At 44.2% G+C, this 144,179-nt stretch overlaps 2 protein-coding genes and 1 long non-coding RNA gene across 6 annotated transcripts in view; 2 read left to right on the forward strand and 1 right to left on the reverse strand.

Annotated features, from left to right (window-relative positions):
* The first annotated feature begins 14,763 nt into the window (after positions 1-14,763).
* LOC125464394 (uncharacterized) lies at positions 14,764-17,774 on the forward strand. Its single transcript, XR_007250016.2, has 4 exons — positions 14,764-14,843; positions 16,417-16,486; positions 16,603-16,707; positions 17,674-17,774. It is a non-coding gene; the product is annotated as an uncharacterized LOC125464394 (long non-coding RNA).
* A 15,378-nt stretch (positions 17,775-33,152) lies between these two features.
* On the forward strand, positions 33,153-118,128 carry LOC125464687 (uncharacterized). Its single transcript, XM_059655331.1, has 35 exons — positions 33,153-33,440; positions 39,012-39,113; positions 41,744-41,812; positions 43,581-43,729; positions 44,452-44,494; positions 46,861-46,905; positions 47,803-47,900; positions 48,027-48,124; positions 48,708-48,821; positions 53,629-53,696; positions 55,494-55,602; positions 59,852-59,927; positions 60,035-60,104; positions 63,479-63,611; positions 65,419-65,513; positions 66,245-66,326; positions 67,362-67,596; positions 77,253-77,288; positions 79,265-79,421; positions 80,482-80,583; positions 83,840-83,908; positions 87,688-87,836; positions 89,604-89,646; positions 91,619-91,663; positions 95,086-95,183; positions 95,300-95,397; positions 97,010-97,123; positions 100,382-100,449; positions 101,423-101,531; positions 107,518-107,593; positions 107,688-107,757; positions 108,190-108,322; positions 109,054-109,148; positions 110,606-110,687; positions 112,783-118,128. The coding sequence occupies exons 1-35, from the start codon at positions 33,267-33,269 to the stop codon at positions 113,010-113,012; spliced, it is 3,534 nt and encodes a 1,177-aa protein (XP_059511314.1). The 5' UTR covers positions 33,153-33,266; the 3' UTR covers positions 113,013-118,128.
* Positions 118,129-124,757: 6,629 nt separating this feature from the next.
* Positions 124,758-144,179, reverse strand: part of LOC125464611 (multidrug and toxin extrusion protein 1-like) — a 56,921-nt gene continuing 37,499 nt past the window's right edge. For all 4 annotated transcript variants that reach the window (XM_048557215.2, XM_048557214.2, XM_048557213.2 and 1 more), the window contains 4 exons: positions 141,650-141,782; positions 138,331-138,425; positions 127,810-127,903; positions 124,758-125,471 (listed from right to left, as the gene is read on the reverse strand). In XM_048557215.2, the coding sequence (XP_048413172.1) occupies positions 125,257-125,471; positions 127,810-127,903; positions 138,331-138,425; positions 141,650-141,782 (537 nt within the window). In that variant the 3' untranslated portion in view covers positions 124,758-125,256. The remainder of the gene's footprint in view (positions 125,472-127,809; positions 127,904-138,330; positions 138,426-141,649; positions 141,783-144,179) is intronic.

Consider the following 144,179-nt stretch of genomic DNA (forward strand, 5'->3'; position numbering starts at 1 on the left):
AAAGCTGGCCAATGAGCCTCACTTTGTGATATGACACTCAAAAATGAACTGCACCTTTACTGAGAGATAGTAAGAGCTGCCGATGCTGGAGTCAGAGATAACACGGTGTGGAGCTGGAAGAGCACAGCAGGCCAGGCAGCATCAGAGGAGCAGGAAAGTTGACATTCTCAAACCAAAAAGCCAGCTTTCCATGCTCCTCTGATGCTGCCTGGCCTGCTGTGCTCCTCCAGCTCCACGCTGCACCTATACTGAGCATGTTAGGATCTTAGGCAAAACCAGTAGCCTTTTCTTTTAACAAAAGAAATACAGACGCTGAGCTATTTATTGAAAGCATGAAGCCACGAGGCTCCAAGATTTAAAATGAAAAAAAAATGTTTTTACAAGAGTCAAACAAAGCAAACACTAAATACTATCTTGGCTGTGCATGAAGGCCTGTATTCACATCCTATCTGCTCCAGAGGTGTGTAGCAGGTTAATTAGAAAATATTTATACACTTTCAAATCTAGAATCATCAATGGTTAGGTGCATATTTATAGATAAGTTTGTAAATTACCTACTAAATGACAGGTACAATTAAAGCCAATCTTACAAATAGACTCTGCAGTGTACTCAGCATATATGACCATTAATCGCAGGCATTTTCAAAACTTTATCTTGCTCATGAAGAAGTTCTGTTTCTAACATTGAGCCAGATCCCAAGTAAACAGCAATGAACAGCAAACCTGAGGAGCACACGTACAATCTTCACCAGTCACTTGATCTGTCTACAGTATATTCCTTGGACTCTCTTAAAGCTAAAATAGACTCCCTACAGTGCGGAAACAGGCCATTCTGCCCATCAAGTCCACAATAACCCTCCAGAGAGCATCCCACCCAATCCCTGCATTTCCCATGGCTAATCCACCTAACCTGCACATCTTTGGGCCGTGGGAGGAAACCCACACAGGCACAGGCAGAATGTGCACGCTCTACACACATAGTCACCCATGGCAGGATTTGGACCCGGGTCTGTGAGGTTGCAAGGCAGCAGTACTAACCAGTAAGCTATTGGGCAAAATTTTGTGATAGAAGCTAAATATGAAGGGGTACACCATAGAACTGCATGCCCGTCAGATACAAAAGAAAATCTTCTGAGGCCAAGATGCTCTTGAATGTGACATAACCATCAATATTGTGATGAAGGTTATTAATACATTATTATTTGTGAGCGTTGGTTATAAAGTAGGGTCAATGCGTTTTTGGTTTTTAGTTCTCTGAGAAATGTAAAGTTATTTTAAGAGCCAGAAAGATTGTTTTACAGAGGTGTCTCTGAAGAAGGGTCTAGGCCCGAAACGCCAGCTTTTGTGCTCCTGAGATGGTGCTTGGCCTGCTGTGTTCATCCAGCTCCACACTTTGTTGTCAAGATTGTTTTACAGTTAGGTGAAGCAGCCTTTCCAAGAAATCATACAAGCTAAACAACTAAACAAGTCACCTCATAAGTTAATAAGTTAATATTTAATAAGTTGAGCTCTTAAGAGGTCATGAAAAGTCAGTTTTAATTTTTGCAGAGCTGGAAAGAAGACTTTCGATGCTTTCGCAGTTCAGGAGAATAGGGCTGGACAAAGCCCTATGCTGTACTTAGAAGTCAGTGAGGAAAATCAGTGAATTATCCCAGGCCTGTGTATCTCAGGGAGAGAGAGAGTAATGGGAGGAATCCCACCTGGTGAATGTGTAGATAGATGTTGAAAGGAAACATTTGTGACTGCGTGAGTTAGGAAATTAAAGAACAAACACAGAAGTGATACCTCACTGGGGATTGGGTGGCTGTAAGAAAATTAATGTGAAAATGTGTTCAACCTTTAATTTTCCCTGGTTTGTCCAATCTTTCCAAATTGATAGATATACCCTATCTTTTGTATGATCAACTGTCGTTCTTTTGTTAAAAGTATATTCACAACCTCATGTGAACATGTTCGGTGACTGATCATCGTGATAACCTAATTGCAATCAAGAAAACTTAAATCCATCGAGCCAAATTTCATTCCTGGACCCGATTGTTCCAGTAATGACATCAGTTGGAATCTTAACAGTATCAATACAAGTGTTTTGTTCTGATTTCCAGACGTACGGCAGTAAGAACCTGAAGCGAGTCGGAGTGATTCTCCAACGAGGGATCCTCATTCTCCTGATCGCCTGCTTTCCCTGCTGGGCTCTCTTCATAAACACTCAGCACATTTTATTGGCTTTGAAACAGCCTCCTGCAGTAGCCAAGTGAGAGTTGTGTGTTTTCTTCTGTTACAAAAAAGAATAAAATAATAGAATTTTAACAAAAGACAGAAGACCGACCAATGACCCAATGCCTGAGTGTGTGAGTGAACATAAAACTGAGAAACTGAAACTAAACTTTCCTGAGAATTGAAGCTCATATCTTTGATACAAATTTGATCTGAATATCAGAATTGTTGCTTGTTGGTTCTTTAGAAAATAAATAGATTCACTGGTCCATGCTAGTAGCAGTCAGAAGCAGGCCTTTCGGCCCATTTAATGAGTACCAGCCCTTTCAAAGTGTTAGCACCACTTCCCATCTTTCTAGATATCCCTATAATTTGGTCTGTTTCAAGGATTTATTCGACTCACCTTACAAAGCTGTTATTGAATCTGGTTCCACCACCCAGGCAATTATGTCCAAATTTTAACATCTTTGTGTATAGAACAGCTTTTCCTCGAGAGGTCCCTCATCCTCCGGTATTGACCCTTCGACCATTGGGAAATAATTTCCCTTCAGTTTAACTAATTCAGACATGATTTTAAACAGAAACAAAAACAGAAATTGCTGGAAAAGCTCAACAGGCCTGGCAGCATCAGTGGAGAGAAATCAGAATTAACATTTCGGGTCCAGTGACCCATCCTCAGAACTGATGGTAGCTTGGAAAATGTTGGTTTTTATGCAGGAAATAGGGTGGGGAGAGGGGATAAGGCATAACCGATAGGCAGGGATAGAGCCGAAAGAGAGAAGCGGACAATTGGACAGACAAAAAGTTGGATAATGATCCGACTAGGAAGGTGAATAGCTATTTATGGGGACTGTTAGTAGCTCACTATTGGTTGTCTATAATAGCAGACCATATGATAACAAGGCCTAGTGTATGGGTATTGAGGTAAGGACATAGAGTCGTAGAGCTATACAGCATAAAAACAGATCCTTTGGTCCAACTGACCCGTGCTGACCAGATATCTTAAATTGATCTAGTCCCATTTGCCAGCATTTGACCTATAGTCCTCCAGACCCTTCCTATTCACATACTCATCCAGATGCCTTTTAAATGTTGTAATTGTACCAGCCTCCACCACTTCCTCTGGCAGCTCATTTCATACACACACCACCCTCTGTGTGAAAATGTTGCCCCATAGGTCCCTTTTAAATCTTTGCCCTCTCATCTTAAACTTATGCCCCTCTAGTTTTGGATTCCCCTACCCTGGGGAAAAGACTTTGGCTAATCACCCTATCTATTGCCCCTCATGATTTTATAAAACCTCCATAAGGTCACCCCTCATCCTCTGATGCTCCAGAGAAAGTAGCCCCAGCCTATTCAGCCTCTCCGTATAACTCAAAAATCCTCCAACTCCGGCAACATCCTTGTAAATCTTTTCTGAGCCCTTCCAAGTTTCACAACATCCTTCCTCGAGCCAGAAGACCAGAACTGAACGCAATATTCTAAACGTGGCCTAACCAATGTCCTGTACAGCCACAGCATTACCTCCCAACTCCTATACTGAGTGCAGTGACCAATAAAGGCAAGCATACCAAACACCTTCTACAACCCTATCTGTCCGTGAATCCACTTTCAAGACATGGGTGAGTTCAAGCCCAAAAATTATTGAACTCGAGGACTGTTCCAGAGTTCCCAAGCAGAAAACAAAGTGCTGTTCTTCCAGCTCGTGCTGAGCTTCAGTGGAGCGCTGCAGCAAGCCTGAGACAGAGATGTTGCACAGGGAATAGGCTGGTGTATTAAAGTGGCAGACAATCGGAATATCAGGTTTTTTTAAGCAACTCCATCAAATCTTCTCTTAATCAGTCCTGCTCAAAGGGGAACAACATGAAGCTGTCCGTACTATCCTTGATCCAGTATTAGTTAATCTCCGCTGAGCCATCGCCTAATATTTTCTTTTCCACAATTTCCAACTGATAAACGTAACTGTGCAGCTACACAGAAATATAACTTTGAAATGCATTCCTGGGAAAAAGGAAAGTTGATGTGGAAACTGGTCCTTAATACTCTAATTTCCAGGGCCTTGCGATGGCCGGGGTAAATAACACTCTACTCTCCACCTAAGGCAAATCATACTGTGTGTCCAGTCCCATCCCCCTCCACCTCCCGGGCAAATCACACTGTGTGCCCAACCCCTTCCCCACCCTCCCCCCCAGGGCAAATCACACTGTGTGTCCAGCCCCTTCCCCCTCACCCCCACCCCCCCCCCCCGGGCAAATCACACTGTGTGCCCAGCTCCTTCCCCCTCCCCCCTGGGCAAATCACACTGTGTGCCCAACTCCACAACCCCATTCCCCTTCCCCCTCCCCCCTGGGAAAATCACACTGTGTGCCCAACTCCACAACCCCATTCCCCTTCCCCCCCCCAGGGCAAATCACACTGTGTGTCCAGCCCCATTCCCCTTCCCCCCCCCCCAGGGCAAATCACACTGTGTGCCCTGCCCCTTCCCCCTTCACCACCCACTTCCAGGGCAAATCACACTGTGTGCCCAGCCCCTTCCCCGTGGCTCTCCAGCTGCAGGTCCACCATGTTCCTATGCGTTAATGATACCTTGCCGTCTTCCGACTAAACCAAGATTAAACGAAATTTCACACAGTGCCTCTCTCACTATTTCAAAAATCATGCCACCCCTGGCTTCTGCTTCCCCTGAAAACACAGGACCCCAGGGCAGTTGGCCCTGATTCACGTTAACTTCTGGATGTGTCTGGCCCTGTGTTGCTGGCAGTGTCAAACAGTGAAGGTGATAACGAGTTTTGCGAAGATTTGTAGCTCAGGTTGAGATTCTGGATGTGAGTTTGCTAGCTGAGCTCCCATAACCACTCCCCCCTACATCAAAGACATTTCCGAAATGACTGCCAGACTACTCAGACCCCTTGGCATCAGGGTAGCCCATAAACCCACCAACACACTCAAACAGCAGCTAATGAACTTAAAAGACCCTATACAGACAAAAAATAAAACAAACGTCATCTACAAAATACCTTGCAAGATCTGTGACAAACACTACATTGGACAAACTGGCAGAAAGCGAGCCACCAGGATACATGAACATCAACTAGCCACAAAACGACATGACCCACTATCACTCGTATCCTTATATACAGATAAGGAAGGACACCACTTTGATTGGGACAACACATCCATCCTAGGACAAGCCAAACAGAGACACGCACGAGAATTCCTAGAAGCATGGCATTCCAACCGGAACTCCATCAACAAACACATTGATTTGGAGCCCATCTACCATCCCCTGAGAAAAAGAACAGGAAATGACATCACCAGTGCAGGAAATGACATCACCAACCCAAGGAAACCTAACCAGATAAATAGAAAGCGGGACATAACACCAGCGCTTCATCGGAGGCTCACTGATCATGTTACCTAGAAAGGTGACGAAACGTCTGAAAACGAACCTTCCAGCTCAGCGAGCAAACTCACATCCAGTGAAGGTGATTTTGCATGCAATCACATAGAAACAGATTGATTTTTACATGTGTATGTGGTAGGAAAATGTACATTGATCCCATACCTGTGTGAACATTGCACCAGCTTAGGGCTTAGTAAAGACATTCACGTTGCCTTTGATGACCATTTAACACTTCCTATTCATGTACCCATCCAGATGCCTTTTAAATATTGTAATTGTACCAGCCCCCACCACTTCCCCTGGCAGCTTGCTCCATACACGCACCGCCCTCTGCGTGAAAAAGTTGCCCCATAGGTCCCTTAAATCTTTCCCCTCTCACATTAAACCAATGCCCCTAGATTTGGAATCCCCTCCCCTGAATGTTTTAACTTTAGTTTTGTTGTCAGTTTCACTCTTACAAGCATTGTGTTCTGTTTTCATTGGCACAACTCTACGTGAAGATTTATATTCCTGTTCTACCTGTAAGCGCAATAAATTTTTATTATTAATGATATTAAATTTTAATTTGCAGGTGAAGCAATAACTTCCTCAATCAAGTTCCTCACAAGTGTAAGACCCTCCATCACAGGAAACAGGTTATCAAGCATTTCTTACCTTTTCACCGTGCAGGATTACTGAGGCTGGTAACAGCATCTCAGGGGATCTCCTCCAGTCCTGACAAATCTTTAGCCTTCCCCATTGATTCTCAAAAGAGAGAATCATATTTATATTGCACCTTTCAATACCTCATATTTTCCAAAGCGCTTTTCACTGAAGTATTTTTGAAGTGCCATCTTTGTTGTATAATAGGAAGCTCCTGCAGTCAATTTGTGCATAGCAAGCTCTCACAAAACTGCAAAGTGATGAATAACCAGATAATTGGCTTTTTCAATATTGATTTATCAAGAAGTATTGGCCAGAACTGAAGAGATTGATCTTTGAATTAATGCCTTTGGATCTTTAAAGTCCACCTGGCAGAGCAGAAGGAGTACAATTTAACACAGAAACATAGAAGCAGTAACACAGGCCATTCAGTCCTTTGACCCTGATCTGCCATTCATTATGATCATGGATGATCATCTAACTCAACCGTCTGCTCCTGCTATTCTGCCAGATCCTTTGCTCCCTTCAGACCTAAGTGTTGTATCCAACTCCTCCTTGAAATCACCATCCTCTGGATGAAGATATTACTCCTCATCTCAGCCCTAAATGGTTTATCCCATTTCCTTAGATGGTGATCCTCATTCTGGAAACCCTGGTCATTGTCAACTTCCTTCCTGCACTGACCCTGTCTAGTCCTGTTAGGATTTTACAGACTTCTATGAGATTCCCCCCTTCATTCTTCTAAACGCCAGCCAATTTCACTGTAACTGATTCAACCTCTCCTCATATGTCAGTCCTACCATCCTGGGATTTAACCTGGTATATCCTCATTACACTTCCTCTGTGGCAAGGCTGGCAATGTGGCTTAGTGGTTGGCATTGCTGCCTCACCGTGCCATGGGCCCAGGTTCGATTCCAGCCTCAAGCAACTGTCTGAAGTGGAGTTTGCACATGCTCCCTGTGTCTGTGTGGGTTTCCTTCCACAGTACAAAGACATGCAGGTTATGGTGGATTGGCTATAGTGTCCAGACATGTATAGGTTAGGTAGAACCAGCTTATGAATGCAGACCTTGGACATTTCAAGTTCAAGGTATAGCTTGGCTCATACAGAACCTGAGTGAATAGCCAGCAGTGACATTGAACATAAGCCACACGCACGCAGAGGATCAGGTAGGTAGTTGCAATCACCATCTCAAAGGTGACTACAGATGGACAATAAATAAAGAACTATCCAATGGCATTTCCACCCAATTTTTAAGTTTTTAATAATTCTTATCACATGTCTGGCTAAAATATAACTTTATTCTCTGTTTCAGTAGTGATTGCTGCATTAACTTATGCTGATTGCTTTCCAGGCAGCATGCTTTTGTGAATTAAAGATCAAATGCCTGCAGAACCGAGTAAAGTCACAGGATGTTGCATGAGAGTCAAATATTTTTACGACACAACATAATTGGGTGTTATCAATTTCACATTCATCATACTGACAATCATTTGGAAATAGTGAGAGGATTCATAACATTCCAGGAATTATTTTGGAAGAGTTGTCTTGTGTACAAAGTATTAACAGCACAGAAGTAGGCCATTCTGCCCAACAGATCAAAAGGCCTGCTTCCACACTGTAGAGTTTCAGGCATGAGGACCTATCAGTTTTGTAGATAGATTGGAACCTTTGTGATAAGAAAGTCATCATAGTCCCACTGGCTCATTAGACAGACAGTTGGTGGTGAGCTTAACCTGAGAGTCACTGTACCCTTGGGTGAGGACAAGTAGGCGAGATATTCATTGTAATTTCAGCCTCTGTAAGAACTGAACCCACAGCGTTAATGTTCTACATTGCAAGCTAGACGCTCAACCAACTGAAGTAATAGACCAATAATGTTGAAGAAATTCAGTAGATCAACAGAATTAACATTTCAAGTCCAATAATACTTTTCTTCAGAATTTCAAGGTGTTTTCCTTTGAGAATACAGTGTTTAGGAAAGATTTGAAGAAGTATTCAAAAACCAAAATAGGCTTGGACAGATTAAGTAGGGCTTAGCTGTCACCATTGATGGAAGGTTGAGAGCCAGAAGAAGTAATGTAGACACGAGGAGAAACATTTTCACGCAGCAAATGTTGGGTACTGAATGCACTGCTTTGGAGTATAGTCAAGGCAGGGTCAATCGAGACTTTCGAAAGGGAATTAGGCTGCTTTCTGAGAAAGAAGAATGTACAGGGCTACAGGAGGAAGTTTGGGGAGTGTTATTTGGTCATTTGCTCTGAGAGAACCAGCACAGACATCGTGGGCTGAATGGCCTTACCTGTGCATTATGATAATATCACTCTCAGATAAACAAGTCCACACTCTCCCCATTATGACAGTGATTCTTACAATGGTTCACAGGTATGCACAACATGAAAGAGTTGAGAGAAAATTTGACTTTGGCTGGGATCGTATAACCTTCAGGAGTCAATTCCTGAGAGAGGGCTAATCATCTTCCTGTAAATACAGATTTCTGGCTCACCCTAAAGAATCAGGAATCTATGCCTTTTCAAAAATAGTCACCCTTGGGCTGTTTGCCTGAGTCTGAACTAGATTCCATCCTTCCCCAAAATAATTCAACAATTTATCCAGATACTTGTTAAGTTCATAACTTTCCCTGTTTACTTTGAGTAACAGATTAGATGATGCAGCAAGCTCCTGATGACCTGAGAGCACATATCAGATAGAGAAAGATTTCCATCAATGAAGTACATTCCATAGCCTCAGCCATGGTGATGTGCTTCACGATCATTGAACTACTTTTCAAATGTTTATTTTTCTCCATTTTCTCACTCGACTCTCTCTCCCTTTAACCTCCTCCAACACATTTGCATTTCTGAGTTCCTCTCTATCTGCCCTCTTGTGTGTTCCTGATATTAACTGCTCTATGATGATATCTATGCTTTCAGTTGACTTAGCCCCAAGGTCTGCGATGCCATCCTTAAATATTTACACTTCTTTCTTCCTCCTCAAGATATTCCCAAAACCTCACACTTTGACCAGTTTTTTTGGCTTTCCTTCCTGATATTTCCTTCAGTGTTTTGGTGAGTAACTCTTCATTAATGCCCTTATATATGGTCTTGGGATATTTCCCTGTTAAATACATGATATAATTGAAAGTTGTCATTTAAGTGCAGTAATTGTTGTAATAGGAGAAATGTGGAAGTAATTTCTTACACAAATGACTCATTTTGAAAAGATTATTTATGTTCCCAAAGGACTTTGAGTTAAAAAAAGGGACAAGGCAGGCTAGAAAACTTCAGTTAAGACACTGTGTATCGATGCTGTGACCATAAGGCCAGAAGATATAGGAGCAGAAATTATGCCATTCGGCCCATCGGGTCTGCTCCGCCATTCAATCATAGCTGACAAGTTTCTCAACTCCATTCTCCCACTTTCCCCCTGTAACTTTTGATCCCCCAACAATCAAGAGCTTATCTATCTCTGTCTTAAATGTACTCACTGACCTGGCCTCCACAGCCTTCTGTGGATGTGAATTCTATAGATTCACCACTCTCTGGCTGAAGATATTTCTCCTTATCTTCGTAAAGATAAAAGCTCTCCTTATCTTCATAAAGGTCTTCCCTTTACTCTAAAGCTGTGCCCTCGGGTCCTAGTCTCTCCTACCAATGAAAACATCTCCCCAACATCCAAGCTGTCCAGGTCGTTTCAATTAGATCCTCCCTCATCCTTCTGAACTCCGAGTATAGACCCAGAGTCCTCAAATGGTCCTCAAGTGTTAAGCTTTTCATTCCTGGGATGTTCTTGTGAACTTCTTCTGAACCCAATCCAGGGCCAGTACATCTTTCCTGAGATATGGGGCCCAAAATTGCTCACAATACTCCAAATGTGGCTTAGCCAGAGCCTTATAAAGTCTCAGTAGTACATCCCTGCTTTTATATTCAAGTCCTCTCAAAATAAATGCCAAAGTTGCATTTGCCTTCCTGACTACTGACTCACCCTGTAAGCCTACCTTCAGAGAATCTTGGACTAGAACTCCCAAGTCTCTTTGCACTTCAGACTTCTGAATTTTCTCCCCATTTAGAAAACAGTCCATGTTTCTATTCTTTTTTACCAAAATGCATGACCTCACACTTTCCCACGTTGTGGATGTTTGGGAGTCTTGGTCGGGTTTATTCATCTCCAGGATGGGGAAGGAGTTGGGCTTTCAAATTTGTTGTGAGGGATTGTATTTTTGCAGTTTTACATTTCCAGTTCTGTTTTCTTGTGGATCACTTTACTGACTTTACATTAAATAAAGATGAACAATGTTAGACAAATTGGTTGGTGAGGTCACTTTTGGAATATTGCATTCAGTTCTGGTCTCTCTGCTCGAGGAAAAATGTTGTTAAACTTGAAAGGGTGCAGAAAAGAGTTACTAGGATGTAGCTGGGATGGGAGGGTTTGAGCTACAGTGAGAGGATGAATAGGCTGGGGCTATGTTTCCAAGAAACGCTATTGGTGTTATCGTTAGACTGCTAACCCAGAAACTGGTAATGTTCTGGGGACTGGAGTTTGAACCCTACCATAACAGATGGTGGAATTTGAATCCAATAAAAATCTGGAATTAAAAGTCTAATGATGACCGTGAATCCATTGCCGATTGTTGTAAAGCTCCATCTGGTTCACTAATGTCCTTTAGGGAAGGAAACTGCCATCCTTACCTGGTCTGGCCTACATGTGACTCCAGACCCACAGCGATGTGGTTGATTCTTAACTACCCCCTGGGTAATTAGGGACGGACAATAAATGCTGGCTTGGCCAGCGATGCCCACATCTCATGAATGAGTTTTAAAGAAATTCGAAGGCTGAGGCATGACTTGTAGATGTTTATAAAATCATGAGGGTCATAATAGAGGTGAATGGCAGGTGTTGTTTCTCATTGGTGGGAGATTTCAAAACTAGAGGGGCATAGGTTTAAGGTGAGAAGGGAAAGATTTAAAAGGGACCTGAGGGACAACATTTTCATGCAGAGGGTGGTGCGTGTATGGAACGAGCTGCCGGAGGAAGCGGTGGAGGCTGGTACAATTACTACATTTAAAGTGCATCTGAATAGGATGGGTTTAGAGGAATATGGGCCAAATGCTGACAATTGGGAATAGATTGGTTTAGGATATCTGGTCGCCATGGACGGGTTGGACCGAAGAGCCAGTTCCCATGCTGTGAAACTCTACAACTCTATGGACTCTACAAGTGGGGCATGGAGAGGGTTAATAGAGAGCAGCTGTTCTCCTCAGTTGAAGAGTCAACAACAAAGGAGGCATAACTTCAAGGTGAAAATAAGGAGGTTTAGAAGGGATTTGAGGAAAAAACCTTTTTTCACCTAGACAATGATGGGGATTTGGAATGCATTGCCTGGGAGGGCATTGGTGTGAGAAATCTCACAACCTACAAAATGTACTTGGATGAGCACTTGAAATGTCATAACGTTCAAGCCTATGGGCCTAGTGGAGGAAGTTGGGGCTAGTGTAGGTAGTATATTTTTAGTGGTACAGCCTGATGGGACAAAGGGCATTTTTTGTTCTGTACGGTTCTATGAATCTAAGTGTAGGACAGTTCTGACTCCTCCAGTACAGAGCTCCATTACAGTGGGATGGAGAGTCAGCAACAAAACCCAGCCACAGGAGCAATCAGATCTTCAGAAGGGCAGGGGTTTTTCCAACATCCTGTTCAGAGATATTGTTATTCAGCTCTGGAGAAAACGAGAGTTGAACCCCGGGCTCCTGGCCCTCACTGCTGGGTGAAGAACTCTCAGCAGGAATTTCCAGCGGTAGTGTTCAGAATCAGGAGCATGTTCCTAGAATCCACAAGCATTTGCAAAGAGAAGGCATTAATCTGCTTTCTCAAAGAACACCCACAGGCACCAGGGGCTGAATGGCCTCCTTCTGTCGCGCAACATTCTCTGATTTGCTGCACTCTCAACCCCTGGCCATGTTCCGGCTCGGTAACACAGCCCGGAATGTGCCTGTCAACCTGTATAACGTCACAAAACATCCTAATCCATCATCTCTTTTAAAAGCTGGCACGAGAAAGCAAGGTTCAGTTCCAGACTTCGCTGAGTTGTTGATTTAGGGGAACAACAGCTCAGAATAAACACTACTCCTCAGAGGAGAGAAAATGTCACTCTCAGACTATTCTTAGTACACTTTGGAAGTTGTTTCTGAGTGACATTGGCACAGATCAGGGGCCCTCATATCTCCCTTGAGCTCAGCGACAGGTGTTGGGACGGTATGTGGGGGGCTGTGCTGGGGTGGGGTGGGGGTGCTGTTGGTGGGGAATGCTGAAGGAATGATAATCAGATGTTGCCACCCGTCTCCCAAATTAAAGCACACAAAATTGTTTGGGTTTTGCTCAAACACTGATTTCACACATTGTATTTTATTTCTATTTTACTGTTAGCTTGTTTCAATAAAGTATGATTTACTGTTTGTTCGTTCCGTTCACAGGATTAATTAATGAGGCCCAACTCGGAGCACAGTCCATTATTTATCAGGTTATTTCAATAGTCTCCCAGATAACAATGGAGAATCGATACAAGTTCAGTACTCAAGAGACTGATGCATGTTTGACTGAAGACTGGATGCTTTAGTTGAATGAGGAAGCAGCATTACTGTAAACACTCTCATGAATATGATAAATGAAGGTTAAGTAGTCTCCTCTTTTTACTGCGGGTTCCTTAAAGCTGTTCCACACAATGGACTGGTTTTAACTTGGCGGGAAGCCCCTGCCAATTTGGCCGAAAGTGTCACACAGGCATGGAATTAGCTCTTGAAGGACCATGAATCGGTTTAAGGTGAATTGGTTCCACACACCTGGGAGAGCTCTCTGGTCCCAGCAATGGCACTGGAGTGACCAATTTGGGAGGGGGTGCAAAGTGAGCCCACACATTGAAACTCGCCAGGCTTTACACCTGTTCTAGGCCTCTGAAGCTTTTGTTTGGTTGCCCATTGAGGCTACTCAATTGGCTCACAATCAGGCAGGCTATTCAATGCCTCCAACTCCCACAGGTCACAATCCTGTCCCACAGGACAGGAGTGCGAGGTTAGGCAGGTATAGCATTTGACACTATGTTTATATGGCAAGTCCAGTTGAGTTTCTGGTCAATGGTACCACCCAGGATGTTGATAGTGGGGGATTCAGTGATGGTAACACCATTGAATAGCAAGGGAAGAAGGTTACGTTGTCTCTTACTGGAAATGGTCATGGCCTGGTGTTTGTGCAGTGTACGTGTTACTTGACAATTGTCAGCCCAAGCATGAATATTGTTCAGATTTTATTGCATTTGAATGTGGAATGCTTCAGTATCTGAGGAGTTGTATATGGTGTTGAACATTGTGCAATCATCTGTGAACATCCCCAGTTCTGACTTTATGATGGAGGGAAAGTCATTGATGAAGCAGCTGAAGATGGTTGGGCTGAGGACACTATCCTGAGGAACTCCTGCAGAGATCTCCTGGAGCTGAGATGATTGACCTCCAACAACCACGATCATCTTCCTATGTGTCAGGTACGTCTCTAACCAGCGGAGGGTTTGCCCGGAATTCTCATTGATTCCGGTTTTCTCAGGGCTTCCTGATGCCACACATTGTTGAATGCAGCCTAAATGTCAAGGACTGTCACTCTCAACTCAATTGTGGAATTGTGCTGTTTTGTCCAAGTTTGAACCAAGGCTGTAATGCGGCCGGAGCTGAGTGGCCCTGGCAGAACCCAAACTGGCTGTCACTGAGCAGGATTCACACTAAATCAATCCATTCAGAGACTTTGCAACACCTCTCTGGAGCAGGTGAGATTTGAACTCAGGTCTCCTGGCTAAGAGGCAGGGGCATTACTCAGTTTATTGCTGAGGAGGTGCTGCTTGTTGGTGACACCATCTAGAAGCTCAGGATGTTAAAGAAAGCAGAGTTGGGATGGTTTTTAATGAGGTTAGTTCTAAAACCAAATGCTTCCCAGTAGCTGGAAATCTGAAACAAAGACAGAGAACGCTGGAGAAACTCAATGAGTCTGGCAGCAGGGACAGAATTAATGTTTTGACTTCTGTATGACTCTTCTTTAAACCTGAAGAAAACCTGTAGAACCTGTTTTGAAGAGCAGTCACTCTAGCACTTTCTCTGAGATAGTAAAAACTGCTGATGCTGGAGTCAGAAATAACACAGGGTGGGGCTGGAGGAGCACAGCAGGCCAGGCAGCAACAGTGGAGCAGGAAGGCTAACATTCATGACCCAAAGAGGAGCCTTCCTGCTCCTCTAATGCTGCCTGGCCTGCTGTGAACATCCAGCTCCACACTGTGTTAGCACGTTCTCGGTGTTTGTTTTGCTTTCCAACAGAGATCAGGTAACTCAGTACAATGGACCTTCCTGGTTCATCCAGTTATAGATCTACCTACAAATATATTAACAGAGCAGTAATTATCGGCCATGGATTAAATGGAGCTGGACACATGGAGAATAATATACAAGGAATGGCTTGTGTTCTTCCTCCTGCAGATTCCTCTGGGCTATGGGATGGCTGCAACAGTTCGTGTCGGCTGTAAACTCTGTTAAAGCTGCCCTCGGTTGTATTGGTGAGTCCAATCATGTAAATCTACTGCATTAACTAAAATGATGATTATTCAAGCAATGCGTCTCTCACTATCCGTCCTGTGTTCTCCCCTTTGAAAACTGTACTGGTAGGCTTAGCTTTGTCTGGGAAAGCCAGGTGATGAAGGATGATCCTGGAGCGGTCTTTATTCTGTTTTATATTTCTTCGCACTTAAGTAAAGACTTCTAAATACACAGCTCCTAACCCAATCGAATATAATTTTAGTAATTGTTCAAATAAAGCCCCAAATCATGTGCTCATCTCAGTCTGACTAAACACAACTGACATTATGCTATCCCACATTTAACACTCTTAAACAACGATGCTCTAAATAAAAATGTGTCAATCAAAAATCATTTTCTGATAACAAATGAGGTGATAAGTGTAGGTTATGATCCTGACCTGTGATATTTAACATAGGGATATTATTAAGCTGGAGAAGGCCCAGAAGAGATTTTCCAGGATGTTTCTGGGAATGGAAGGCTTGAGTAAGGATAGGCTGGGAAATTTTTTTACTGGACCATACCGGGTTGAGGGGGTGAAACTATGGAAGGGCTTTAGGTAAGGTGAATGGCACTTGTCTTTTCCCGAGGATGAGGGATTTCAAGTCTATGGGGGCATTTTTTTAAAGAAAGATTGAAAAAACGCATTTTTATACAGAGAGTGGTTTGTATGTGGAATGAACTGGCAGAGAAAGTGGTGGATGCGAGTCAGTTACAATGTTTAAGAGACATTTGGATAATAAGTACATGAATAAGAAATGTTTGGAGGGATGTGGGCCAAGCACAGGCAGGTGGGACTAGTTTAGTTTGGAACATGGTTGGCATGGACTGGTTAAACGTTAAACGTTCCCATGCTGCATGACTCTACTTACATTAAAAACGTATTGACTGTCTTGAAGCTAACTGGTTTAAATGTCCTGGGAAAAGACACAATGGCGATATCCCCTCCACCCAGTCAAATAGGCTGATGTTTACTGTCCATGATTAATCAGGGAGAAAGTTCCTGGTACAAGTTATGGGAGTGGTGGGGAGGCATGAGTCCATCAAACTGAACCCAGGCTAGGAGTCAACACACACATAGAGTGGTGAGGTCATCTGCTGGAAAACGGGAAGGTAAACAGGACCAGTGAATGGCAACATTTAAAGAAAAATTTTGCTGAAACTTCAACTAGATTACATTAAAATAAGATAAAGAACTGCTGCAGATCTGAAACAAACAAAAGCAGGAAAAAAGCTGGAGGAACTGAGCGGGTCTGGCAGCATCTGTGGAGAGAAAAACAGAGTAACATTTTGAGTTTAATAATCCTTCTCCAGAATTGATGGGAGGTTGTACGTTTGTAGAGGCTTCCTCACACTGACAGAAGGTAATATGTGTGTAGAGAGTTCCTCATGTTTTTCCATATATTTCCACAGGGTGTGTTTCCTTCATCGTTGCAGTGACGAGTTCATGAAAAAAAATTGTACAGCATAAAAGCTAATCAATACACAATTACAACATTGCTTTAGGGATTATCTGAAAACGCTCTAACATTGTTTCTCTTTTCCATTTTCCAGAGAAATTATGCATTTAGTTGCAGAAATAATTTCACTGGGTGCTGCCTATCATTGGATCAATGCCTTTTGGGTGAGTGTTTCTGCATTTGTGAGCTAAGTGCGTGTACATTCATGGTGCCCTGTTGCTTACACTTTTTAAATGTTGACTCCATAATTTGAAATGTATTCATTTTTGTTTTCCTGTAGTACCTGCCAGAGATTCTGCCATGGTTATAAGCTTCTACTTTCCTCTTTAGTACAATTGCAATCTCACATGGAATTTTACAGCCATTTGGAGTCAAAGTCATTAAGGTTGGTTGTAGATTTCTTCGGAATTTTGAGAATAGGAGGCATCCTGGTTTCCAAGTTGTGGGAATGCTGGAGCGCTGTCTTGAGCGCTGTTAGAGTCGCTTCATTTTGGCTGTGCCCATTGCAATTAAGAATTTCAGGAAGAGTAAAGCAACTTGGAGAGAGATGAACACAGATGGTAGTGGGAGTCCTTCAGCGGTGGCTAACTGAGGTTCCCCACTTGATGATTACTGACTGAAAAGATATTTTTTCGGAACAAGTACTGAATGTACAAGTGGAGAAACCACTGAGGAATTTCATCTTTGATCCCTTTGACCTTGGAATTGTTTAATGCATTTCTGTTCAGGGTTGTCCTGTTACGAACTTTAATAGACATGTAAGCTAAAGCACTAATGAAGTTCATGAGAACAGTTCGAAATATGCAGCTCACTGATGTGGGTCTCACCGACAGAAAATGATATCACATTGACTGTTATTCATGTTGCAATGGAGACTGTGACCAGTAGGTCAACGGGCACATGGATTTGGATCTTAGGAACAGGGGACCATTCAACCCCACGAACCTGCTCTACTGGTCAATGAGATTGTGACTGATCTGTGTCCAAAATCCATTGTTCTGCCTTGATTCATCACCCTGACAACTCCATGCAATAAAAATCTGTCTCTCTCTGTCTTGGGAGCTCCAATTCTTCTTCAGCGTCCCTACCCTTTCGGGAGACTTCAGATCATTGTATGCAGTAAGATTATAAATTCAGAAAAGAATTTTCATTTGTTACTTTCAGTGTGAATGTTAAAAGAAAGAGTGCTGTTCACATGAGCTGTTCCTCCTTACATAACGTCAGTGTTGGGTTGACAATGTAATCCATTGGTTAAAAATAATTTAATGGCATGCTCAGCCACTATGTTTTGTTTCCTTTCCATTGAAGTTACAAGTCCTTATATAATCATTGTGATATGTTTTGCTTGCAGGGTGTCAGTGGTGGAGGTGTTAAGAGGAGTTGGGAAGCAAAAGCTGGGAGCTATTGCTAACCTAGTTGGTTATTACTTAATTGGGTTTCCCATTGGAATTGCCTTGATGTTTGCTACAAAACTTGTTACCTTGGTATGAATTTGAATAATTGTTCCCTTTACTGTTCTTTACTGACAATTATCACCTACTGCTATCGGAGGATGTAGTCTATCTTGCAATCAATATTGGAGAGTGAAGTTAGTTCACCCTCTGGAGTACAATGAGTCCAGCCCTGTGTGTTTTTTTGGGGTCAATGTTGATCAATACTCTGTACAATTAGATAGGGTACGGTGCTCACTTGCCACCAAAGAATCATAGAATCCTTACCGTGTGGGAGCAGGCCATTTGGGCCATCAAGTCCACATCAACCCTACAAAGAGCATCCCACCCAAACCCATCTCCACCCCCTATCCTATCCCTGTAACCCTGCATTTCCCATGGCTAATTCATCTAACCTGCCAATCCCTGGGCACTACAAGGCAATCTAGTGTGACGAATCCACCTAACCTGCACATCTTTGGAGTGTCGGGGGAAACCGGAGCACCAGGAAGAAATGCACAAAGACGCAGGGAGAACATGGATGATGATAGGATAGTGTAGGGGGATGGGCTCAGATTAGTTCACAGGCCAGCGCAACATTGAGGGCTGAAGGGCCTGTTCTGCGCTGAGCTGGAACTGAACCTGGATCCCCAGTGTTGTGAGGCAGCAGAGCTAACCATTCAGCCACTGTGGAATATTGGGTGAAAGTGAGTGTCATGGTTGAGCTAAGCATGGGTCTTGCGCACCTTCTACTGAGGCTCGTTTACAACGATAATTAATTGGTATACAAAAGTGAGATCGTGGCCGAATTATTCGCCTCCTGAATCCAGTAGTGCTGTGAATAGAAGTGGACAAATAGCACCTTGCAGGTAAAGGCAAAAGAGTTTCTTAAAGGAATGGAAATGGAAGGAAAGCCCAACAGCGTTTACTCATTCTCACGGCACCATTGTTATTTTGCAAGTTTCTGGTCTGCCTTGTTCATTTCCACAGTTGTACGATTAGTTATTTTTCTAACAATAATTACCAGAATGAACTGATGAGGTAAGCATAGATGCTGGACACTCTCGTAGGAGGTGGCATAGTACTAATATCACTGAACCAGTATCTCAGGCACAGAACTTCCTCACAATGTGGTTTCAAATCCCACTCATGGCAGATGGTGAAACTTGAACTCAATACATGCTCAGCACAGCTGCCTCACAGGTTTGATTCCACCCTCAGGCAACAGTTTGTGCAGAGATTACACATTCTCCCTGTGTCTGCATGGGTTTCCATCGCGTTGTCTGGTTTCGTTTGAAGGTGTGCGGGTCAGCTGGATTGACCATGCTAAATTCCCCACAGTGTCCACAGAAGTACAGGCTATGGTAAATGTGGGCTAACAGGAATAGGATGGGATGCTTTTCAGAGGGTCATTACGGATTTAACGGGCAAATGGTCTGTATCTGCACTGTAGGGATGTGTGCTTCTATAAAAATCTGCTATTATAGAGCTAGCCTAATGGTGACCATATTTTCAGTGTTGTACAAAAACCCATCTTGCTCGCAGGTGTCCTTTAGGGAATTTGCCGTGCATACCTGGTCTTAGCTCAATGACAGTTCAGACCCATAGCAATGTAATCACCCATTAAATCTTCTCTTGGCTAGCAGGAATGAACAATAACTGCTGACCCAGCCAGTGATCCCACAAACCGTGGATGAATAAATAAAAATTATTTTGGAGATTGTGATGTACAGAAAGTGTTGCCTCAGTAGAATCCCTCCACTGTTTTAATAATTATTTTTGTGTTTTGCTTCAAGGCTCTGGTTAATGCAGGTGTGATGCAAGATGTGGACACCTCTCACAGAACAACTGCTGCTCAAGCCCAGTATAGGTCAACAGGTAAAGAAAGGATGCTGATAATTGCAGGGCAAGCTTGGAAAGGTTCACTTTGCAGAGAAAACATTGGTTTCTTTCCCGAAATCATGGGATAATGTGATTGGGTATTTAACTTTTTTTATATATTAATTCATGAGATGTTGGCATCACTAGTTGGGGCGGCATTTATTGCCCATCCCTGATTATCCTTGAGAAGCTGGTGGTGAGTTGCAGTTCTTGGATCATAGGGTCAATCACAGTGCTGATACTTAAGCCTGGAGCTGCTTAGGCTTTGGGCATTATTGGCAGACTCACAAACAGAAGCGAAAGCTAAATAAGGGAGGTGATGATAACGTCACTGAACTGGTAATCTAGAGCTCCAGGCGAGTGTTCTGGGCACATGAGTTCAAATCCCGTAGGTGGTGAGATTTGAATTCAATATGAAATAATCTGGAATAAAAAGCCGGCCTAATGGTGACCATGTTAGGAATGTTGTAACAAACCTCTTCAGGTTCACTAATGACCTTTATGAAGGAAATCTGCCATCCTTACCCAGTCTGGCCTCCATGTGGTTGACTCTTAATTGCCCTCTGGGCACTTGGGGATCGACAATAAATGCTGCCTAGCCAGTGAAAGAATCTCATGTAAGAATAGAACATAGAACATTACAGCACAGTACAGGCCCTTCGGCCCTCGATGTTGCGCCGACCTGTGAAACCAATCTGAAGCCCTTCTAACCTACACTATTCCATTATCATCCATATGTTTCTCCAATGACCATTTAAATGCCCTTAAAGTTGGAGAGTCTACTACTGTTGCAAGCAGGGCATTCCACGCCCTTGCTACTCTCTGAGTAAAGAACCTACCTCTGACATCTGTCCTATATCTATCCCCCCTCAATTTAAAGCTATGTCCCCTCGTGCTAGCCATCACCATCTGAGGAAAAAGGCTCTCACTGTCCACCCTATCTAATCCACTGACCATCTTGTACGTCTCTATTAAGTCACCTCTTAACCTTCTTCTCTCTAATGAAAACAGCCTCAAGTCCCTTAGCCTTTCCTCGTAAGACCTTCCCTCCATACTAGGCAACATCCTGGTAAATTTCCTCTGCACCCTTTCCAGAGCTTCCACATCCTTCCTATAATGTGGTGACCAGAACTGTACGCAATACTCCAAGTGCGGCCGCACCAGAGTTTTGTCCAGCTGCAACATGACCTCATGTCTCTGAAACTCAATCCCTCTACCAATATAACCCAACACTCCATACGCCTTCTTAACAACCCTTTCAACCTGGGTGGCAAATTTCAGGGATCTATGCACTTGGACACTGAGCTCTCTCTGCTCATCCACACTACCAAGAATCTTAACATTAGCCCAGTACTCCTGTATTGCTGTTACTCCTTTCAAAGGGAATCACCTCACACTTTTCCGCATTAAGCTCCATTTGCCACCTCTCAGCAAAGGTCTGCAGCTTATCTGTGTCCGTCTGTAACCAACAAAAAGTTGAAGGTGCTTTCAAAAAACTAGCAGCTTCAGTCGAGTGATGGGCTTCCCCACTCAGATAGAGAGTGGGTTTTTGGTATCCTGTGCACATTTTATTGTGTTTGGTGCAGATAACTCTACTGTCATCAGGATTGGGGAATGCTCAGTGGTTGGCAGTGCTGCTTCATAGTGACAAAGACCGGGACTTGATTCCATCCTCAAACAACTGTCCATGTGGAGTTTGCACATTCTCCCCGCGTCTGCGCGGGTTTCCTCCGGGTGCTCCAGTTTCCTCCCACAGTCCAAAGATGTGCAGGTTGAGTGGATTGGCCATGCTAAATTGCCCATAGTTTCTGGGAATGTGCACATTAGGTGGATTAGCCTCAGGAAATGTAGGGTTACAGGGATAGGTTAGGGGAGTGGGTCTGGGTGAGATGTTCAATAGAGGGTTGTTGGGGACTTGATAGGCCAAATGGCCTGCTTCCACACTGTAGGGATTCTGTGATTCTTTGAATTCCATCCATAAAGGCATTGCATCAATTGTGATCTTCCAGGCTACTGTCCCATGGTTACTCTTGATCAGCACTTTCCAGAAACTGTTCTCAATTGGCATCAGGTGATCAGGTATCTACATTGTCAATCCAGGAAAGTGTCCTTTTTTAAAGAAAATGGAAGCCAGAGAATGCTGTTTAATACAAAACAATTTAAGGATGTCCCCCGTTTCCATCCTCAGGGATTATGATTAGTTCGTCTCAAGTTTGTCACATCAAGTAGAAACATAGGATAACATAAACGTTAGCAGAGTCTTTGCTTTTAACTCATTCACAGGCTGATGGCATTGCTGGCTGGACAGCATTTATTGTCCAGCCCTAATTGTCCAGAGGACAGTTAAGAATCAACTACATTGCCGTGGGTCTGGAGTCACATGTAGGCCAGACCAGGTAAGGATGGCAGTTTCCTTCCCTAAAGAACATTAGTGAACCAAATGGGTTTGTCCCCTAATAATCAACAATAGATTCATGGTCTTCATTAGAATCTTAATTCCAGGCTCTTTTTTCAGTATTGAATTCTAATTCCACCATCTGCTGTGGTGGGATTGAAACCCAGGTTGCCAGAACATTATTTGGGTCTTTGGATTAACAGCCCAGCAATAATACCACTAGGCCATCACCTCCCCTTTTGCCAACCCATGGTGAGTTTAATGGTAAAGGGTAATTTCATCAGTCTAACCCATCCACCCCTTTTAAATCATTGGTAACTTGCTTCACTCACCCAGAGTTGAGGCCCTTAATTGCCCAATTATTGCCCACTTAAGACCATAAGATATAAGAGTAGGCCAACCAGCCCATTAGGTGTACTCTGTCATTCAATGAGATCATGGCTGATCTCACCATCCTCAAACTCCCCTTTCCTGCTTATTGTCCAGAACCCTTGATTCCCTTACTGATTAAAAATCTGCCTACCTCAGCCTAGAATTTACTTCATGACCTAGCCGCAGTAAAGAATGCCGCAGGTTTTGCAAGAAACTGATTTCTCCTCATCTTTGTGTTAAACCTTACTCTGCAATTATACCCTCTGGAACAGCTGCAGTTGGATACCAGGAAAGGGGCAGGAATAAACAATTCTGCCGCTCAAACTTGCTCTGCCATTTCATAATATCATGGATGATCTGTTTGTAACTGCAAATCCACAGCCCAATCTCCCCCCCCGTTCACCTCATTACTTAAACAAGAACCTATCTAACTTCACATTAAAAACATACAAACACTCTGCTTCTACCTCTTTTCATCAAAGTTTCACAAACCTCCGTGAGAAGAAGATTTTGTCTAATCTCTGTTCGAAATGGGTGACTCCTTATTTTTAAACATGGTGCCTCTATTTCTAGAATTGTAGAGTCATAGATTTATACAACACTGGGATAGACCTTTTGGTCTAAGCCATCCGTGACAATCAGATATCGTAAATTAATCTCACACCATCAGCCAACATTTCACCCATATCTTTTTAAACCTTTCCTATTCATGTTGGCCTGAAACGTCAGCTTTTGTGCTCCTAAGATGCCGCTTGGCCTGCTGTGTTCATCCAGCCCCACACTTTGTTATCTCATGTACCCACCAAGATGCCTTTTAAATGTTGTAATTGTACCAGCCTGCACCACTTCCATTCCATACATGCACTACCCTCTGCGTGAAAAAGTTGCCCCTGCTTTCTTTTTGATGTTTTTCCCCTCTCAACTTAAACCAATGTCCTCTATTTTTGGGTTCTCCTACCCTGGGGAAAAGACATTGGCTATTCACCCTCTCCAAGCCCCTCACGATTTTATAAACTTCCATAAGGCCTCCCGTCAGTTCCAACACTCCAGGGAAAATAGCCCCAGCCTATTCAGCCTCTCCCCATAGCTCAAACCCTCTAATCCTGGCAACATCCTTGTGAATCTTTTTTTTACCCTTTCAAGTTTAATAACATCTTTTCTATAGTCCAGATAGTTCTAGACATCCTCTCCTTAATTGCCCTATTATGTTCCCTCAATAACTTGTATTTTTCAATCCAGTTGCATTGGAGAGAGCACAATAATTAAACTATAGTTTCGGAAGTTCTTTGGTCTCAGGTAGATGGTTCCTGATTGTGGGAGATGGCATTGGGAAGGAGGCATGCCATCTGACAGTAACTGCAGAAACACATCACAGAGTCAAAAAACCAGGATCCAGGAACTCAGTTTGATCACTGTTTGCAGAACTGATCTGCCATATATGGATTGAGGGGCTTGGCCAATGACAGATTGTCATGGAGAAGAGTGATTGATTGATTTATTGTCATGTGTACCGAAATACAGTGAAAAGCTTTGTTTATGAGCAGTTCAGGCAGATCGCAGCAAGCAAACGATGTACAGATCAAAAAGACTTGGAGGCATACAGATTATGCTGCAGGTTACATTATTTGAGGTTAGAGTCCATTCAACAGTCTGATAACGGCCAGAAAGAAGCTGTTCCTGAACCTGCTGGTGCGTGTGCTCAGGATTCTGTATCTTCTGCCAATGGAAGAGGTTGTAGGAGATCGTTACCAGAGCATGATGGGTCTTCGACAATGTTAGGGGCCTTTCCACGGCAGTGTAAATGGAGCCCATGGATGGAAGGTTGGCTTCCGCGATGGTCTGGGCTGTGCACACAACTTTCTGTAGTTTCTTATGGTCCTGGGCAGAGCAGTTGCCGTACCAGGCCGTTATGCACTGACCAGTGTGCTTTCTATGGAGTGTCTGTAGAAGATGGTGAGGGGCCTTATGGACATGCCAAATTTCCTGAGCTGTCTGAGGAAGAAGAGGCATTGTTGTGCCTTCTTGACCGTCACATTTACATGGGAAGTCCAGGACAGGCCGTCGGTTATCGTCACTCCTAGGACCCCGATGCTCTTCACCCTCTCAACCTCAGTTCCATTGGCATAGGAGGGGGTGTGTTCTCCTCCTTTCTTTCTGAAGTCGGCTGTCGTTGGTCTTTGCTTTATTCTTTCATGGGGTCAGGGAGTCTCACTTTTGTGGGCCAACCATAATTGCCCCTGAGCTGAGTGCATGCAAGGCCATTCCAAAGGGCTGATATGAGTGAACCCTGCTGCGTTGAATTTATGCACTGGGTTGTCAGAGAAGCTGACTAACAATTTTAGAGACACTGCAGAATCCAGAGAATAGAGACGAGATAGTCCAATGTGGAAAATAGTGTTGACTTTTTGGGTAATTTCATTACCTGCAGGTTGTAGATGAGAAATAGGAAGTAAAAATCAAATTAACGATATTTTAATTATTGCTGAAGAAAAATACACTGTATCAAAGCATTTTGTTTTGCATTCATTAGGATATTTCCCAAAAAGGCAGTTTTGAATCATTAGCCACCATTTCTGCCACAAACAGACACAATTTCCCCTCTCTTCCCTTGCCAGCATTCCACAGGGACCATTCATTCCCGATACTCTGGTCCACTCCTCCTCCACTTCCAGTAGACCCTCCCACAGTGATTGCTTGTAACTTGGATAAAGATGGCAGCTTCCCTTCCACTGATAATGCAGTTCGACTTTCACAATGATCAATAATAGCTCTCATCATCACCTCTACAAAAAAAACTAGCTTTATAATCAAATGTATTAAATGATTTAAATCTCACCAGCAGCTGTGTTGGAACCCATACCACCAACACTCCCGTGTCTCTGAATTGCTCGTCCAGTGATGTCATCAAAATACTAGCACCTCCTGTTGAATATATTTAATCACCAGCGACCCTAAAAACAATCTAATCACCTTGTTATGGGCGGCACGGTGGCTCAGTGGTTAGCACAGCTGCCTCACAGCACCAGGGACCCAGGTTCGATTCCACCCTCGGGCGACTGTCTGTGTGGAGTTTGCACATTCTCCCTGTGTCCAGGTGGATTTCCTCCCGCAGTCCAAAGATGTGCAGGCGAGGCGGATTGCCTTGCTAAATTGCCCATAGTGTTTAGGTTCTGTAGATTAGCTGGGTTATAGGGTGATGGTTCTGGGTGGGATGCTCTGAAGGTTGGTGTGGTCTTGTTGGGCCAAAGGGCCTGTTTCCACACTGTAGAGCTTTCTAGGAACTGGTGTCATTATGTGCTCACAACTTTTCAATTCCTCCACAGATATGGCCACAAGAAACAGGGCAGTGAATCCAATTCCTAATGTTTGTCAATCGGAAATGCAAACAGAGGAGGACCGGGTGATGGATACATCTTCCACTGCGGACACTGGTGTTACCACAGTCGGAGAAATCTTGTCCACAAAATAACTGATCATTCGCCGTGGCCTAGCCTTCCTCTTAGGGCCCGTGATCCTGGCCATTGGACTGACCGTACACTTCATTCTCTCAAAGGACATGTAGACCCCAGACACTGATGAATGAAGAACCAAGTCAAGGTCACTTTCTGCAGCAGGAATAGCGAGACTGTGATCAAAGGACAACATGAGGCCAATGTGTGCACAGGACTTGGTAGAAAAGAATTTGAACATTGCTGAAGGAACGAGGAATGCTGTTGTAACTTTTCAGTTTTTAATTTGAGGAAATTTATGCACTGGGTTGTCAGAGAAGCTGACTAACAATTTTAGAGACACCGCAGGATCCAGAGAATAGAGACGAGATAGTCCAATGTGGAAAGTAGTGTTGACTTTTTGGGTAATTTCATTACCTGCAGGTTGTAGATGAGAAATAGGAAGTAAAAATCAAATTAACGATATTTTAATTATTGCTGAAGAAAAACACATTTTATCAAAGCATTTTGTGATCAGAGATAATGAGAACTGCAGATGCTGGAGAATCCGAGATAACAAAGTGTGAAGCTGGATGAACACAGCAGGTCAAGCAGCATCTTAGGAGCACAAGCTGCACCCCCAATTCCTACCTACTAACCTCATCCTGCCCCCTTGACCTGTCCGTCCTTCCCTGGACTGACCTATCCCCTCCCTACCTCCCCACCTATATACTCCTCGCCACCTATCTTCTCCTCTATCCATCTTCAGTCCGCCTCCCTGTCTGTCGCTATTTATTCCAGTTCCCTCTCCGCATCCCCCTCTCTGATGAAGGGTCTAGGCCAAAACGTCAGCTTTTGTGCTCCTGAGATGCTGCTTGACCTGCTGTGTTCATCCAGCTCCACACTTTGTTATCAAGGCATTTTGTCTTGCATTCATTAAGACATTTCCCAAAAAGGCAGTTTTGGATCATTAGCCAGCATTTCTGCCACAAACAGACGCATTTTCCCCTCTCTTCCCTTGCCAGCATTCCACAGGGACCATTCATTCCCGATACTCTGGTCCACTCCTCCTCCACTCCCAGTAGACACCCCACAGCCCCAACTGCAGAAGGTGAAATACCCGCCGGTTTATTTCCTCCCTCCTCACTGTCCAAGGCCCCAAGTGCACCTTCCAGTCGAAGCAGTGATTTACCTGTGCTTAGTTCCATCGGGGGTCTAATACATCCGCTGCTTGCGAATAAGTACCCTCTGTGTTGGGGAGATGAAACTCAGACTGGGTGACTTTGTGGAACACCCAGGTTCTGCCCAAGCTTCCAGTTGCCTGCCACTTCAATACACCACCCTGTTCCCTGGCCAACATCTGTGTCTCAGGCTTGCTGCAGTGCTCCAGTGAAAGTCAGTACAAGCTGGAAGAACAGTATCTCATTTCCACTTGGGGACCCTGTAACTTTCAGGATTTGTACTGAGTTTGATAATCCTTAACACCTTCTTCTATGTCCTTTACCCACCCCCACACACTGGGCCCACTCATGAAACGGTCCCCATTATCAGCGCTGTCTTAATACCATTTGCCTAAATGTCTTCCTCTCCCTCTGGGCTCCATTTCCACCTATCCATCAGCATATATACCACCGTTCCTTAGCTATGATCCGTTCTGAAGAAGGGTCACTGGGCTCAAACATTAACACTGTTTTTCTCTCTTCACAGATGCTGCCAGACCTGCTGAGTTCCTCCAGCAATTTCTGTTTCTGATCAAGAATGCCTTGTACACTGACACCCACAATTGTGGATAGCAGCACCTAGTAAAAGCAAGTGTCCAGACCCGCTACATCATCACGTAAACTTCACGAGTGACACCGTTTGCAAAACACACAATGAGCATGCACAGAGAAGAAGCACTTTTTTTGAAACAGGGTTCAATGGCAGGGAGTGAGATCCTGGGATGGGGTGGGGGTGGGTCAGGAAAGGGCAGTAAGGGAGGTGAGGGGCATGGACAGGGAGGGGACTTGGCAGACCCCTCCCCTTGGTCCCTCGCCACTCTCTGGGCCCCGTTCCCTTAGACCTGTTTCAGTACAGATGTGCTGTTGTCAGCAAACGCAGCCTTGCAAGAATACCAATGTAAAGAGGAAGAACATTTTATAGCATTTGTGATGAGACCTCTGGTTACTTTTCTCATTCAATGTAAACCATTGCTCCCCTTTACATTGGTATTCTTGCAAATTGTCCTGATGAGCAAAAGATGAAAAGCTTTGACAAAGGGAATTTATTTCAGTAATATGCAGATTTCATAGCAGCAAATGATTGGTTGATATGTTTGTGATTTTGTTAAGATATACAGGTGGGGGGGGGGGGGCACTGTTTGATTAAACACCTAAAACACTTCAAAAGACAGACAGCTGGGACACAGGAGGAATAAGCCGGCTGCATTCTGTCAATAAATCTACTGTCAAGAAAAATATTAATGTTTATCCTAGTGTCTAATTTCAGACTTCACCACCTCATTTCCAATGGAAGGAATAGGAAGATGACAAGAACAGATCTGCGATGGATCCCAGAGGTAACCATTCAACAACTGGAAGAGAAGCCATTGAGGATGAGTGTCTCACTCTGACAAGATCCATATGACTGGCACTGGACCGTGGTTGGGCCCATGTGATGGTTTGGTAAAGATTACAGGGGACTTTTGACTTATGAACTGGTACTATCACTTTAATTAAACATGGTAAACACTAACTACATACAGGTCAAGACCTCACGTCTATGACGTGGTTGCTAAAGATTCAGCTTCTGGTAATCATGTGATCTTACATCACTTCCTAATAATGATGTAAAGAAGTTTACTTACATATTCACATTAACCCATTCCACTACAGCTCCATCCTGATCAAATTCTCTCTGCCTCCCAATTTACATGTTAGGAGGCCATTAAATTCTACCCTGGGAATGGAATAGTCTCAGCTCAAAGGCCACCAATTCTTTCTGGGAGTGCCACGCTAACTTATTCAATGTCAGGTTATGTTTGTCTGCCGTGTGTTCTCCCTGTGTGTGTTTTGTTGGGCCTGGGATGGTGACTAGAATAAAACTGTGGGCAAGCAGCTATAATGAGGCGAGCAGGCATTTTAAAGCATGAAGTAAAACTTCTCCTGCACACACAGGAGCTGGAATGCATTGACCCTGCACATCCTTCAGGCAGGGAACACCACAGGGACTGCAATCAGTAAGGGAATCAATGATTATAGAGAAAAGGCAGGGAAGTGGAGCTGAGGATTGTCAATTCAACTATGACATCATTGACCTCGTTGTGAAGGTGGGTGTTGGTCTGGGGTGGACGAGGTCAGATGTTACATGACAATTGGTGATAGTCCAACAGATTTATTTGAAATTGCAAGCTTTCATAGAGCTGCCCCTTTGTCGGGTGAAGTGAAGAGAAGCACACAGGCGCAGAAGTTATAGGTAGCGAGGTCAAAATATAGTAGAAATGGTGTGGGTGGAGTGTTGACAGCCTGAATATTAAGTCTCTGCAGGTGATCAAAAGTGCCAGATGGTCTGAGAAAAGTGTCAATCAACAGCTGTGCAGCAAGTGAGGGGATGGCCTATCATCTGATTAATTGAGACAAAGAGATAATTACAAAAACTTAAAAATAAGATGGTGCTGGAAACAAACCAAATGACTGGAATAACATGATGGGTAAAAGAATTGCATGCTGAGGGTCTAACCAAAGTATGTGATCCAAAACAGTACAAAATAATTAAGGTAGCGAGATTATAACAAGTTACATGTAGCTCTACATGTAACCCCACCATACTCTTCTGTACTTATTTATAAAATCTCCCTTGCTGACCTGTTTGGACACAATCACCTTGATACATTGTTATAATCTCTCGACTTTAATTAGTTTGTACAGTTTAGGATTACTTGCTACTTTGGTTAGACCCGCTACATACAATTCTTTTGCCTATCATGTCATTCCAGCAAAATAAAACTGCGGATGCTGTAAATCAGGATCAAAAAGAGAAGTTGCTGGTAAAGCTCAGCAGGTCTGGCAGCATTTGTGAAGAGAAATCGGAGTTAATGCTTCAGGTCTGGTTCTGAGGAAGGGTCACCGGATCCGAAACATTAACTCTGATTTCTCCTCATAGATGCTGCCAGGCCTGCTGAGTTTAATAACATCTGTTTTTGTTTGTCATTCCAGTCACTTGGTGTGTTTCCAGCACCACTCTTTTAAAAAAAAATTATCCCTCCGTCTCAATTAATCAGGTTATAGGTCATCTCTACACTTGTTACACAGCTGTTGACACTTTACCCGCATCCTTGATCACCTGCAGAGACTTAATATTCAGGCTGTTGACTCTCCACTCACACCATTTGTACGATCTTTTGATCTCTCTGCCTGTGAATTCTGTGCTGTGTGCATCTCTTCACTCCACCTGACAAAGGAGCAGTGCTCCGAAAGCCTGTGATTTCAAATAAACTGGTTGGACTATAACCTGGTGTAGTGTGACTCCTGACCTCATTGAATGCTGGAAAGGACTTGATGGGCTGGATGCCCTCTTTCTACTTGTGCATCTTGTGTTCTTATGAATAAGACAGATGAAATACCTACCGTTTGACAAAAATATTATGGGTAAGAAAATTAGACAGGGAAAGTGACATCTGTATATCTTTAGTCCAGGCAACAGAGTAGAGAGCTATTTCTTGCAGTTCTTTTGACCTTAGTGATGATGACATGCTGTTGTCTGCAGAGCAATGCTTGTTCTTTGATTCGACAGCTACTCAGATGGAACTAAGTCTTTTTAATTCAAAATCTTTCTTTTGCATCCATTTTTTTCACTCGCACAGAGGGAGCTGTTTTCTGTTTGCTGACTCATGGCTGTTTCCAGCTGCACAGCACTCACATTTCTAGCCAACAGTAGCTGGATCGATCTGAGGGCTGTCATCAGGCAGTTTATCCTGAACTCCAACACCTGAGCTGCTCTGTCTCTGGAACATAACAATCTCACTGCTCCAAAAGCAGCATTGCCTTGTACAGCTAAAAATATGCACCTCTTTATTTTGCAAGTTAAAAACTCTTTCGATATTTCAGTGATATTTACATGGTCCGATTTCCACTCCAGTTTACAGTCAAATAAGGAGCAATAAGTTGGTCCCTTACATTGCTTTGCAAACCACATGCAGTTGAGATTTAAATGCTTGTAAAAAAATTTTAAAACTTAGCTTCCCGGAATGCATAAATCACCAAAGCACGGGACAAATACTGTACAAATGTACAAAACATCCGAATCAAATAATCTATGATAAATTCCACACAATGCACCTAAAAAGAGCAATTCATTGATTTACAGAGAATGTATGGCACAGAATCACAAGGGCTCTTGATTTTTTATTAATTTTGTTTTATTGTGTCACATGTGCCCAAGTACAGTGAAAAGTTTTGTTTTGCGTGCAGTACAGGCAGATCATCCCATACAAAGATCAGAGGGTGATTGAACAGAGCGAGGAATACAAAGTCACGGCTGTAGAGAAGGTGCACAAAATAGAAGATCAATATTAGATCTGAAATCTGAGAGATCCATTCATAAGTCTAATAACAGCAGGGAAGAAGCTGTTCTTGAACTTGCTGGTATGTGTGTTTAAGCTTTTGTATCTTATGCCTGATGGAAGAAGTTGGAAGAGATTATAACTGGGTTGGGAGTTGTCTTTGATGAAGAAGACCTGCATAGGGCCACAAACTACACTTTGAGAATCATCTGCCCTTCCCAAACTTTTCTCTATTGCCCACGTGAACTGAGGATATAATCCAGGCTGATCCTCCCGTCAGGTATGTACGGAGTCCTGGGTTGTTATAGGCAGCAAGTAACTCCCCTCCTGACTCCTCAAAACCTGTCTGCCATCTACAAGGCACAAGTCAGGAGTGGAACACCCCCCACTTACCTGGGTGCAGGCAGCCCCAACAACACTCAAGAAGCTTGGCACCATCCAGGACAAAGCAGCCGCTTGACTGGCACCATTCATTACTTCCAACATTGAGTCCCTCCAACTCTGACACACAGCAGGAGGACAGTGTACCACCTACGAGATGCGCTGAAGTGACTCAGACTGTTTCGACAACACACCCCAAACACGCAGCTTCCACCACCAAGAAGGACAAAGGCGCTGATATTTGGAGCATTCTTCAGCTGGAGAGGGTTCAGAAGAGAATTACTCGGATGTTGTCAAGAGCGGAAGGTTTAAGTTATGAGGAGAGGCTGGATAGGCTGGGACCTTTTTCACTGGAGCAGAGGAAGTTGAGAGGTGACCTTGTAAAGGTTTATAATATCGTAAGTGACACAGATAATGTGAGTGGCAGGTGTCCTTTCTCCAGCATGGGGGATTTCAAGAGTAGGGCGCATAGTTTTAAGGTGAGAGGAGCAAGTTTTGACACCGTGAGGGCATTTATGCACAGAAATAGCAAGGTTCGTTGGGATACAGGCCAACTGCAGGCGGGTCTGACTAGTTTGGTTTGGGATTATGGTCAGCATGGACTGGTTGGACAGATGGGTCTGTTTCAGGGCTGTATGACTCGATAACACCATCACAAGCACGCTCTTCTCCAAGCTCCACACCATCCTGACTTGGAACTCCATCACGGTTCCTTTAGTGGCACTGGATCAAATTCCTGCAATTCCCTCCCTAATGCTCTTACACCAAGTGGGCTGCAGTGGTTCAAGAAGGCACCTCACCCTGACGTTCTCAAGGGCAATTATGGATGGGCAACAGATGCTGGCCCAGACTGTGGGCACCAAACCCTCTGAATGAATAAAGAAGTGTCATCTTTGAGCTGAGATGTTAATCCGAGGCCTGAGGCTCTCTCAAAAAGATGGAAACAATGTACTGGCCCAAAGTCGAAAGGGAGAGGTGACTTTGATTTCCTGGCCAATGCTCCTCCCTCAATCTGCAACCCTGCAAGCAGATGAATCCCATACCATGAGGGTGCTGTGTGGGATCTTGCTGTGCCGACGTTAACAGCTGCATCTCAACAGTGACTGCACTTCAGAAAAAAAAACAGCACCAGTTAATTGGTAACACAGTGTGGAGCCGGAGGAACACAGCAGGCCAGGCAGCATGAGCGGAGCAGGAAAGTTGAATTTCGGGTCAGGGCCCTTGGAGAACGGTCTGCTGTGTTCCTGGGGCTCCACACTGTTCTCTCTGACTCCAGCATCGGCCGTTCTTATTATCCCTGACCAGTTTATTGGCCAGGCTTTCTGCTATTTGCATGTTGAGTTCAGGACTGATTCAACTGTGCGTCAGCTGTTGCATTTAGTGGCAGAGTCTAAAATTCAATCAATAACAAGAGGCGGTAAATGAATGTGTGGAACTGGACACGGTCTGGATACTCTGAGAACTGTGTTAGGTTCTACAGCGACCAGCTGATGGGAATCGAGTAGCTCAGGATCATAAATGGTCACTTTCCACTACAGCTACTTCCCCAGTGTGCCCACAGAGAGCAATACATCTGCTCCTGCGGTTGTAACTTTGGAGAGCCGCAGCCATCTACAATTACTGCTCCTAAACATATCGAACTGGAGGGAGACAGGAACCCCTGACCCTTTACATTTCTGGATCAAGGTGAAGGTAAACTGCATCGGGATGGGAGAATGCACAATGCTAAACCCTCTGCTGGAGAGGCACAGTGACCTGGGGGACTCAGTTGGGGGAAAGGGGAGACATAGATGTCAAGGGACCAACATGTTGGGAATTTCCTCCAGAATTGAGAAAAGAAGTTCGACTTGTGCCCATCCTTGTCTGCTTCCTCTGAACTTCCTGCATATTTCTAACCCCCCCCCCCCGCCATGCCTGTGTGTAACAGACCAGGGTCAGTCCCATCTGCACTTACCCTTCAGGGGGTCGGGGGGAAACTTACACCTAAAATTGCACAGAGTCCTTCCATCTCGGGGTAAGTCATCTCGAAGCAACAATGTGTTGTATCGGTTGGGACAAAGTTCATTCAACATTTAAATACAAATACGTTGTATTATTCTCTTCGTTGTATTTCAATGAAGATGTACATTCACGTTTGAAGAACGAAATAGCGGATTACTGAAGGTGATATCGACTTGGAAAGCCACGAGTAAAACACTGAAATGGCCCATTGAAATATTTCACTCTAAGAATTGTATCTTTTTAATTCCCTGACTTTGAAGTTTATTAGAAAGCCCAGAGCTTGGAGTAACATGCATTGTTGCAATTCACGATTTCCTCACTGTTTCAGGCTCACAGATGGTATAGGTGAAGGATTTGAATTGCAAACACAGGCAGTGAGTGAAGCCACATGCTCAGGGCGCTGTGGACACATTGCGCTGGGAGCCGGGCAATCTCACCCAGCGCAGAAATTCCAGTCGGGGCTAGTTCCACCCGAGAATGTACCCCGTCCTTACAAAGGCTTTGACAGTCTCTGGGGGGCTTCCAGTTAGTGTCTGTACAAAATAAAAACCAAAAAAAACTGCAGATGCTGTAAATCAGGAACAAAAACAAAGTTGCTGGAAAAGCTCAGCAGGTCTGGCAGCATCTGTGAGGGAGAAAACAGAATTAACGTTTCTGGTCCGGTGACCCTTCCTCAGAACTCTGAGTTCCTTCCACAGTTCTGAGGAACGGACCCTTCCTGTTTTTTCCTCCTCATGTGCTGCCAGACCTACTGAGCTTTTCCTGCGTCTGTACTAACCCTGACTTGTCCTTCTGTTCACGTAAATCCCTTTTATCCGTGAGCCAGTCTGTCAAACTGAATCAAGCACAGAGAAAGCTGGAGAAAAACTGAGCACGTTTGGCAGCATCTTTGGAGGGAGGAAGAGTTAATCAGATAGAGAGAGAGGCAGGGGTAATCAGATGGAGAGGGGGTGGGGTGGTTGTGGGGTGTGGGAAGCTGGTGTTTAACCAGGTAGAGAGAGAGAGAGAAAGAGTTAATCAGATAGAGAGAGAGAGAAAAAAAAACTGGGTTATTCAGATAGAGAGGGAGAAACAGGATTAATCAGAGGGAGAAAAACAAGGTTAACCAGGTAGAGAGAGAGAGAGAGAGAGAGTGAGAAAGAGTTAATCATAGAGAGAGAGAGAGAGAGAGAGAGAGGATTATCCAGGTAGAGAGAGAAACAGTTAATTTGATAGAGAGAAAGAAACAGGATTAATTGGAGGGAGAAAGACAAGGTTAACCAGATAGAGACAGAGAGAGAGAGAAAAACAGGGTTAATCATGGAGGGAGTGAGAAACAGGGTTAATCAGATAGAGACAGGGAGAAAAGGAACAAAAACAGAATTTGCTGGAAAAGCTCAGCCGGTCTGGCAGCATCTGTGAAGAAAACAAAAAATCAGAATTAATGTTTCACATGCGCCTAAGTACAGTGAAAAGTTTTGTTTTGCGTGCAGTACAGGCAGATCATCCCATACAAAGATCAGAGGGTGATGGAACAGAGCGAGGAATACAAAGTCATGGCTGTAGAGAAGGTGCACAAAATACAAGATCAATATTAGATCTGAAATCTGAGAGATCCATTCATAAGTCTAATAACAGCAGGGAAGAAGCTGTTCTTAAACTTGCTGGTATGTGTGTTTAAGCTTTTGTATCTTATGCCTGATGGAAGAGGTTGGAAGAGATTATAACTGGGTTGGGAGGGGTCTTTGATGAAGAAGACCTGCATAGGGCCACAAACTACACTTTGAGAATCATTTGCCGTCCCCAAACTTTTCTCTATTGCCCTCGTGAACTGAGGATATAATCCAGGCTGATCCTCCCGTCAGGTATGTACGGAGTCCTGGGTTGTTATAGGCAGCAAGTAACTCCCCTCCTGACTCCTCAAAGCCTGTCTGCCATCTACAAGGCACAAGTCAGGAGTGGAACACCCCCCACTTACCTGGGTGCAGGCAGCCCCAACAACACTCAAGAAGCTTGACACCATCCAGGACAAAGCAGCCCGAAAGCACAGCACAACCTAGGGCATCCCCAACATTTGGTGAAGCAGATTGGTGAGGATGAGGCCAAGCATGATTTTCCATCCTGTTAGTTCCCTCACCACCTGCTACAGACCCAGGCTAGCAGCTATATCCTTCGGGCAGTAGGTGGGTTGACTTTGTCAGCATGGAGTGGGTAAGTGAGGGACAGCACAGATATTTACATACGCCTTGTGGGTTTTGTCAGTTAGTGAATGCTGGAGGGGAGGTGATGTTGGCTGAGATACGAAGCCAGGAGAGGAATGTCAACATGATAAATGTGTGTGTGTGTGTGTGTGTGTGTGTGTGTGTGTGTGTGTGTGTGTGTGTGTGTGTGTGTGAGATGAATGTTGCCAGATAGTGACCTGTTGCAGAGTATGATAGCAGAAATGCTGACATCTGTGGGGCAACAGCCCACTACATGTGGATAAGTTGGTAGCAGTGGGCTGTCACAAAAAGTGATTGCTTGTGGTCTGCAGCTTTTCTACTTTTTTGAACTGGCTCACTTAAACTATAATCAAATTTGTGGAGATAATGTTCCAGTTGGAGGACTGTGCTGTTACCAATGTGCCACCCACACACTGACAGTACCAGTTACTTATTAAATCTTCGACTCTTTAGTTCACTAGTGCATCAACTAATGTATTGTTGGAAGTGTTTAATTCGTGGTTAAGTTGCCTTTTTTCTAGGGTGGGGGCAGTCCAAATCCATACGGTGTAAGTTTAAGGGGAAAGGGGAGAGATTTAACAGGGACCTGAGGGTCAACTTTCTTATGCAAAGGAACAGGTGAAGGCAAGTACAAAGAAAACATGCAAAAAGCATTTGGATGGGTATGTGAATGAGAAGCATTCAGAGCGATAAAGGCCAAATGCTGGCAAATAAGACTAGGTCAGATTGAGATATCTTATCAGCGCAGATGAGTTGGACCAAGATTTACCATCACAGCTGAGAGATGGCACTTCTCATAGTGCAGCACTCCCTGCATGCCTCACTGGAGTGCCAGCCAGGATTTTGTGCCCAATTCACATGGACAGTGGAAAAAGAAGAAATGAGATGTAAGGTCATCGCGAGGAAACCAAATAGGGCAATGGCTCTGAATCTCTGTGTTGTAGACTGTGAGAGGGCGAGTGAGGATTCTCAGGATTTTGTAAAATATTACCATCGAACCTCACATAACTCACACAGATATAACGTAAGAGTACAACTTTACAGTGTAGTTGACATGTGACATCCTTCACCTTGACTTTATCTCAAAACGGACACAAGTCAAAAGTGCAACATTAAAGAATCAATCATTTATTAAGTGATAATAACGATTGCGATGACGATTTCACAAACTGACTTAATTGATATGCAATTATTTACATTAGTGGTTCTGCAAAAACATTAAACCCTAAATGTTGATGGTGCAGCTCCTGGGCCCTGAAGGGACATTCAATAAAAATTATTCATGAATGTAAGTACCGGGCTGGAAATCATTCGATGAATACATCAGGGATTGGCTGAGTGGAGAGGGGCAGCAGAGGAAAGTGAATCCAAAAGAGAGATGTCAGATAAATAGTTATCTTTTCCTTGCAGTGAAAGTTTGGGAAAAAATGGAGAATTCAGTCCGACTTAACTCTGACATTACTGCCCCAACGCATGGAAACCGCGGTAACCCATTCCTCAGGAAGATTAAAAAATTGAAACCCAACAACTTCTGGCAAGAAGCAAAACGCATTTCCAGGCTGGCTGGGCCACTGGTGAGTTTACGCCCAGCCAATGGCCTAATACTTCAATGGTCAGGGCATTGTTGCGTCATCACAGACTGGATTATGTGTTGGGACCGTGCAGAACCCCAGAGGCAGCAGACTCTGAGGGAATTGCTTGGGAGACTGAAAATTCCAAAGAGCTATTCCCTTTCGTCTCGAACCATCTGAAAGAGTCCACCTGAAATGTAGAATTTGAAGTTCCCACTTTTGTTAGGCAATAAAAAAAACCTAGCCCTGACTCCTGAGTGGCTACTAAGTTGACCTCCTAACTTGACACACCTACCTCATCCCATCCTCCTGATACCTTACACCCCTAGGACCTTCTAGCCCCTCTAACCCAATGTGATTCCAACCCGCTGGCCCTAATTTCCCCTTTGGCTGCTGGTAGAGATGTCTCACCAGCCCCATAAGACTAGAACAGCCAGGAGTAGGAGTAGGCCATCTGGTGCCTCGAGCCCGTTCCACCATGCAACGAGATCATGGCTGATCTTTTCATGGGCTCAGCTCCACTTACCTGCCCACTCATCATAACTCTTAATTCCCTTTGCTGTTCAAAAATCTATCGTAGCCTTGAACACATTCAATGAGGAAGCCCCAACTGCTTCACTGAGCAGGGAATTCCACAGATTCACAACCCTTTGGATGAAGAAATTCCTCCTCAACTCAGTCCTAAATCAGCTGCCCCTTATTTTGAGGCTATGCTGTCTTGTTCTAGTTTCATGCCCCCCCCCCAGTGAAAACAATCTCCCTGCTTCTTGCTTATCTATTCCCTTCATAATTTTATATGTGTCTATAAGATTCCTCCTCGCCTTCTTCTAAATTTCAATGAGTATTGTCCCAGCCTACTCGATCTGTCCTCATAAGTCAACTCTCTCAACTGCAGAATCAATCTAGTGAACCTCCACTGCACACCCTCCAGTGATAGTACATCCTTTCTCAAGTACGGAGACCAAAACTGAACACAGTACTCCAGGTATGGCCTCACCAGCACCATTTACAGCTTCAGCATGACCTCCCTGTTTATAAACTCCATTCCTGAAGCAATGAAGAACGGTATTCCATTTTACTTCTCAATAACCTGCTGCATCTGCAAACCATCTTTTTGTGATTCATGCAGAAGGTCACCCAGGTCCCTCTGCACAGCAGCATGCTACAATTTTTCACCTTTAAATAATAGCCCACTTTGCTTTTATTCCTAACAAAATCCACTGTAATATTGCCTGCTGATTCATTCTAGACCATTATTTCTCATTCATAACTCCTGATATTTGAACCCTTCTTCAACGCATGTGGTCCCTCATCATCCTGAAGCCCTCAAAGAAACCGATTTCTGTTACCATTGTGGAGAAGTATGATTATTGTTTTCAATAAGAAATTTGATCTGTTGAACTAGGTTATAAGTAATTGCTAATGTTTATGACTATGATCAATGTTCATTGGCCGGTGTAAACTATTTCTCCTTCATTTTCCTTTTACAGTTTTTATCACAGCTGATGATCCTCCTAATAAATATTGTCAGCTCTGTGTTCTGTGGACATTTAGGAAAAGTTGAATTGGGTGCAGTCAGTCTTGCCATAGTGGTGAGTTTATGTTAAGAACATTCACATTTATTGATCCTAATGTCTCCTGTATAACATAGTGATGAAATTGCATTGCTTCCTATCAGTTTCGAGCTCAGTGCCTTTATCAGCTGATGAGATGTTCCTTGTGAAAAAGCCTGGTCTTTACCTGCTGCTCTCAATGGAAGGGCCACTAGAGCCCAGCAGTTGCTTCATTGGCCCCAGGCTAAAGAGCAGGATCATCAGAAATTTATAAGGATGCTGCCAGGACTCAAGAGACTGAGTTATAGGGAGAGGTTGGACAAGTTAGGACTTTTTTCTTTGGAGCATAGGAGACTGAGAGGGGTCCTTTATAGAAGCATATAAGAGCATGAGAGGCATGGTCAGGGTGAATGCACTCAGGCTTTTTCTCAGGTTTGGGGAATTGAGGACGAGAGGGCATCGGTTTGAGGTAAGAGGGGAAAGAATACCTGGGAACCTGAGGGGTAGCTTTTTTTCACAGAGGTTGGTGCTCATATGGAATGATCTGCCAGTGGAAGTGGTTGGGGCAGGTACATTAACAACATTTAAAAGGCATTTAGACAATTACATGTATAGGAAAGGCTTCGGACGATATGGGCCAAGTGCAGGAAAGTGTGGTTAGTGTGGATGGACATTTTGGACAGCATGGACCAGTTTGGGCTGAACAGCCTGTCTCCGTGCTGAAGGACTCTGTGACCCTATCAGCTTGGGGTTCTAGCTCATCCCCATTGTCAATGATCCATCCTGGAAGTCCCATGTGTGTAGGCGGTTTTGGGTGATGGTGATATTGGGCTTCAACTTAAGGCTCTTCATGGGAGGTTCACCCTCTGGGAGTCACTTGGCTCACATGGGAAAACTGCTCACCTGTAAGCTGTGCAGATCATCAAGGTCTGCTGTGGGCCATAGAACCAAATCAACAAAAAAACACATTGCATTTATCTAACACCTTTAACATAATATAATGTATCAAATGTTACAGGAGTGTTTTCAGATAAATAAAAGAATTGACACTGAGCCAAAGCAGACATTAAAACGCATTATTTGCATCTAGCTTCTCGAAGCTTGAATGCCACCCAATTTAGCAGAGGCCCCAAAAGATAGACAACATAAATTTATTTTACATTCGACTGTTATGACCAACTGTGTAATATTCAAGGAGATTTTGGTACATCCCATGGGCTTTGACACTGGGACCAAGCCTGTGATCAGTTTGTTGGTCCCATCACAGATGAAAGAGCCTTTGTTTCAAGAGTCCATTTCCACCTTTACTTTTGGCAGGAGTGGATGAGGAACTGTTCTGGGCGCACCCAGACACACTGGCAATATTTCCAGATACAGAATGATGTGGTCAGTTCTGTTTTAGCTTCCTGAACCTGTGAGTCATCACTCTAAACTTTTCAGCCGATCGCCTCAGCTTTCCAGTTCCTCGAGGTTGTATTCACTTGTCCCTGTGATCTTCAGTTCTGTACCATTGGGTTGTATCGTCATTTGCATTATGACGGGATGGAATGGCATGTGAATGGCTGTCACTGAACCACACACATCCAGCCTACAAATCCTGCCATCTGGTTGAACCCATAGAATCTCTACAGTGTGGAAACAGGACCTTCGGCCAAGCAGCATCTTAGGAGCAGAAAAGCTGATGTTTCGGGCCTAGACCCTTAATCAGAAACGGGGGAGGGGAAGACGGTTCTGAAATAAATAGGGAGAGAGGGGGAGGCGGATCGAAGATGGATTGCAATGGGAGAGAGATCTCCTGAGGTTTGTCTGGAGGGAGGAGGGTAACTTCTTCAGGTTAGGCATCCTTAGAAGAGGCTTGGCAGTGGGGTCACAATGAACTTGGGACTGTCTGTAAGGCTTACACTATGCCACATCTACATGTTATGAAATTTATATGTATTAACACATAGGATGATGTTCTGTACAGACAGAAAGAACTGGTACACACATTGTACCTATTCCAGTTCAACCAAAAAAGTGACAGCCATTTGTTATCACAAAGTGTGGAGCTGGATGAACACAGCAGGCCAAGCAGCATCTTCCCAGACATTTGTTAGTTCATTTCTCAGGGCAATGTCTTGATCAATCAGAGTCAACCTGCCTAGAATTTAAACAATTCATTGCTATCATTAACTGATGCATTCTCCACGGAAATGGCACTCCCAATTGGAGACTGCTTGCCAACTAATCATCACTATCCTTTCTCGCGGTATAAATATTGATTCGCCCCTTAAATTGATATTCTTTCAAATTGTCCTGATGAGATCAAGATCAGTTTCTTGGTCTTGTTATGGCAATGCAGAACATTTTATAGAGTCTGCTGATGTAAAGCACACACTGAATCAATGAAAAAACACCTTACTGTGACTTTAGTGATAATGGGAACTGCAGATGCTGGAGAATCCAAAATAACAAAGTGTGAAGCTGGATGAACACAGCAGGCCAAGCAGCAAATCACTGTGATTTCATCTTGCTAGCGGGTTCTTCCAAAGAGATCAAGGTCATGTGACATTACATCACTTCCTGACATGATGTCGACGGTTTTATTAGCATATTACAAAGTTGGGACAACGTCTGATACCACAGGATGTATTTCTAAATACTTCCTCTTTCTTATTTCTTTTGGACAGGTAATAACTGTATCGGGTATCTCCATAGGTATGGGGTTGTCTACAGCGTGTGACACACTCATATCTCAGGTAGGTGCAGATAACTGCAGTCTATACAAGGAACAGCGGATATTGTTCCATCAAAGAAATGTAAATCTTTCATCACAGACCTTGGGAAACAAAGGGCACTGTGTGAATATGAGCCAGGAAGAAATGCTCAATATAATTCCTTAACTAGCTGTTCTCAGCTAGCACCAGGCTGCTACAAATTTCCTTAAGAGTTGAGGATAAGAAGTTGTTCCAGTAACTGTGAACAGGTAAGTGCTTTGGATTTGAAATTCACTTGGGAGGAATCATACAATAAATTTCACTGAAACAACACTGGGAGAAACATTAACCTGCATTCTGAATGGTTTAGAGGAATAGATCTTGCAAACACCAGTGTATTATTTAATTAGGCTTGTGGCTAGGTGGCTCAGTGGTTAGCACTGCTGCCTCACAGTGCCAAAGACTTTGGTTTGATTCCACCTTCAGGCAATTGCCTGCGTGGGTGTCCTCTGGGTGCTCCAGTTTCCTCCCAGTTGAAAGATGTGCAGGTTAAGTGGATTGGCCACGCTAAATTGCCCTTAGTGTTCAGGGATGCGTCAGCTGAGTGGGTTAGCCATAGGAAATGCAGGGTTACAGAGATAGGGTTGGGGTGGTGGGATGGTCTCTAGAGGGTCAGTGTGGGCTTGATGGGCAGAATGGCCTGCTTCCACACTGTAGGGCTTCTGTAAACTGTGATCTCAGAATCAAAGGCATCGATGTGTTGAAATCAATAAAACTTGTTTTAAGACTCGCTGTCCCTGTCTTGCGTTGTAGAGTATCCAGAAAAAGAAATTTTTGCCCAGTGGTTTAGTGGTTAGCACTGTTGCCTCACAACCACAGAGACCCAGGTTCAAATCCCCACCTGGATGACTGTCTGTGTAGAGCGTGCACATTCTCCCCGTATCTGCATGGGTTTCCTCCCACAGCCCAAAGATGTGCAGTCCAGTGGATTACCCATGGGAAATGCAGGGATAGAGTGGGATGCTGTTTGGAGGGTCAGTGTGGACTAAGTGGGCTTAGTGGCCTGCTTTCACACTGTAGGGAATGTATTGGGTGGCACAGTGACTCAGTGGTTAGCACTGCTGCCTCACAACCACAGAGACCCAGGCTCAATTCCACTCTTAGGTGACAGTCTGTGTGGAGTTTGTACGTTCTCCCTGTAGCCATGTGGGTTTCTTCAGGGTGTTCTGGTTTCCTCCCACAATCCAACGATGTGCAGGCTAGGTGGAATGGCCATGGGAAATTGTGCATAGTGTTCAGGGAGGTGTAGGCTGGGTGATTAGCCATGGGGAAGGCAGGGTAACAGGGATAGAGCTATGGGGGTGCGTCTGGGTGGGGTGCTCTCCAGAGAGTCAGTGTGGATCTGTTAGGCTGAATGGCCTGTTTCCACACTGTAGGGATTCTGTGATATTCTAATAGATTCTGGTCTAAGTTGTTTATGTTTTGTCTATTAACAGCTTTAGAAAAGAGTCTGATGTGTCGATTGATGATTGAATGACAAAGTACACGTCAATTTAAATAAAGTCTCTGATCTATGTGATAGTGGGTAAGGTATAACTGGTTCATATGCACTGCAATTTAAACAAACCTGGCATGCCCAATGCTCCACGTAAATGCTATCCCATCATGATGTATTTGATTGTGGGGGTGAAATATTTTGATTTTTGTTTGTAATGATGTGACAATTATAACTTATGGAGAAAAAAAATGGAATGTGATGTACTGGTCAACATTGATCCAATTCTCTTTAACGCTTTGTTCTGATTTCCAGACGTACGGCAGTAAGAACCTGAAGCGAATCGGAGTGATTCTCCAACGAGGGATCCTCATTCTCCTGATCGCCTGCTTTCCCTGCTGGGCTCTCTTCATAAACATCGAGCACATTTTATTGGCTGCCAAACAATCTCCTGCAGTAGCCAAGTGAGAGTCTTGTCCATTTTCTTTTGCAATTTTATTCCAACTTACAGTGCACTGGGTAATCACATTGAAAGGGAGCTATATTCCTTACATATATCAATGAGACAGCAAAATAAATGTTGATTTCTTGCCTGCATGAATGTTGTAACAGACCAGAAATTAGTAGAAATATCAGAGTTACCTGGGGCGAGCAATTATACGATACAATGTGTTTTTTTATATCGCATTCCCACATAAATTTGATTGACTTTGTGATACATTAGGTCTTAAACACCAGCTTTCATAGAGTCACAGAGACCTATAGCACAGTAAATGGTCCTATTTCCCATCACATCTGCACCAGTGGAAAACGACCGCCTAACTATCTGCATGGTGTAGAGATAACAAGGTGTGGAGCTGGATGAACACAGCAGGCCAAGCAGCGTCAGAGGAGCAGGAAAGCTGACGTTTCGGGTCGAAACCCTTCTTCAGAAATGGGGGAGGGGGAAGGGGATTCTGAAATAAATAGGGAGAGAGGGGGAGCCGGATAGAACATGGTTAAAGGAGAAGACAGGTAGAGAGGAGACAGACAGGTCACCTTAAAGAACTATATCTGCATGGTGTGGCATGTTTGTAATTCACTGCATTGTATATCTTTCCTACTGCAGTTTGGGTTAACCTTTGTTTAGGTAGTGACGTTCTCTGGTTTCCTAGTTATGACCAGCATTTGTATCGTTTTCCTGCAGGTTAACACAACTGTACGTGAAGATATTTATTCCTGCTCTTCCTGTAAGTAAATTATTGTAGGTAGCATTGATGCATGCAGACAGACTGTTAATCGAATGAAGTCATTCATCGGCTGCTATGTACACAGACCAAAAGAAATCAGCTTGAAAAATTGCCGTGGATCCTCCTGTGAATGACCTGATAAACCCATCAAAACGCTCTGATCAAGAAGTGCTTTTGAAGTGTACTTTAATTTTCAATGTAGGTAACAGAGCAGGCAATTTCTACAAAGACTATTCAAAAAAATTGCTACTTTACCCTTTTGTTGAAATTGTTCAGATTTTGTCCTTTAAAGTGATATGAACCGAATATTTACAATCATCCCTAGTCGCCCTTGAGAAGGTAGTGGTGAGCACAGCATTGATCCACTGCTGTTCATGAGGTGCTAGGTACATTCAGAGTGTTGCCGGGAAGTTTGTTCCAGAACTTTGAGCCTGTGAAGGTGAGATCTTGGTCAGAATGCTTTGGGAGGGAACATGCAGATGGTAGTTTTCCCTTGTGTCTGTGGGTCCTTATCTTTCCGGATGCAGGCGCTGTCAAAGGAGCCTTGGTAATCTGCTACTGTACATTTTGTAGCCGGTACACCCTGCTGCTGCTGTGCACTGGTGGTGGACGAAAAGAAAATTTAAAATGGTGGAACAGACACCGAACAAGCAGTTAGCTTTACTCTGGATAGTGTCATGCTTCCTGAGTGTTGGAGCTCTGCTTTTCCAGTAATTGGAAAGTTTTCCATCGTATTCTTGACTTGGTCAAGAGTCAAATGACACCTAGTTGTAGTCCAACAGGTTTAATGGAACACACAAGCTTTCAGAGTGTTGCCCCTTCTTCAGGTGTAATGACCGGGGAAGTAGCAAGACACAGAATTTATAGGTAAAAAAAAATCAAACGGCTATACAACCGATGCGAATGTATTTAATAACTCAAAATTGGCTGGCTGACTCCCTCCTGTTAAATCCCTAATCAGTTAGAATGGAGATGCAGGTTTAGATCGATTAATATGCAGCTCTCTGAATCTTTTTCAAGTCAATGTCCTGAGATAACCAAAGGTTTTGTCAATGAATACAACAGGTGACTCCTCAGGTCAGACAATGTGAGATATTGTTTAGAAACTGTCTGCGTTTGAACGTGGAGTCAGACTGGTTTTATTTCTAAAGCAGGAATTTAGAAAATGTCCCGTGCTTTTTGAACAAAATAGAACATATCTGTGAATACGATTTGAGATAATAAAATGTGAGGCTGGATGAACACAGCAGGCCAAGCAGCATCCCAGGAGCACAAAAGCTGACGTTTCAGGCCTAGACCCTTCATCTGGGCCCGAAACGTCAGCTTTTGTGCTCCTGAGATGCTGCTTGGCCTGCGGTGTTCATCCAGCCTCACATTTTATTATCTTGGATTTTCCAGCATCTGCAGTTCCCATTATCTGTGAATACTATTTGTGTGTGTTTGTGAGACACTATGTGCGTGTTTGTACACGTGTACACACATGTGGACTCACCCACTCACTCAACGTCACTCATTCACTCTACCTCACTCTCTCATACACACACACACACACACACACACAAATCTATGGGGTAAATTGGCATTTGCAGATACACCTTATTTTGTTCAAAAAGCACACAATTAGTGGACACAGTCTGTCAGTGGGGTATTTTCTAAATTCATGCTTTGGAAATAAAACCAATCTGACTCCACGTTCAAACGCAGACAGTTTCTAAACAATATCTCACATTGTCTAACCTGAGGAGTCACCTGTTGTATTCATTGACAAAACCTCTGGTTATCTCAGGACATTGACTTGAAAGAGATTCAGAGAGCTGCATATTAATCGATCTAAACCTGCATCTCCATTCTAACTGATAAAGGATTTAACAGGAGGGAGTCAGCCAATCAATTTCAGGTTATTAAATACATTTGCATCAGTCGTATAATACTTTGCTCTTTTACTTATAAATTCTGCGTCATGATACTTCCTGTCTCATTACACCTGAGAAAGGTGCAATGCTTGAAAAGCTTGTGTGTTCAGTTAAACCTGTTGGACTATCATCTGGTGTTGTGCAGTTTTTGACCTTGTCTAACCCAGTCCAACACTAGCACTTGCGCGTCATTCTTGACTTATGCCTTGTGGATGGAGGAAAGGTTTAGGAGAGTCAGGAAGTGAGATACCAGAATGGAATTCCCAGCCTCTGACTTGCATTTGAAGATTCCGTTCAGGGCAGTCAAAGCTTGGGCCGGACAGCATCTGAGTAAGTTGTCTCTAGTTATTTTCAAACATTTTAAGGGCTATATGAGTGTAATTTCTTCTTCTGTTTCAGCAGTGGTTGATTTGCCGTCTGCTGCTCCTAATTATTTTCAATATTCTCTCTTAGGCTGCATTTCTTTATGATTTAGAGGTCAGATACCTGCAGAACCAGGTAAAGTCACTGAATGTTGGAGTGTGCATGAGAATCAATAAAATATTATTTTTACTTTTACAATAAGATGTTGTCAGGGCTTGTCAATTTCATGTTCCTTATTTTGATGGTCAACTGCAGTTGGAAATTACAAAATATTCATTTGGAGGATTTGGCTAGAATTACAAAGTAGAAACAGGCCATTCGGCCCAATAGATCCACACTGGTGCTTGTATTCAACATGAGTGTTCTCCCACCATTTTTTAGTTAACATGATCAGTATGCTGCTCCATTTCCTTCTGCCCCATCTGCTGATTTAGTTTTGTCTTAAATGAACTAATACTGTTCACCTCAACTGTTCTTTGTGGGGATATGAATGAAACAAGTTTTTTAATCCCAAGGGATCAAGTGGGAATCATTTCTGCCTTCAGTGCCTGCATGCTAATGTGATGAAGTTGATCACCAAAGCAGAATCCATCCAGTTTTCAAGCTACTGAAATCAAAAGGGTGAAATCAGGTTCTGTCTACACTGGGCTAGTGGTCTGCTTTGTTAAATTCTCACCCAGACAGTGAATGGGTGGAAATTACTGCAATGGCCTTTCGCATTTAATGTGAGTCTGTTGCTCTCCAGACAAATGCTAGGAGGCAGCATTTGATTGTTAATACCATCATTCACACTTGCTCTGCTGGGACCTTCTTTTATTCTGTTCCCAGGTTCACTAATCTTCTTCACAAACAAAAACAGAAGTTGCTGGAAAAGCTCAGCTGGTCTGGCGTTATCTGTGGAGGAGAAAACAGAGTTAATGTTTTGGGTCCAGTGACCCCTCCTCAGAGCAGAATTGGCACTATGCCACATTCCCTGTTGGTTAATTGATGGGCAATGCCAGGATTGACTTTATTGTTTTATTCCCACCTCAGGGGATCATCATGCCTCAGGTTGTTGTTGGTTTCATCACCAACATCTTCAATGCTGTCGTCAACTACCTCTTCCTCTACGTGCTGACACTGGGACTGCCGTAAGTAGCAAACAACTTTAAAACATTCTAAAATGACGAATGTACAATTGAATATAAGCTCTGATAAATGAACAGTAACCTAGGAGTTATCTGAAGCCACATTTAATATCCAGGCTTGCATTCCAGGGGCTCAGCTGCTGCCAATGTTGCTTCCCAGTATTGCCAGCTTCTCCTCCTGTTTGGATACATTCGCTGGAAAAAGTTGCATGTTGACACCTGGGCAGGTAGGTTTCAGGGAGGGTCACTTACACTTTGGGTCATGGTGTGATATGGATGATAGAAAAGTAGACAAAGAACTGAGAGAAAAACTCTGCTCCAGGTTGAGCAAGGAGGTGATCTGGCTAATACCAATGCATGGCTGTTGGTTTGTTCGCCGAGCTTGGCAAATGAATTGCAAACGTTTCGTCTCCAGTCGAGAAGACGTCATCAATGCGTAGGTTATCTTGTGATTTCAGGAAAAGGGTGAGAATGCAGTTCTGTTCTAGGAAGGGTGCATTTGTACTGGAGAGGGTGTCATGGAGACTCAATGGGATTTGGCCTGGGCAGGAGTGGTTCAGCAATGTAGAGAGACAACATAGTCAATGTCACCGGCGCACTGATGATGTCTTCTCGACTGGAGATGAAATGTCTGCAATTCATTTGCCAAGCTCGGCGAACAAACCAACAGCGAACCAATTTACCCGAACTACCAATATTTCGCAACATCTCTAATACCAATGCATTTCTGTCTGTCCTTTCCTTTCTTCCTGACTTTCTACACATTTTCTGTAATGTGTCAGTAATTTGTTTGTTTTGTTTTCTCTGTAGCTTGGTCCACTGAATGCCTGCAGGAATGGGGCAACTTTATACGACTAGCAATTCCCAGCCTGTTCATGCTCTGTATTGAATGGTGGGCATTTCATATTGGAACATTCCTTGTCGGTAAATAAACTTGCTCACTGCTTCCAGTGTTGCTCTGACAGTGACATACTAAAAGGAGCTGGTCATCAAAATATACAACAAATGGGTACAGCAAAGATAGGCTGCTCCTCTTCTAATGGCAGTGAGGTTTACGATGGTTCGTAGACACATGCAGTATGAAGACACTGGGTGAACTTTAACTCGATCGGAATTATAAACTAGGCATGAGTCAATTCACATTACTGTCTTTACTTGTGGGCATGTAACGTGTATTACTAATTCATTCTCACCCTTTTCCTGAAATAACAAGATAAATTCTGTCTCTGCTACAGTTGAATCACAATTCCCGCATGTTTCGTTGTACAAAGTGTTAGATCATAGCAAAGTAACATCTAGATCAAAGCATAGGACAACAACATCAGTTGAAGGTCAATAACCAGAGACTGAAGATTGAACTGCAGCTGTGAAATCACACAATGTCTCATTGATGGAATCTATCTTCGTGATAGATACAGGAATGGTCCATGGTACAAAGAAAATGGTATGGAGTTTAATACCACTGAACTCCTTAGGATAATGGGAATCACAAAGAGTTTTACAACATGGAAAAACACCGTTCAGCCCATCATGTCCACACTGGTCAGAAAACATCTATCCACTAAAGTCCCATTTTCTAGCACTTAGCCTGCGACTATGTTCAATATAGCATTTCACATGATCACTAAAATACTTCCTCAATTTTGAGAAGGTTCCCACTTGTACCACTCTTACAGGCACTGATTTCCAGATGCTCCCATCCTCTGGTTTTCCCTAAACCTCTTCATCTTAAATCTGTTCCCCGAGAGGACTCCATTACAAAGGAGAAAACATTTCTTCCCCTCAGTCCTATCTCTGCCCCAGATGATTTTGTACACCTCATTCAGATCCCACCTCAGACTTCTGCGCTTTTAGGAAGACAACCCCAGACTATCTTGTCTCTCTACATTGCTGAACCACTCCTGCCCGGGCCAAATCCCATTGAGTCTCCATGGCACCCTCTCCAGTACAAATGCACGCTTCCTAGAACAGAGCTGCAGACAGTCATCCAGCTGTGCCCTAACCAATACTGAATACAATTTCATCTTAAGGTCCCTGCTCTGCAATGAATGTCTTGACTAATGAAGGCAAAAATCTCAGTTGACCTCTGAACCACCTTCTCTCCCTATCCTGTTGCCTTCAAAGACCTATGGACATACACACCAAGGTCCCTCTGATTCTCTGAAATTCCTTGTGTCCTACCATTCATTGTGTATTTTGTTGCCATGTTAGCCCTCCCACAATTTATCACCGTGTACGTTTCAGAATCAGAGACAAAGTAACATCAAAATCAAGAGCAGGAGCAGACCTTTGAGCCTTCTCCCCAACCCCCCACTTCAATATGATCATGGCTGATACTCGATCTCAATGTCAAATTCCTGCTTTCTCCTCAAACCCCTTAATGCTTTTAAATTCTAAAAATGTACCTATCTCAAATTAAATTCCATTTGTACTGTTCTGCCTCTGAGCAGTCCGTCTGTATTGTCCTGTCGTCTATTGCTTTCCTCCTCCCTATTTACCACGTCACTAACCTTCATGTTATCTGTGAACTTACTGACCATACCTCCTACAGTCATGTCCACATCATTAACATGCACCTTGCCCTTGTCGATCAATTCACTGGGGTCCATTTAGCAACTGACTACCTTCATCTACTTACACCGAGCAACCTCAAAAAAACTCAGCCAGATTTATTAGATGCGATCTCCCCTCGACAAAACCATACTGGCAATTCCTGATTAATCCTCACCTCTCCAAGAGAAGATTAATTCTCTTCCTCAGAATGCTTTCTAATAGTTTCATAGAACATAGAACAGTACAAGCCCTTTGGCCCACGATGTGCTGACCTATATCCTGATCTAAGGTCAAACTAACCCGCAAATCCTACATTTCACTGTCATCCATGAGCCTATCCAAGAGTCGCTTAAATGTCCCTAATGTATCTGATTCCACTACCACTGCCGGCAGCGCATTGCACGCACCCACCGCTCTCTGTGTAAAAAAACCTATCTCTGACATCTCCACAATACCTTCCTTCAATCACCTTAAAATTATGCTGCCTCGTTATAGTCATTTCTGCCCTGTGAAAAAGTCTCTGACTATCCACTCTATCTATGCCTCTCATCATCTTGTACACCTCTATCAAGTCACCTCTCATCCTTCTTCACTCCAATAAGTAAAGTCCTAGCTCCCTCAACCTTTCCTCAGAAGACCTGCAGTCCACTCCAGGCAGCATCCCAGTAAATCTTCTCTGTACCCTCTCTTAAAGCTTCCACATCCTTTCCGTAATGAGACAGCCAGAACCAAACACAATATTCCAAGCGTGGTCTAACCAGAAATAACCTCGCGGCTCTTAAACTCAATTCCCCTGCCAATGAAAGCCAATACACCATACGCCTTCTTAACAACGCTATCAACTTGGATAGCAACTTTGAGGGAACTATGGACGTGGACCCCAAAATCCCGCTGTTCCTTCACACTGCCGAGAATCCTGCCATTAACCCTGCATTCTGCATTCAAATTCGACCTTCCAAAAGGAATCACTTCACACTTTTCTGGGTTGAATTCCATCTGCCACTTCTTTGCCCAGCTTTGCATCCTGTCAATGTCCCGTTGCAACCTACAACAGCCCTCCACACTGTCCACAACTCCACCAACCTTCGTGTCATCAGCAAACTTACTAACCCACCCTTCCATTTGCACATCCAAGTCACTTATAAACATCACAAAGAGCAGAGGTCCCAGAACAGATCCCTGCGGAACACCAATGGTCACCGAGGTCCAGGCTGAACACTTTCCATCTACTACTACCCTCTGTCTTCTATTGGACAGCCAATTCTGTATCCAGTCAGCCAAATTTCCCTGAATCTCATGCCTCCTTTCTTTCTGAATGAGCCTACCATGGGGAACCTTATCAAGTGCCTTGCTAAAATCCATATACACCACATCCACTGCTCGACCTTCATCAATGTGTTTTGTCACATCCTGAAAGAATTTAATAAGGTTTGTGAAGCATGACCTGGCCCTCACAAAGCCATGCTGACAATATCTAATCAAACTGTGCTTTTCCAAATAATCATAAACACTATCTCTTAGAATCATCTCTGATAATTTGCCCACCACAGAAGAAAGACTGACCAGTCTGTTATTCCCAGGATTATCCCTATTCCCCTTCTTGAACAAGAGAATAACATTTGCCACCCTCCAATCATTCAGCACTGTTCCAGTGGACAGTGAGGATGCAAAGATCATTGCCAAAGAGCAGCAATCTCTTCCCTCGCTTCCAGTAGAAACCTTGAGTATATCCCATCTGGCCCAGGGAACTTATCTATCCTCATGTTTTTCAAAGCTTCTAGCACATCCTCCTTCTTAACATCAACCTGTACCCCAACCACTAAGATAATAAAGTGTGAAGCTGGATGAACACAGCAGGCCAAGCAGCAGCTCAGGAGCACAAAAGCTGACTTTTCGGGCCTAGACCCTTCATCAGACCTCTGATGAAGGGTCTAGGCCCGAAACGTCAGCTTTTGTGCTCCTGAGATGCTGCTTGGCCTGCTGTGTTCATCCAGCTTCACTCTTTTTATTATGTTGGATTTTCCAGCAACTGCAGTTCTGATTATCACTTATCCCCGACCACTAATGCTAGACTCACTGATCTGTAGTTTCTTGTTTTATCCCTGGCGCCCTTCCTGAATACTTAGCTGCCCTCCAGTCCTCTGACACCCCTCCTCTGGCAAAAGAGAATTTGAAAAGTAACATCAGAGCCCCAGCAATCCCCTTCCTTGCTTTCTCTAGTAACATCTCATCTGAACCTGGAGATTTAACCATGATTTAAGTCTGCAAATACCTCCTCTCTCTCAATTGTAATTTGTTCAAGTTTCCCACATGATTTCTATACCCACCTCATCCTTTTCAGTCGGGAATATAACGGCAAAATACTCATTTACATCTTCCATATTCCACACACAGATTACCATTTTGGCCTCTAAAGGTGTCTACTCTTGCTCTAATGACCCTCTTGCCCCAATGTACTTATGATTCACTTTGGGATTTTACCTGTTTCCTCATCCCTTCATTCAATTTCTTGAAATAATTTCCTTTATAATCAACCCCTTACACTTTCTATACCACTGAAAAGCTCCTGTTCTTTTTACTCCTTGGTATCTACCATATGATTCCCATTATTCCGTATCCAATCTTGTACGTCCCTCTGCATCCATTCAGAAAGTCAAGAATTTGATTATGCCATCACTTTCCAAATTGTAAGTCCACATTGAAATCAATGTTTGATGTAAGTTGGTGATATGATCAAATAATTAGTGTGTCTAATACTGGATATAACCTCATTGCAGACTGGTTACCTCTACCAGTGTTTGGTGGCTGGTTTACTCACTTGGTCAAGATTGACTAATCCTCAATTTCTTACCACCTTCTGACAATGGGGGACATGATGTAGAACCTCAGGATGAACTGGTTAAAGCTAAGAGTGCTAACACGCTTAATCACCCAATTTGTTTCCTGTTCTCCCACGATAGCTCAGTGGCTCACACTGCTGCCTCACAGCGCCAGGGACCTGGGTTCGATTCCAGCCTCAGGTGACTGTCTGTGTGGAGTTTGCACGCTCTCCCTGTGTCTGTGTGGGCTTCCTCCAGGTGCACCGGTTTCCTCCCGCAGTCCAAAGATGTGCAGGTTTTATTTCACCTCCAGTCTCTGAAAGCATTTAATTTTCATTTGCTGTTTGGCTCATTCACAGGGCTACTTAATGAAGTTCAACTTGGAGCCCAGACGATCATATTTCAGATTATTACAGTACCGTACAGGGTAAGGCTAAAGATTAGATACAGTACAGCAGTTACATACAGAAAGCATGTTTCAGAAAAGAATAAATATCCTCAGAAAACAAAAACACAAAGTAACTTGACTCTTAGGACTTTTGGCATCAAATGAAGAATAAAGATTCTTTTTTCGCTGCAGTCAAAATGAGGTGTCCAGACTGAATGCAATATTTCAATTGGAACCGAACAAAAATTGATCAGAAATTTAACATCAATCCCTAGCTTTTATGTAAAATTCACAAGGTCTTTTCAAAGCCTGATGTGTTTTATTCTCCAACATATTCATTTACCATATTTTGCAGCACAAAACTGCATTTTCCACAGGTCTGCCCAGCCTGCCATCTTGTGTTTCCTGGGTCAGTTGGCCCTTTCTCATAACATGATGTCATCAGGAAACATCAATGTTATTGGGTCCAGAGCCAAAACACCAGCTTCCCTGCTCCTCCGATGCTGCCTGGTCTGCTGTGTTCATCCAGCTCCTCACAGTGTTATTGGGTAAAACTTCTTAGCTCTGCCCACTTGTGCAGATAAGTTGTAAAAACACGAATAGAAACGGTATCTTCAGTAATTCATGCTCCTGATGGCAAATGAATTGTTTACCTCATGACTTTTCCACCAGACGACCCAGCTATTGAGATCAGAGATAATGGGAACTGCAGATGCTGGAGAATCCGAGATAACAAAGTGTGGAGCTGGATGAACACAGCAGGCCCAGCAGCATCTTAGGAGCACAGATGCTGTGTGGCCTGCTGTGTTCATCCAGCTCCACACTTTGTTACCTCGTTGACCCAGCTATTGAAGTGTGTTATGAATTTGTTTCAAATTTTGTTAACAGTGTATGAGTATCCATTTGGAATCCCTACAGTGTGGAAGCCGGCCATTCAGCCCACTGAGTTGATACTGATCCTCTGAAGAGCATCCCACCCAAACCCATTCCCCGCTACCCTGAATTCCCCGTGGCTAATCCATCAAGCCTGCACATCTTCAGACTGTGGGAGGAAACTGGAGCTGTGTTCATCCAGCTACACACTTTGTTATCAGTAGTAGACTCGCCAAGTTTAAGGGCATTTAAATAGTCACTGGATAAACATATGGATAATAATGGAATAGTGTAGATTAGATGGGCTTCAGTTTGGTTTCACAGGTCAGCACAACATCGAGGGCCAAAGGGCCTGTACTGCGCTGTGGTGTTCTATGTTCTGTGAACTCAGGGGAATGCAGCCAAAGACAGGACTAAACCTCTGACCTTTCTGATATGTTTGGTGATATAACAACCTGTTACATAACATAATGAAGGGGTACATGACCATGCTGCATTGGCTCCTCCCATTCGATTGATCCCACACATAGTCTGACATTAGAGGTGAGGAGTTCCACTCTAACTTTCGGAGGGAGCTGGTACCAACTCCCTAAAGTCCTGTTAATTATGCCTGACCCAATGTGATTATACTTATTGCTACCATGCAGTGAATCTTCTCATGAACTCAGCACAGTGCCCCTTCTGTAAACAATCGTATGATGGTGTATCCTGTCACCACTAGATAGACCGAGAAAAAGCAAAGATAGAGGGTGATTGGTGGTGGTCAATTTGCACAAACAGCCCCTACCCAGTGACACATCGTGGCCGAGGTGCTAAATAGTACACGACACCAACAGTGGTCGCCTGGGAAAATAGCTCGCCACCCACAGATATATTGGCAGAACACTAACTTCCAGTAACTGGTTAAAAGGGGAGAAGAAAACAGACATTAATGTCCACATCACTGTTTATCTTCATTTCCAGATTGCTATAGGATACAGTGTGGCTGCAACTTTTCATGTGGGTAATGCGTTGGGGGCCAGAAATCCTCAGCAGGCTGTAAACTCTGCCAAAGTCGCTATATACTGCATTGGTGAGTCCAACTGTTTCATCCATTGACCAAAACTGTGGTCATTCTCTCAAATGATCACCCGTCTGAAATCTCCAGAACAGTTTGGCTTCTCATTGGGATACAGTTCTCTGGGTGGCAGCATCCTCCATGACCTTCCCAACTGGGGTTGTTTATGGCGTTGTTTGGGAATTGTTGATGGGCTATTTGAATGCAGTTGCCCTAACATCTGGTCTCGATTCTGCCCTAGCCCGATGTCGACACAATAAACACGACCGTTAAGGTTTTGAAATCAATCCTGTTGTTTTGGGTTATTCTGCCAATGCTGTATGTATTTCCAATTGTCACTTTCCCTGAGAAGGTGTTGGTGCTGGTGGGTCTCCTTATTTCAGTTGTTCTGGTGCTGGCCCTTCCACGATTCTGGAATTCTGACCCAGTGGCCATGATGGAGTGATGATCGATGTTCCAGGCAGGATGGTGTGGGAGTTGGATGGCCATTTGCTGGTGATGCCCCTTCTACATTGTCTCTCCTCTCCCTCCCTGGGGCAGCAGATGATGGTGACACCTTGTGAGTGTTGAGTATTCTATTACTCTATTGATTTGAGATGTTAGATAATGGAGAGGCATTGGGTGATCAAACTGCCCATTCCCTGCCCTGTTCTTGTAGCCAGGGAGTTGTTGACATAGCACCATCAACACTGTCTGATGTCAAGGGTTAAGTTTGAGACAGTCATGAAATGACACAGAGATGGTGCAAATGTTATCTGTCATTTACTACCTCAATACTTGAAGTTATGCAGAGCCTTGTGGCAGCTTCTTTCTTATTGGAGGAGACAGAAATCGAACTGCAAATAATCAGCAAAGAGTTCCCGTTGTGTTGGTGGGAAGGCCATCAATGAAGCCGATAAGGATTTCTGAAATACAAACAGTCTGTAAAGGTCAGGCCGTATTTCTCCCTCCCTCATCTAAGGGCACTGAGACCAATGTTATAATTTATTTACCTCACTTCATATCACGCACTGTACTCAGAGCCCAGCTCAGATCAGCTCATTAGGAGTAAACTGGAATTAAAGTGTACATCCCAGACTATTCCCAATTCCTTCGCCTCCACTGCATCTGCTCCCAGAATGAGGCATTCCACTCCTGTACATCACAGATGTCCGCATTCTTCAAGGACCGCAACATTCCCCCCGCAGTGGTCGAGAACGCCCTCCTCTGTGTCTCCCACATTTCCCGCAACTCATCCTCACACCCCGCCCCCGCAACAACCGCCAGAAGAGAATCCCTCTCGTCCTCACACACCACCCCACCAACCTCCGGATACAATGCATCATCCTCTGACACTTCTGCCATCTACAATCCGACCCCACCACCCAAGACATTTTTCCATCCCCATCCTTGTCTGCCTTCTGGAGAGACCACTCTCTCCATGACTCCCTTGTCTGGTCCACACTCCCCTCCAACCCCACCACACCCGCCACCTTACCCTGCAACCGCAGGAAATGCTACACTTGTCCCCACACCTCCTCCCTCACCCCTATCCCAGGCCCCAAGATGACTTTCCACATCAAGCAGATGTTCACCACATCTGCCAATGTGGTATACTGCATCCGCTGTACCCATTGTGGCTTCCTCTACATTGGGGAAACCAAGCAGAGGCTTGGGGACCGCTTTGCAGAACACCTACGCTTGGTTCGCAATAAACAACTGCACCTCCCAGTCGCGAACCATTTCAACTCCCCCTTCCAATCCTTAGATGACATGTCCATCATGGGCCTCCTGCAGTGCCATAATGATGCCACCCGAAGGTTGCAGGAACAGCAACTCATATTCCGCTTGGGAACCCTGCAGCCCAACGGTATCAATGTGGACTTCACAAGCTTCACAATTTCCCCTCCCCGCACTGCATCCCAAAATCAGCCCAGTTTGATCCGTCTCCCTAACCTGTTCTTCCTCTCACCTATCCCCTCCTTTCACCTCAAGCCGCACCTCCATTTTCTACCTACTAACCTCATCCCGCCCCCTTGACCTGTCCGTCCTCCCCGGACTGACCTATCCCCTCCCTCCCTCCCCACCTATACTCTCCTCTCCACCTATCTTCTCCTGAATCGAACTTTGGTCCGCCTCCCCCTCTCTCCCCATTTATTTCAGAATCCTCTCCCCATCCTCCTTTTCTGATGAACGGTCTAGGCCCGAAATGTCAGCTTTTGTGCTCCTAAGATGCTGCTTGACCTGCTGTGTTCATCCAGCTTCACACTTCGTTATCTCAGATTCTCCAGCATTTGCAGTTCCCATTATCTCTGAAAGCTGGACAATTCCTTGTTTGTGTAGCATGCCAGCAAATTGCCTTCAGGGCAGTAACTGTTAATCTTAGATAACAGTGCAAATCCTGCCTCACCATGCCTAAATTGTCAGCGTGCATTGTTCTCTGCTCAACATGTTACATTAGGAACTTCTGTCCAATCCCTGTATCAAGTTTGACAGAAGCTAGAGGAACAGCATCTCATCTTCCATCTAGACATTCTCCAGCCATCCAATCCCCAACACCGTGTTCAGCAATTTCAGATCATAACCAGTGCTTCCATTTTCTCTGGACCTTGAGCCTTTTATAGCTTGTGAAGGGCAACCTTTCCTGCCATTACTTCTTTCATTACATGATCTCACAAGGAATTAGGGCTATGGGGAGAGTTCAGGGAAGTGGAGTTGAAATGCCCATCAGCCATGATTAAATGGCGGAGTGGACTCAATGGGCTGAATGGCCTTTCCTCCACTCCTATGTCTTATCGTCTTATGGTCTTACTTTTACCGATGCCACCAATGTTTTTGCCTTGCACCATCTACCCTTAAACATCATTGAATCACTCCTGTTCTTCCGTGATATCACAGATTTTCTGGCTCACTCTATCCATTCCTCTCTGTGTTCCACAGCTTCAGACCATAAGATGATAAGACATAGGAGTGGAAGTGAGGCCTGTTCCACTTCTAATTTTTGCCAGTCCTTACCATACGCCAATGACCTGAAACATTGGCTCTGTCTCACACGCCAAGGCTGTTTCCACATTTTGCTGTTCTTATACTGTAATGGCTTGTTCACATCCAGCTGTGGTTGTGGTCAGTCCAGAAGTGTGCAGGTCAGATGGATTGGCCATGATAAATTTCCCAAAGTGTCCAGGCATGTAGTCTAGGTTAGTTAGCCACGGCAAATCATTCATGCATTGGCGGTCCCTCACAGATAAGGATGATTCTCTTCCACTCTCAGGGTGGCTGTGCAGAACCAAATAGCTACCGCAGGCTCTGTTACACTTGGGGAAGGTGGTGGTCACGGGATAGAGTTGGGGAGGGTGTTGGTGTGGCAGAGTGCTGCTGTCGCTGTTATCGCCTGGGCATCCATTTTTTTCCTGAGTGTCAAGATGCTGCTCCCCGACTTTGGATGGTCTTGGGGCAGTGATTCCCAGGTGTCTGTGGGAATGCACCACTTCACCAGAGGTCTTGAGGGTTCCTGGGATAGGTTGGGGGTCTGTGTAGAATGCTCTCCAGAGAGACTGTACAGGCCTGATAGACCATACGGCCTCTTTCTGCACTGTCGGGATTCCATGGTTCTGTGGTCGAGTGGTCTTGCATCTGACTCAAAAGGTCCTTGGCTCAAGTCTCACTCCAAGATTTGAGCGCAAGTAACGCAGTCTGACGCTCAAGTGATGGTGCGCTGCACAGTCAAATGTGCTGTCTTGCAGATGAGACGTTAAATCAATTGCTCCAACTTTCTGCTTGGGTAGATGTTAGAGATACCCACAGCATCATATTGAAGACGAGTGGGGACATTATCACCAGTGAGCTGATCAGCATTTATCTGTCAATCAGCACCATCAACACAGAAAGCTGGTCATGTTTATATTGTATTTGGTGGGAGCTGACTGCGCTTAAATTTGCTGCTGCTACATTCCAGCCATGACAATTCACTATGACTTTATTGCCAAGTGTTTTGATGCTTCCCCCACTGTATTCAGTGAGGTGATATCCACAGCCTGGGCTTTACCAGGAGGAAGGTTCCTGGAACAGGTTGAGGGAATGGCATGAAGTGTGACTGAGTCCATCAAGTTGTATTCAGGCAGGGATTTGACATCCTCGACAGCAGCGGGGTGGGGGGGCGATGATGGGAATGGATGAAAGAAGAACATAACAAAGTAACAGTGAATGGCAACTTCCTTTAAAAGATTGGCTGAAACTTTGAGATTATTTGATGTGAATTCTTCATGTTTTAAAATTGCTTCTGCAGGTTGCATCGCCTTAGTAACTGCAGCAATAATTGGAGCCCTAAGGAATGTGGTGGGCTATATCTTCACCAGTGACAAGTCAGTAAAAGATAAGTTCTACAGCATGAATACTTCACAAAATCCACTTACAAAATGGATTCCAGATCATGTGAAACCTCTCTAATGCACCTCTTTTCATTTTGCAGAGAAATTCTACATTTAGTTATAGAAGTAGTTCCATTATGTTCTGCTTTTCACGTGTTCGATGCTACTGCGGTGAGTATTTCAGTGTCTGTTTCTGCTTGTAAATGTTCACTCCTTTACTTTAGATTTATTTTTGCATTTCAATCAAGTGTCACCGACAATGCACATCTACCAGACAACATTACTATCACTGAATCTCCCACTTTTAGCTTCATTGGAGTCACCATTGAGCAAAAGGTGAGCAGGCCTGGTTGTATAAATACTATGGCTGCAAGAGTGGGCAGAAGCAGGAGATTATGTAGGAAGTAATTCAGTTACTAAGACCTCTCAGCTTGTCCACCACCATGTCTAAGGCACAAGGCAGGACTGTAATGGTGTACTCCCCACTTGCCTGGAAGAGTGCAGCTCAACGAGCATTCGAAGCTCAACGTCATCTCGGGCAAAGCAACCAGCTTGATTGAAAACCCAGCCACTGCCTTCAACATTCACTTCATCAGGAACAGAAGCACAGCAGCAGCAACGTGTACCACCTTCGAAATACATTGCAGCAGCTTGCCATGGTTCCTTGACAATTCCTTCCAAACCCACTATCACTTCCATCTAGAAGGACAAGGGCAGCAGATACATAGGAACACCACCCCCTGCAAGTTCCCTTCCAAGCCACTCACCATCCTGCCTTGGAAATATATCACCATTCCTGTACTGTCGCTGGGTCAAAATCCTGGAAGTGCCTTCCTCACAGCACTATGGGTGTTTCTACACCCTGTGACCTGCAGGGGTTCAAGAACACAGCTCACCACCGCCCTCTCCAAGGTCATTGGACATTGACAATAAATGCTGATTTGGCAATAACAACCAGGCCCTGTCAAAATATTAAACACAATCTACTGTCATATTCCATTTTCCACTTCGGTTCACATGCAGTTTCATTTTACAAGGAATTTTACAGCCATTCAGCCCAGTTGTTCTGTGCTGGTCTTCTTGCTTCCACTCCATTTCATCCTAAGTATCCTAAAATAAGGAGATATTTCGATTAATACACTTTTCTGAAAGTTCATTGATGAACTCTCTGATTTGGGGCCAGGAATTTAGAAACAGTTAGCAAAAGGGAGGCTACGCAGTGATTTGATAGAGACCTTTAAGATTATGAAAGGGTCTGATAGATTAGAAAATACTCCCAATCGCAGGTGACACTCAGCAATAAACTTAAGATAGTCACCGATAAATTGAAGTGGGAATGCAGGAAAAAGGCTTTGTGTAAATACCTGGAGGAAACCCACACAGACACCAGGAGGGTGTGAAACTTGACACAGACAGTCGCCCAAGGGTGGGATCAAACCCGGGTCCTTGGAGCTGTGAGACAGCAGTGTTAACCACTGAGCCACCATGCTGCCCAAGCAGAGTTATGGGGAGTGGGAAGTAGCTGAGTTTGGGTGGGATGCTGTTCGGATGCTTGGTGCAGACTTGATGGGCTGAATGGTTTCATTCCACACTGCAGGAATTTTATGATTCTTGATAAACCTGTGTGAGAGCGGTAAAAGTAAGGATCAGTAGATTGATGGAAAGGAGGATGGGAGGAGATTATGTCAAGCATAAACAGTGGTATGGATCAAATGGCTTGTTCTGGTGCTGCAAATGTTAAGTTATATACTACATGAAAAAAATTGCAACAATTTCTGCATTGAACTCAGAATCTAATAATTGTGAGGACACCATTAGGTTAGTATTTGTTTTAGAATTATCCAGTGTGTTGAAAATATCTAAGATTCCTAACCATTGCACAGAAATCTGTCTCATTGCTGTACTGAACCCATTGGGTTGAGGAATGGTTAATTTTCCTGCAAGTATCTTCAGCAAAACCTGAGTCCCCTTAGACTTTGCTGTGTTCACTCACTTGCTAACACCCAGAGGCATGGCAGCAAATTGGAGGGATGGGTGACATTGATGATATTGGGGGACAGGGGGTCAGTTGGCGCAGTTCGCATGTCCTTGGCACCTGTCTCGACATTTTCCAATGGACCCATTGTTGCTTCCTTAAGGGTAAGGTTCATGATGCAGCGTGATGCCAACAGCGCAGGTTCAATTCCCACAAAGGCCGAGGTGGCCATGAAGGTCCCACCTTCTCTACCTCCCCCCCTCACCTGAGATGTGATGACCCTCAGGTTAAACTGCCCCCAGTCGTCTCTCTCTGATGAAAGAGCAGGACTTTGGTGAATTTCTGTTTGTTTTTAAAATGGGCAACTTCAGAGGATGGTAACCCGGAATTCTCTGCTCAGCAATGACCTGCGAAAACAAATATGTCCACTGAACCTAGAATGAGGGAGGCATCTGAGAACATTCATTCCCAAAGTCTGTCACACCCTGAGCAAAATAGGCTATTTGAGGCCGAGTTGAGGAAAAATGCCTTCACCCAGAGAGTGGTGAGCCTGTGGAATTCTCTACCACAGAAAGTAGTTGAGGCCAAAAACATTTCAAGTTGGAGATAGATATCGTTTTTAAGGCTAAAGGAATCAACGGTTATAAAGAGAAAGTGGAAACACGGTACTGCATTTAGATGATCAGCCATCATTTTATTGCATGGCACAGCAGAGTTGAAGGGCTGAATGGCCTACTGCTATTCCTATTTTTGTACATTGTCTCTGAATGATATAAATGCTTCCGCTTGGGGATCCCTGTGATTTTAATTGTGATCTACATTTTTTGCTGACGTTTTACGAAAGATGTTGAGAACAGTTTGAACCATGCAGCCCAGAGCAGTGACATACAACTCTCGAGAAGAAAAGGTGACACCATCCTATCACATTCTAATGGAGTCTGCAGCCAGAGAGTCAACAGCAAACATCGGTTTGGATCATAGAAGCAGGCCGAGGCCATTCAGAACCTTGACAACTCTGACAATCAATTTGATCATGGGGCAGATATTTCAACCACATGCCTGGCTTGAATTCATTAGTTCAGAAAAGAGCTTCCACTTGTTACGTTTATGTTAACAATGCAAGAGAATGGCTTCGTGCCTAGCACTGCTGCCTCACAGCACCAGGCACCCAAGTTCAATTCCACCCTCATGCAACTGTCCTTGCAGAGTTTCCATGTTCTCCCTGTGTCTGCATGGGTTTCCTCCGGGTGCTCCAGTTTCCCCTCACAGTCCAAAGATATGCAGGCTAGGATGGATTGGCCGTGTTAAATAACCTGTAGTGTTCAGGTGGATTACAGGGGGATAGGTCCGCGTGGACTTGTTGGGCCAAAGGGCCTGTTGCCACACTGTAAAGATTCTGCGAAAGCTGCTTTACCCCATTCCCGACGTAACATCAGTGATCATTTTCAAAATGTCATCCATTGATGAAGAAGTATTTGATGCCACATTAATTTGTTAGGTTTTGTTTCCCATCAGTGGAAGCGAAATGTTGTGTGATCACTGTAATATGTTGTGTTTGTCTATTTTGCAGGGTGTGTGTGGTGGAGTGTTAAGAGGAGCTGGGAAGCAAAAACTAGGCGCTCTTGGCAACTTGGTTGGATATTACCTGATTGGGTTTCCCATTGGAATCTCTTTGATGTTTGCTGCAAATCTTGGCGTATTTGGTATGAATTTCATTAGTTTCCCTCCTTTGTTCTTCTTTGCCAATTATCCACCCACTTTTATAAGGCACGAGGGACGTTGTTCCATCACAAGGTCAACACTGGCGAGCACTTGTAATTGGAAGTTCTACCTCTGGTATGGAGCACAAGTGAATACTATGTACATGTGCTTCGGATGGCCCTCAGCACTTTACTAATGATTGGTAGTAATCGCTGACTTCAGTTTTCTCACCCCGATGTGCAGGCTGGGTGGATTGGCCGTGCTAAATTGCCCGTAGTGTGTAGATTAGGTGGGTTATAGAGGGATGAGTCTGAGGCTGATGCTCTGAGGGTCAGTGTGGACTTGTTAGACCAAAGGGCCTGTTTCCACATTGTAAGGATTCTCTGATGATGATGATCTTTATGGTTACAAATTATTGGTTGAAGCCAGTTTTGTAGCTGTAAAAAAAACTGAGTTGGGAGCGAGTTAGTTTTGCTGCATGGTCCTTCAGTACTGTGGGCTCTCAGTTGTAAAATGTGCAAGTTTGAGGCTAGTTCCAATCACTGTGTCCCATTATACGTAGTACGCTGTATCATGTTCACATGTAATTCCAAACAGCAACAACATGTGGCTGGGAAAGCCACTTTTAGGAAGCACTTCAGACTCATTGAGTCATAGAGATGTTCAGCACAGAAACAGACCCTTCGGCTCAACCCATCCATGCCAACCAGATATCCGAAATAAATCCAGTCCCATTTCCCAGCATTTGGCCCATATCCCTCTGAACCCTTCCTGTTCATTTACCCTGCCAGGTGCCTTTTTAAATGATTTAATTCTACACACAAAGGGTCATAAACCTATGGAACTCCCTTCCACAAAAGGCGGTGGATGTTGGATTCGCTGTTAATTTTAAGTCAGAGACAGAAAAATTATTGTTCAGCAAAGGGTTAATGGCATGATCTCATTGAATGGTGGAACAAGCTCGAATGGCCCACTGCTGTTCATATGTTCCTATAAAGATTGCTACCACCATCCCATTTCTGACTGGATCTACTGGGTCTACTTGGTTGAAAGTTGTTACCAGACTTTTGAATGGACCTCTTTACTGTTAACATCGCTCTCTCTCTGCACCTTCTCAGCAGCTGTAACACTGTATCCTGCACTCTGTTCTATTACCCTGATGCACTTGTATAGTACGACCTGCCTGTAAAACATGTAAGACAACACTTGTTTGTAACTCGATATATGTGACAGTAATAAATCATATCAAATCAGAGGGAAACCCCCAACTAATCTGTCCAGGAAAAGTTTCTGCCCCAGACGTGATATGGTTTATAGCATCATAGCAATCAGGTACAATTGCATTAGTAAGTTAGACACTGTTGTTAAAATATTGGAAAATGTAGGCTAATAGGTCTGATTATCTCAAAACCTTAAGATGTTCTGCCTTTCCACACCCAAGTCCCTATGACATTATTAGTTTGCATAGAATTTAAACTCAATCTTCAACGTTGACCCTTTCAGAGCTATTACTTCATGCAGCACCTTGATCCCACAGCCAGTTTTCAATCAAAACCATAAACATGGAATATTGACAGGAAGTGAGCATCACAGCTCGCCCAAACTCCACACGCATGCATTTCCACCACAAAATGTTGGATATTCATTGGGAGTGGGATCTCTGGCTGAATTGCTCACATCCCAAATCCACAGGTGCTGAGGCCAGATGGGGGCATCTGATAAAGGTGAAAGGGTTCATTGAAAGAGTAGGAATGATGGAAAATCCCAACCACATTCTCTCCATACTCACTGCACGCTATTGTTTTGCAGGTCTCTGGTGTGGAATAGTGCTTTGTGCGTCTGTACAATCCATTATTTTTCTGACAGTGATTCGCAGACTCGACTGGAAGAAAACTGCCAAACAGGTAAGTGCAGGTGGTAGAGGTGATCGTGCCAATGTTTTTAGTAGAATATTCCTTTCTTCCCCCACTGTCCCTTGTCTCCTCAGACCATGCCACAAACCCAGCTGGCAGAATGAGAAGTCAGTGTCCCATACAATGCCCAGGATTTCGACAAACAGTGTGCCATCACCTCAGATGATGAAGTAGGCAAAATGTACCTGAAAGCTTACAGAGCTTCTGTAATTCCAACTAAGGTCAGACCAAAGATAGTAGGAGCTGTCCATGCTGGGGAATCTGAGATAACGAGGTGTAGAGCTGGCTGAACACAGCAGGCCAAGCAGCATCATCGTGCTCCTATGATGCTGCTCGGCCTGCTAAGATCAAACCAACCTTTAGAACTTGCTTTTAAGGATACCTTGCACTGGTGGATGGATGTTGCTAAATCGAACTATTAATAATACTGATCTTCAGACTGGTCTGAATCATCACTTTCCATTAGAATCAAGTGAATTCCCCCCAATCTGCTTGGAGCTTTGCATAATAAATCATTACAATGGGCAGCTCAGGAAGCATGACTCAAAGATTTCCAGAGAGGTCGAATTATACAATTAATTAATATAATTAATAACTGCCAACAATGTTATGTTCAAAGCAGCTTCAAAATCATACAGTTGAAGAGTGTTTGGTATAGAAAGCATTCTCTCTGATGTATCCTTCCTTCACTGCTCATAACAATTTTTATGTTTCATTCAAAGGCTCAGATTAATGCAGGGGCAATGAGAGGATTGGGCACCTCAGACAGCACTTCTGGTGGTCAAACAAAAGATCTCTCAACAGGTAAAAAAGGAATGACACTTCATAAAAACTGATTGAGAAAATTCTTGGATACATTTCATTTAGTTATTCAAAGTTAGAAAACACTGGATCCATCAATGTTAACGGCAGTAAAACATTTCCTATCATTACGTGCCTGATCCTGATTCACTACCAAGCTTGAAGTTCAATCCATATTGGAGATCAGTGACAACTTTAACTACACAATCTGTGATTAACACAGAGATAATGTCTCGGTGCCAGTGTTGGACTGAGGTGGACAAAGTCAGAAGTAACATGACACCAGGTTATAGTCTAACAGGTTTTATTGAAATCACAAACTTTCAAGGAGTGCTACTGTCAGGTGAAAGCAGATATAAGGAAGTAAACATTGTATAATCCATAGTAAACTGGCAATAGACACACGTAAGTGAGGTGGGAGGCTATTTCTGGTTTGCTGCTGTCATTCCTAGAACTGACTATTGGCTAGAATTGACTAAGGAGAAGGCCCACCACCACTCTCTCAAACATTGATGGACAGTAATTGCTGACTTGCCAGATTGCTTACTCCCTCGGAACAGTTGAGAGAAAATGCGGAAAATTCTGCTCAGCTGTCATCAAATCTGCCAATGTTATGGTCTCTAAACATTGCCTAGACCTTGGTATGCTTGCTGACTGTGTGTCTGCACAGTTTTGTGATGATGGTCCTGAGCTAGCACTCTGTTAGAGGCAAAGATCCCAGTTGGATTATGAACAGTCAGCAGAAATCCAAAGGAAGGTAAAGTGTTGATGAATCTACTGAGTTGGACTGACCCCTTCACCTGTCTCTGAAGGGCTATCGAGACAACAGTCTGTAGGTGGTGAGAAGGTAGGCTATTGAAGGAGTAAAAAACAAGAAAGTTGGAAGTTCAGGTTAGTCCCTGTACTTTTGGCAGGACGGGTCCTTTTATTTAGATCATGGGGAATTGGCAATTGGAGATCAATGGTCTGCTCCTCAGAAAATGGATCAAACCGTACCATCATGTGCTTTCAATGTCTCACTGTAAGTTTCATTCACAGAGGAGGACACAGGAAACGATGCTATGGTTCTGATGTCTAGTGTTTCACAATTGGAACCAAGTGTGGACAAGGACCAGGTGATGGATGAATCTTCATTTTTGGAAACTGGAGTTACCACAGTCGGAGAAATCCTGTCCACAAAGCAAATGATCATTCGCCGTGGCCTCTTCTTCCTCTCAGGACCCGTGATCCTGGCCATTGGACTGACCGCACACTTCATTCTCGCAAAGGACATGTAGACACCAGTGACCAATGGAGAGACAAGAGCACAGTTACTCACCACAACAGGAATAGTGAGAGTGTGACAGAGGCTAAAGTTCACATAAAATCTATCTGCTGCCAACAAGAAAATCTATTTATTGATCAAATAATAATAAATACTATCTTAATAACATGATTATATGATTATAATTAATAGAGCATACAATAAAGGAAGCAAATTAATAATGAGCAGTTTCAATTTATTTGCAAATATCTCACGGTCAGTGGTTATCTCTATTGGACATTGTAAAGCTGTAGATTTGGAGAAGGTCATTTCCAAGTTGTCTCTCTAAAATTGAACTAGATAAAAACGGCCTGATTTAGTCATACCCATGAGTCAATATCCCATATTTATTGATCACTCTCATTAGAAATGTTTTGTTCTACCAGTTGGAGAGGCCCTCCAAAGGCTGTCAATGCTACATTTGGATATAACTTATATTCCTGTAACTATCCCAGGACACTTCATATTGGCTTTGAAAAGTGGGTGCAATACAGCTTCACCAGAATGACATTGAGACTGTTGGATACTCTCTTTCTTCTTCTCAGAATAACCAGTTGCCAATAGGTAAAAATCTGAGGACTTTTATTAAGAAGCCATGACATTACAGTCTAGGTTCGACAATAAGTGTGTAACTGTGTAGACTCTAAGTACGGCTTACATTTTTAAACATTAAGATGCTGATAGCTTTATCTAAATACATTTTGTTTTCAAGCCTTAGCAACACAATAAGCCAATTAATATGACATTTCATCAGTAAAGCATAATCTTTTTAGCAGCAGGAACAAATTTAACTGTTGTATGAATTTAACTCGATCACATGCACTCACAGATGTCCCTTACATCCAATTAACATCAGAAACAAATTTAATTTTTTATTCAATTATCTGATGAGGGTGTCGCTGATCAGGCAGCATTTATTGCCCATCCCTAATTGCTCAGAAGGCAGTTGAGAGTCAACCACATCGTGGTGGGTCTGGAGTCACTTGTAGGCCAGACCAGGCAAGGATGGCAATTTCCTTCCCAAAAGAACAGTAATGAACCAGATGGGTTTTTCCCGACAATCGGTAATGGATTCATGGTTGTCACCAGATTCTTATTTTTCGACGTTTTTTAATTTAATTCAAATTCCACTATTCTCCAAGGCAGGTTTCAAACTCAGAACATTGTCTTGGTCTCTGGATTAACAGTCCAGTGATAATACCATTAGGTTGTCACCTCCCCCTGTTATAAGACATTGGCTCAATCACACTCTTGTCTAATATCCCCACATCTCCCCAATTTCGATTCTTCCCAAACAGAAGTATACAAGCAAAGCAAGCAAACAATAATATGCAGAGTTCTGAGGGCATTGGCTCATTGCAAAATGTCGAATTTTAGACTTTAGCATTTGGTGAACACAACATCTAAGCAACATGAAGGCCAGATACAGGATAACAATTACTAAACGAAAAACTACGATGCCCTGCAGTATTGTTGTGCGCAATGATCCCGACCAGTTTTGCATTCATTAGCATGCCATGAATACTTGGTAAAACTCCAGCATACTGGTGGAATGTTAACAGGCAGAATTTGTTACCCAAAGCAGAAAATATGTGTTCATAAATATGGCTGTATCGCTGAGATACATAACTAGTTGGGCAGATTTCTTCCTCCAAGTTCCAGTGAGTACAATTATTTTCATTTACTCTGCTCCTTGATGAATAAAATGTTTAGTCTCAAAGAGTTATGGTGACCTACAGCGCAAAAAGGACCTTTGGCCCAAGTTGTCTGGACTGGGCAGAAATAACCATACAGCTGTTTTAATCCCATTTTTCAGCATTAGACCCACAGGTTTGTATGTGTTAGCATTATAAATGACTATTTAAATATTTCTCAAATGTTAATTAAGATTTCTGCCCCTACCTTCCTACATGACGTGGAGGTGCTGATATTTGGCTGGGGTGGATAAGGTTAGAAATCATACAATGCCAGGTTATAGCCCAACAGGTATATTTGAAATCGCAAGCATTCTGAGTGCTACTGCTTCATCAGGTGTAGTGTTTTGTCGAAAGCTTGTGATTTTGAATAAACTTGTTGGACTTGTTCTGACCGTATCTTCCTTACACCTCTCTCTCTGTGAGAGAGCCATGCGAGCCCCAGCCGTTAGGGATTTGTTCTGGCGAATGACCCATTCTGTCACCTCCGATATATTAAAAGGAATGGGTCTCAAGGCCCTTAGAATGTGTAGGAATGTGTGAGCAAACCGAGCAGCTGGAGACATCGGTATGCTCAGCATAAACATCAGAAGTATGTAAAAAGGTGTGTACATTGAGTTCATGCTTTACAATGAGTCCTCCCGCTCCAAGGGGGATCAGTATAGTTTTAAGTCCCAAAAAGTAACAGCATCTTTGTGATGGATCGGGGGCTTTCGTTCTCTTAAGATGTGAGATGTGATACGTAACTGGGGCAGTTTTTAATGTTTGGAAGGCAAAATAACAGCTTCCTTTGATTCCCTCTTTAGTTTCAAAAGATCATTCAGTGGTTGAGCTAACTATCGCTTCAGTTTCAGTTGAAATCACAAAGGCACAGGAAAGCTCTCAAGTCCTGAATAGCAGTGAGCTCTTTGGCTGTTTGAAAGCAGCTGCCCTATTTCATGTTTTCCTGCTGCAATCTTTTGTCCCTAAGTCTACTACAACTATTTGGGCAATTTGTCCCTTGTTAATGTTGGCCTTTCGGCTGCAGGGTTGTAAATGGTTAAGGAGGATGTGCAAATTCTCCCTATGTTGTTCCTCTGTCTGGGATGCTATTGGAATATCGTCCATGTATTGAATTACCGTGGATGCCATCGGAGGCAATTCCCAAAAATGATTTGGCAAAGCCATATGGAATACAGTAAGGTTACCGTGAAAGCCCTGTGGCAGACATGTCCAGGTGTACTGTTGGTAAAAACAAGCCATGGTTGTACCTCAGGGACTAAGGGAACAGACCAAACTCCATTGACCATGTCTGTCACTGAAAAATATTTGTGATCCAGTGACAGAGAGAGAGTTAAAAATGCTAGAGGGATTGGCAGCCAGGGGTGCTTTTAGATCAGTCCCCTGTAACCACTGACAGATGCCAAGCTCCATCTGGCATTTAAACTGGCCATACTGGATTATCAGATGAACTATGGACTCTTCCTAGTACACCTTGTTGCACTAATCGTTTGATTATGGTTAAAATACCAGCAGTGAAGACAGGACTAAAGGGGTATTGTTTTGTACATGGCAGGGCAACTCCGGTAAAAGTGAATGGGGTCATCTGTAAAAGAGCACTGTTATTATTATCTTTCGCGCAAACCAAATGATTCTTCCATTCTTCCTGTGTGAGGTGTTTTATAGTGACCATCCTCAAAATGTAGCGATGAATTTGACTGGGTTAAGACATCCCCACTCCCAGCAGGGCTTGTTGTAATGGCCCAACCCATACAGGCACCAAATTCTCAGGCAGTGTCAATTGCATTGATGATGGTTGTGCTCTTCGGAGAATTAGTCCCTTTCCCCCCAACTCCAACTGCGGTCCACCGCTCACCATCAAAGGGCGCATCACGTTTGTGAATTAAAGGCAAACACGTCAATTCAGCTCCAGTGTCCAAAACACAATCAATTTCCCTATTGCCCACCCCCATCGAATCGTAACAGCAGTCTTGTCATTATCCTAAAGCTGCTAATAAATGGGGGCTAAGAGGTGGGAGGTGGGCTGTTCTCGTTTTTTTGTGAGGTTTATGAGCGCTCAGGAGATGTCCCTTAATGCATTACAGTAGCACCTGTTCTGCCAGAGGGTTTCCCTGGGTTTTCAGTTCAGTTTAGAGGTGGATTTACCTGCAGTCACTTTCTTTTTGAACTGGCATGTTTTTGCCCAGTGTCCTTTTCGGCTGCAGGTATGACATTCGCCACGATGAGGCATTCCACTCCTGCACATCCCAGATGTCCAAGTTCTTCAAGGACCGCAACTTTCCCCCCCACAGTGGTCGAGAATGCCCTTGACCGCGTCTCCCGCATTTCCCGCAACACATCCCTCACACCCCGCCCCCGCCACAACCGCCCAAAGAGGATCCCACTCGTTCTCACACACCATCCCACCAACCTCCGGATACAACGCATCATCCTCCGACACCTCCGCCATCTACAGTCCGACCCCACCACCCAAGACATTTTTCCATCCCCACCCTTGTCTGCTTTCCGGAGAGACCACTCTCTCCGCAACTCCCTTGTCCGCACCACACTCCTCCCCAACCCCACCACACCCGGCACCTTCCCCTGCAACCGCAGGAAGTGCTACACTTGCCCCCACACCTCCTCCCTCATCCCTATCCCAGGCCCCAAGATGACTTTCCATATTAAGCAGAGGTTCACCTGCACATCTGCCAATGTGGTATACTGTATCCATTGTACCCGGTGTGGCTTCCTCTACATTGGGGAAACCAAACGGAGGCTTGGGGACCACTTTGCAGAACACCTCCGCTCGGTTCGCAATAAACAACTGCACCTCCCAGTCGCAAACCATTTCCACTCCCCCTCCCATTCTCTTGATGACATGTCCATCATGGGCCTCCTGCAGTGCCACAATGATGCCACCCGAAGGTTGCAGGAACAGCAACTCATATTCCGCTTGGGAACCCTGCAGCCCAATGGTATCAATGTGGACTTCACCAGCTTCAAAATCTCCCCTTCCCCCACTGCATCCCAAAACCAGCCCAGTTCTTCCCCTCCCCACACTGCATCACACAACCAGCCCAGCTCTTCCCCTCCCCCAACTGCATCACAAAACCAGCCCAGCCTGTCTCTGCCTCCCTAACCTGTTCTTCCTCTCACCCATCCCTTCCTCTGACCCCAAGCCACACCTCCATTTCCTACCTACTAACCTCATCCCACCTCCTTGACCTGTCCGTCTTCCCTGGACTGACCTATCCCCTCCCTACCTCCCCACCTATACTCTCCTCTCCACCTATCTTCTTTTCTCTCCATCTTCGGTCTGCCTCCCCCTCTCTCCCTATTTATTCCAGAACCCTCACCCCATCCCCCTCTCTGATGAAGGGTCTAGGCCCGAAACGTCAGCTTTTGACTCCTGAGATGCTGCTTGGCCTGCTGTGCTCATCCAGCCTCACATCTTATTATCTTGGATTCTCCAGCATCTGCAGTTCCCATTATCGCTGCATGTTGAGACTGTTTACTTTTGGCTAAGTAGTAATAAGTTAAAATAATACATGACTAGGAGCTTGAAGTAGGGAAACTTTAGCGTTATGAAACATTACATATTGTTGTAACTGCAATGAGAAGTCACATAGGACACATAGCAAAAGCTAGAGCTCGCAGCATCTGCACTCTCTTATCATCACCGCATTCCGCTTTAATTAATGTATATCTGGTTGCCTAAGTCATGGCCTCGCCTTCCTAAAACCACGGTAGAATTGCAGTTTGTTTCAGAGAGGAGCTGAAAACTGAAGAATGGTCCTGAACCGAAACGTCAGCCTTCCTGCTCCTCTGATGCTGCCTGGCCTGCTGTGTTCCTCCAGCTCCACACTGTGTTGTCTTTGACCCCAGCATCGGCAGTTTTTACTATCTCTAAGTAGCTTCCTCATATTATTTTTTGTTTGTGATTCAGATTACATTAACACCTATTTGTTATCACCAGTTTTTGTTTTAATTCACTCATGAAGGAGCAGGCAGGTGGGACGAGCTTAGTTTGGGATGATACAAAAACAGAAGTTGCTGGAAAAGCTCAGCAGGTCTGGCAGCATCTGTGGAGGAGAAATAAGTTAATGTTCGGATCCAGTGACCCTTCCTCAGAACCAGTTTGGGATTATGATTGGAAATGGACTGGTTGGACCAAAGGGTCTGTTTCTATGTTTTATGACTCTACTTGATCAGTGAGTGAGGTGTCATTCAGAGTCCTTAGTAATCTTGTTGGCTCCATGATATTAGATTAGATTCCCTACAGTGTGGAAACAGGCCCTTCGGCCCAACAAGTCCACACCGCCCCTTGAAGCATCCCACCCAGACCCATCCCCCTATAACCCACACACCCCTGAACACTACGGGCAGTTTAGCATGGCCTGCACATCTTTGGTCTGTGGGAGGAAACTGAAGCACCCGGAGGAAACCGACGCAGACACGGGGAGAATGTGCAAACTCTGCACGGACAGTCGCCTGAGGCTGGAATCGAACCCGGGTCCCTGGCGCTGTGAGACTGCAGTGTTAACCATTGAGCCACCGTGCCGCCCGCACTGTCATAGCTTCTGATAGAGCCTAATTGTTCCTTCTTTATTTGTTGACGGGCTGAGGGTATTGCTGACCAGGCGGCATTAATTACCCATCCCTAACTGCCCAAAAGGCAGAGCCAACTACATTGCGGTGTGTCTGGAGTCACATATAGGCCAGACCAAGCAAGAATGGAAGTTTCCTTCCCTAAAGGACATTAGTGAACCAGATGGGTTTTTCCTGACAATCAACAATGGATTAACGGTCATCATTAGATTCTTAATTCCAGATATTTATTGAATTCAAATTCCACCATCTGCCGTGGCAGGATTCAAACCCAGGTCTGCAGAATGTTATCCGGCTCTCTGGGTTAACAGTCCAGCAATAATACCACTAGGCCATCACCTCCCCAGTTAAGGGAACAGCCCACTGATTCCCATTGACACCTCTCCTTCTGGTAATGCATCCGGTCTTGCATTTTGCTAGAAGAGCACAGAGGTTAGAAAGAACACAAAGTGTTCTTTATTTTTGGGAGGTTTCACTCTCAAGAGCTTGTTGGTTCTGCCAATGATTAAACCAACTGTATCCTGAAGGAGAGAGAGATAATGGGAACTGCAGATGCTGGAGATTCCAAGATAATAAAATGTGAGGCTGGATGAACACAGCAGGCCAAGCAGCATCTCAGGAGCACAAAAGCTGACGTTTCGGGCCTAGACCCTTCATCAGAGAGGGTCACCCTCTGATGAAGGGTCTAGGCCCGAAACGTCAGCTTTTGTGCTCCTGAGATGCTGCTTGGCCTGCTGTGTTCATCCAGCCTCACATTTTATTATCTTGTATCCTGAAGGATGTAGCTGGAGCACAGACAGGAATGGAATCAGGTGAAAGCAGTCCCATCCAATAGATGACTGTGAAGAGAATTGTGTGACAAAACTTGTCAAATGAAAGAATGAGGAGCTATAGTTTTCTTCTGTCACAGTCACATAGGACATCACTTGTGTCTGCTGTGGGCCATGTTAGTCCTGTAGCTGGGATACAAACAAGGAAGTTTTGACTAAGTTGTCACAGAATTTGGAGGTGAATACACATTCAAAGTCTAGAGGAAAGCCACAGAGACTACTTAGCCTGAGGGGGAGGTTGCCAGTTAGCTTTTGAACAGAGGTCCAGGATGACAGATTTGAAGAAGGGAAATGGCATCCGAAGAGGGTGAACAATGAACGATATAAACTAAATTGAGAGTCAAAGCATTTAGTCATTGACAGATTTTGTGAGGCTTGATTACTAAAGTAAATCTAATGATGTACCATCATACACATGTATCCATTCTCTGCAAACATAGAACCATACAGCACTGAAACATTGATACATCACCTGTTTCCTGATAATATTTGTCCCTTGGCTCACGTGACTAAATTAGATTATCTGCCATCTTCGTGTTGCTGTTTGTGGAATCTTGCTGTGCTGAAATCACATGTGGTACACTCGCTGTTAAATTAAAGGTGAATTCAGCACAGTAGACCACAGGACTGCACTCCCATTGGGGAGAGATGGCTAGTGACGGTTTAATCTGAGAGTCACCACACCTCAGGCAAGGGGAAGAGGTTCAGGAGAAAGAGTACTTCATGGTAATCTCAACTAGTGCAGGAATTGAACCTGTACTGTTAGCACGGCCCAGCCTTCCAGCCAACTGAGCTACACTAGTCCTCTTATGACAGTGACTACTACTTTGAAAAAAGCTTCTCTGACTGAATCAATTTCTGAATATAAATTTAAACATCACCTATTAGATTGTGCACCAGTGAAGTCCCAAGTTTAATAAATAACTGGTAAACTGCAAAGTGTAAAGCGATGTTCATGTACGCAACGAAACAACTTAAGTTACACAAACACTAAGATCATAAGCGTGTGGTCAGACTCAGGGTATCCCTTTCCCCGGAATTCTTATGTTTGTAGGATGGAAAAGCTAAGGACCCTTACTTTTCGTAATTGTTATTCCACAAAGATTGTTTAATATTCTCGTGTGGTTGTTATTTTGGAAGGCGCTAGCCAACTACAATTATTGACCCTAGCCTGAGGGACACAAGACGCTGCTGAACTTCATATCCAGGATCAAAGGAAAGGTAAATTTGAAACTTGCAAGGGTTGGGGGTTGGAAGGGAAAAGGATGGGAAAACCCACGACAGTAAATCCTCTGTTCCAAATCTTTTATAACAACTGGGGAGTTTGTGGAACTTTGGGGGATTGGGGAATTGAATTGGGAACATGGATATCAACTAAAAAAAAGAATATTAATGAAAACATAAAAACATAACTTTCTGTATCATTCAACAAAAGTATGTAATCGAAGCTTGCTACTTGCTGACTTCTGCTAGTCTTCCTTGCTGCTTTGCATTTACCCAGAGCCTGAAGCGCTTGAATAATGGGCCGTGGGCATTAAATGGTTAATGGCCACCATTTGCTGTGTGGAATGCATTTATGTTATGTTAGAGGAAAGAACTCTTATGTCGGATTTTCTAAAATTTCAGGATGTTCTTCGCATCCAAATAATGCTACTAGATTTGAAGGCACAGGGATAGATTTTTCAACTTGCCAGCCAGATTTAGAACTGGTGTTGTAGGCCAACACCCGACCACAGGAAGCAACTGGATATCATGCGACACTAAGCTGTAGGCTTAATGACTTGGTGCGAATTGAAATGATTTCCATTTCTCTTATCTCTATGTTATTCATGCATACACCTACAACTATTTGAGGTACATGTTGTTTGCAAACCTCTTGAATCTAAGTGCTGAGGTCTAGCCAGTGTTAAGTCAGTGTAGAGGAAGGACCATTGTCAGCTAGTAACAGTCCAAGATAGGAAAGACAGAGTAACAAATCTCTCAGAAATTCACAGCAATGCGCAAAATCCCATAGAACTATGTAAGTACCGAGTAAGAGCATGGTGACAAAGTATCCGGCAAAGTGAAAATGGCAGAGCTAATGTATAGGATGAAAATTGAAATGCAGGACTTACCGGGCTGGCTTGCTAGGCCCAGCATAAACACAGAACTGGTAGCTTTCACTGCAAACATGACAAAGTGGAAACTGCAATGTGAGTAGAAGGAATAAGTAAGAGATTCGCAAGAGGCATTAATGTCAGGAAGATATTTTTATTTCTCCAGTGGTGTGACTGAACCCACAATTATGTTAAAGAAATACAGGAACTACTCAAACTCTTGCTGGAAGAGGACATAACCTTTCTTCCAGAAATTGCACTGAAAGCAAAAGATTTTCTAAGCAGAAGTAGCAGGGAGTATATTCCCAAATTTATTTTTATAAAATGCATTAACAATACGATTTAATGTCAGGAAGGAGTTGTTCAGAAGCTACCCGTAGATGCTGTTGACGTATTCTCATTTAATGATTTGGCAGGAGCCCAAAAGCTATAGCTTCGTCCATACAGAAAGCGTGAGTGAGGCAAAAGAGGTGTAACAGTTACAGTGATCAGAGCAATGGCTAAACAAAATCCAACATCAGGAGCCAAAGTAATACCACAAGCAGCCATTAGGATCGCCAAAAATGTCTTGAAAGTTGTGGATAATTCAAATGGAACATTTAGTGAGCCTTCGTTAATTGAGGTCCCCCCCAGCAGATCTGTACAACCAGCCCAAACTGAAGCTGAAGCTGGGGAAGCTCTGGAGTAATATTATTTTTAAGGTGGAGTTTTGATGAGGATGTGGAGATCTCCTCATCAACCTATTCATCAGATTGTAGGGATAAATTAGAAAAATAAAGAAATTAAAAAGTTCAGAATAGCAGTCCTTCCAACCCAGTCAACACCAGCACCTAACCTTCAGTTCACATCAGATCTTAACTCCAGACCATGCTGGTCTTCACCGCAAGGAAGTCTGCTCTGGAATCATCTGGAAACTAAAGACTATGCTGAGGCCATGCCAGGCCGCCAAGAGACCGCCACACATTGGGACGTCTATCCTGCTTTTGGATTTGCAGGATTTTGTGGAGGCATCACTGATGATATTTGTCAGCTCTCTGCTGCATGTCGTCCACACCTCTGATGCAAGTTCTAAAGAAGAGCCATAGCAGACCCAAAATGTTAACTCTGTTTCTCACTCCTCGTTACTGAGTTTCCCCAACATTCTGCATGTTTGCCTCCAGAAGATGCACTGCTGCGCTGTAGACCGAGGGCTTGGTGTTGGGTTTTGAGGTCTTTGTAATTAAACACTGTATTCTTCAGTCAGCTGAAAGTTACACTGGTCAATGGAGGTAGTGGCGAATTTCAATGTTGATATCTGCCTTAAACAAGAGAAGGCTCCAAAAGAAATGGAAATTGATCGACATAGTCCAGTGGCCCTCTGTGAATCTTAACAGTTGAAGGGAAATGTCGTATAATGGGAAATGTCTGAAGACAACCTTTCTCTTTCAGATTTTTATTCTATGTATTCTGTGCCCTTTTTCATCCTATGTAGGTCATATGCAATAATTGCCTCTCCTCTATACAGAATTTCCATGCCTTTTTGGAACAATAAGGTTTTAGTTCTGTTTCTGATTTTCAAGTGCTCTACTGTTCTCGTTTCAAGTAACCCCATGTTATCTTAATGTGCAAAGTGCCTTTGTGAATGCACTGACAGTAGTTTGGATGTCTGAGTGCGTACATAGATCAGCTTGCACGTGCATTAGGTCTGTGATAGATCTGCTGGCGAGGATCACAGCATGCATTGCCCATCATGTAGCAAGTGAAGGGTGATGATGAATAGGCAGCTAAGTTGTGGAGGACAGTCTTCTGTCTCTCTTAGTTGATAGAGTTGAAGACATTTGTGGGGTCCAAAATAGTCTTGTGTGGGAGATTGTATCTGCTTTCTGCTCTTGTTGAGGATGAGGTCCTGGCTGAGGAGATCCTCAAAGAGCTCCTTCCAATGAGTGCTGACTCATGATGGGGAGTGCAAGTTCCCAGTGTAGGTCACATGTTACAAAGGGCACTGAGCTCATACTTCAGATCAAAGTGGTCACCAGGCAGCAGTAATATTAAAGTGTCACTCATTCACAAAACTTTTGAATGAAGTTTTCAGAGCCAAAGTAATTAACTATTGATAATTTATACGCAGAAATCTTTCAACTCTAACTATAGATGATCCAACTCCTGCAGCTCTGAGAAAAAAAACAATTGCTAAAATTTAATCGTGATCAGAAGACCTGGTGGAGCAATAGGTTTAAGGTCATGACCACACACCACGTCACAATAAATAAAAGATGCTACATCAGAAGCGGAAGTGGAGACGGGTAGCGAGGGAATGGGAATGGGTTGGTGGCCGGACTCAAAGGAAAGGGATAACTTGCTGAGAATGTTAATGGGATGGGAGTGCAGAGATGGAAATATATATACAAAAGAAGTAAAACAACTGTTTTGTTTCTCCTTTGTAACGGAGGATCGGAAAAATGGAGAATTCAGTGCAGGTAAGCTCTGGCAATGTTGCCCCGTCAAGTGGACGATGTGGCAATCTGTTTCTGAGGAAAATAAGGGGATGGATACCTACCAACTTCTGGCAAGAAGCAAAACTTATATCAAGACTAGCTGGGCCAGTGGTGAGTTGACACTCAATAACATCTTATTATATCATTCATAGTTATTTTTAATCAACCTTCTCAGACATATTATAGCACACCTCTGGGACAGGTGGGGAAATGAACATAGACCTTCTGGCTCAGAAGTAGGGACACTACCACTAAGCTACAAGACCCCAATTTTATGTTGTTCCCACTCTGGCCTCTTCTGAAACAAGTCAAATGGTGGACAAAACCAAATTCCTTCCTGAACAAGAGACAGTAGGAACTGCAGATGCTGGGGAATCCGAGATAACAAGGTGTAGAGCTGGATGAACACAGCAGGCCAAGCAGCATCAGAGGAGCAGGAAGGCTGAAAGGGAGGGTCTAGACCCGAAACACCAGCCTTCCTGCTCCTCTGATGCTGCTTGTCCAGCTGTGTTCATCCTCTTTTCTGAACAGTCGAGTTAGGCTTGCTGTCACTCACTTCTGGAGCACGTGGGACTTCAACGCAGGCCTCCTGGTCCAGAGGTAGGGACATGATCAGTGCACCACAAGACCCCAGTTTAACAGTGTTCATACGCGGCTCTCACCTAAACCATACTGAATTGTAGATAAATGCAATTTATATCATCTCCTTCAATGAATTCACTAATGCAGCTCACATCACTGCACCCACCTATATAGTCTCTTTCAATTAGCTCTGATTGATTCAATCACCCTTACTGAGCATAATTATAAAATTCCTGTTGTTGATTCCAATTCCAGCGATTCCTTTATTTAAGAAAATCCGCAGCGAACCCACTCCACAGGTCCCTACCTTGCAGCCGAAAGCCTTCATCTTGATTTAAAAGCAATGGCTCATTCTCTGGGTATCCTGTTGTTGAAACCTGTCATCAGTGAATGATTTGCCTGTGTAATCATTTCCATTTCCCTCTGTAATCTCGAAGACTTCACCGATATCAACTTAAACTCTATCAGGCTCTTTGAAGAGGAAAGGATAATTGTTTCAAACTCAGTTTAACTAGAGTAACAGTATAAAATAAATTGTTCAAAGTAAGTGGTCAGCACATGGTATTTATCATTCATTTTCCCTTGACAGTGTCTGACAGAGCTGTTGACACTTCTAATCAGTATTGTCAGCTCTGCATTCTGTGGGCATTTGGGAAAAATTGAATTGGATGCAGTCAGTCTTGCTACAGCGGTGAGTTCATGTTAAGAATATTCACATTTGTTGATTCATGTATCTTGTGTAAAGTAGTGATGAAACTAGAGTCATGGAGATGTACAGCATGGAATTAGTTGATGCTGGCCAGATATCCTTAATAAATCTTGACTCATTTGGCCCATACCCCTCTAAACCTTTCCTATTCATATACCACCCAGATGCCTTTTAAATATTGTAATTGTACCAGCCTCCACCACTTCCTCTGGATGTTCATTCCATACATGCACCCCGCTCTGTGTGAAAAATTGCCCCTTGGGTCCCTTTTAAATCCTTCCCCTCCCACGTTCATCCAGTGCCTTCTAGTTTCAGATTCTACCACCCCAGGGAAAAGACCTTGTCTATTCACCTTATCCATGCCCCTCATCATTTTGTGAACCTCTATAAGTTCACCCCTCTGCCTCTGACCCTCCAGGGAATGTAACTCCAGTCTATTCAGCCTTTCCCTACAGTTCAAACCCTTCAATTCTGCAAATATCTTCTGAATCCTTTCAAGTTTCACGACATCCATCCTATGGCAGGGAGGCCAGGATTGAATGCAGCGTTCTAATAGTGGCCTAAGCAATGTCCTGTACAGTTGCAACATGACCTCTCAACTCCAATACTCAATGCACTGCCCAATAAAGACAAATATGCTAAACACCTGCTTCACTATTCTATCTACCTGTGATTCCACTTTCAAGGAATTATGAATCTGTACTCCAAGGTCACTTTGATCAGCAACACTCTCTAGGATCTTGCCATTAATTATATAAATCCTGCTGTGATTTGCCTTTCCAAAATGGAGCACCTCACATTTACCTAAATTAAATTCCATCTACCACTCCTCAGCCCATCGGTCCATCTGCTCAAGATCCCTTTGTTCTCTGAGGTAACCTTCTTTGCTGTCCCCTACACTACCAATTTTGGTCTCATCTGTAAACTTACTAACCATACATCCTATGTTCACATCCGAACCTTTCAAATAAATGAGGAAAAGCAGTGGACTCAGCACTGACCCTTGTGGCACACCGCTGGTCACAAGCCTCCAGTCTGAAAAGTAATCCTCTACCACCAGCCTCTGTCTCCTACCGTCCAACCAGTTCTGTAGCCAAACAGCTAGTTCTCCCTGTACTCCATGTGATCTAACCATGCTAATCAGTCTACCACGAGGAACTTTCTTGAATGCCTTATTAAAGTTCATATAGATCACATCCATCATTCCGCCTTCATCATTGCTTCCTATCAGTTTTGAGCTCAGTGCCTTTATCAGCTGATTAGATGTTCCTTGTGAAAAAGCCTGGACTTTCCCTGCTGCTCTTAATGGAAGGGCCACTAGGGCCCAGCAGTTGCTTCAGTGGCCCCAGGCTAAAGAACAGGATCATCAGCTTGGGGTCCCAGCTCATTACCATTATCAGTGACCCATCCTGGAAGCCCCATGTGTGTGGGGGGCATTGGGTGCCGGTGAGATTGGGCTCCATCTTAATGTAGTTCTTGGAGAGTTCACCCTCTGGCAGTCACTTGGCTCACGTGGGAGGACCGGCTGGTGAGGTTCATGGAATGTTACTAACAAAAACAACAGCTTTCATTATAGAGCATCTTAAACACACTGACACATTCCAAGGAACCTTCCAGGGTCATAAACAGACACAGACAAGATGACCATGCCTGGGTGGATTGGTCTTCAGAGGGTTGGCACAGAATGTGATGGGCCAAATAGCCTGTGTCTGCACTGTCGGGATTCTGGCTGACATGTGAGGACTGCTCATTTTGAAGGCATTGATGGGCTGCGGATGGAACTTTAACATGGAACTGTATTAAAGTCAACAACACTTGCATTGACATAGCTCCTTTCGTATAGAAAACAATCCCATGACAAGTCACTCAATCAGACAAAAAAAATTGAGGCTAAGCCAAGATGACATGAGAATAGGGAAGTGAAATCCTGATCAAAAAAAGATGGACTTTAAGTTGTGAATGTAAAGGAGAGAGGGGAGAGTGTAAGAAAGACAGGGTGTTTTTGGATGGAAATTCCACAACCTGTCCCCAGTCAGCTGCAGGGATAGCGACTAAGTGAAGGAAATGGAAGATTCATAAAGGATCAGAATGGGAGGAAGGTAGGGCATGTGGAGAGTTATGAGGATGGAATGGGTTACAGAAATAGAGGGAGTTAGATTTTAAAAATCATTGAATACTACGATAAGAATTTTAACTATGAGGCATTGCCAATGATTGATAGCCAATGTATTTTAATAAAACATTGTCAGTGTCTCCTGTCATGTTTTTATTAAGCACAGCCCATTCGTTTCAAAGGACAGTGAGTGTTTAGCTTCGAAGCACCCTCATTCACAGTGTAATGTACAGGGACAGTCTTGTGCCCGTCCTGCATGGGAATGTTTGGGTTACCATTTGGCCATGGAGCTCAATGGGATCTTTACTCATGAGTATGGGTGGCTCGGTGTGAGTTAGGCCAGCGATGGCAGTGTTTTGGATCAGTTCAATTCAGCAAGTGTGCGATATTGGATGCTGGCCATAAAAGCGTAAGACATTGGAGCAGAATTAGGCCATTCAGCCCATCAAGTCTGCTCCATCATATGTTTCCCAACCCGTTCTCCTGCATTCTCCCTGTAACTCTTCATCCCCTTACCAAGGAAGAGCCTATCTGTCTCTGTTTTAAAGACACTCGATGATTCGACCTCCACAGCCTTCTGCAGCAATGAGCTCCACAGATTCACCACCCCATCCCTGGTTGAAGAAATTCTCCTCAGCTCAGATAAAAAAAATTGGAACAGTTCAGTCTGAAGCAAACAAAAGATTATTGAGGATTTGTATTCCACAGAACCACAGAATGTAATGGCACTGAAGGAGGCTATTCGGCCCATCCTGCCTGCACTGGTTCCATTCCTTTCCCTCTTTTCCCTACATGCCATCACTATCCAAATAAACATCCACACCCTCTGACATGCCTAAGTTGAACCTGCCTCCAGCACATTTCCTGGCAGTGCATTCTCTTCCCAAACTGTGTGAAAAAAGCTTTACTCGCAGTCACCCTCGGTTTGTTTGCTCATGATTTGAAAGAGTAGTGTGAAGGACAGAAGAAAAAGAGGAAGAATGAAGACCAAAAACTAAATCAGCTCAGTATTCTATTCACTTATATATAAATATTTGCAAATAACTGTGTATTATTCTGCGGCATGTTGGGTTCCTCCAGGGTGACCCTGCTAAATGCTTTCTTTCCATTTTCGTTTTTGGGCAGTCGACAACTGTATTAGGTATTTCCATCGGCGTCGGGTTGTCTGCAGCATGTGACACGCTCATATCTCAGGTAGGTACAACATGTTGTACAATGGGAAGTGATGGTCTCCCAACAATTAATCATTTGTCTCGTGGAAAAATAATCTTTAAGCTCATTGCTTTAGGGAAATCGACACCCTTGCAGGTGTAAGTCACTCAAAGCGAGAAAGTATCTGATACAATTCTTGGTCTACCCCGAATAATTTGATGTCAGGCCTTACGTATCTGCCACAATTGGTTTCAACAATATAGATCCATAGACAGCAAAGAAGCAGGAACAATATAGCACAGGAAGAGACCTTTCAGCTCACCAAGACTATGCCAATACGCAACACCTTTCTAAACTAAAAATGTTTTACCTCCACACAGTCTGCATCTCTCTATTCCCTGTCTATTAATCTATCTGTCAAACACAGCCAGGAGTTCTGAACTAGCAGGCAAGGATGATGGCTGTCAATTTCAGCTTTGGCGGTGATGCAAAATAGAAACATATAAAAATAGGAGCAGGATTTGGCCATTCAGCCCATCAAACCTGCTGCATCATTCAGTGTGATTGCGGCTGATGGTCTAACTCAGTCCCCTGTTCCCACATTCTCCCCATACCCTTTGAGCCCTTCAGTCCTAAGAAGTACATCTAACTCCTCCTTGGAAACATTCAATGTTTTCTCCTCAACTGCTTTCTGTGGCAGTGAATTCCACAGGCTCACCACTCTCTGGGTGAAGACATTTCTCCTCATCTCAACCCTAAATGGGCTACCTCAGATCCTTTGGCGGTGACCCCTGGTTCTAGACTCTGCAGTCATTGGGAAAGACCACTCTGTGTTTCTCCTGTCTAGTCCTGTTAGAATTTTATAGGATTCCTTGAGATCTTCCTTCATTCTTCTAAACTCTGATGAATATATTCCTGGCTGAACTAATCTCTCTTCATATGTAATCCTCAGAATCAGTGCCGGAAACCTTCACTGCACACCCTCCATAGCCAGACCAACCTTCCTCACATAAGGAGACCAAAATTCTTGACCAGGGCTCAGGAAAGTTAGCTGATACAGGCAGTTTCTGGGTTGTGGATGGGCTCCATCCTGGAGTATGTTCACAAGTTGATTTGTACTCCATTTGGAACACAATGCAGGGCAATATTTGGACGACACAGTGGCTCAATGGTTAATACTGCTGCCACACAGCACCAGTGACCCAGGTTCGAGCCTACCCTCTATGTGGAGTTTGCGCATTCTCCCCGCGTCTGTGTGGGTTGCCTCCCACAGTCCAAAGATGTGCAGGTTAGGTCTATTGGTCATGCTAAATTGTCCCGTAGGTGGGGTAGCTATGGGAAATGCAAGATTACAGGGACAGGTCTGGGTAGGGTGCTCTTTGGAGGATCAGTGTGGACTCAATGGACCAAATGGCCTGAACCCACACTGTAGGGATTCAATGTACCAATATAAAGCCACTGTCTATAAGTATGGAAATGGTAATATGTCTGGTCTTTAAAATTATGCGATTGTAAGTTCGGGAGACAATGGCCTTTTTTTCTCTTTATTCATCCATGGGATGAGGGTGTCACTGGCCAGGCAGCATTTATTGCTCATCCCTAATTACCCAGAGGGCAGTTAAGAGTCAACCACATTACTGTGGGTCTGGAGTCACATATAGGCCAGATCTGATAAGGATGGCAGTTTCCTTCCCTAAAGGACATTAGTGAACCAGATGGGTTTTTCTGACAATTGGCAATGGATTCGTGGTCATCATTAGATTCTTAGTTCCAGATATTTATTGAATTCAAATTCTACCATCTGCCCTGGTGATATTCAAACCCGGGTCCCCAGAATGTCACCTGGGTCTCTGGATTAACAGTCCAGCAATAAACCTGCTGGTATTATCTCTAGACTATGGATCCAGAAACTCAATTAATGTTCCGAGGACCTGGATTCAAATCCTGTCACTGCAGACGGTGTAATTTGAATTCAATCAAAAATATATTTATTAATAACCATGAAGTCTTTGTTGATCATCAGGAAAAACCTACCTGACTTGCTAATGTCCTTTAGGGAAGGAAATCTGCCATCCTCACCCAGTCTGGCCTACATGTGACTCCAGACCTACAGCAATAAGTGGCTTGGAGGGCAACATGAAGTTGGTGGTGTTCCTGTATATCTGCTGCCCTTGCTTTGCTGTGTGGAAGTGGTCATGAATTTGGAAAGTGGTAAATGAGGATCTTCAGTGAATTTCTGCAGTGCACCTTGTCGATTGCACGCACACTGCTGTGCTGAGTGTCAGTGGTGGAGGGAGTGGATGCTTGTGGATGTAGAAAGAAGTATGAGCATTTGTAAGTCAAACGTTTGCAAATCATGAGCCCCGTAGTAAACTCTTCGAAAGACAATGGAGAGAACAATTAACCAGTGTTGTGAAAAGCTGAAACAAAGAAACAAAACAAAGAAACCTACAGCACAGGAACAGGCCCTTCGGCCCTCCAAGCCTGCGCCGATCCAAATCCTCTGTCTGAACCGGTCATCTGTTTTCTAAGGGTCTGTATCCCTGTGCTCCCTGCCCATTCATGTATCTGTCCAAATATGTCTTAAAAGACGCTAATGTGTCTGTGTCTACCACCTCCACTGGCAACGCGTTCCAGGCACCCACCACCCTCTGTGTAAAGAACTTTCCACGCATATCTCCCTTAAACTTTCCTCCTCTCACTTTGAACTCATGACCCCTAGTAATTGAGCCGCCCACTCTGGGAAAAAGCTTCTTGCTATCCACCCTGTCTATACCCCTCATGATTTTGTAGACCTCAATCATGTCCCCACTCAATCTCCGTCTTTCTAATGAAAATAATCCTAATCTACTCAACCTCTCTTCATAGCTAGCACCCTCCATACCAGGCAACATCCTGGTGAACCTCCTCTGCACCCTTTCCAAAGCATCCACATCCTTTTGTAATGTGGTGACCAGAACTGTACACAGTACTCCAAATGTGGCCGAACCAAAGTTCTATACAACTGCAACATGACCTGCCAACTCTTGTACTCAATACCCCGCCCAATGAAGGAAAGCATGCCGTATGCCTTCTTGACCACCCTATTGATCTGCGTTGTCACCTTCAGGGAACAATGGACCTGAACACCCAGATCTCTCTGTTCATCAATTTTCCCTAGGACTTTCCCATTTACTGTATAGTTCGCCCTTGAATTTGATCTTCCAAAATGCATCACCTCGCATTTGCCTGGATTGAACTCCATCTGCCATTTATCTGCCCAACTCTCCAGTCTAACTATGGATGTTGCTAGCACGTGATCTTTCTGACCATAAGCACAGAATTAAAATGGACAAAACTTGGCATTCAACCCAGAGACTATCAGGACTAGTCTAACCTAAGGTGTTAATGTTTTGTTGATGAACAGCTCAGAAAGAATCTGATTTCAGTTCAGTTTGATGGTTATACACCAAAGTCCAGTTAGAGATTTTTGAAATGTGTTGACAATGACACAGTTGCTTGAAGTATATATAAAATGTTTCAGTTTGACTGGTTGTTTCACTAAACATGGCATGTTAAATGTTGAGCAAAAATGCATTAGTTCTAATATGCTCCTAAGATGCTGCTTGGCCTGCTGTGTTCATCCAGCTCCACTCTTTGTTATCCCAGATTCTCCAGCATCTGCAGTTCCCATTATCTCTAGTTCTAATATGGCTTTGGGTAAAGGATGGAAGCATTTTAATTAGTTTTATTTTGCAATGTTGCTGCAGTCATTATAGAAAAATACTGTCTATTTGAAAATGACATAACAGTTACTATTAATCCTTTATGCTAATTTTCAGACATATGGCAGTAAGAACCTGAAGCGAATCGGAGTGATTCTCCAACGAGGGATCCTCATTCTCCTGATCGCCTGCTTTCCCTGCTGGGCTTTCTTCATAAACATCGAGCACATTTTATTGCCTTTGAAACAGCCTCCTGCAGTAGCCAAGTGAGAAAGTAGCCCAATTTCTATTTGCAATTTTATTCCATTTTGTGGGTGTCCTGGCCAAACCACATACCAAAGGATCTTGCTCCCACTCATGGATTAATGATGTGGAGGTTGGACTGGAGTGGACGAGGCCAGAAATCAGAGGAATACCAGGTTATAATCCAACAGTTTATCTGAAATCACAAGCTTTTGGGAAGCACTGCTCCCTGGTGAAAGTGACACTTCACCTGATGAGGCTGCAGCACTTTGAAAGCTTGTGATTTCAAATAAACTGCTGGAATATATCAATGAAACACTTTACAATATTTACAGTTTGCACAAGTAGCTTAGATCAGGGGAGTGAAGCCACGGTAGCTATATTTGTAGACAACACCAGGCTAGATAAGGAAGTGTGACAACAAAGTGTGGAGCTGGATGAACACAGCAGGCCAGCAGCATCTTAGGAGCACAAAAGCTGACGTTTCGGGCCTAGACCCAGGCTCGAAACATCAGCTTTTGTGCTCCTGAGATGCTGCTTGGCCTGCTGTGTTCACCCAGCCCCACACTTTGTTATCTCGGATTCTCCAGCATTTGCAGTTCCCATTATCTCTAGATAAGGAAGTGTGTTGAGAAGAAGACATGGATACAGATAGGTCGAGCAAGGGGGCAAAAATTTGGCAGATGAAGTAGAATGTGGGAAAATGTGGAGTTGTTCACTTTGGCAGGAAGAACTAAAAGATAGGATATCACATAAAGGGAAAATAACCACAGAATTCCAAGGCCCAGAGGGATTGAGATGTTCTAATACATGAAAGAGAAAAGGTTAGTATGCAGATACAGCACATAATTACAAAGGCTAATGGAATGATATCCTGTATGACAAGAGGAATTGAATCTAAAAGTAAGGATGTTATGCTTCAGTTATACAGGGCATTGGCGAGACCACATATCATGCACTATGTATGTTTGATGTCTCCTTATGTGAGGAAGGATGCAAATGTAATTGGAGGTGGTTCAGAGGAGGTTTATTAGATTGGTACGTGGGAAGTCAGGAAACGTTCAGGCTGGGCTCGTTTTCACTGGAGTTTAGAACAATGGTGGGTGACCTGATTGAAATGTATAAGACCCTGAAAGAAGTTGGCGTGGGGGTTGTGGTCAGTATGCTTCCTCTTGTTGGTCATTCCAGAACTAGAGGACTCTGAATTAAAATTTGGGACAATCTACCAGGACAGAGATGAGGAGAATTTGTTTTTCTCTCTCCCAAAGGGTTGTGCGACTTTGGAGCTCTGCCTCAGAAGGCTGGGCCATTGAATGTGTTTGATATAAAAGTTAAAAAATTCTCATTAAGCAGGGAGTCAATGGTGACTGGAGGTACATGGGAATGTAGAATTGGAAACTCTAGGATCAGCCACGATCTTAATGAATGGCAGATCAGGTTCTATGGGATTAATGGTCTGCTGGTCCAATTATGTGTGTTCCCATTAGGCTATAAAACAAACATTAATTGCTTGTCTGGACAAATGTCGTGCCAGGCCAAATAAAGTTGCCTTGGGCGAGCATCTCTCCAAAACAATGTTTTCGTTCTTACATTGTGTTTCCCATAGCAGTCTGACCATGACTCCACAATGTTGCAGATCTTACTTACTGCCTCATTGCCTTGGTACCATATGTTGGTACAGCACCATGCTTTGTGACAGTGTTGGCATGGCTCGCATTTACCATTAGTGAGAGGTGGTGAAGGCCTATGTTTTAACTTTGGTGAACAGTCTCATTTATATTTTCTTGCAGGTTAGCACAGAACTACGTGACGATATTCATTCCTGGTCTTCCTGTAAGTAAATTATTATCCATAGCAACACATGTGCAGACGGATCAATAGACAGCAAAAGTCATTCATTACCTGAATTATAGACAGTCTGCAAAGTGGGTCCACCTGTGACTAACTGGATAGATCCTTTTAACCAACCTGACCAGGTCAGTTCTCACAACTGGTCACAAACAGGAGGCATAATAACTGCTGGCCCTATTGGGAAGGTAATGGCTGCGTAATATTGTCACTGGATTAGTATTCTAGAGAGCCCCAGGTAACATTCCGAAGTTCCAAACCCACTGCAGCAACTAGTGAAATTGGAACTAAAAAATAACATTCAACCCGTAAGACCTCTTGTGGCATAGTAGTAGAATCCCTACCCGTGGACCAGGAGGCCTGGATTCAAGTCCCATCTGAACCAGACATGTGTTGTAATATTGATTAAAATATCTATGACCGATAACCCATGGCTCAGTGCTAGAAGAAGCCTTAAGCAAATGAAATACATGCTACAGAGCTCCAGTACTTCACCAAGATGCTGCGTGCTTTTATCCAGTGCCTTAAACTGAAGCAGTTACATTCACATTGAGGTGCTGACCTATGGCTTCTCAATGCCTTATATACCATAACACTCCTTTGTTTACTTATATGCATAGAGGGTTCTTAAGTACAGCTCACTACCAACATGCCTAACACCTCTTCCATCCCATTCTCATCCTCAGCTGGTGACTTCCATCTCACTAATGTCATTTTACGGGTGTGACCAATTGCATCATCATGATTTGCATTAATCCCATTAAACTGCGCTGTTCTCCAATGTGAACTGCTACACCCCTACAGAGAAGGCTCTTGTGGTGTAGTTATAGTAAGCCTACCTCTGAGCCAGGAGGCCCAGGTTCAATTTCCACTTGCTCCAGACTTGTACCATAACTTTTCCAAACAGATTGTTGAGGAAAATATCAGAAAGGAATGAGTCCCCACCTGATGGACATAGTTTGACATCATGAAACATTTGCCATATCAGTCAAACCAACAGTAATTAATTGTGCATTAACATGCAAATGTTATCTTTCAATACAGCAAAGATAACTCACACAAATGTCTCAGCAATGCTCCCAGCACATATGTGATCCCAGCGCAGTCTCGAGTTCTCTAACCACTGCCTCCTGTGTGTCTATCCCTCTCTTCCCACTCATGTGAAGCCATTTCCTTTAATGTAATACCTACTTTAACTGTTTTCCATGTTAGTATCTCTTTGCCTATAGAGGTTTCATTTTAAGTATGATCTTTAAGAATTATGAATTAATTCTTTGAATGTTTGTCATTGTTGACCTACCATCAGATATCAGGGTTCTGACGAAGGGGCACCAGACCCGAAACGTTAGCTCTGACTTTCTTCTTCATGGATGCGGCGAGACCTGTTGAACTTTTCCAGCAACTTCTGTTTTTGATCAGATATTTCAAACTAATTTCTAAATCTAACTCAGCCAACTTCCAATTCATACCTATGCAGTTTACTTTGTCTCAATTTAAGTTTCATATTACGTTCAAGTTTTGCAAAATTGCATTCAAACTTAGTGTAAAATTTTATCAAATTATGATCACTCTTCCCAGAGGTTCATTACAACAGCACTGATAAATTATCCTTGGTCTGCTGACTCATCTGAAAGTCTCATAGTGCAGCTGAGAGTGTGCTGCACTGAGTGTGTCAGCCTGGATTTTTATGTTCAATTTTCTGTCATGGGGCTGAAAGCCATAACCTGCTGACCATCAAATAAAAGCGCAGACTAGCCAGTATTTTATATTTGGACTTTTCAAGTTCAGGGCTGCTATAGCTTGGGCCATATAGGGCCTCAAAAGTCACATTGAGCATAATTCTAACACAAGCCTGGTTCAAACCTTCGGAGGAAACTTAAGTGTATAAACATCTTTACCATTTTAACTGGCATGAACACAATGTCCACTCCTAACTATTTTCCATGTTCTTTTTTAGGCAGCATTTCTTTATGTCTTAGAGGTCAAATACCTTCAGAACCAGGTAAGGTCACTAAGTATGGGAATGGCACAAAATTACTTCAATAAATAAGGGATTGACGGACTCTGTTGGCTGGTTTGTATTGCAGACTGATGTGGGTTTCAATGCCTGCACTGGCTGAGGTTACTATGAAGCATTCTCCTTCTCAATCTCTCCCCTCAGCTGAGGCACAGTGATCCTCAGATTGAACCATCACCAGGCATCTCTCTCTTTAATGAGAGAGCAGCCCCATGGTCCAGTAGGTATATGGTGATTTTACTTTAATGGATCACAATATAATACAGACTTGGTCAGAGTCAAAAAAAAACTGCGAATGCTGGAATCCAAGATGGACAAACAGGAGGCTGGAAGAAAGCAACAAGCCAGGCAGCATCTGGACGAAAGAAGTCATCGTTTCAAGTATCACCAGTCTTCAGGACTGAAATCTTGACTGCTCCTTTCCTCCACACGCTGCCTGGCTTGTTGTTTCCTTCTGTGACCTCTTCAGCTTTTCGGTCACACCATTAAACAAACCTGCTGCTACAGCCCCGTAGCTCCTATCGTCACGACCATCTCATCCCTCACGACCTACAGGTACATCGTAAACCCTCAAACTTCGGACCCACCCTCAAAGCTCCATACTCATAACACCTTCAATGCCTCTAGAAACAATTCTCTCTCCAGCCCTCTGTACAATGCACCGGCACCTTCACTTGATCCCCTCATCCCTCACTCGGCTCAAGCCCTCCCTTTCCCGAACTTGCAGAGGACCTCTACCCTTCTTTATTCAATGCAGAATCCACATATTCAACAAACGACCTTTCTACTTCATGTCACCCAGTAAAAATCATAAGTTTGCAAGACTCTCCTCTAGCCACTCAGCATTCACAATCTGTGCCCTGTTTCAGGCCAGCTCCAGGCCAACCCCATGACCCACGCTGCTGCCATTATGCAAGTGCAGACCTCATCCTGTACTGAACCTCTCCGGCCTGACTCCGCTTCCAGTTCCAGTCCAGCACCTGCGCCTCCGCAACCATCATCCAGAACCCACAGTAATCTACCTTTGACCTCCGTCTCTGCTGCAGACCACTCCACAAACGCTGCCCCAAATTCCACCGGCAAAATGACTGGGACCAGGCTCAACTTCCCTGTAACTTCCTCCTCCACTGTGAACACTTTCCAATCAACACACGGGCTCCTATCCCCAGGGTCACTCCTGGTTCCTACTACTGACCTGCAGCTAGCCAGCACACTTCTCCCTCCTCATCCGTCCAGCCCCACAATACACCCTACACCTCCACCTCTCCTCCTTCCTCTCTACCTCATCTCTCCCTCCATCCACTCCTCCATCCCACACCCCACCCTCCCACTCTCCTTTCCCTCCCACAACTACCACACCCCCACCATCCAATCGTCACTGTCAAATGCTATTGCCCCTCCTCTTCCCCTCTGTCAGCCTTCTCGAGACCCACCAACCCCCAAAACCCAAACCCCTGAACCTTGCTTCATACTCACCACCTCTCCTGACCTTGAGCTCTGTGAGGCCAAATGGTCTGTCCTCAGTAAAGGGCTTACGCCTGTGCCCCTCTGCTCCCACCTCAATGAGTTCTGTGCCCACCACGACATGGAACTCTTCTTCCACAGTCTCCGTCTCCATACTTATTTCTCCAATAAAGAATCTCAACCACCCTCTGGGGACCCCTTCTCCCGCCTCCCACCATCCTCCTTCTTTTTGGACTCCCCTTGGTGACCTCTTACCCGCCCTGGGCCTCTTCGTTGCCAATACGACAATGACCACCTTGATTTCTTCACCTCTGCTCACCCACTGCATCCTCTCCGCCTCCAAACGTGCAACACTTCACTCTCTCTGCACCAATCCCGTGTTTTACTATCAAACATGCTAAGAAAATCAGGGGCAGTGGTAGTCTGGAGGACATACCTCTTTGTTGCAGGGGCCCAATGCCAACTCTCTGGCACCATGTCCTACCTCCCCACTGACCACGAGCCCACCATGGCCCATCAAGCCACCGTCTCCCACACTGCCTATGACTCATCACTTACAGTAGCTTCCCCTCCAACTGCCTCGACCCTTATATTACCCCAGCCCCACACTGCCCAGTTCTACCTCCTTCCGGTCCTAAAGGAGGGTAATACTCGAAACGTTGACTGCTCCTGTCCTGCAGATGCTGCCTGGCCTGCTGTGTTCTTCTGGCCTCCTGGAAGATATAGTTTGGGAAAATTGGTTTTGATGTCCTGATAAACCATTTTAGGGCCAAATTGGATAAAAGATGACTAAACCTAAAAAGGTGTACTTTCTGAAGAAGGGCCCCTACCCGAAACGTCAGCTTTCCTGCTCCACTGATACTGCCTGGCCTTCTCTGTTCCTCCAGCTCCACACTGTGTTGTCTCTGACTCCAGCATCGGCAGTTCTTGCCATCTCTAAGAGTTATTGACCAATATGTGATCTTCTCTCATCCTTCATCATTTAACGTGATCAGCATATCCTTCAATACTTTTCAGTTCAAATCACTTATCTGGTTTTACCTTAAAGCTGTCCAAGCTAAGCCCCTCAGACTTGTGGCTAGATAAATGAACGTGATTCCTCAGGCCAAAGGGATCAAATGGGAATATTTCCAATTCTGTTGCATGAACAGTAACCTGGTGGAGTCAAACGTCAATCTAGAAACGGTTCAATTTTCATGCCACAGAAATAAAAGGGTTAAAATCAGATGGTTTTCATCTGGATTTGCTTTGTCAGATTATCACTGAGACTGTGATTGTAAAATTACCACACTGTACTTTTGGTTTTTTTTAAGTCAGTGTATCAGTTTCCAGTCGATTCTAAGAAGAAGCACCTTAGCATTAGCACTTTGATTCTCAATTCCCCCATTGGACGATGTCTGACCTTGTTTCACTTTGTTTTCAGGATGTGAGCAATGCTAAAAAAATGGAACACTTGTTGTCTGCCCTGATATGGGGGGAAGCCTTATATTGCAGCTTCTCAGCTGCAGGTAATCCCATGATCATTTTAGATAGGAAACACCAAGGTATTGACCCAGGACAATGAAGGATCAACTCTTCAGGACAGGAGGATGCGTGCATAGGATGGTGTTCCCATAGTATTGTCCTAGTATTTTTTTTCCATGGTAGATGCTTGCTGTTTCGGTTCTATCAAATAGAAGTGGGTGTGAATCTGCAATACACCCTATAAATGCCATAGATCTTATACATGCATAGATACTGATCTATCTGTGATGTTCCAGCAATGGGTCTGATCTAAATGTGGCTGAAGTTATCTGCTTGATTTTGGAGGATGGATAGGTACCACAAATATTGGCATTGGGTCAGCAGTTGTACTGTGTCTTCTTGGCACCTTCTTCATGCCACACTTCCTGATGATGTTTTGGTGGGCACTTCCAAGAATGACATTATTGTTTTGTTCCCAGGGGATTATCCTGCCTCAGATTATCATTGGCTTCTTAACTAACATCATAAATGCTGCCATCAATTACATCCTGCTATTTGTACTGATGCTAGGAGTGCCGTAAGTAGTATAAACCTTTCATTTCGAAAAAAATATTTTCAATGGAAGTGCCATAGAATGATGATGTATGCGTAAATTGAAACTGCCTTTATATTTGCAAACTTGATGTTTTCCAGGGGCTCAGCAGCTGCTAATGTGATTTCTCAGTACTGCCAAGTTATTTTCCTGTTTGTTTACATTCGATGGAAAAATTTGCATGAAAAGACTTGGGCAGGTAGGTTTTGGGGGCATATCACATTTTGGGCAATGGCATGAAATTGACAATACCCAGTTGTCCACATACTTTCTCCAATTCCCCTTCCCAATGAAACCTATGCCTGGAAGTCAGTGGTGAGTGGGGCTCCACAGGGCTCTGTCCTTGGGCCTCTACTGTTTGTAATTTTTATTAATGACTTGGATGAGGGGATTGAAGGATGGGTCAGCAAGTTTGCAGACAACACAAAGGTCGGAGGTGTCGTTGACAGTGTAGAGGGCTGTTGTAGGCTGCAGCGGGACATTGACAGGATGCAGAGATGGGCTGAGAGGTGGCAGATGGAGTTCAACCTGGATAAATGCGAGGTGATGCATTTTGGAATGTCAATTTGAAAGCTGAGTACAGGATTAAGGATAGGATTCTTGGCAGTGTGGAGGAACAGAGGGATCTTGGTGTGCAGATACATAGATCCCTTAAAATGGCCACCCAAGTGGACAGGGTTGTTAAGGAAGCATATAGTGTTTTGGCTTTCATTAACAGGGGGATTGAGTTTAAGAGTCGTGAGATCTTGTTGCAGTTCTATAAAACTTTGGTTAGACCGCACTTGGAATACTGCGTCCAGTTCTGGTCGCCCTATTATACGAAAGATGTGGATGCTTTGGAGAGGGTTCAGAGGAGGTTTACCAGGATGCTGCCTGGACTGGAGGGCTTATCTTATGAAGAGAGGTTGACTGAGCTCGGACTCTTTTCATTGGACAAAAGGAGGAGGAGAGGGGACCTAATTGAGGTATACAAGATAATGAGAGGCATAGATAGAGTTGATAGCCAGAGACTATTTCCCGGGGCAGAAATGGCTAGCATGAGGGGTCATAGTTTTAAGCTGGTTGGAGGAAAGTATAGAGGAGATGTCAGAGGCGGGTTCTTTACACAGAGAGTTGTGAGAGCATGGAATGCGTTGCCAGCAGCAGTTGTGGAAGCAAGGTCATTGGGGACATTTAAGAGACTGCTGGACATGCATATGGCCACAGAAATTTGAGGGTGCATACATGAGGATCAATGGTCAGCACAACATTGTGGGCTGAAGGGCCTGTTCTGTGCTGTACTGTTCTATGTTCTATGTTCTATGAGATACATTGGATAGCATATTGGATTCTCTTTCCTTGTAAAACTCTCACTTATTTGAAGCTCTTTATTTCTTGATCTGTTTCTTATTTTCTCTCTCTGTTCTACCCATCCTTTCCTGCCACATGCCATGTTACATTCCTATGGTGCTGCCAGCTTCCCACACCATGGGCCATGTTCCCTGTTTGAGCCCGGGCAGGGAGAGACAGCAGGCCACAGATCACAGGGGAAGTCACAGGCAAATGTGTCCCAACTGATCTGCACTGCTGCAGTTTCCATAAAGCACGCCCCATGAGGGCTGCTTCTTACACATTGCATAGTCATCCCTGACACTGACACATTTCATGTAGAAAGGATCCAACTGGAAACACCTCAGGGTCGGTTAGAAAGCTGAGTTGAGTTGGTTGATACTAATGCGCTTCATCTTTGATGTGCCCTATATTCCTTTCTCTTGATGAGCTTCTCAGGTGCTTTCTGTGCTGTGTTAGTAACTTCACTGATATCTCTACAGGATGGTCCACTGACTGTCTGCAGGAGTGGGGTCCCTTTCTGCAGCTGGCAATTCCCAGCATGGCCATGATATGTATCGAATGGTGGTCTTTTCATCTTGGAACATTCCTCGTAGGTAAATAAATTATCTCACTACTAAAAGAAAATCACACCTTCCACTATATTAGAGCCACAGTTTTAAACTGCTGATGTTACAGGATTTATGGTACAGAGCTCGGGATTAATGTTCAGAAAACCAGAGTTCAAACCCTCCATGACTATTGGTGGAAATTATGTTCAGTTTGAAAATCTGAAAAGTAATGCTAGCAACGATCCCAAAATGACTACTTGTTCCACTTATGCTTTGACTTATATGCATTTGTGAGAGGTGGGCATTGCTGGCTGGGCCAAAATTTATTGCCCATCCCTTATTGCCCTTGACAACGTCAATCAGTAACAGTTCTGTGGGTCTGCAGGCACATTTAGGAGAGACCTCATAAAGAATTTATGGTGGCCTGGGTGGAAGTGTCACTGCATTAGTAATCTAGAACTCCAGACCAATGCTCGGGACATATCTTACCTCCGATTATTGTGAAAGGTGAACTTGATAAGAATCTAGAATTAAAAGCTAGTCTAATGGCGAGCATGTGTTGATTGTCATAAAAACCCATCTGGTTCACTAGCGACAGAGATATAGGAACTGCAGATGCTGGAGAATCTGAGATAACAAGATGTGGAGCTGGATGAACACAGCAGGCCAAGCAACATCTTAGGGCCACAAAAGCTGACGTTTCGGGCGCCCGAAACGTCAGCTTTCCTGCTCCTAAGATGCTGCTTAGCCTGCTATGTTCATCCAGCTCCCCACCTTGTCATCTCTGGTTCACTAATGCCCTTGAGGGAAGGAAAGCTGCCATCCTTACCTGGTCTGCCCTATAAGCGACTCCAGACTGCAGCAATGTGTTGGCTCTTAACTGCTCTCTGAAATGGCCTAGCAAGGCACTAAGTAATGTCAATCACCAGTGATTTGTCTAATTGGCCTTTCACAACTGGAAATGGCAGGTTTGCAGAGCTTAGATCTGATCTATTCATGTGGTATCGGTTGGCTCTGTCCACCACATACTGTTTATGCTGTTTTGCTTGCAAGTCGCTTCACCAGGTTCTCACCTCACTTTAGGTGGGCCTGGTGCTAATCAAGGCATACCATCCTGTACTGTTCACTGAAACCAGGGCCAATTCTTTGGCTTGTTGGTAATGATAGAGTCGGGGAAATGCTGGGCCACGAGATGGTGTTTGAATACAATTCTGTAGCTGTTGTCCCACAGCCCTTCATGGATGCCCAGTCTTGAGCTACTGGATCTGTTTGAAATCAGTATTCATTCACAGGATGAAGGTATCACTGACTGGGTCAGCATTTATTGCCTTAATTGGCCAGAGGGCAGTTAAGAGTGAACCACATTACTGTGGGTCTGGAGTCACATGTAGGCCAGCACAGGTGAGGATGGCAGCTTCCTTCCCTAAAGGACATTATTGACAATTTACAATGGAATTCGTGGTCATCACTAGATTCTTAATTCCAGATATTTATTGAATTCAAGTTCCACCCTCTGCTGCGGTAGGGTTCAAACCAGGATCCCCAGGAGTTCTGAGGAAGGGTCACTGGACCCGAAATGTTAAGTCTGATTATTTCCTTCATGGATGCTGCCAGACCTGCTGAGTTTTTCTAGCAACTTCAGTTTTTGTGCCCAGGACGTTACCTGGGTTAACAATCCAGTCACAATTCCACTAGGCCATCGCCTCCCAATGAATTCCATTCAGTACAGCGATAGTGCCAGCCTAAAATGCTGCAGGGTATCCTCAATGTGAAGACGGGATGTTGTTTCCACAAGAGCTGTGTGGCAGTCACTCTTAACTGAGGCTGTCTTGGGCAGATGTGTATGATGAGGATGAGGCAAGTATATCTTTCCCTCTTGTTGGCTCCCTCACTAACTGCAGCAGATTCATTCTGGCAGCTAGCCCCTGTAGAACTCCACCAACTCCAGCAGTAATGCTGCTGCCAAGCCATGCTTGGTAATAGTGGCACCCATGAGTTTGAAAGATCTGCAGAATGCCCCAGACTCTGACCCTGTGTCTCAGAATAAAGGAAGGGTTTCCTTCTGGGCAGTTACTCTGTGTGTGAGAGCATGCCACACCCACAAAGACACGTTTACATTTATACAGTGCATTGTGGATCTCCCAAACTATTTTATAGCTGGAGAAGTACCGTTGACATGTAGTCAGCTGGTAATGTCGGAAACACTGGAGTCCCATGGCTCGTTAGTGTAAAGTTGACCTGTCTTGAAAAGCTTATTTGAGAAAGCAACAACGTAAAGGAAGGAGCCCTGGAAACACTGGGTGAAAGGTGTGCGTATCGGTTCGGTGAATATTTGACACTGAAAGCCTTGTTCAGTTCCAAACCTCGATTACATGGAGAGCATTTGACATTTTGTATATGTTATGATTAGCTGTACCGTTGCGGAATTAAATTTTCCACTCCATTTTGTTGTTGACCACAATCAAAAATTTTAATTTCCATAAAATGCAAGTACAAGATGGGAACTCACTGAGCTCCCCACTGCAAAGCTAGGGTGACAGCAGAGAAACAATTTGAAAATCCCCCATCACCCCCCAAGGAACCATGATGCTATAGGTATTTCAGGACAGATTCTGTCTGTTTTGGCATTGCACTATTGTTATCAACATTTAACTCAATTGTTTCAAAGCCCGTATCATAGTCATGTATCAATTTCGGCCCTTGATGAATTTAAATTGTACAGCTCCTATAAGAAGCTGCTGCAGATATGATGGGCTGAATGGTCTCTTCATTGCTGCCAAAGTGAATATTTTGTTTCTCAGTCCATGCTGCCTGCCCTGTTGCACATACTGGACATTGCTTAATGAAATTACAACCCAAAGTAAGCCACTTTGTTTAGCAGGTGGTTCAACACTGTTCATTGCTAAGTTGTTGATCTCACATTATCTGCCGTTGGGAGTGAGAACTTGCAGATCAAGCATTGCCTACATTGGGGAAGGAAATGTGAGACATAGTCATTTCCCTATTGTTCTTAATGCACGCTGGATGGAGCTTCTGACCAACTCTGGCAGACCCCTGGAACCCTGACATCTCCCCATCCTGTCAGATCCAGGTCCTGGAGAGAGAGCGGTAGAGTGAGGGCAGACATGGAGACAATGATTAGAAGGTAACTCGATGTTGGCAATCACTCGCAAAATGAAGCAAAAACACAAGATGTGGCTTGCCTTCTGTTGAAACACTTATTCCACAATTTTTCTTTCTCTTTGGAAGTGCCAGTTTGCTTTAATAAATTTGAATTTTCTGTTTGTTCTTTCTTGTTTGCAGGGTTAATTAATGAAGTTCAACTTGGAGCCCAGTCCATTATTTTTCAGATGATCACAATAGCATACAGGGTGAGAATGAAATTCTGTCAATGCCTAGAGCGTTTTTAACTGAAGGGTCACAATTTTAATGCAACAAGGGAAGATAATTATTAGCTACAATTTGGAAAAGGCGCTAAATTAAGGGTAAACAGTTTCCTTTTTTACCCACACTTCCAGGAAGGGAGCGCATTCTGTATTTGCACCTTAATTAATTTATTAACTTAAAATTGTATGCTTGAAGAATCACCAAAAGGCAATCAAAGAAGGAGGCAATTCAACCCCTTTTGTTAGCAATGATGCTAGCTCTTCACCTCCAGCACTCTTCACTAATTCCATTTCTTCACTCTTCCACTGTTTTATATTCTTCCTTTTCTAATACTTATTCAATTCCATTTTAGTCAGGTTATGGTCTCTTTATCTCTCTCTCTCTCTCTCTGTCAATAGCTCTTTATGTTCCATGTTCGAACACCCTTCTCTGTGAAAGCATTTTTTATAACCTTCTGCCCCCACCCCTTTTGTCCTTCATGCCTGGATAAAGTGGTAGTACAGAAATAACCCTGAAGGATTTGACATCATGTGCCTGGCACCCATCTGGATCGTTCATGGCACGTGGAGGATGTTTTCAATCTGCCATCGAGACACTGTAGTGAAAGAACTTCCAAGTACCTCACTTCACTCTTCAACAATTAGAATGTTTCTATAAAGCATATTACCCAAGGTACCTCTTGCGAGCAGTATCCATCAACGTTTGTTAAGGAGATATTAGGACAAATGGCCAAGAGCTTTGTCAAAATGGATGCTTTAAAATAATGTCTTAAAGTGGTAATTCCCAAAGTTTCGTCCACGGACCATTGGTAACCGATGAATGTCCACCGTCTGATCCTTGAGCCGGTGTAAACTACGTGTCACTGAAGCTGATACATTGGCACAGCAGTTTCTTCCGGACTAAATGAGAGGGAAGAGAACAGTGCACAGGTAACGGTTGCTGCTCTTGTTCCTGCAGGTCGCTGTAGGATACAGTGTGTCTGCAACTGTTCATGTAGGGAATGCACTTGGAGCCGGTAATCCACAGCAGGCTGTAAACTATGCTAAAGTTGCTATATACTGCGATGGTGAGTCTCAACAGTTTAAACTGATATGAGGGTCTATATGTCAGCCCATGGAACATATACGCAAATATTCGAGTTTTTATAGATTAATTGACTGTCTGACTGTGACTGTCTGACTGAACGTGACTGTCTGACTGCGACTGCAACAGTCTGACTGCGACTGTCGGTCTGTGACTGTCTGATTGTGAATGCCTGACTGTGACTATCTCACTGTGGCTGTCTGACTGACTGTGATTGTGGCTGTGTGATTGTGGCTGTATGATTGTGACTGTGACAGTCTGACTGTGACTGCGACTGTGACTGTCTGATTGTGACTGTGACTGACTCTGACTGACTGTCGTGACAGTCAAATCGTGACTGTGACCGTCTGACTGCGACTGTTGTACTATGACTGTCTGATTGTGAATGCCTGACTGTGACTTTCTGACTGTTACTATCTCACTGTGGCTGTCTGACTGTGACTGACTGCATGATTGTGACTGTGGCTGTCTGTGACTATCTGATTGTGACTGCGACAGTCTGACTGTGACTGTGACTGACTGACTGTCGTGACAGTCAAATCGTGACTGTGACTGTCTGAGTGTGATTGTGATTGTGACTATATGGCTGTGACTGTATGGCTAACTGGCTGTCCATCTGTCCAACTGACTGGGGGTACAGAGAGTGTGTTGGAGACCTAAATCACTAGAATGTGACACATCATCAAACTGTCTTAAATATCTCGTACCATCATGAGACCTGTGCGGTATTACTACGGAACTCATTGAATTATCAGTAATCAATGTAACCCTCACCATTGATTCAATGGCCTCACCTTTTATTTCCACCTGAAGGGTTTAGCTGCTTTCTGGAAAATAGACGCGTATGCATCAGCATCCTCCATTACCTTCCAAATTGTTCCTTCTTTCTTGAAGAGCCAAGACAGAAACTGGTGTGGGCTATTTGACTACAAGATTTATCATAGCTGAGCCCAATTCTGTCCCAGCCTTATGTCTACACACAAGACATTTCTGCTGGGGTTTGAAAACAATCTACTAGTTTTAAGACTGTAACATCACATCCTCTTAGATTCCCTGGGAATGCGTTGGGGGTGCCACAATGCTGGCATCCTTGCACAATGATGTTTGACAGGATTCCCAGGAATTCTGACCCAGTGACCATGACGGAGTAATGATTGCATTTCCAGGCAGGATGGGGTGGGAGTTGGTTGGCCATTTGCTGGTGATGGTGCCCCTGCTACATTGTCTCTCCTCTCCCTCCCTGGGGCAGCAGGAGAAACAGCTGATGTAACATTAGCGGTTGCTGCATCCCGCAAGTTTTGCATTATAGCAGGCACAATGCGGAAACAGTGAAGGGCATGGGCACTGAGTCTAATGCCAGGGGAACAATAATGTATTAGAAAGTGTTGAGTGCTGTTACAGCTATAGCAGGGGACATCCTTCATCTGAGGCCTTGAATAACCTTTAATAACCAGACTTCTCTCTTGTGTTCTTAGAATGATGGTGTTAACATTGTTTCCATAATTGGGTAATGATGAACTTCCAGGAATTTGGAGTGATGGTACATTCAGCACTGGTCTTGCTAAGGAAGGTCACAGGGAGCTGACGCAAAGTCCTATTCTTAGGATGGTGATTAACCCGGCACTTCTGCTATGTAAACCTTACCTGTCATTTAACAGGCTAAGGCAAGCTTTTATCCAGATCCTTGTCTAAGCTGCTTCATTACCAGAGAGTTGGTAATGGAATTGCAAACAGCAAAAACCATTAGCAGAGACCTCCCCTGCTGACTGTGGCATGGAGCACAGAAAAAAAATGGCTGGACTAAGACCTCAGTGTAAAGTTCAGGATAAATGAAACCTGTCCCCTTTCTATTCTGCCCCATTTTGGGACACTGAGGCCATTTCTGCTACCCCACACAACCCCCACTCCCAGCCAATCCCCAGCCCCGATCAGTTAATTCATACCAAACTGTGAGTGAAGATGGGTCATGCCCTCTATATGCTGCGATGGATCCTTAAAATGGCATTATAACCTCAATTATTTTGAAACTTGCATGTTGAATTTTGTGTTAGTGGCATATTGGTTTCTCTGTGCAATGAATAACTTGTCAGTGCTCCTGTAGTCATGGTGATCCCTTCTAAAGCTACTTGGTAGAGAGGTAGTTTTCAGAACTAATGTGCCTTGTGTCCATTGTGAGATTGGTATCAATGTGGACTTCACCAGTTTCAAAATCTCCCCTTCCCCCACTGCATCCCTAAACCAGCCCAGTTCGTCCCCTCCCCCCCACTGCACCACACAACCAGCCCAGCTCTTCCCCCCCACCCACTGCATCCCAAAACCAGTCCAACCTGTCTCTGCCTCCCTAACCGGTTCTTCCTCTCACACATCCCTTCCTCCCACCCTAAGCCGCACCCCCCGCTACCTACTAACCTCATTCCACCTCCTTGACCTGTCCGTCTTCCCTGGACTGACCTATCCCCTCCCTACCTATACTCTCTCCACCTATCTTCTTTACTCTCCATCTTCGGTCCGCCTCCCCCCTCTCCCTATTTATTCCAGTTCCCTCTCCCCATCCCCCTCTCTGATGAAGGGTCTAGGCCCGAAACGTCAGCTTTTGTGCTCCTGAGATGCTGCTTGGCCTGCTGTGTTCATCCAGCCTCACATTTTATTATCTTGGAATTCTCCAGCATCTGCAGTTCCCATTATCTCTAAACAATGGTGCATCTCAGTTTCTGTTAGAAACTTCCAGTCTTACTTCTTTTAAGCTTAGAAGGAACACCCATAGCTTATAAATAAAGCGGCAATTTTCTTTTAATTCCAGTTTGTGGCTGTTCTGCAGAGGCCCTTGGGTGAAGATGACTCTGTAAAGGAATCCTTCTGAGAAAGAGAGAAGGTAGTAAAAATAAGTTACCTTGGAGCAAGGAATACAAAATAGGTCCAGACCAAAAGCATTTGACTAAAACCTGAAGATGTTATTTGAAGCTGAGAAAGTTTAAACTCAGTTACCTGGTTTTCTAGACTGGGAGTTGAAGTTACAGTTCAAGGACCTTTCTTTTTCACAGCAGCTGATCCTTGCTGGTAGCTGATCTTAAAGCTTCAATTATCATTTTTAAAAAAAAAAATGTTGCTATGATTCCAGCTGATGTTTATTACTGGAAAAGTTAAATTCCAGACTGAGATCCAGCTTGATAGATCATATTTTATTTTGCTTTGGTTTTAACCAGGTGGTATCTGACTAAAACATAATACTTCAAAGTTGGAGATTTTGTTTCAACAATAAATGTAAAATTTGTTATGCAAAAGGAATAAAAATGAAATGTAAAAACCTAATTTGTTTATGTATAACACTAATTTAAACAGTATAAATATGATTCCATTAAACCCAAATCACTCCTTTACTGGTTTCAAAACAAGAGAAAATTAAAGTGAATCCCTTATACAGTACATCACAATCCTTGTTCAGTATCCATGACAGAATCTCTTTCTCTAGCACCTCAATAGGTTTGAGGTAGCAATGAATTTAGCTCCTAGATTAGAACTCCTGATAAAATGTTAGTTCCAGGAATAAGTTAACAAACTCAGCTTCAAATACTCTTCAGTGTTTTAACCTAACACTTCTGTTCTAGGACTATCACTAACTCCTTATTCTAAAGTAATCTAGTTTTACCTTATTCTCCCTTTCTCAGGAATATTGTTGTATGTCTATGTGTCAATGCAAGGACTTTACAGAATTGCGTGCAACAAATTGAAAAGAAAAATTCTAAGTTATGGGTATGTTCCTTAAGCTTAAAATAAACCTCCAGAAATTTCTACCACAAACCTTGAGTACAATTGTCCACCTTACTAGGTCACAAAGTCCTAAAATAAACACAAACCCATTAGGCTGCCAAAACAGCCCTGTTTCAAAAGAAATTTTAATGGCAACATAAATATTTACAAGTTAGGTCTGTCTGATCTCTTTACAAATTTCAGTACAATTTGGAGGAACAGCACCTGATGAAACACCCACTGATTTTTTAAAAATTGTTTCTCATTTTTATTCTTTTATCAGTTTTTTGTTTGGAATGGTCAAATGGGGAATTGTGAACTGAGGCTAACTTGTGAATTTTGTGAAACTGCTTGCGCTAAAAGGAAAAGGACAGACCAAATAAGCTTTTGTTTGTGTAGGAGGCCAGGCCCAGAGGTTAACTGCAGACTGATTCTTGATCAAAATGGTCTACAGACAAAGCAGCTCAGAAACAGCATTGTGTTTAAACAGATAGAGAAAGTTGGCTGTTGACTGGGAATCAGTTCTGGCAAGTCTGGAAGAGAATCTATGTTCAAGCAGATTGCATACATTGAATGGTAATTGAAGCATCAGAAAAAGATGTTCAGTCTATTGGGTGGATCCAGAGTTGGAGTTGTATATGAGATAATGGGAACTGCAGATGCTGGAGAATCCAAGATAACCAAGTGTGGAGCTGGATGAACACAGCAGGCCAAGCAGCAACTTAGGAGCACAAAAGCTGACGTTTCGGGCCTAGACCCTTCAGAGCTCTGATGAAGGGTCTAGGCCCGAAACGTCAGCTTTTGTGCTCCTGAGATGCTGCTTGGCCTGCCGTGTTCATCCAGCTCCACACTTGGTTATCTTGGGAGTTGTACATGAACTGTGTTTTCTGGAGGAGATGCTGACAACACAACAGGAAGTTGCAGGCTTAACCTCTCTCACCAACATTTGGAAGCCCAGAGAATTGAAAGCTGATTTAGAAGTGTTACTATCTTTACTTGAGTAAACTGAGAAGGTGACCCTGGTTGGCAATTTCAGATAAGCAACCTATGACTGTGAAACAATGCAACATGGAAGCCGTGTAAGTAATCTGATCACTTTAGCGATTTTCTTTTATTTATCCCTGAACTGCATGTGCTTGTCCATCTGTCTTTTATACGATTGGAGTCTGAAAGCAAATGTTTTGGGTTCAAAGCATAGACATTAATCATATTACCTTGTTGTTTAACTTTTCTCTGTTAAAGCTTTTGTGTAAATAATAAGTTGTTAAGTCTTTTATTTGAGATATAAGGCCAGTGTCTGGAATTAATTTATCACACTGTCTGGGATTGGATATTGGCAAGTCTAGGAAGGAACAATTAAACTAACCATTGGGGCTCTTCAGTGGTTTAATTTGGCTATGTTGTGAATACAGATGTAGAAAGGCTGATTTGGCTCAGTTCCTATCTCCGTGTCACAACACTCCTCATCTTGTGACCTGTAGAAACCTGGACTTGACATTATTCTCAATAATTTTAGACTATAACTGCTGTAACATTCCATTTGCCAGAATTCTGATTTTGGTTCTAGAACTGGTTTAGAGCTCCTGTGAGCAATCTGGATTTTTTTCACATCCTATTACCATGCCCCTTCGCCTTTCAGGATTCTTCTCTTTATTATTAAATCACTCCTGCCCCCAAATCCTATTTCAGAAATCCCCTTTCATTCTGTCCTCACATCTCCCTTTTACTGCCTGTGTTCCTTCTGCTTTCAAACCTGTTTCATCCTCAATCATTCTTGGATTAGTTACAGTCGAAACTCAACAACCTGGATTAATGGGGGGTGGGGGGGGGGGGCGCGCAGTGCGCAGGGGAGATCAGCCACTGTTACCGTTCCAGGGAGCGAGGCAGACATAGAGAATGGGAACAAACCCTACCACAGTCAAACAATTTGAAGGAAGAACTTTGAACACGAACCTTGAGATACAATTGTCCAACTTACTAGGTTGCAAAACCATAAAACAAATAAAAATCCCATTGGAGTAAATTAAGGACAGGATCAGAGAGTGTGAGGCATCCATCAAATCAAATCCAGACAGACAGGCAGCATCAGGAAAAGTAGAGAGGAAATGGAGATGTTTCAAATGACAAAAAGGAAGAGAAAATAGTGGCTGGCAAATTCCTTCCAAAATATGGCGTGGAGCTTCAACTACGTTTTGCTAATGAGACATTTTCTTTTCCCACAGTATGTATCTGCTTAATGAATGCAGTGATACTTGGAGCGGTAAGGACTGTGGTGGGTTATGTCTTCACCAATGACAAGTCAGTAAAAACAAATATTCAAACATAAAAATTCATTAACACTTGTTTAGCAAATGGTTGAAAGTTTCTTAACATCCCTCTTTTCATTTTCCAGAGAAATTGTTCAGCTGGTTGCAGAAGTACTTCCACTATCTGCTACGTTTCATTTCTTTGATTCTGTATCGGTGAGTGTTCCAGGATCTGTATAGTATAACTAGAGCGGGGAGTGGTATGACATGATGGGTTTTTTTTCCAGATTATTAAAATATAAAACAGGGTATATGTATGGAGGATTGTCCTGATGGGCTGGGCCAAAATTGGGAGCCACACATAGAAAACACAGTCACCAATAACTCCAGTAGGGAAATCAGGAGAATCCTCTTTAGCGGGAGGGTTGGTTTCAATGTGGAACTTACTAGCACATGCTGCTGTTGTGTGGAATTATTTCTTCTTAATTTAAGGGGAAGCTGAGGAGAACTGGGGAGTAAACTCGCCACCGGTTGGAGTCATACCTCTCATAAAGGAAGCGCTTCCCTCCTATAGAAACCATAGCACTTGCTTAAGTGTGCAACCCTTGTGTGATCTCTATAACCACATTGTCTTTGTCTGTTTTGTAGGGTGTGTGTGGTGGAGTGTTAAGAGGAGCTGGGAAGCAAAAATTGGGAGCGATCGGCAACCTGGTTGGATATTACCTAATTGGATTTCCCATTGGAATTGCCCTGATGTTTGCTGTAAAACTCGGTATACTTGGTATGAATTTCGTTAGTTTATCATATTGATCTTTACTAGAAATGATCTCATTGTACCCACTCTCAATAGAGTACTGAGGATATTGGCCCATTTTGGGATGACTAGAAGGAGATGGACATTGGGTGGGTGTTTCCCCTTTGGGTGTAGCCAGCCCTGTATGGTTTTTGGGACTAAAGTCAATCAATACTCTCTGTATCCCAGTACATACAATACTGCAATCCCATGGTCATTTCCATCTGTGGCCATTGACCTTGGAATATTGGCCAAAGGTGAGCATCAAGCTGGGCTGACAAGGGTCTGGCCAAAGTCCACACACGGAAAATTCCAATGTGGTAGATAATGATTAGGCGTGGGATCCCCGGCTGAACTCTTCATGGGGCAAATCCCATGGTGCTGAGGCTAAAGGTAGTCAAATCATGGAAATATAAAAGATAGGAGCAGGGGAGGCCATTTGGCCCTTCGAGCTTGTTCTGCCATTCTTCATAATCACAGCTGATTGTCCAACTCAAGAGCCTAATCCTGCTTTCTCCCCACAACCTTTGATTCCATTGGCCCCAAGTGCTATATCTAGCTGCCTATTGAATACATTCAATGTTTTGGCATCAACTGCTTCTGGTGGTAATGAATTCCACAGGCTCTCTATTCTCACCAATAAAGGAATGTAAAGGGAAAGCAACACTGGACAACCAATGTTGTCCCTACACTCTCACTGCATCTTTGTTATTTTGCAGGTCTCTGGTGTGGAATGCTCATTTGCGTGTTCATACAGTTAGCTTTCTTTCTGACAGTGATTTACAGAATCAACTGGAATAAGGCATCTGATGGGGTAAGACGACAGAGATTATTTACTGCATCAATTGGTTTCTGTAGGATGCTTTTCCTCCCACCCCTTTGTCTCTTCGCATTGTGTTCTGCAGTCAGTTGGCAAAACAAATGCATCTTCCATACAAGAGATAACAAGGTGTAGAGCCAGATGAACACAGCAGGCCAAGCAGCATCAGAGGAGCAGGAAGACTGATGTTTTGGGCCTAGACACTCCCCCATTTCTGAAGAAGGTTCTAGGCCCTAAACATCAACCTTCCTGCTCCTCTGATGCTACTTGGCCTGCTGCGTTCATCCAGCTCTACACCTTGTTATCTCAGATTCTCCAGCATCTACAGTTCTATTATCTCATCTTCCATACAACTCCAGCTGTCATTCTTCATCTGGCCAACAGGGGGCTACTATCCTTGCAAATGAAAAGGAGTCATAAGAATCATAGATGTATACAGCATAGAAACAGACCCTTTGGTTCAACTCGTCTGTACTGACCACATAACCTAAATTAACATAGTCCCACTTTTCAGCATTTGGCCCATATCCCTCTAAACCTTGTCAATTCATGTATACATCCAGATGCCTTTTAAATGTGGTAATTGTACCAGCCGCCACCATTTCCTCTGGCAGCTCATTCCATGCACACACCACCCTCTGTGAAAAAGTTGTCCCTAAGGTCTCTCTTAAATATTTCCCCTCTCGCCTTAAACCTATGCCATGTCGCTTTGGGCTCCCTCAATCTGGAGAAAAGACCTTGTCTCTTTTCCAAGATAACAAAGTGTGGAGCTGGATGAACACAGCAGGTCAAGCAGCATCTAGAGTGTTCCCCTAAGATGCTGCTTGGCCTGCTGTGTTCATCCTGCTCCACACTTTGTTACCTCGGATTCTCCAGCATCGGCTGTTCCCATTATCTCTGATAAAAGATTCAGGTTTGCTGCTAATAATTGTTACTAATCTTGAAAAGTGAACTTAAATCTTCATGGAGAGTCAAAAGTCTCCAAAATATTAAGCAAATTTCACATTTTAAAAGTTGTTTTCTTCTTCTGAAAGTCAGTTTGTCTTTATCTTATCATAAAATATTTGAACATATATTTCCCTCTCTGAATTTGAAGATTTGATGTGTTTTAAGTTTCTGATTCACTGAGTGTCAATTTGACTTGCTGACATCAATTCTGCTACACGCCAAAACATAGCCTTAGAGAACTTCCTGCTGCGGTGCTTACCAGATTCCTCAGTTGATAGATTTCCTTAGGCAGAGCTCTTTGAGGTTAGTGCTAAGTATCCTTGCTTTGTTGCTGAGCACTAAAGTCCAGGCCAACAGGTCTTGGGGCTTGCTCCTGATTCAACCCTAGAAATGTCAGGTCTCCAGAGTAGATTAAGTGCACAATTAGTGATCAGTTAATTCCCAGTAATTAGCAGATATAGCCATCCTTCACTCATCATGATAACTGTGTGCTTTGTTAAAAGGCTCTGCTTAATGCAGGTGTGATGAAAGACGTGGTCACTGCAAACAGTGTCTCTGGTGGTCAAATGCGGGATATCTCAACAGGTAAAAAAGGAATGTTGTGCTGACTTTAAATCACCTTGCTAATTAACTAAAATGAGTACATGGTAAACTTTCATAGTATATATTCATTAAGTTACTCAAAGCAGCAATTTATCACAGAATTGATGCATGCAGGAAGTCATTCAGCCCATTGTGTCTGTGCTAGCTCCCCAATGAGCATTATAATATAGTGCCATTTCCCTGTTCCCTTGTGCATTGTTTCTGTTCAAATAATCAGCCAGAGCTCTCTTCAGTGCTTCATTTGAAATTGCTGCCACCACACTTCCAGGCAGTGCATTGCTTGTTTGTGTGCAATTGTCTTTTATCTCATTTGCTACATTTGCAAATCACTTTAAATCAGTGCTGTCTCATTCTCAGTCCTTTCACATGCAGGAACAATTTCTCCCCGCCTGTTCTATCCAGATCTCTCATCTCTCACCAAAGCCTCTTTCCAATCTCCTTTCAGCTTTCTTCAGTCCAAGAACATCCTCATAACTGAAGTGGCATCCCTGGGGGACAATTCTAACTCATCTATCAAGCTGAGTAGCATTGAAGAAATTCCCACTGCCAAAGATGCTGTAATTCAGCACCTTGTTCTGAAACCTACCCCTATTGGAAATCAGTGAGGAGAAAAATAACTCTAAAACCAAATGACTAAAGTTATGTAGTACCCAGGAAACTAAATGTACAATCGGTATACAAGAAACTGACAGGCCATTGAAGGAACTACTGCATGTTAATTTACTTAATTAGATTTTAACTTGGTGCAATTGATTCATTTGATTCCAAGGAGCAAATACTTTTCCACCTGTTTAAAAACTGTTTAAATTCCTACTTACTCTTGAGGGAGGTATTGGCCTCAAAACAGCATCACTCAACTATTAATCCCACGACCCAGCTAATGTTCTGGTGACCAGAATCCAGCCATGGTAGATGGTGGAATTTGAATTCAGTAAATGTCTGGCATTAAGAATCTAATGACAGCCATTAAGCCATTATTGAAAAATCCACCTGGTTTACTAATGTCCTTCAGGGGAAGAGAACTGCAATCCTGTGTTCATCCACCTCTACACTTTGTACCCTGTAGTCCTTCTCTGGTCTGGCCTACATGTTACTCCAGACTCACCACAACGTGATTCACTCTTGCACACATCTCTAAGGAATTAAGGGTAGACATTAAATGCTGGTCTCGCCAGCGATGCTTGCATCCTCTGAATGATTAAAAATAATTCAGTCATTGTATTGATTATAATGCTCGGTGATCTAATTTACTATCAGCTATTTGCTGAGACTGACCTGTGATGTTTGATGGTTAATGATTTGTTGCTAAACTTTTGCCAATTTCTGGTCAGCTTGTTGACTGAGTGATTTCATGACAATGGCTCTAACAACACCCAGCATTTGTCCAAATCAGTGGTGGCACAGTGGCTCACAGTGCTAGGGACCTTAGTTCAATCCCAGCCTTAGGTGACAGTCTGTGTGGAGTCTGGACGTTCTCCCCCTTGTCTGTATCAGATTCCTCCCACAGCCTAAAGGTGTGCTGGTTAGGTGGGTTGACTATGATAAATTGTCCTCTAGTGTCCAGGGATATGTGGAATGCTATTTGGAGGGTCAGTGCAGACTCAATGGGCTGAATGGCCTTTTTCTGTACTGTTGGGATTCCATGAACTCTTGAGATTAAATGGAAGGGGGAACGGATTATAAAAAGGTGGAAATGTATTTGCTCCTTAGAAACAAAATGAATCTAATTAATATACACAGTCCCTTAAATGTGTAGGGGCAGTGCATAAATATATTTGTGCAATTTGGTCTACTATTTGATGTTGAGTTGTGACAGCTCCTTAAACCCAGGAGGACTGTACAACAAACCTTTTATAGACAATTAATATGGATCATCTGTGTTGAATCAATCCAAACCTGAGTCTACCAGTTATTTTGGCCACCGTATTTCAGGTGGGATTGGTCTCCTATACGTAGATCACGTGGGTGGCTGGGACTCATAGGAGATCATTGGCTGATCATGAGCCCACCTCAAAACAATCAGATCCACTGGTGCCACCATGTACTCAAAACTTTTCAATGTGACTTTCCTTTACAGAAGGAGACTGTGCAGCGAATGCAATTCCCAGTGTTTATCAATCAGAGCTACAGACAGAGGAGGACCAGGTGATGGATACATCTTCCACTGCGGACACTGGAGTTACCACAGTCGGAGAAATCCTGCCCATGAAACAACTGATCATTCGCCGTGGCCTTACCTTCCTCTCAGGACCCCTGATCCTGGCCATTGGACTGACCTTTCACTTCTTTCTCGCAAAAGTCTTATAGGCTTGCAAGGAAAAGACAGAGCACAGTTACTCACTAAATAAAAACTGAAAGAGCTGCAGATGCTGTAAATCAGGAACAAAAACAGAAGTTCCTGGAAAATCTCGCAGGTCTGGCAGCATCTGTGAAGAAAAACTCAGAGTTAATGCTTTCGGGTCAAGTTCTGAGGAAGGGTCACCGGATCCGAAACATTAACGCTGATTCCTTTTCTTCACAGTTACTCACTGCAGTATGAATAGTGACAGTGTGACCAAGGGGCGACAGGGGCCAAAGTTCTTATTGATGAAACCCAAGCACCAGATAAAATATCGGATAAACAATTAAAAAAGAATTATTAACAACAACCAGTTATGAACTAATTCCAAGCTTTTCAAAAACATTTGAAATTGTTACTGGGCAGTGTTCGGGTTTAAAGTCTAAAAAGCACTTCCAAAGCAATAGTTGAACCAGTCAACCATGCTCAATGATTAGCTGCCACCATTGTTTAGTGTGGATGCCTGAGACTAGACAGTAACGGCCTGATTTAGTTGTACCACTTAGCTCAGACTCCTTCATCACTAACCTTCGATACATCTACCATTTTGGATGGAACCTCCAGGTTTGGTCCAGTTATACACAGTCAGTTGTAAGGTAGGTGGAGTGATTGTCACAAGGTGTACCGGGTGAAAATCATAGAATAGGAGTTCCCAGATTGGGGCTGTTAATCTGGTCCAATCAGGGAGCCCTGGCTGACAGATATAAACAGGAGTGTCAGAGGTTCTGCACACTCTGAGAGCTGCCTCTCAGGAAGCTGAGCCAGTGTCAAGTACTGTGCCCGTGTAAATAAAGTGTGACTTGGTGATGGGATGTCGGCCTCTAAAGAGTTAGTTCAGAGGTGGCCTTGAGCACTGAACCAGACTCCATGAGGTTTATTGTCAAAAGCAAACAAGGAAACAGTCTGCTGATTATCACCTATTGTCTAACCTCGGACGATGGATCAAAATTACTGAATAGGAAATAGCAATGGTAAAAAACAAGGAGGGTAGAAAGGATGCATAATCTATTTTGGCGAGAAGGCTCCTACATACATTACTAAAAGTGGCTTGGTAGCACAGCTACTGATCAGGTTGGCTATGCCCTGAATTACACAGCTGGCAGAACGGGCCTGTTTTATGTGATGACAGAACTAACACAAGTTAACAACATGGTTGAATTCATCCTCATCAATTTACCTTTTGCAGACGTAACAGTGACATTTTCATTTGGAGCAACCATTGTAGGCTCTCGTAAGACCATAAGAGGTGGGAGCAGATGTAGACCATTCAGCCCATCGAGTATGCTCCGCCATTCAGTGAGATCATGGCTGATCTGATAATCCTCAGTTCCACTTTGTTGCCTTTTTCCCCCATAACCTTTGATTCCCTTTCCGATTTAAACTCAGTTTGAGTATACTTAATGACCCAGCTTCAACAGCCCTCACTGGTAAAGAATTCCAAACATTCATATCTCCTGAGAAAAGAAATTCTACTTCATCTCTGTCTTACTCTGAGATTGTGCCCTCTGCGTCCTAGACTCTCCCACAACGGGAAAGACTCTTCACCCATCTAACTTGTCAAGCCCCCTTACAATCTTGTCTTTCAATAAAGCCTTCGTTCATTCTTCAAGAATATAAACTCCAAGAATACAGGCCTGACCTACTCCACCTCTCATCACAGAAAGGGAGGGAGGCAATGGGCTCTTATTATTGCTACACTATTAAGCCAGTAACTGAGCTAATGTTCGGAGGTAACAAAGTGTAGAGCTGGATGAACACAGCAGGCCAAGCAGCATCAGAGGAGCAGGAAGGCTGGCGTTTCGGTTCTGGGCTCTTCTTCAGAAATGTTCTGAGGACCTGGTTTCAAATCTCACCATGGCAAATAGTAAAATTTGAATTCAACAAAGAATCTGGAATTAAGAGTTGAATGATGGCCGTGAACCCATTGTCAATTGTTGGGAAAACCCATCTGGCTCACTAATGCCCTTTAGGGAAGGAAACTGCCATCCTCACCTGGTCTGGCCTACATGTGACTCCAGACCCACAGCAATGTAATTGACTCTTAACTGCCCTCTGGGCAATTAGGGATGGGCAATAAACGCTGGCTCAGCCAGAGATGCTCACATCCCATGAGTTAATAAATTTAAAAAAAACACCCTTCATACCTGATATTAGCTTAGTGAACATTCTCTGGACTAGCTTTGATGATTCATTGATGAGGATTCAAAAATCTCCCTGTTCTGTGGGCTTTCTGCAGCCTTTGACCATTTAAATAATATTGAGCTCCTCTATTCTTCCTGCCAAAGTGCATAACCTTCAGAGGTCAGGTCATGTCTTGACCCTCTTCACCATGACTGTGTGGAATTATACTGCTATACAAATGCAACTCTTCCTTCTCATCGCTGAAAAGTAAAGTTTGGAGAGCAGGAATATTGCTGATGAATATATTCAGTTAGTGAAGAGCAGCAGGCAACAAATTGGATAGAATGCTGAACTGAAGAGTGAAATGTATGTCAGAAGTTGCCATGCTAAAACTTCCCAGGGTTCTGATCTGGCACCAGTCAGACAGGCATTTGGTTCATCAAACACAAAGAAATCTTAAAGGGCTGGTGGTGAGGCAGAAGTGAAAGTAAGATTTTTATTCAATACACCACCTTTTACATCCTATGGAAGCCCCTAAAAGCTCTAAAGGCTACCGTGAGCGGTAGTCATCATTATATTGTAGGAAGCATGAGAGCCAGTTTGCACACGACTCCCACAAACAATGTTTGAAGGATAAATATCAGCCAAGATGCCAGGGAGATCTCACCAGATCCTTATTGAATTAGTGTGGAGGAAGCTTTACATTCGGCACGGTGGCTCAGTGGTCAGCACTGCTGCCTCACAGCACCAGGGACCCGGGTTTGATTCCATCCTCGGGTGACTCTCTGTGTGGAGTGTGCATGTTCTCCCTGTGTCTGTGTGGGTTTGCTCTGGATGCTCCGGTTTCCTCCTACAGTCCAAAGATGTGCAGGATTGGTAATTGGCCATGCTAAATTGCCCATTGTGTCCAGGGATGTGTAGATTAGGTGGGGGAATGGGTCTGGGTGGGATGCCCCTAGGGCAGGACTTGTTGGGCCAAAGGGCCTGTTTCCACACTGCAGCGATGCTATGAAAAAAATTGTGGTGTTTTAGTTGAATGTTTAGGTATAAGCAATCTCTGCGGCATTTCTTCAGTGCTGTGCTACGGTGTCAACTAAATTGTGTGCTCAGATATTAGAACTAGGAGCCTACTGAACGCATCAGTGCTGGCCTGTAGAGAACCACGAACCAAACCTGGAAGAGCCACAAGGCTGAATATTGAGAAATATGAATTCATTTGAAAAGCCTGGGGAAATCTGGATATTGCATGGTCAAATGGGTGGCAAGGTGGCTCAGCGGTTAGCACTGCTACCTCACAGCACCGGGGACCTGGGTTTGATTCCACCCTCGGGTGACTGTCTGTGTGGAGTTTGCACGTTCTCCCTGCGTCTGGGTGTGTTTCCACCCACAGTCCAAAGATGTGCAGGTTTGGTGGATTGGCTGTGATAAATCACCCAATGATGTGCAGGTTCATAGTTATTGACTATTAGCCATGGGAGATGCAGGATTGTAGAGATTAAGGTTAGAGGGCAGTGGGTTTAGGTGGGATGGTCTTCAGAGGGTCAGTTTGGACTTGATGGGCTGAATGGCCTGCTCCTGCACCATAGGGATGATTTCAGTGTTTGAGAGAAGGCAACTAAATGATGTCAACCTCAGAGGAGAACAGTACAGCAAATGACACAGCAAAAGAAGGACTAAACAGTAAGTCCTGTGAATGATACATACTGTCTTGTCTACCTCAAAATGGAGCTCCTGCACTATCGTCTATTCCTTTTCAATTATGATTCTTTTGTTTACTGGGTTAATCAGGAACATAGTTGAACTTTAAATATGACAGTTAAGGAAAGGCACATACCATTTACCCAGATAATCATATTAAAATAGTTCGGTGGTTATTCATGGCACAGATTCATTGAATCAAGGGGTCTTTTTTCTGTGCTGTAAACCTCTACGGCTCTATTTAAGATTGAAGGTGGAGAGCTATTTGACACTGAATAGATAAGATGACGTTATGTATCCACTGATTTACTGTATGTTTTATTTGCCAGATTTATCTCCAGCCGTAAATCCATAGCATTTTTCATTAAAATAGCTTGAAACCTACACACATCATCATCTAGTTCTACACACATCATCTCGAACAGTTGAGTAGGTTGGGCCTGTATTCATTGGAGTTTAGATGAATGAAAGGAGACCTTATTGAAACACACAAGTTTCTTAGGGGACTTGGCAGGGTACATGTGGAAAGGTTGTTTCCTCTTGTGGTAGAGTCTAGGACTGAAGGGCACAATCTCAGAGTAACGGGGCATCTACTTAGGGCAGAGGTGAGGAGGAATTTCTTCTCTCAGAGGGGAGAGGAATTATGGAATTCTCTATTGCTGAGGGCTGTTGAGCCTGAGTCATTAAGTCTATTCAAGGCTGCAATAGATTTTTAATCAGGTAAGGGAATCAAGGGTTATGGGGGAAAGGCAGAAAAGTGGAGATAAGGATGATCAGATTAGCCACTGAATGGTGACTCAATGAGTCAAGATGCTGACTGGCCTAATTTTTTAGACTAGATTAGATTCCCTTGTCCACACCGCCCCTTGAAGCATCCCACCCAGACCCATCCCCCTATAACCCACACACCCCTGAACACTACGGGCAATTTAGCATGGCCAATCCACCTTAGCCTGCAAATCTTTGGACTGTGGGAGGAAAACAGAGCACCTGGAGGAAACCCACGCAGACACGGGGAGAATGTGCAAATTTCAGACAGTTGCCTGAGGCTGGAATTGAACCTGGGTCTCTGGCACTGTGAGGCTGCAGTGCTAACCACTGAGCCACTATGCTGCCCCTCCTATGTTTTGCGGTCTTATGCTGTTATGTCTTGTGACCTCCTGACACAGTTTCAATGTGCAGAAATTCAATTATTATTGACATGACTATAAGGTATTTTCTGTCATTCAGTTTTGCAATGAATGATAAAGTTAATGATTAACTAGACTGTAACGTAAATCCTGGAAATTTCTTGGTTGGCAGCCAGATATTTCAAGTTCTCAATCTAAGCATATTTTCTCTTGGCAAAGGAGCTGTAAATTTGTCAAGATTAAGATGTACTTTGGAGTTACTACTGCAAGATCAACTCTGTTAAAACTCTATTGGCTAACCAGAAGTTATCGTGGAGATCAAAGAGCCAAGACTAGTTTCACTAATATTCCAATTGGCTCACTTATTCAACATGATCTAAAGAATTTCAAAATCATTACTGTTAATTATTCATTCAGACCACAAGATCACAGTAGCAAATTGAGATCATTCAGCTCATTACACCTGTGTTAGTTCTTTGAAAGTGATTCTTCATTTGTTTGCGTCAGTGCTAGTGAGAATTGCAGATGCTGGAGAATGCAAGATAATAAAATGTGAGGCTGGATGAACACAGCAGGCCCAGCAGCATCTCAGGAGCACAAAAGCTGACGTTTCGGGCCTAGACCCTTCGTCAGAGAGGGGGATGGGGTGAGGGTTCTGGAATAAATAGGGAGAAAGGGGGAGGCGGACCGAAGATGGAGAGAAAAGAAGATAGGTGGAGAGGAGAGTATAGGTGTGGAGGTAGGGAGGGGATAGGTCAGTCCAGGGAAGACGGACAGGTCAAGGACGTGGGATGAGGTTAGTAGGTAGATGGGGGTGCGGCTTGTGATGGGAGGAAGGGATGGGTGAGAGGAAGAACCGGTTAGGGAGGCAGAGACAGGTTGGACTGGTTTTGGGATGCAGTGGGTGGAGGGGAAGAGCTGGGCTGGTTGAGTGGTGCAGTGGGGGGAGGGGATGAACTGGGCTGGTTTTGGGATGCGGTGGGGGAAGGGGAGATTTTGAAGCTGGTGAAGTCCACATTGATACCATTGGGCTGCAGGGTTTCCAAGCGGAATATGAGTTGCTGTTCCTGCAACCTTCGGGTGGCATCATTATGGCACTGCAGGAGGCCCATGATGGACATGTCATCTAAAGAATGGGAGAGGAAGTGAAAATGGTTTGCGACTGGGAGGTGCAGTTGTTTATTGCGAACCGAGCGGAGGTGTTCTGCAAAGTGGTCCCCAAGCCTCCGCTTGGTTTCCCCAATGTAGAGGAAGCCACACCGGGTACAGAGGATGCAGTATACCACATTGGCAGATGTGCAGGTGAACCTCATCTTTCCATATTAAGCAGAGGTTCACCTGCACGTCTGCCAATGTGGTATACTGCATCCACTGTACCCGGTGTGGCTTCCTCTACATTGGAGAAACCAAGCGGAGGCTTGGGGACCACTTTGCAGAACACCTCCGCTCGGTTCGCAATAAACAACTGCACCTCCCAGTCACAAACCATTTCCACTCCCCCTCCCATTCTTTAGATGACATGTCCATCATGGGCCTCCTGCAGTGCCACAATGATGCCACCCGAAGGTTGCAGGAACAGCAACTCATATTCCGCTTAGGAACCCTGCAGCCCAATGGTATCAATGTGGACTTCGCCAGCTTCAAAATCTCCCCTTCCCCCACCGCATCCCAAAACCAGCCCAGCTCATCCCCTCCCCCCACTGCATCCCAAAACCAGTCCAACCTGTCTCTGCCTCCCTAACCTGTTCTTCCTCTCACCCATCCCTTCCTCCCACCCCAAGCCGCACCTCCATTTCCTACCTACTAACCTCATCCCACCTCCTTGACCTGTCCATCTTCCCTGGACTGACCTATCCCCTCCCTACCTCCCCACCTATACTCTCCTCTCCACCTATCTTCTTTTCTCTCCATCTTCGGTCTGCCTCCCCCTCTCTCCCTATTTATTCCAGAACCCTCACCCCATCCCCCTCTCTGATGAAGGGTCTAGACCCGAAACGTCAGCTTTTGTGCTCCTGGGATGCTGCTGGGCCTGCTGTGTTCATCCAGCCTCACATTTTATTATCCTCATTTGTTTGCTTCATGTTTAGAGGCGGCACGGTGGCTCAGTGGTTCGCATTGTAGCCTCACAGCACCAGGGACCTTAGTTCAATTTCAGCCTCAGGCAACTGTCTGTGAGGAGTTTGCACATTCTCCCTGCGTCTGCGTGGGTTTCCTCCAGATGCTCTGTTTTCCTCCCACAGTCCAAAGATGTGCAGGCTATGTGGATCAGCCATGTTAAATTGACTGTAGCGTTCAGGGGTTTGTGGGTTATAGGGGAATGGATCTGGGTGGGATGCTTCAAGGGGCAGTGTGGACTTGTTGGGCCAAAAGGCCTATTCCACACTGTAGGGACTCTAATTTTTTAAAAAATTGAATCTTTTGCCTGCCCTTTTCCCATAGCCCATCAAAATGTCCTTTACAAGCATTTAGCCCATCATATTTTTAAAAGCTGTTGTTGAATCTGCTTCCATCGTGCTCTTAGACCATATGCACTTGCTGATTAAAAGACATTTTGTCTCTTCTTGAGTGTTTCTGCTAATTATTTAAATTTGAGTCCTCTGCTTGCTGACCTTCCCTCCATTACTGCCCCAAAACCAGTGGGAACAATTTCATCCTCTATGCTATCATAATCTTTTCTTAATATGGAACACTTACAACTTCCCTGCGGGAACGCCGGAGGAATTCCAACAAAGATACCCCATGGTCCATCCGGAGAATTCATCAGCAGGCCGAAAATCACAATCAGTGCGGTCCTCTAATGTACAACAACACAGGGACCAGGCTTCAGAACATATTGAATAACTCATGTGAGTGATTACAGAATAAATATTCCTTCAAGGCAGAGATCAACAAATTCTTGATCTCAGAAGGAATCAAGGGCTATGGGGAGAGTGCAGGGAAGTGGAGTTGAACTGCCCATCAGCCATGATTTAAATGGCGGAGTGGACTTGATGGGCCGAATGGCCTTACTTCCACTCCTATGTCTTATGGTCTTATGGTCTAAATATCTGCACCTGTGTTAGATTTGCACCTAACACAGCAGGCCATCCCTAATAAAAAGGAGGCACGTGGCTCTGACCAACTTCTCACCAGGTAGTCCATCGCACCACCCCAAATCCCCCATTGAAAACCACTCTTTGTGTGTAGTACTTCAGGCTTTTAGTCCTGAAGTGGAAATCCCAGTGTTGGACTGGAGTGGACAAAGTCAGAAGTCACACGACACCAGGTTATAGTCCGGCAGGTTTATTTGTCCCTTCAGGACTTCACCGGATGAAGGAGCAGCGCGTCGAAAGCTTGTGATTTCAAATAAAGCTGTCGAACTATAACCTGGTGATGTGTGCCTTCTGACTTTGTGAACTCCTGAAAGGCTTGGTTCGAACTTTATGGTTATGTCTCAGTCATGGACACCCCAACCAGCAGTCTTGCTCTATCAACATACCTGTTCCCTTCAATACCTTAAACATTGGAATGAAATCATGCCTCACCATTTTAAATTGTAAGGAATTTAAAAGTTTGTGAGATTTCTTCTCATTGTGTGATCCTTGGAATTCAGAGACATTTAAGGTGAACCTAGACTACACTGGCTATGATCAGAGATAATGGGAACTGCAGATGCTGGAGAATCCGAGATAACAAAGTGTGGAGCTGGATGAACACAGCAGGCCAGGCAGCATCTTAGGAGCACAAAAGCTGACATTTCGTGTCCAGACCCTTTTCTGATGAAGGGTCTAGGCCAGAAACGTCATCTTTTGTGCTCCTAAGATGCTGCTTGGCCAGCTGTGTTCATCCAGCTTCACACCTTGTTACAGTGGCTATGAGGCTAGTCTATCCTTCATAGGATGTGATGCCCAGAAATGCACATAGTACTCCAGGTCTTGTCTAACAAGGCCTTTGGAAAAGGGTAATACTTCTTCTACCCCTTGTGTATTAGCCTGCATGATGGCCATGGCGTATATCAGCATGGAACTTAATGACGCACATAATGCAGTTCAAATGGTGGTCCTTGAATAAACAATAAGACCAGCCAAAATAAGAACAGGAGTAGGATTATCAGTCCCTGGAGCCTGTTCCACCATTCAATAGGACCATGACTATTACGATATTCCTCACATAAACTTCCCTGCATTTCTCCATAACCCTGGCTGATCAGGAATCTCTCCATCTCAGCCTTTAATACACACAAGGACTCTACCCCCCACAGCTCTCTGTGGAAAGGAGTTCTAAAGACTTATAACCTTCCGAGAAAAGGAGTTTTCTTCCTCTCTCAGTGTTAAATTGGTGCCCCTTTATTTTCTTCCTTCTAGTCCTAGACTCTCTAATGAGACTCTCCAGAATCCTGTATGTTTCAATGAGATCACCTCTCATTCTTCTAAACCCCAAAGATAGTGACGAAGAAAACAAATCCGTTCTGATTTTATGCTCGTAGTTCAGATTTAGGGAGACTAAATGCACTATCTCTACCAGCAGTTCTAGGGAAGGATGACTGGACCCGAAATGTTAATTTTGATTTCTCTCCACAGATGCTGCAAGAACTGCTGAGCTTTTCCAGCAACATTTGTTATTGCACTATCGTTATCACTGTCTTAGAATCATCAACGAACTCAATGCAGGCTCTGGATTGAAGTTGTGTTCTATGCAGTCTGTATTGTGTCTTTCTGCCTTTGTGCGCATTTTAAAATTATGGACTGAAATGAGAAAGAATTGTTTGTAAAACCATGGTTTTGCAAGGATTACTACTTGTTTTCAAAAGGAAGTAACTCCTGGCAAGCATTGGTTATAGAACATAGAACAGTACAGCACAGAACAGGCCCTTCAGCCCACGATGTTGTGCCAAATAAAGCTGTTCAAACAAGCAAAGATTGAAATAAAAACAGAAGTTGCTGGAAAAGCTCAGCAGGTCTGGCAGCATCTGTAAAGAGAAATCCAAGTTAACTTTTAGGGTCTGGTGACCCTTCCTCAGCCAATGATTGAAGTTAAGGTTGCAGATGAACTGGAGCCGAGGGGTACTCTAATCAGACTGGGCATTTCTGGCAACAAGATGAGTGATCCATGTGCTAGTGACCCCCCAATGATACGAAAGGCTTTTAGACTGTCAGTAATCATGTGAGTAATTCTCAGATAACTGAATAGCTTGGGGCTACAAGAGGAACTGCAAAGTATCCATCAGCTAGGATCCTGCTCGTCATTCTCAGCAGTATGGCACTCTAAATCTGAAGATAACCAGATTAGGTTTTCTTCAGCAGTTGCTGAAAGTTGCATCTCTTGTTTGATAGTTTGAGTGAACCAGCCACCCTGTGCCTTTTGCAGACCAGTGGAAGTATTTGGAAAAGGAAGACTGAGATGAAGGAATCAATCAACGGATCCTCTGAACAAAGAGAGATCAAATGTTTTCCTAGTTTTCCCTCCATCCATGTGTTTTTCTTTTTCCCTTGTCTATCCCTATGTATCTGTGTGGTTAAGAGGAAGTTTTTAAAGGGATTAAGGTTTTAGTTTGTAGCATTTATGCTGATGGGTTATATCTGTTTACTCATAGCTTTTTACCCTTTATTCATTCATGGACTGTGGGAGTCGCTGGGTAGGCCAGGATTTATTGCCCAACCCTAATTGCCCAGAAGGCTCCTAAGAGTCAACCACATTACTGTGGGTCTGGAGTCACATGTAGGCCCGACCAGGTAAGTTAATTTTGATTTCTCTCCACAGATGCTGCAAGAACTGCTGAGCTTTTCCAGCAACGTTTGTTATTGCACTATCGTTATCACTGTCTTAGAATAATCAACCAACTCAGTGCAGACTCTGGAGCCTGAAGGGCATTAATAAACCAGTTGGGTTTTTCCAACGATAATCAATGGATTCACGGTCATGATTTGAATCTTAAATTCCAGATACTCACTGAATTCAAATTCTACCAGATGCCCTGGCGGGATTTGAACCCAGGTCCCCAGAATGTTATGCGGGTTTCTGGGCTAACAGTCCAGCAATAATACCACTGATCTGTGCTTTTGATCAACAAATTCAGGCAAATTGAGGAGCCTGTGTGTATTTCTAAAAATATTCTTCAATTTTGGTGATAAGTCCAGGAATAACAGGGCTTGATTTCAGTGGGCTAACCGCAGGGAGCTATGACACTGTTGCATTGCTACTCACTTTTAGTCAAATATATCTACAGGCTAATCTACTACAATCAATTGTTTGTTGGTTTTTGCTTTATTACTAGAATGTTGAGTTCTTTGCAGAACTGAACGGTAAATGTCATGAATCTGTGCATCCAGGGAACATGTCCGAGAATCCCAGGCTTTCAGAATAGCCTACTGGATGCAAAGTCTTCTGCAGACACCTCATCATCAGGCCTGCTTCTAAGTGGCAGAAGCAAATCTCCCTGCCTCCTGTTCTTGAACAACAACCACATTTTTCATCACCTGTACTCATATCTCATCAAATGCCTCCACGTTCAAGTCACTCAGAGATAATAAGAACTGCTGATGCTGGAGTCTGAGATAATACAGTGCAGAGCTGGATGAACACAACAGGCCAGGCAGCATCAGAGGAGCAGGAAAGTTGGCATTTCGGATCGGGACCCTTCTTCAGTCCTGACCCGAAGCTGATGAGCTTTCCTGCTCCTCTGGTGCTGCCTGACCTGCTGTGTTCATCCAGCTCAACACTGTGTTATGCATGTTCAAGTGTTGTGTGATGGCACTCAATTGAAGAGCCTGGGACGATTTTGTTGCATTAAAGTTTTAATATAGATGCATTTTTTTTTGTTGCACACTGGTAGGTCTAAAAATAATTGTGACTCAGATTGCTCTGCCCAGTCCCACAAAGAAGACTAACGTCACCACACCAGTAATTGCTTTTCTTATTTCCGAGTTCATAAAAATCCTTTCCAGCTTCAGTTAATGATGTACACGAGTGTCAACTGGGAGGTCTTGAAGCTGATGGAAACCTGATAGCAAAAGCCACCAAGTTGTCCCTGGTCCTGTTTCGAGTGGGCAGGTGCCTACACCAGTGAGGACCAGGTCACTAAAATGGACACAAACGCTTTAAACAATTACAAGACTCTGTTTGAATGGCCTTCCTTCCAATCTGTAATATAATTGACATTCCTTTAACATTCATTGTTGCTAAGAAGTGAGAAATGAGATAAAACACAGAGCCCCTCTTATAGCTGCTCTACTGACAACAGAAGGTGATCTGTATTCCCACTCGTCTCTGCAAAATTCACTGGAGTCTACATGTTCCTCAGCAGTAGTCCAATCACCAGTATAAGTAATCCTGAAAGGACGGCTATTCCCCGACGAACAATCAATTGTTTCAAGGACAATTTTTCTTCAACATTCATTTTCGGGGCCAAGCTCTCTTCTCTCACTTGTCCAGCATTCACATTATTCTCCACAGGAGTGGCATCTCCCACTGTAATGACAGCGATGCTTCCTGAATGCACTTCTGCAAAATAAAACTGTGTTATTCTTTATTCATTTGTGGGACATGGACACAGCTGGCTGGCACAGTACATATTGCCTGTCCCAAGTAGCGATTGTTACAATCGAGCAGCTTGCTAGGCCGTTTCAGAGGGCAGTTGAGAGTCAAGCATGCTTGCTGTCAGCTTGGAGTCTAATGAAGAGCATTAGTGAACCAGATGGGTTTTTTTTCCCTGATAATTGGTAATGGTTTCATAGCCAACAGCAGATTCTTAATTTCAGATGTTTTCTATTGAATTCAAATTCAATCAGACTTGAACGTAGCTCCCCAGCAGAAGCTTGGAAACACTTGATTTAAATTGAGGAATGGAAGAGTGATCTTCTCCAACATTATGAAAGGCTGCTACATTTGCAATCACAATAATTAAAAAATGTTATGTTTGCATGCATTTCTTGTTTTTCTTCTCCTTCGATTATTCCCACATATGCAACTCCAATCAGAGCTCAGCTGGCTGTAACTACACTCCCCTATCAGGGTAGGGGCTGTAGTGCTCCCAGTGTCAGAACAGCACATTACAGGGTGACAATTTTATCAAGGCAGGTTCCATCATGTGTTCTGAAGAAGGGTCATTGGATTCAAAGTCTGCTTTCTTCCTCCGGATGCTACCAGACCTGCTGAGTGTCTCCAGCAATTTCTGGTTTTGTTTCCATCATGGATATTGACATAGATGAGAGAAAACACCACCAAAGTGGAAATGGGAAAAATAGTGGGAAGGGGAAAATCGGCAGAACTGTCAGGGAGGAGCATCTGAGTCAAACTCTGTTTGGATACCCATTTCAAAGAGGTTGCAGGCAAATGATGGGCTGATTGGCCTCGTTAAGAGGTGATTTAATGATTCTGTAGGGTGCCTTTAATACCAGAAAGCAATTGTATTGCATCCTTGGGATCAGGGAATGACGGATTCGGTAAACCCGTAAGGGGATATATTTAAAAATGGAGTGATGATCCAAAACACCACAGTGACGACTGCGCATGGTGTCATTTGGTCACAACAAGCAGCAGGAAATGTCTGTGTGAACGTGCATCACTGTGTCCTCAGGCTGGGGAGGGGGAGGCTAGGGAGGAGAGTGTGCGTGTGTGCTGGGTAGGGAGGGGGTGTTGCTGTAGGGGGAGACAAATAGAGGCTGACACTGCCAGCCCTGAAGAACAAATCTGGAGAGGAGAAAGGTGAGAGGGAGATGGATGGAGGCTTATATCCGGGGAGGGGGAGGGAGGATGAGGCTGTGGAGGGTGAGGGTGAGGGTGAAGCAGATCTTCCCCGCCCGAGGTTGTCTATGAAGTAGATCTCTTCGAACGCCACACCAGTTCCTCTTAAGCCTTCGGTCTGGTTCGTCCAGCTGCCATATTGCCCAGGGAGGGGCTGTACCTGGAACTGGGGGCCCCTTCAGCTCCACCTCTTCCCTTCACTTTTACTGCGTATTCTCTGTAAATTTATACCTACTTCTTCATTAATATCTTCATTAAGTTAGCAAACACAGGAATTTGGTACAGACAACATTAACTATCTTACTAACAGGGACATCCATGAGGATTTAAACCACATTGTTCCGAACATCTTTTTAAAAAGTCATGCGGTGTGGGCATCACTGGCAAAGCTAGTATTCATTCCCCATCCCTAATTGCCCTTGCACTGAGAGGCCTTATAGGCTGTTTTGGGGCAATTAAAAGTCAATTGCATTGTGGTGGATCTGGAGTCATGTATAGGTTAGACCAGTTCATGACAACAGATTGGCTTCCTTCATTTCTTCAATCAGTGTTTAATGTAATCAATGAGAGCTGCATCCCAATACAGAGACCAGATTTTAATTTAACTTTTTCCAATTAGCATAATTTATATTCCATCAGCTCCCGTGGGCAGATTTGGACCCAGGTCCCAGGACATCAGAAGAGACGTACTGCGTTGCTAATTTACTGATGTTACTAATACACCAATATCTTTCCCCTAATTCAAGAATATCGCTTGGAACTTCTATTTCCCAATGGCTAAAATCATGGAAAGATCACGTTTATTTCAATTTCTACAACATGCTGAACTAGGATAAACACTTGTGAAGGCAACGACAAAGAACAAAGAACGATGAATGCTGGGAATCTGAAACAAAAACAGACAGCACTGGAGAAACTCAGCAGGTCAGGCAGCACCTGTTGAGAGAGGAGCAGAGTTAACATTTTAAGTTGGATGACCCTTCCCCAGTTTTCTGTACTTAAAAAAGAATTCCTATTTATTGCAAGTAATTAGCTACATTATACTGTGAACAAGGATTTAAAAAAAATTCAATAATGTGATTACAGCGTGGCATACCATTGTTCACATCTGATGAAATACACTCATTTTGCTCAACAGAGGGACGAGGATACGGGTCCACATGTGTCTTCACACCTGAAATAGCTTGAGCCTTAAAACAAAGCACACAAGATCTTCATTAAAAGGGAAACTATAGGCTTTCTATCCAAAGGGCATCACAGGGGGGTGAGTCCCAGGCTGCAAGCTGTAACGGGGAGTGAGTCCCAAACCAGAGGCTGTAGTGGGGAGTCAGTCCCGAACCGGAGGCTCTAATGGGGAGTGAGTCCTGGAGCAGAGGCTGTAACGGGGAGAGAGTCCCGGACCAGAGGCTGTAATGGGGAGTGAGTCCCGGACCGGAGGCTGTAACGGGGAGTGAGTCCCAAACCGGAGACTATAACAGGGAGTCAGTCCCAGACCAGAGGCTGTAATGGGGAGAGAGTCCCGGACCAGAGGCTGTAATGGGGAGTGAGTCCCAAACCGGAGACTGTAACAGGGAGTCAGTCCCGGACCGGAGGCTGTAACGGGGAGTGAGCCCCGGACCAGAAGCTGTAATGGGGAGAGAGTCCCGGACCAGAGGCTGTAACGGGGAGTGAGTCCCGGACCGGAAGCTGTAATGGGGAGTAAGCCCCGGACCGGAGGCTGTAACGGGGAGTGAGTCCCGGACCAGAAGCTGTAATGGGGAGTGAGCCCCAGACCGGAGGCTGTAACGGGGAGTGAGTCCCAGACCAGAAGTTGTAACGGGGAGTGAGTCCCGGACTGGAGGCTGTAACGGGGAGTGAGTCCATGACTGGAGGCTGTAATGGGGAGTCAGTCCCAGACCGGAGGCTGTAACAGGGAGTGAGTCCCAAATCGGAGGCTGTAACGGGGAGTATGTCCCGGACCAGAGGCTCTCGCGGGTTGTGAAGTCCGACTGGAGGCTGTAACGGGGAGGCGAGGCCTTGAGTTTTAAAGTCCAGTGCGGCCTAGAGACTTGGCCCGGTATGGTGTGGAGGCCAGGTGCTGTCACAGACTGGGGTGGAAGGACTGTAAACCAAGTACTTTTTTCCTTTTTATTCTTATACAGGAGTTTTATTTCTTACTCTTTCAGTTTTGTACCAAATACTTAAGTATCTGTACCTAGGTATCTTGTACCTAAGATAGCACCATGCATGTGACAATAAAGCTAATTCATTCACTCATTTGTTTGTTCATTCATTCATTCATTCATTCATTGTTCATTGTTTCATTCATTCATTCATTCATTTGTTCATCGTTTCATTCATTCATTCATTCCTTCATTCATTCATTTGTTCATGCATTTGTTCATTCATTCATTCATTCATTCGTGTGTCCGTTCATTCATATTAGATAAATTTACCAACTGTACAGTATTCATGAAGAACTAGAGTGGCTTTAGCAGGTAGGGAAACACCAATAAAACTTACGAATGATGCATTTCAGTCTGACTTGTCCTGTATACCTCAAAATGGAGCTCCAGCTTGTTAATTTTCAACTTTGTTAAAGAAAAACATTTCTTGCCTCTGCTACTCACCTCAATTTCAGAAAGTTTTGGGTTAAATCTCATGATAGGATTTGAGCACAAAATACTGAGACAGAGAATCCAGTGCAATAGTGAAGAGAAATGCTAAACAAGGGCTTTTCTGATGAAGGGCCTAGGCCTGAAACGTTAGCTTTTGTGCTCCTAAGATGCTGCTTGGCCTGCTGTGTTCATCCAGCTTCACTCTTTGTCATCTTTGACTGTTGTCTGTTGTCCTCTGCTAAACCACGATCTTTCAAGAGTTGGGAGAACAGGACATGGTGGATGTGGGCTGGAGAGGGTATTTACCCACACGGGAGAATCTCGGGCCAGTGGGAATAGTCTCAAAATAAACAGGCACTAATTTAAGACTGAGATCAATGGGAAAAAATCCAACAACACTACTTTCAAGGACTCTCCATGGAGATTTATGCCTGGTGCCCTGATCAATCCCCAAATCAACATCACAGCGCCAGGGACTCGGGTTCAACTCCACCGTCGGGTGACTGTTTGTGTAGAGTTTGCACATTCTCCCTGGTCTGCGTGGGTTTCCTCCGGGTGCTCCGGTTTCCTCCCACAGTCCAAAGATGTGCAGGCTAGGTAGGTCGACCGTGCTAAAATTGCCCGTAGTGTTCAGGGGTGTGTGGGTTATAGGGGGATGGGACTGGGTGGGATGCTCCAAGGGGTGGTGTGGGCCTGTTGGGCTGAAGGGTCTGTTTCCACCCTGTAGGGAATCGAATCTAAAAAAACTGCAGCTTAACAGGTCATTAGCAAATTGCCTTTGTTGGAGCTTGTTCTGTGGATGCTGGGCGCTGCATTTCCTACATTATTAGAACTACAGTTAGAATATTCTTTATTGTCACTTGTATTCAAGAAAAAATGCAGGGAAAAGTGTTGCTGTGCAGAGGCATCATTCACATTAACATAGAAGAAGAAAAAACTTAAAAAGGCTCCAGGATAACAAAGTGTGGAGCTGGATGAACACTGCAGGCCAAGCAGCATCTTAGGTCGATCCGCTCCCCCACCCCTTTCTCCCTATTTATTTCAGAACCCTCTCGCCCTTGACCGCGTCTCCCGAATTTCCCGCAACACATGCCTCACACCCCGCCTCCGCCACAACCGCCAAAAGAGGATCCCCCTCGTTCTCACACACCACCACACCAATCTCCGGATACAACGCATCATCCTCTGACACTTCCGCCATCTACAATCCGACCCCACCACCCAAGACATTTTCCATCCCCACCCCTGTATGCTTTCCGGAGAGACCACTCTCTCCGTGACTCCCTTGTTCGCTCCACACTGCCCTCCAACCCCACCACACCCAGCACCTTCCCCTGCAACCGCAGGAAATGCTACACTTGTCCCCACACCTCCTCCCTCAGCCCCATCCCAGGCCCCAAGATGACATTCCACATTAAGCAGAGGTTCACCTGCACATCTGCCAATGTGGTATACTGCATCCACTGTACCCGGTGTGGCTTCCTCTACATTGGGGAAACCAAGCAGAGGCTTGGGGACCGCTTTGCAGAACACCTCCGCTCAGTTCGCAACAAACAACTGCACCTCCCAGTCGCAAACCATTTCCACTCCCCCTCCCATTCCCTAGATGACATGTCCATCATGGGCCTCCTGCAGTGCCACAATGATGCCCAGTTCGTCCCCTCCCCCCACTGCACCACACAACCAGCCCAGCTCTTCCCCTCCACCCACTGCATCCCAAAACCAGTCCAACCTTTCTCTGCCTCCCTAACCTGTTCTTCCTCTCACCCATCCCTTCCTCCCACCACAAGCCGCACCCCCATCTACCTACTAACCTCATCCCACCTCCTTGACCTGTCCATCTTCCCTGGACTGACCTATCCCCTCCCTACCTCCCCACCTACACCCTCTCCACCTATCTTCTTTACTCTCCATCTTCGGTCCGCCTCCCCCTCTCTCCCTATTTATTCCAGTTCCCTCTCCCCATCCCCCTCTCTGATGAAGGGTCTAGGCCCGAAACGTCAGCTTTTGTGCTCCTGAGATGCTGCTTGGCCTGCTGTGTTCATCCAGCCTCACATTTTATTATCTTCAACTTTTCCATCTCCTCTGTTACAGCATATCGCCGCCAGAGGCCCACTCTGAGTCTCCCAGGCCACTCCATGTGGAAATGGGAGCCTGCTGCAGGCTTCACAGGTCGAATGACCGACAGATTCGGTAGCCGCACTGCCTCTGAAGATGCAGCCGCTGCCCTGGAGCCCATCGAAGCCACCTCCTGCCGAAGAGCTCCCTTTATCAGGTACGTTTGAGAAGAAAGAAGGAAAATGAGAAATTTCTGGTTGCAGCAGCAGCGCGAGCGGGAGCCTGGAGCAGGAGCCTGTTGGGAAGCCAGTGAGTCACTGTTTTTGAATCTTTAAAAAGCTTACCTTGTGAATAGGCGGAGGTACGCTGAGCAGGAGCCGACACGGGACTGGTGAGTGAGTGAGGTAATATATTTGTGTGCCTGATTGAGAAGGTAACAAGTTTATTTTTTATTCTTTATTTTTTAAGTCTTGGGAATTTAGAATAATGGGAACGGAGGTCAGGGCAGTTGAATGTTCCTCCTGCAGAATGTGGGAGGTAAGGGTCACCACTAGTGTCCCTGCTGACTACATCTGCGGGAAGTGCACCCAACTCCAGCTCCTCGAAAACCGTGTTAGGGAACTGGAGCTGGAGCTGGATGAACTTCGGATCATTCGGGAGGCAGAGGGGGGTTATTGAGAGGAGTTACAGGGAGGTAGTCACTCCTCAAGTACAGGAAAAAGGCAGATGGGTTACGGTCAGGCGACGGAAAGGGAACTGGCAGGCAGTGCAGGGATCCCCTGTGGCCATTCCCCTCAATAATAAGTATACCGTTTTGGATACTGTTGGGGGGGATGACTTACCAGTGGAAAGCAGTGGGGCACAGGTCTCTGGCACAGACTCTGTCCCTGCTGCTCAGAAGGGAAGGGGGAAGAGGAGCAGAGCAGTAGTCATTGGTGACTCCACAGTTAGGGGGACAGATAGGAGGTTCTGTGGGGACAAGAGAGACTCACGGTTAGTGTGTTGCCTCCCAGGTGCCAGGGTGCGTGATGTCTCTGTGTTTTTGGGATCCTTAAGGGGGAGGGGGAGCAGCCTCAAGTCGTGGTCCACATTGGCACCAACGACATAGGTAGGAAGAGAGACGGGGATTTAAGGCAGAAATTCAGGAGCTAGGATGGAAGCTGAGAGCTAGGACGAACAGAGTTGTTGTCTCTGGTTTGTTGCCCGTGCCACGTGCTAGTGAGGCGAGGAATAGGGAGAGAGAGGAGTTGAACACGTGGCTACAGGGATGGTGCAGGAGGGAGGGTTTCGGATTCTTGGATAACTGGAGCTCTTTCTGGGATAGGTGGGACCTCTACAAGCAAGATGGTCTTCACCTGAACCAGAGGGGTACCGATATCCTGGGAGGGAAATTTGCTAAGGCTATTCGGGTGGGTTTAAACTAATTCAGCAGGGGGATGGGAACCAAAATTGTAGTTTGACTATAGAAAGGTTGAGAGTAGGGTGGTCCGAAATAAAGTTTCAGGGAAGCAAGATGGCACCGGCAAGCATGAAGTTGGCTTGAAGTGTGTCTACTTCAATGCCAGGAGCATCCGGAATAAGATGGGTGAACTTGCAGCATGGGTTAGTACCTGGGACTTCGATGTTGTGGCCATTTCGGAGACATCATTGGAGCAGGGACAGGAATGGTTGTTGCAGGTTCCGGGATTCAGATGTTTCAGTAAGAACAGAGAAGATGGTAAAAGGGGGGGAGGTGTGGCATTGTTGGACAAGGACAGTATTACAGTTGCAGAAAGGATGTTTGGGGACTCGTCAACTGAGGTAATATGGGCTGAGGTTAGAAACAGGAAAGGAGAGGCCACCCTGTTGGGAGTTTTCTATAGGCCTCCAAATAGTTCCAGAGATGTAGAGGAAAGGATAGCAAAGATGCTTCTCGATAGGAGTGAGAAAGACAGGGTAGTTGTCATGGGGGATTTCAACTTTCCAAATATTGACTGGGAACACTATAGTTCAAGTACTATAGATGGGTCAGTTTTTGTCCAGTCTGTGCAGGAGGGCTTCCTGACACAGTATGTAGATAGGCCAACAAGGGGGGAAGCCACATTAGATTTGGTACTGGGTAATGAGCCTGGCCAGGTGTCAGATTTGGAAGTAGGTGAGCACTTTGGTGATAGCGATCACAATTCTGTTATGTTTACTTTAGTGATGGAAAGGGATAGGTGTATACCACTGGGCAAGAGTTATAGCTGGGGGAAAGGCAATTACGATGAGATCAGGCAAGATTTAGTGAGCATAGGATGGGGAAGGAAACTGCAGGGGATGGGCACATTAGAAATGTGGAGCTTATTCAAGGAAAAGCTCCTGTGTGTCCTAGATAAGTATGTACCTGTCAGGCAGGGAGGAAGCTGTAGAGTGTGGGAGCTGTGGTTTACGAAGGAGGTGGAATCTCTGGTCAAGAGGAAGAAGAAGGCTTATGTTAGGATGAGATGTGAAGCCTCAGTTAGGGCACTTGAGGGCTACGAGGTAGCCAGGAAAGACCTAAAGAGAGAGCTCAGAAGAGCCAGGAGGAGACATGAGAAGTTGTTGGTGGATAGGATCAGGGTAAACCCTAAGGCTTTCTATAGGTATTTAAGGAATAAAAGAATGACGAAAGTAAGATTAGGCCCAATCAAGGATAGTATTGGTCAGTTGTGTGTGGAGCCAGAGGAGATAGGGGAAGCGCTAAATGAATATTTTTCAACAGTATTCACTCTAGAAAACAACAATGTTGTTGAGGAGAATACTGAGATATAGGCTACTAGGCTAGGTGGGATTGAGGTTCACAAGGAAGAGGTATTAGAAATCCTTCAGAGGGTGAAGATAGATAAGTCCCCTGGGCCGGATGGGATTTATCCTCGGATCCTCTGGGAAGCCAGGGAGGAGATTGCCGAGCCTTTGCCATTGATCTTTGACTCGTCACTGTCTACAGGAATAGTGCCAGATGACTGGAGGATAGCAAATGTGGTTCCCCTGTTCAAGAAGTGGAGTAGAGACAACCCTGATAATTATAGACCAGTGAGCCTTATCTCAGTTGTTGGTAAAGTGTTGGAAAAGGTTATAAGGGATAGGATTTATAATCATCTAGAAAAGAATAAATTGATTAGGGATAGTCAGCACGGTTTTGTGAAGGGAAGGTCGTGCCTCACAAACCTTATTGAGTTCTTTGAGAAGGTGACCAAACAGGTAGATGAGAGTAAACTGGTTGATGTGGTGTATATGGATTTCAGCAAGGCGTTCGATAAGGTTCCCCACAATAGGCTGTTGTACAAAATGCGGAGGAATGGAATTGTGGGAGATATAGCAGTTTGGATCGGAAATTGGCTTTCTGAAAGAAGACAGAGGGTGGTAGTTGATGGGAAATGTTCATCCTGGAGACCAGTTACTAGTGGTGTACCGCAAGGGTCGGTGTTGGGTCCACTGCTGTTTGTCATTTTTATAAATGACCTGGATGAGGGCGTAGAAGGATGGGTTAGTAAATTTGCAGACGACACTAAGGTCGGTGGAGTTGTGGATAGTGACGAAGGATACTGTAGGTTGCAAAGAGACATAGATAAGCTGCAGAGCTGGGCTGAGAGGTGGCAAGTGGAGTTTAATGCAGACAAGTGTGAGGTGATGCAGGAGTAACCGGAAGGCAAAGTACAGGGCTAATGGTAAGATTCTTAGTAGTGTAGATGAGCAGAGAGATCTCGGTGTCCATGTACACAGATCCTTGAAAATTGCCACCCAGGTTGACAGGGCTGTTAAGAAGGCATACAGTGTTCTACCTTTTATTAATAGATGGATCGAGTTCCAGAACCAAGAGGTTATGGTGAAGCTGTACAAAACTCTGGTGCGGCCGCACTTGGAGTATTGTGTACAGTTCTGGTCACCGCATTATAAGAAGGATGTGGAAGCTTTGGAAAGGGTGCAGAGGAGATTTACTAGGATGTTGCCTGGTACGGAAGGAAGGCCTTACGAGGAAAGGCTGAGGGACTTGAGGCTGTTTTCATGACAGAGAAGAAGGTTGAGAGGTGACTTAACTGAAACATATAAAATAATCAGAGGGTTAGATAGGGTGGATAGGGAGAGCCTTTTTCCTAGGATGGTGACGGCGAGCACGAGGGGGCATAGCTTTAAATTGAGGGGTGAAAGATATAGGACAGATGTCAGAGGTGGTTTCTTTACTCAGAGAGTAGTAAGGGAATGGAACGCTTTGCCTGCAACGGTAGTAGATTCACCAACTTTAGGTACATTTAAGTCGTCATTGGATAAGCATATGGACGTACATGGAATAGTGTAGGTTAGATGGGCTTGAGATCGATACGACAGGTCGGCACAACATTGAGGGCCTAAGGGCCTGTACTGTGCTGTAATGTTCTATGTTCTATGAAATTTTTAAAAAAGGCAGACGAAGAGGACAAGCCCAGGCACAGGAGGCTGTACGTAGCTACTCCATCACTTCTGCCATCTTGCTGAAGCGCAGCAGTTTAAAAGTAATTGACTGGCTGCAAAATATCTGGCACTCAGGGATGGAACTGCGTAAATACGAGAATTTTCATTTTCAGGAGGTGTTTTGTCTTTCATCCTGCAGGCCAGACGAATCTCAGAGTGCTCCCACACGCTTAGTTCTGCCAGTACATTCTGTGGTGTTAAACTCTTCCCTAATGCTTATGGGGGAAAGGCAGGCCAATGGCATTATGAGACATTACGCTTACTGGGAGAGCCATTGTCGACTCGGTGGACCGAACTGCCTCCCGCTGTGCTGTAACAATTTCTGAGAAAATGTGGCATCCGCCTCTCCACAAAGGCGACCAGCGATCAGGAGATGGAGATGGCATCAGCTGTGCCGGCCCAGCCTTCCACACACCGTGGAAATGAGTGTTCAACAACAAAACCCTCCTCGCTTCAACACAAGTCCTGGGCATAACAGAGCAGTTGTTGTAATCACAGTGAGCGCTGGAGTGTGCACCCACGACAAGTAACAGCACGAGGTAAATTTCATCTGCAGTTCTCCTGCGACATTTTCCAGATTCAGTGTTCAATCATTAAACAAACATGCCAGACTACACCATTCAGCCCTTAAGCCTGCTCTGCCATTTGGTAGGATCATTGTTGACCCAACATTCCTCATGTCCGCTTTCCTGCAATTTCCCCATAACTCTTGGTTCCTATACAGATCCAGAATGTCTCCATCTCAGCCTTGAATACACACAAGGGCTCTGTCCCCCTCAGCTCTCTGTGGCAAGGATTCAAGATTCACAACCCCTCTGAGAGAAGAAATTCCTCCTCATCTCAGTCTCAAATTGTGGTCCCTTTATTCTGAGACCATTCGGTCTGGTCCAACAATCTCCCATGACATCCTTCATGAGAACATCCTCTCAGCATTTACTCTGTCGAACACCAAACCCGACCTCCGTCCTGTTTTCTCAAATCCCTGTTGCCCAGGGTTTAAGGGAGGGTGACAGAAACAAGATAAATTTGCTCTGAAGTTGCTCCACTGGAAGCATGGCGGTAGATATTGGTAACTGTGAGGAGGGAGTGTCTAACCATTCAGAACAGTGATATGGCCATCAAGCTCTAAGACACTTGCAGCCCAGACACTGTAATGATCTCTCACAGTGACAGCTGAGAAGGAAGGAGAAAGAAACTACCTCTTCACTCTCGACCACACTACTGTGTAGGACAAACTTTCCCCTGCGCTCAAAGATCTACAGGTTGAGAATTGGCCTCTGCAGTAAACTGATGACAGAAACTCTAGACGCTGAGTAGGCGTCGACTCAAACCAAGTGATAACTGACATCAAACAAAAGGAAAATACTGTGGACGCTGGAAATCTGAAGTGACCATGGCACAGTGGCGAGCATGAGCTCGGTTCGATTCCACCCTTGGGCAACTGTCTGCGTGGAGTTTAGACATTCTGCGTGGGTTTCCTCCGGGTGCTCCGGTTTCCTCCCACAGTCCAAAGATGTGCAGGTTAGGTGGATTGGCCATCAGAAATGCAGGGTTGTGGAAATCGGATAGAGGGGTGGGTCTGGGTGGGGTGCTCTTCAGAAGGTCAGTGTGGACTCAGTGGGCCAAACTGCCTACTTCCAAACTGTAGGGATTCAATGAATGCTGCAGAAACTCAGCAGGTCTGGCAGCAGCTGTGGAGACGAAAGCCAAGTTAACACTTGAAGTCTGTTTTGACCTATCTTTTTAAGTTACAGTTCTGAAGAAGTCTCAAAGTCACACTGGATTTGAAAGGTTAACTCTGCTTTCTTTCCCCACAAATGCTACCAGACTTGCTGAGTTTCCTCCAGCATTCTCTACATGTGATAGCTACTATTATAAGGAGAAATGGTTGAAATTTGATTGCACTGTGGCACAGAGTGAATTCCACAGTCTACTGTACTGCTGGTGGGGCGGATACTGCGGGCAGGCTAGGCACTTTGCAACATGGAGAGATGGTCACTCAGAGACTCTCCTTGTGAGGACCCCCTGGTCTTTATTCATGAACAGGATGCGGGCATCACTTATTGCCCAATGTGCAGTTAAGAGTCAACTACATTGCTGTGGGTCTGGAGTCACATGTAGGCCAGGCCAGGTAAGGATGGCAGTTTCCTTCCCTAAAGGGGCATTAGTGAACCAGATGGGGCTTTTCCCCAACAATGGATTCTCGGTCACCATACGATTCTTAATTCTAGATATTTTATTGAATTCAAATTCCACCACCTGCCGTGGCAGAATTCGAACCCCGGTCTCCGAAACATTACCTGGGTTGCTTGATTAACAGTCCAGCGATAATACCACTAGGCCACTGCCTCCCTCCCTGGTGGCTTTGAGAAGAATGACAATGAGAGAATGATGTGAGTCATGGCGGCTAATTTGCTCTCCCAGGCAGGTCCAAGGATTCAAGGCATGAGAGGGAAGTGGAAAATGTAGCATATTCACTGATCCATCAGCCAAACTCTATTATCTGTTCTCACCTGATTGGATGCTTCATTCCAGTTGATTTTGTAGATCACTATCTGAAAGAACGCATACTGGAAAATGACACAAATGGTCATTCCATACCAGTAACCTGCAAAAGATAAATAGCATGTGAGTCACCAGGCAATTCTGTCAGATTTCCCGTCTCTATGTTTTCTGTTCTACTTTATCTCTGTGAAAGGGTGTTATCTTGATGGGGCCGTACTGCCTCTGGAAACTTGTGCCTTAAATTTCTGAAAAGGCTCAGATTCCCTGAAATGTGAAATCCTGGTCAAAGAAAGATTGTTCTCTCCAACAGGACCTTCACTGCAACTGCAGGATTGGTGGCCCTTTAACGGAAGGTACATTCTGGGTGTTGTAGAACAGTGCAGAATCGTGGATTTGCACCCAGGAAACTGATAGGTTATGACTTGAAATTGACTGTTTACCATGATGTGAACTCATCAATCATTAGCGATGACGGGAGCAGGGAAGGAAGAGCAAAGAATGGGAGGCCAGGAAATTATTTCCATTGTTACATCAACAGTGGTTTCGGCAGAGACCAGGGCACCTGTTCTCTGGCACATCCCCTCACCACAGCAAATGGACACCTGTTGAAGGATAAGACTTGGATTTATTTGCTCTGGTTATTTGCTCATTAAACATTTTGTACCCAAACCTACTGGCCCTGGAGAAGGTGCTGATGAGGTGCATTCTTGAATCACTATAGCCCTTAAGGAGGGAGTTCCAGAATTTGGAATCAGTGTTGGTAGACCAGTGGTGACATACTTCCAAGTCAGGATGGTGAGTGGCCTTGAGGGGAACTTACAGCTGTTGATATGCCCATCCATCTGCTTCCCTTCTCCTTCCAGGTGGTTGATGCCATGGAGTTAAAGGGGATACTATCAATGGACTCTTGGTGAATTACTGCAGTGAATCACGTAGATTGCTGCCAATCTGCCTTGGGGACAGGAGGAACATAGCAAGTGGCCAATTGGATGTGAGTCAAGCAACTTGTTTTGCCGTGGATGGTGCCCTTGATGGCACTGAGCATCTTAAGTGTTGCTGGGACTGCACTTATCTGGGCAAGTGGGGAAAATTTCGTCATATTCCTGACTTATGCCTTGCATATAGTTAACAAGCTTTGGGGAGTCAGGAGATAAGCTACTTACAACAGGATTCTCAGTCCCTAATCTGGCTGTAATAGTCTTAAATGGAATAAAGGCAAAAGAAATAGTGATTAGGTGATGCCAAGCTTTGACATGAAAAACCTGAAGATTGTAGGATGCTTCTTGTGACATCTGCTGATCTCAAACCCGAAGGAACTTGGTTTCTCCAGGCATTTGTGATTCTGTGATCTTGCTGACAAATGATTCCTGTAGATTGTAAGGTGCCAAAAGTCACCCCAATATTGGAGAAAGGAGTGGGAGAGAAAACAGGGAACTCGAGATATATTTGCTTTCCATCAGTAAGAGGGAAAATACTATCATAAAGGATGAGATAAACACTTGTATGATAATGATCTGATTGGGCATAGACAATGTGGATTTACAGATGAAAAAGAATGCTTGACGATCTTGGAGTTTTTGAGGATGTCAGTAACAAAACTGATAAAGGAGAGCTGATGGATAGAGTACACTTTGATTTTCAGAAGGCTTTTGATCCGTTTCCTGAAGGAGGCTGGTTAGGATAATTGAAGATAGAAGTAATGTACAAGCATAATTTAGTCATTGGCTAACAAACAGTAAATGGAGACTGAGAATAAGTGGACGCTCCCGAGTTGGCAGGTTATGATGAGTGGGATATTACAAAGATCAGACTTGGAATCCAACTGTTTACAACATATATCAATGATTTGGGGATGGAGATCAAATGTAACATTTCCAAATGTGCAGATGATTCAAAGTGAAGTGGGAGTATGCGTCATGAGGAAGATGTAAAGCAGCTTCAGGAGGATTTAGTTTAATGAGTGAGTAGGAACATGGCTAAAGGAAAATAATGTGGAAATGACTATTACGAGGGCCTAATTTTAAGGTGATTGGAGGAAGGTATAGGGGAGATGTCAGAGGTATGTTCTTCACACAGAGAATGGTGGGCGTGTAGAATGCGCTGCCGGCAGTGGCAGTGGAGTCAGATGCTTTAGAAACTTTTAAGCGATTCTTGGATAGGCACATGGAGGATAGTAAAATGCAGGGTATGCAGGGTAGTTTGATTTTAGGAGGATAATAGGTTGGCACGACATTGTGGGCCAAAGGGCCTGCACTGTGCTGTACTGTTCTATGTTCTGTGTTCTAAAATAGGAGATTATCATTCATCATAAAACAGATATGCAGAGTATTTCTCAAATGGTCAGAGTTTGGAGAGTGTAGATGTACAAAGGGACCTTGATACCCTTGTCAACAAGTCACTTCAGGCTGATATTTCGGTGCAGCTAACCATTAAGAAGGCTAATGGAATGTTAACCTTTGTTGTGTGAACATTTGAGCACAGAAGTAGTGAAACCGTGAGAATGAGCCTGGCTAGAACACACCTGGAGTACTGTGGGTGCGTTTTGGTCTCCTGACCTCAGGAAAGATGTTAGTGCCATAAGGGGAGTGCGACGGAGGTTCGCCAGACTTAGTTCCTGGGAAGGCAAGACTGCCTTAAGGGGAGATGCTGGATAAACAGGGCTTGCATTCTCTCGGGTTTCAAAGAATGAGAGGAGATCCCACTGAAACCTGCAAGATACTTAAAAGTGATAGACAGGGAGGAGTGGTTTAGATGTTTCTCCTGGTTGAGGAATCCAGAACCAGGAGGCACAATTTCAAGGTAAGGGATGCCACTTAGGACCGAGATGTTTAGGGTTAGAACGGTTTTTACTCAGAGGGTGGTGATTCTTTTGAATTCTCTACCCCTGAGAATTGTGGATATCTCAGTCTTCATGATAGAGATTGATGGATTTCTGATCACCAACACGCATTCAGGGCTATAGAGGTGGGATGGGCAAAGGCAGTGAAGTGTTCAACCAGCTATCATCAAATTGAATGGCCAGAAGGCTCAATGGGCTGGATGGCCTATACTCGTTCCTATCTAACAATGACCGCCTCCTTCCCCTTACGGGTCTTCCTTCCTTTTCAGGAAGAAAATTATAGCGCATCAGAACACACCAGTAAAACAAATCCATGTTTTTCCCTGATTCTTTTAAAAATAATCTGATTGTGTACATTTGCACACACAGACTGTTGCCATTGGGGTGAGAAATCAGAGATTAGCCAGTGGTTAATGGGAGACAATCACAGGACATAGCCAAGCCTTCAGGACAAGAGAAACAAAACACATTAATAAACAAGCTCCTACCAATGATCCCAAACTTTGCAGCAAACGTCAGTGAGATTCCAATGGGAAAACCAATGAGATAAAATCCCACTAGGTTACCGATAGCTCCCAGTCTTTGCTTCCCAGTTCCTCTCAATACTCCACTATTCACACACTGTGTAGTAGACAAATAGCACATATTAATGTTTAACTCCTTTACAGTAAAGGTTTCAAGAAATACAAAGATTATATTCAGAGCACCACACAAAATAAGAGTTGTGTTTTAGGAGGTGATTACTTACATGGATAGAGGATTGGTTAACTAAGAGTAAACAGAGAGTGGGCTTCACTGGGTCTTCTTGGGTTTTCAGGATGGAATGTGTGGTGTCTAACAGGGATCAGTGGTGGGACCTGAACTACTAACAAGTCACATTAGATGAAATTTGCGGAAGACACAAAGCTGGGAAGGAAAGTAAGTTGCAAAGAAGACATTGTTGCATATGAGGTCACTTTGAGTTTGTAGGATCATCCTTTAAATGTGTAGGTACCTATAGGGTCAGCTTGGCCTGTTGTGGTAGAGGGAATCCACTTCCTCGGCTAACTAGTGGAAGTTCTTATATTGAACAAAAAGTAGTTTGTCACATGTTACTTACTGGCTACTTTGATATTATAGAGACAGCTACGGAGACTATGAGGACAGCCCTGGTCTTACTCTTCCAAGTGTGTGTTGCTTAATACTCTTCTCAATATTAACTCTTTCAGACAACTACAGCCTTCTACAACAAGCATACAGCATGTATGATAGGTTAAGTGAGTCAGCAAAAATTTGGCAAATAGAATATAATTAGGGAAAACCAGGAAAGGTCCATATAGTCATAGAGATGTAAGCATGAAAACACCCTTCGGTCCAATTCATCCATGCCGACCAGATATCCTGAACCGATCCACTCCCATTTGCCACTGTTTGGCCCATATTCCTCTAAACCTTTCCTGTTTGGCCTATATCCCTCTAAACATTTCCATCTAGATGCTTTTTAAATGTTGTAACTGTACCAGCTTCCACCACATCTTCCAGCAGCTCATTCCTTACACAGCACCCTCTGCATGAAATGTTGCCCCTTGATGCTCCTTTTAGATCTTTCCCCACTCACCTTGAACCTTTGCCGCCTGGGGAAAAGACCTTGACTATTCACCAGATCCATGCCTCCAGTGATTTCATAAACTTCTATAAGGTTACCCCACAGCCTCCGATACTCCAGGGAAAACCGCCCCAGCTCAAACTCTCCAACCCTGGCAATATCTTGTAAATCTTTTCTGAACCCTTTCAAGTTTCAAAACATATTTCCTGTAGCAGTGAGAGTAGAATTGAATGCAGTATTGCAAAAGTAGCCTAAGCAATGTACTGTACAGCCGCAATATGACATCCCAACTCATACTCAATGTTCTGACCAATAAAGGCAAGCATACCAAACACCTTCTTCATTATCCTGTCTACCTGTGACTCCACTTTCAAGGAACAAAGAATCTGCACTTCAAGGTCTCTTTGTTCGACAAAACTCCTGCGGACCTTACCATGAAGTGTATAAGTCATGTTCTGACTTGTCCTACCAAAATATAAGTGTATTGAACTCTACCTGCCACCCCTCGGCCCATCGGCCCATTTGATCAAGGTCCCGTTGTACTCTGTGGTAACCTTCTTCGCTGTCCACTGCTCCTCCAACTCTGGCGTCACCTGCAAACTTACTAACCGTACCTCTTATATTCACATCCAAATTGTTTATATAAATGACAAGAAGCAATAGATCCAGCACTGATCTGTGCAGCACACCACTGGTCACAAGCCTCCAGTCTGATACTTTAACAGGGAGATGAAAAAAAAGCATACTGGTTAAGTGGAGATAGATTGTAGAGCTGTAAGATACAGAGAGGCCTGTGTTTCTCGGTATGTGAACCAAAAACAGTACAGAATAGAATCCCCACAGTGTAGAAACAGGCCCTTCAGCCCTCAGATCATCCCATCCAGACGCATCCCCCTATAACCCACCTAATCTACACCTCCCTGAACACTATGGGCAACTTAGCATGGCCAATCCACCTAACCTGCACATCTTTGGACTGTGGGAGAAAACCAGAGCAGCCAGAGGAAACCCACGCAGACACGGGGAGAATGTGCAAACTCACACAGACAGTCACCCGAGGCTGGAATCGAACCCAGGGTCCCTGGTGCTGTGAGGCTGCAGTGCGAGCCACTGAGCCACCGTGCCACCACACCATGCTGCTACTACACAGGTACGGCAAGTGATTAGAAAGGCAAATGAAATGTCACTGTTTATTGCAAGGAGAGTGGAATATAAAATTTGGGATATTTTGCAGCATCGTACAGGGAATCGGTGAGGCCACTTATACTCTGTTGTGTATAGTTGTGATCTCCTTATTTTAGAGAGGACCTAATTGTATCATAAGCTGTTCACAGGAGGTTTATTTGACAAATTCTTGGGGTGAAGAGGAATAAGGAAAGTCGGACAGACCAGGCCCGTATTCATGAGAGTTTAAAGGAATGAGAGGTGATCTT

This window comes from Stegostoma tigrinum, chromosome 27, assembly GCF_030684315.1.
Source record: "Stegostoma tigrinum isolate sSteTig4 chromosome 27, sSteTig4.hap1, whole genome shotgun sequence".
In the NCBI taxonomy this organism is placed as follows: domain Eukaryota; kingdom Metazoa; phylum Chordata; class Chondrichthyes; order Orectolobiformes; family Stegostomatidae; genus Stegostoma; species Stegostoma tigrinum.

Excerpts from the sequence above, each read along its gene's own strand:
- LOC125464687 (XM_059655331.1), top strand. The coding sequence starts at position 33,267 with ATGGTCACTTTCCACTACAGCTACTTCCCCAGTGTGCCCACAGAGAGC. Across the intron at positions 65,514-66,244 it reads GGAAGAAAACTGCCAAACAG|GCTCAGATTAATGCAGGGGC; the intron begins GTAAGTGCAGGT and ends TTTCATTCAAAG. Across the intron at positions 109,149-110,605 it reads GGAATAAGGCATCTGATGGG|GCTCTGCTTAATGCAGGTGT; the intron begins GTAAGACGACAG and ends CTTTGTTAAAAG.